Here is a 144,179-nt window from a genome sequence, read left to right as displayed (position 1 = left end):
ACTGTGCAATAGATTTGATTCCTGGCAGTAAGTTTCCTAAGGGGAGACTGTTTAATCTGTCGGTACCTGAACATACCGCGATGCGTTCATATATCAAGGAGTCTCTTGAGAAGGGGCATATCCGTCCTTCTTCTTCCCCTCTTGGTGCGGGATTCTTTTTTGTGGCCAAAAAGGACGGATCTTTGAGGCCTTGTATTGACTATCGGCTTTTAAATAAGATCACTGTCAAATTTCAGTATCCTTTGCCGCTGTTGTCAGATTTGTTTGCCCGGATTAAAGGTGCCAAGTGGTTCACCAAGATAGACCTTCGTGGTGCGTACAACCTTGTGCGCATTAGGCAGGGCGATGAATGGAAAACCGCATTCAATACGCCCGAAGGTCATTTTGAGTACTTGGTGATGCCATTTGGGCTCTCTAATGCACCTTCAGTTTTTCAGTCCTTCATGCATGACATTTTCCGGAAGTATCTGGATAAATTTTTGATTGTTTATCTGGATGATATTCTGGTTTTTTCTGATGATTGGGACTCGCATGTGGAGCAGGTCAGGATGGTTTTTGAGATTCTGCGTGAAAATTCTTTGTTTGTAAAAGGCTCAAAGTGTCTCTTTGGTGTACAGAAGGTTCCCTTTTTGGGGTTCATTTTTTCCCCTTCTGCTGTGGAGATGGATCCAGTCAAGGTCCGAGCTATTCATGATTGGACTCAACCCTCGTCAGTTAAGAGTCTTCTGAAGTTCTTGGGTTTTGCTAACTTCTACCGTCGTTTTATCGCAAATTTCTCTAGCGTTGTTAAACCGCTGACGGATATGACCAAGAAAGGCTCTGATGTAGCTAACTGGGCTCCTGCTGCCGTGGAGGCTTTCCAGGAGTTGAAACGCCGGTTTACTTCGGCGCCTGTTTTGTGCCAGCCTGACGTCTCGCTTCCCTTTCAGGTTGAGGTGGATGCTTCGGAGATTGGGGCAGGGGCCGTTTTGTCGCAGAGAGGCCCTGGTTGCTCTACTATGAGACCTTGTGCCTTTTTCTCTAGGAAGTTTTCGCCGGCAGAGCGAAATTATGATGTGGGCAATCGGGAGTTGTTGGCCATGAAGTGGGCATTTGAGGAGTGGCGTCATTGGCTCGAGGGTGCTAAGGATCGCCCTGGTGGTCTTGGTGAGGGTTCGGTGACCCCTCACTAAGGGGGGGGTACTGTTGTGAATTTACCTTTTGGCTCCCTCTAGTGGCTACTAGTGATTTTACTCTGGGTATGTCTATCATCCCTTGTATGCTCACCTGGGTCGTTAGGTCAGGGGTGTTGCTATATAGCTCCCTGGACCTTCAGTTCAATGCCTGGCAACGTTGATATCAGAGCTAATCTGTAGTGCTCTTGTCTACTGATCCTGGTTCCTGCGTTATTAAGCTAAGTCCGCTTTCTTGCTTTTTGCTATTTGTTTTTGTTTGCATTTTTGTCCAGCTTGTTCATTATCTGTATCCTTTCCTTGCTGGAAGCTCTAGGGAGGCTGGAGTTCTCCCCCCGGGCCGTTAGACGGTTCGGGGGTTCTTGAATCTCCAGTGTGGAATTTTGTTAGGGTTTTTGTTGACCATATGTTATCTTACTACATTCTGCTATTAGTAAGCGGGCCTCTCTTTGCTAAACCTAGTTCATCTCTGTGTTTGTCATTTCCTCTTACCTCACCGTTATTATTTGTGGGGGGCTTGTATCCTACTTTTGGGGTCTATTCTCTGGAGGCAAGAGATGTCTTTGTTTTCCTCTTCTAGGGGTAGTTAGTCCTCCGGCTGGCGCGAGACATCTAGCGACCAACGTAGGCATGTTCCCCGGCTACTTCTAGTGTTGGCGTTAGGAGTAGATATATAGTCAACCCAGTTACCACTGCCCTATGAGCTGGATTTTTGCACTTCGCAGACTTGCTGATATCTCTGAGACCCTCGCCATTGGGGTCATAACAGCCATGGATCCCAGGCCCGCGGTGGGATTACATTAGACGACACTGCGAGGCGGGCTCTCGGCCAGCACGTCCGCACAGGCGCAGCCAGCCTGACACCAAATGATGCCAGAAGATGGGCAGCGCTAAGTGTGCCTGGCCAAGGGATAACATAACAGCGCAGGCTCCGGGAAGGAATCAAACAACACTGAGGAGCCGGGGCACGGCGCCAAGGGGGTAGGAATGACGGCTGTGCTGTGTCATATTACGAAGGAAAGTCCCACCTCCGGGACGGTCTCACGGTATCAGGGGACACATTTTATAAGTGTTCAGTTCTGTGTTTGCAAGGAGCATAATGAAAAGAGCAACCTTTTCCTTTTGCATCCTTTGTACTGCACAAGCTGGCTCTTTCAGCTACAAACACCTTGGGGGGGGTTAAAGGTTCCCTTTCGACTTTCTCCAATCAGGCTTCGGCCTACACTGTGTTCCTCTCCTCCTCCTCCTGTCCCTGGGCTCCAACACCGCTAGTTGTTGCCTGGTAGTGCTGTACGCACAGTCAACAGTCCCTCCTCTGTTATTGGGGTTCAGTAGCGGCAGCTGTTCCCCAGCTGTGTGTGTGGCAATCCCTCCTATCTCCTCCACCTCCTCCTCCTCCTCCTGTCCCTGGGCTCCAACACTGCTAGTTGCCGTCCAGAAGTGCTGTCCGCACAGTCCCAACAGTCCCTCCTCTGTTATTGGGGTTCAGTAACGTCAGCTGTTCCCCAGCTGTGTGTGTGGCAATCCCTCCTATCTCCTCCACCTCCTCCTCCTCCTCCTGTCCCTGGGCTCCAACACCGCTAGTTACCGTCCAGAAGTGCTGTCCGCACAGTCCCAACAGTCCCTCCTCTGTTATTGGGGTTCAGTAACGTCAGCTGTTCCCCAGCTGTGTGTGTGGCAATCCCTCCTATCTCCTCCACCTCCTCCTCCTGTCCCTGGGCTCCAACACCGCTAGTTGCCGTCCAGAAGTGCTGTCCGCACAGTCCCAACAGTCCCTCCTCTGTTATTGGGGTTCAGTAACGTCAGCTGTTCCCCAGCTGTGTGTGTGGCAATCCCTCCTATCTCCTCCACCTCCTCCTCCTCCTCCTGCCCTGGGCTCCAACACCGCTAGTTGCCGTCCAGAAGTGCTGTCCGCACAGTCCCAACAGTCCCTCCTCTGTTATTGGGGTTCAGTAACATCAGCTGTTCCCCAGCTGTGTGTGTGGCAATCCCTCCTATCTCCTCCACCTCCTCCTCCTCCTCCTGTCCCTGGGCTCCAACACCGCTAGTTGCCGTCCAGAAGTGCTGTCCGCACAGTCCCAACAGTCCCTCCTCTGTTATTGGGGTTCAGTAACATCAGCTGTTCCCCAGCTGTGTGTGTGGCAATCCCTCCTATCTCCTCCACCTCCTCCTCCTCCTCCTGTCCCTGGGCTCCAACACCGCTAGTTGCCATCCAGAAGTGCTGTCCGCACAGTCCCAACAGTCCCTCCTCTGTTATTGGGGTTTAGTAACGTCAGCTGTTCCCCAGCTGTGTGTGTGGCAATCCCTCCTATCTCCTCCACCTCCTCCTCCTCCTCCTGTCCCTGGGCTCCAACACCGCTAGTTGCCGTCCAGAAGTGCTGTTCGCACAGTCCCAACAGTCCCTCCTCTGTTATTGGGGTTCAGTAACGTCAGCTGTTCCCCAGCTGTGTGTGTGGCAATCCCTCCTATCTCCTCCACCTCCTCCTCCTGTCCCTGGGCTCCAACACCGCTAGTTGCCGTCCAGAAGTGCTGTCCACACAGAGCCAAACACCTCGCCAATGTGTTAGTGGGGTTCAGCACCGCCAGCTGTTCCCCTGCTGTGTATACGACAACGTGTACTGCGACCGCCATGCAGGCACAACAAGTTAAATTTAAGGGAACCTGTCCCCCCCCTCCCCCAGGCGTTTGTTACTGAAGGAGCCACCTTGTGCAGCAGTAATGATGCAAAGGGAAAAAGTGCCTCTTTTCGTGGTGCTCCTTGCACATGCTGAACCTAACACTTATGAAATGTGTCCCCTCCTACCGTGATACCGTCCGGTAGGTGGAACTTTACTTTGTGATGTGACGCAGCACAGCCGTCATTCTTACCCCCTTGCCGCCGTGCGCCGCCTCCTCAGCATTGTTTGAATCAGTCCCGGAGCCTGCGCTGTTAGGTTAGCCCTTGGCCATGCACACATTTTGCGCTGCCCGTCTTCTGACAACATTTGGTGTCAGGCTGGCTGCGCCTGTGCGGCCGCGCTGGACGAGATCCCGCCTCGTAGTGTCTTCTGATTTAATCCCACTGGGGGCCTGAGATCCATGGACATGCGCAGTGCATATCTGAACCTCCACCTCTCACTCATCTCCCTACGGCTTCTTCAGACTGTGCGGTGTCAGCTGATCCCTAATAGCATGCCACGGCCGTGACACCGCCCAGTCTGAAGAAGCCGTAGGGAGGGGAGTGAGAGGTGAGGATATGCACTGCGCATGGCCACGGATCCCAGGCCCGTGGTGGGCTTACATTAGACGACACTGCGAGGCGGGATCTCGGCCAGCGCAGCCACACAGGCGCAGCCAGTCTGACACCAAATGATGTCAGAAGACGGGCAGCGCAAAATGTGTGCATGGCCAAGGGCTAACCTAACAGCGCAGGCTCCGGGACTGATTCAAACAACGCTGAGGAGGCGGCGCACGGCGCCAAGGGGGTAAGAATGACGGCTGTGCTGCATCACATCACAAAGGAAAGTTCCACCAACCGGACGGTATCACGGTAGGAGGGGACACTTTTCGTAAGTGTTAGGTTCAGCATGTGCAAGGACCATAATTAAAAGAGCTAAGTTTACCTTTTCCAGCATTAGTGCTGTACACGATGGCTCTTTCAGCTACAAACGCCTGGGGGGGGGGGTTAAAGTTTCCCTTTCAACTTGCTCCAGTGCAGGCTTCGGCCTACACTCTGCTCCCTCTCCTCCTCCTGCTGACCCTGGGCTCTAACACAGCCAGTTGGGGCCCAGATGTGCTAGCTGCACAGAGCCAAACACCAGCCAATGTGTCAGTGGGGTTCAGCACCGCCAGCTGTTCCCCTGCTGTGTAGCCGGCAACGTGTCCTGCAACAGCCACGCAGGCACAACAGACCCAAAGCTGCCGCCAGTGCAGGCTTTGGCCTACACTCTGCTCCCTCTCCTCCTCCTGCTGACCCTGGGCTCTAACACTGCCAGTTGGGGCCCAGATGTGCTGGCTGCACAGAGCCAAATGCAGCAACTTTGTACGACAGTAATGCTGCATGTGTGCAAGGTGGCTCAGAAACTTATTCTCCTTGCCCATGTTGAACTGAACACATCTAAAATGAGTCCTCTGCGACCATTATAACGTCCCTCAGGTGTGATTTTCCTTTGTATTGACACGCAACAAGCTCCTTGGTAGCGCTGCCCATCTTCTGGCATCATTATTTGGCTGCCTGCGCCTCTGCGGCCGCCTTGCCCCACACAACGCCCCTCGGTGTCTTATTTATTTGGACTGCGAGGGTGTGATTGATGGGCATGAACGGTGCATTTCTTCGCCTGTCCCTCATCTCCTTCCGCCTTCTTCGGACTGTGCGTCTTCATGGCCGTGGCATGCGATAAGGGATCAGCTGACGCCGCATAGTCTGAAGCGGGTGTAAGAACCCAAGCGAGAGGCGAACATATGTACTGCGCCAGGCCATGAATCCCAGCCCCGCAGTGTTTTAACAATGTTACATGATGTCAGAGGATGGGCAGCGCTAACAGCGCAAGGCCAAGGGATAACACGAAAGCGCAGACTCCTGTGCAACAAATAACGATGCTCAGGAGGCCGCGCAAAGCACCAAGGTGGCATTTTTGCCAGCTGTACTGCGTCTCTTTACGAAGGGAACTCAAGCCTCAAAATCAGTTTGACTGTGTAAGGGCCTAAATGTTATTTGTGTTCCTTTCAGCGTGTGCAAGGAGCAAAATTAAAAGAGCAACCTTTGACTTGAGCAGCATTACTGCTGCATAAGCTGTGGCTCTTCTAGTTTGTAACACCTGAGGGGGGGTTAAAGGTTACCTTTGAAATTGGTTCAATTAGGCTTCGGCCTACACTCCGCTCCCTCTCCTCCTCCTGCTGACCCTGGGCTCTAACACCGCCAGTTGGGGCCCAGATGTGCTGGCTGCACAGAGCCAAACACCTCGCCAATGTGTCAGTGGGGTTCAGCACCGCCAGCTGTTCCCCTGCTGTGTAGCCGGCAACGTGTCCTGCAACAGCCACGCAGGCACAAGAACTGAAATTGAAGGGATCCTGTCGCTCCACCCCCAGGTGTTTGTGTGTTTTACAGCCACCTTGTACAGCAGTAATGCTGCATGTGTGCAAGGTGGCTCATAAACTTATTATCCTTGCACACGTGGAACGGAACACGTCTACAATGTGTCCCCTGAGACCATTAAAACGTCCCTGAGGTGTGACTTTCCTTTGTAATGACACGCAGCAATCCCCTTGGTAGCGCTGCCCATCTTCTGACATCATTGTTTGGCTGGCTGCGCCTCTGCGGCAGCCCTGCCCGACACAACGCCCCTCGGTGTCTAATTTATTTTGACTGCGAGGGTGTGATTGACGGGCATGAGCAGTGCATATCTTCGCCAGGCTGTCACTCAGCTCCTTCTGCCTTCTTCAGACTGTGCGGCTTCATGGCCGTGGCATGCGATAAGGGATCAGCTGATGCCACACAGTCTGTAGCAGGTGTAAGGACACGAGCGAGAGGCGAACCTATGTACTGCGCCAGGCCATGAATCCCAGCCCCGCAGTGTGAAACACTGTAAAGACACTGCGGGGCTGGGATTCATGGGCATCGCGAACCGCACCAGCCGACATGAAATGATGTCAGAAGACGGGCAGCGCATGGCCAAGGGATAACGCAACAACACAGACTCCTGTACAGCAAAATGCGATGCTCAGGAGGCCGCGCCCAGCACCAATGTGTGATTTTTTACATCTGTGCTGCGTCTCATTACGAAGGGAACTCGCGCCTCCAACACAGTTTGACTGTATAAAGGGCTAAATGTTATACGTGTTTCATTCAGCGTGTGCAAGGAGAAAAATTAAAAGAGCAACCTTTGACTTGTGCAGCACTACTGCATAAGGCGTGGCTCTTCTACTTTGTAACCCCTGAGGGGGGGTTAAAGGTTACCTTTGAAATCGGTTCAAGTAGGCTTCGGCCTACACTCTGCTCCCCCTGCAGAGCCTGGGCTCTAACACCGCCAGTTGGGGCCCGGTACTGCTAGCTGCACAGAGAAAAACACCAGCCAATGTGTCAGTGGGGTTCAGCACTGCCAGCTGTTCCCCTGCTGTGTAGCCGGCATCGTGTCCTGCAACAGCCACGCAGACACAAAGCTGCCGCCAGTGCAGGCTTCGGCCTACACTCTGCTCCCTCTCCTCCTCCTGCTGACCCTGGGCTCTAACACCGCCAGTTGGTGCCCGGTACTGCTAGCTGCACAGAGAAAAACACCAGCCAATGTGTCAGTGGGGTTCAGCACCGCCAGCTTTTCCCCTGCTGTGCAGCCGGCAACGTGTCCTGCAACAGCCACGCAGACACAAGAACTGAAATTGAAGGGAACCAGTCCCCCCTCCCCCAGGCGTTTGTATGTTTTACAGCCACCTTGTACAGCGGTAATGCTGCATGTGTGCAAGGTGGCTCATAAACGTATTCTCCTCGCACATGTGGAACTGAAAACGTCTAAAATGTGTCCTCTGTGTGACCATTTAACCGTCCCGGAGGTGTGACTTTCCTTTGTAATGACACGCTGCAACCCCCTTGGTAGCGCTGCCCGTCTTCTGGCATCATTGTTTGGCTGCCTGCGCCTCTGCGGCCGCCCTGCCCCACACAACGCCCCTCGGTGTCTTATTTATTTGGACTGCGAGGGTGTGATTGATGGGCATGAGCAGTGCATAAGTTCGCCTGTCCCTCATCTCCTTCCGCCTTCCTCAGACTGTGTGGCTTCATGGCCGCGGCATGCGATAAGGGATCAGCTGACGCCGCACAGTCTGAAGCAGGTGTAAGGACCCGAGTGTGAGAGGCCAACATATGTACTGCGCCAGGCCATGAATCCCAGCCCCGCAGTGTTTTAACTATGACAAGACACTGCGGGGCTGGGATTCATGGTCATCGCAAACCGCAACGGCCGACATTAAATGATGCCAGAAGATGGGCAGCGCTAACAGCGCAAGGCCAAGGGATAAAACGACAGCGCAGACTCCTGTACAGCAAATAACAACGCTCAGGAGGCTGCGCCCAGCACCAAGGTGGGATTCTTGACATCTGTGCTGCGTCTCATTACGAAGGGAACTCGCGCCTCCAACACAGTTTGACTGTATAAAGGGCTAAATGTTATACGTGTTTCATTCAGCGTGTGCAAGGAGAAAAATTAAAAGAGCAACCTTTGACTTGTGCAGCACTACTGCTGCATAAGGCGTGGCTCTTCTACTTTGTAACACCTGAGGGGGGGTTAAAGGTTACCTTTGAAATTGGTTCAATTAGGCTTCGGCCTACACTCTGCTCCCCCTGCAGAGCCTGGGCTCTAACACCGCCAGTTGGGGCCCGGTACTGCTAGCTGCACAGAGAAAAACACCAGCCAATGTGTCAGTGGGGTTCAGCACCGCCAGCTGTTCCCCTGCTGTGTAGCCGGCATCGTGTCCTGCAACAGCCACGCAGACACAAAGCTGCCGCCAGTGCAGGCTTCGGCCTACACTCTGCTCCCTCTCCTCCTCCTGCTGACCCTGGGCTCTAACACCGCCAGTTGGGGCCCGCTACTGCTAGCTGCACAGAGATAAACACCAGCCAATGTGTCAGTGGGGTTCAGCACCGCCAGCTGTTCCCCTGCTGTGTAGCCGGCAACGTGTCCTGCAACAGCCACGCAGACACAACAGACCTACAAATGCCTCCAGTGCAGGCTTCGGCCTACACTCTTCTCCCCCTGCTGACCCTTTGCTCCAACACCGCTAGTTGGGGCTCTAGGAAGACAAGCTTGAATAGGTCCCCATCCTGGTTCCAGCACCGTCAGCTGGTTCCGGGCAGAGCCTTTGGCTTAGGTGCCTCCCTCTGGGTATCCGAGTTCCACCAACGTCAGGTGGTCCTTGCTAGTGCTTTCAGGCACGGGTACCTCCTGCTTAGTAACCGGGTTCCAGTAATGTCAGCTGGTCCTCGGTAGTTCCATTGGCTCTTGGACCTTCAGCTACCCATCTGGGTTCCAGTACCGTCAGCTGGTTCTCGGCAGTGTCTTTTGCTCTTGTACCTTCTGCTCCCCATCCTGGTTCCAGTACCGTCAGCTGGTTCCGGGCAGAGCCTTTGGCTTAGGTGCCTCCCTCTGGGTATCCGAGTTCCACCAACGTCAGGTGGTCCTTGGTAGTGCTTTCAGGCACGGGTACCTCCTGCTTAGTAACCGGGTTCCAGTAACGTCAGCTGGTCCTCGGTAGTTCCATTGGCTCTTGGACCTTCGGGTAGCCATCCGAGTTCCAGTTCAATCAGCTGTTTCTCGGCATTTTCTCAGCCTTCTTGTACCTTCTGCTACATTTGCAAGTTCAAGACCCTAAAGACGACGACCCGGAAGACCACCCCTAAGATGACGACGACACCAGAGACGACGACCACTGAGATGACGACGACCCTGGAGACGATGACCCTGAAGACCACCCCGATGACAACGACCCCGGAGACGACGACCCTGGAGATAACGACCCTGGAGACGACGACGACATGGGAGACCGAGAAGCAGAAGAACAAGAGGCTGCAGAACAAAGAGCAGAAGAACATTAAGCATAAGACTAAATATCAGAGCAAAAGATATTATCTAAATTATAAGCAGAAAAAGACTAAGCAGTGTATGGGGGTGAGTCCGTTCCTCCTCGTGGTGCCCCTGGATAAAGCCTGATGCTGCAGGCCAAACTGAACGCGGACAAATGTAACTCTTTTGTGACAGGCAGAACGGAAGGTGTAATCTTCAAACTTTTATAGATAACAACTACGGGAATGCCTGTCACAAATAAGAATATGATGAAGAAGTTGAATATGAAAAAGATAATAGTTAAATAAAAAGAATATGAACAATGTAAGAAAAAAAATATAGGTAGAAGAAGAAGAAGATGAATAAGGTGAAGATAGTTGATGTCAAAGAAGCTGATGATGAGGATAATGAAGAAGAAAGTGGGAGAAGTAAAGAAGAAAGTGAAGGACGTGGAAGTAGTGAAACATCAATATCTGAAAAAAAAAACATAGTCAAAATCTTTCTAACGCCGAACGTCATAAAAAAAAACAAAAAAACCTGCTATTCTATTTGTTTGGGCTAAACCTCTGTGCCTTTAATGTCTCCGCCACCTCCCCCAATACATCCTACATTATTCTTAGTTGTTTTACTTCATGTAGAATTAACCTACAAGGAAAGAAAGGGTTTATTTTAATTCCGATATTTTCGTCCCATTGACTTGCATTGGGATCGGGTATCGGTATCGGATTAGATCCGATACTTTGACGGTATCGGCCGATACTTTCCGATACCGATACTTTCCGATATCGGAAGGTATCGCTCAACACTACTTAACAATCATTAAACCCAATATTGGGGTGCAGCCTGGAGGCCCAATTAGCTTATCCAAATCATTTGTGATAAAACTGTGTTTCAGTGACAAATCAGAAGGCCAAATTTCAACTTAACAATCATTAAACCTAATATTGGGGTGCAGCCTGGAGGCCCAATTAGCTTCTCCAAATCATTTGTGATAAAACTGTGTTTCAGTGGCAAATCAGAAGCTCAGATTTCCACTTAAAAATCATTAGGCTTATTATTGTAGTGCAACCTGGAGGCCCAATTAGCTACACCAAATCGTTTGTGATAAAACTTTATTTCAGTGGCAAATCAGAAGGCTAGATTTCCACTTAAAAATTGTTAGGCCTAAGGCCGGCGTCACACTAGCAAGTTTTACGGACGTATGAGAGGCGTTGAAAATACGGATTGCATACGGTACAATGATTCTCTATGGCCCAGCTCCTATCAGCCATATTTTACTGATCCGTATTATACGGTCTTGTACGGCCGTAGAAAATCGCAGCATGCTGCGTTTGTCACCTTATTGTGCAAAAAAATCGCCAATGAAAGTCTGTGGGGGCGAGAAAAATACGGATTACACACGGACCATGCGTGTGACTTGCGAGAAATACTCACCGGTGTTCTATAGAAAAGCCGGTAATTCAATTGCGGGCTTTTTCTTTCTCCTTCACAAACCCGACATGATATGAGACATGGTTTACATACAGTAAACCATCTCATATCCCTTTTTTTTGCATATTCCACACTACTAATGTTAGTAGTGTGTATGTGCAAAATTTGGGCGCTGTAGCTTGTAAAATAAAAGGTTAAATCGCGGAAAAAATTGGAGTGGGCTCCCGCGCAATTTTCTCTTTCAGAGTGGTAAAGCCAGTGACTGAGGGCAGATATTAATAGCCTAGAGAGGGTCCATGGTTATTGGCCCCCCTTGGCTAAAAAACATCTGCCCCCAGCCACCCCAGAAAAAGCACATCTGGAAGATGCGCCTATTCTGGCACTTGGCCACTCTCTTCCCTCTCCAGTGTAGGGGTGGGATATGGGGTAATGAAGGGTTAATGTCACCTTGCTATTGTACCTAAGGTGACATTAAGCCAGATTAATAATGGAGAGGCGTTAATTATGACACCTATCCATTATTAATCCAATAGTACGAAATGGTTAATAAAACACACACACATTATTTAAAAGTATTTTAATGAAATAAAGACACAGGGTGTTTTAATATTTTATTATACTGGTAATCCACCTGAAGACCCTCGTTCTGTAAAAAAGGTAAAATAAAAAAACAACAATATCCCATACCTTCCGTCTTTCATTCAGTCCCACGATGTAAATCCATCTGAAGGGGTTAAATCATTTTACAGCCAGGAGCTCTGCTAATGCAGTCGCTCCTGTCTGTAAAATATGAATGAATGTAATGCAGGGAAATGTCCTGTAGTAACCTTGAGTCGCGGTGATGCGCCCCCTGCTGGATGTCCTCATATGAACTCGAGCGTGGGAATATGGAAAAAAAAGGGATATGAGATGGTTTACTGTATGTAAACCATGTGTCATGCTCGCGCCCAGACTGGTTGGCGCGGGCGTGCGGGGGAGTGGCCCCACTGGACCACAGACCAAACCTCCCTGGAAGGGGCGTAACTAAGTAGCTTCCTAGGTGTTCGCTGGAGCCTCTAATGGTGAGGTCAGACTTGTGCAATAGGAAGCTACCAGGTACCACTCCAGGGTGGAGTCTGGTTGTGGCTGCTGATCCCACCGGGGAACGGAACATAGACAAGCAAGCGGGCACGGATGGCACATAGGCAGGCAGACGGGTACAACAGGAACACAGGCAGGCAGGCACGGCTGGCTCTCTGGTAGGCAGGCGGGCACGGCTGGCTCTCTGGCAGGACTGGTGGACAAGACTGGTACACTGGAAGAACCGGTAGGGACCGGTCTGCAGGCAGGTATGTAGAACGGGTAAGAACCTGTTCAGACACGAGGACCTAGGAATAAGTAGATAAAGACCGCAAGAGCGGATGCAGAGCGAAAGCACAGGAGCTAGAGCCAAGAACAGAAATGCAGGAGGCGGAGCCAAGTGCAGACAGGCAGGAGGCGGAGCCAAGAGCTGGAGGCGGAGCCAAGTGCAGACAGGCAGGAGGCGGAGCCAAGAGCTGACGGCGGAGCCAAGTGCAGACAGGCAGGAGGCGGAGCCAAGAGCTGGCGGCGGAGCCAAGTGCAGACAGGCAAGAGGCGGAGCCAAGAGCGGAGGCGCTGGAGGCGGAGCCAAGAGCGGAGGCGGAGCCAAGAGCGGAGGCGCTGGAGGCGGAGCCAAGAGCGGAGGCGCTGGAGGCGGAGCCAAGAGCGGAGGCGCTGGGGGCGGAGCCAAGAGCGGAGGCGCTGGAGGCGGAGCCAAGAGCGGAGGCGCTGGAGGCGGAGCCAAGAGCGGAGGCGCTGGAGGCGGAGCCAAGTAGAACCGCAAGGAGCGGAGCCAGGTAGAACCGCAAGGAGCGGAGCCAGGTAGAACCGCAAGGAGCGGAGCAAGGTAGAACCGCAAGGAGCGGAGCAAGGTAGAACCGCAAGGAGCGGAGCAAGGTAGAACCGCAAGGAGCGGAGCAAGGTAGAACCGCAAGGAGCGGAGTCAGGTAGAACCGCAAGGAGCGGAGCCAGGTAGAACCGCAAGGAGCGGAGCTAGGTAGAACCGCAAGGAGCGGAGATGTGCTGCGGGAGGGGTCTCTGCAGCAAAGCTGAGCAGAGCCACAAAGAATGTGGAGAGAAGCTGCAGCAAGGGATAACTGCAACAGCAGAAGAAAAGCGGAGTAGAAAGGAGCAGAAACGCAGAAGTGAGGAGCAGAGGTAAAGTAACAAAGGTTCAGAGCAGGCAGAGCTGCAAGAGTGCGAAGTGTAAGCAGACTGAGAATATAAGGAAAGACAACAGGGAAGGAAGCCAAAGACTAGGAGACCGAGGTAAGACTAAGTGCAGACAAGGCAATGGAACAAGACACAAGGACAAAGACACTGGGACCAGGATATTCTGCCTCCTGGTGGGCAGACAACAAGACCAAGGAAATAACACAGAGAATCCTCCAGAGAGGGAGTAACTCAGAGCAAGGCCAGGCAAACTCAGAAGCAAGACACTAACTGAGCTAACACATTGCACAGGCCCAGAACACTGGGTGAAGCTGCACTATATACTGGAGGCCTCTTGGTAATTGGTCAGGAACAGATTGGACAGATGCACCTGATTGCTATAAGAACCAGAGAGTTCAGGCGCCGCCCCTCTATACACAGAACCATGAAGCATGCAGAGAGCAGAGACACAGAACATGGAGCTGGCAAGAAACAGAAACCACATCATGACCTGGAGCAGTGGGTAAGATAGTGTGAGAGATGCGAGGCCATGACGTGATGCCAGCAGAGTTGTTACAGTACCCCCCCCTTTACGGCCCCTCTTCTTCAAGCCCGCCAGAATAACTTGTAGAAGAAGGATGGGAGCACACATAGTCCAGGCCAACATGACATCTTCAGGGTAGAAGGCGGCAGGAGAGTCACCAGGTATCTCAGAAAACAAAGTCTCTTTGTGCTCTGCAGGGTTAGCTTCATCAGAAATCTCGGATAGGAAAGTCTCATTGTACCCAATAGGGTTAGCTTTCTCAAAGGACTGGGCCATTTCCTCAGGGTAGACAAGAAGCAGGGACTTGGAAGATACCGATTTGTTATCTTCACCAGCCGGCCACATGGAAGCTGAAGGAATACTGACAGGATACACCTTCTGCCCGATATCCAGAAGAAATCGTCCAAGCGGCGGGAATGTTCCTAGGAATGGAATACAGGTAAAGTCGTTGGAGATGTGTGGAGAGATAGTCACCGCTTCCCCATCTTCGGTGACATTAGCACATCTTGACTCGACGACTAAGTGTTTACTGGTATAGTCGCTGGAGATGTGTGGAGACATAGTCACCGTTTCCCCATCTTCGGTGACGTCAGCACAGCTTGACTCGACGACTAGCAGACCAGCAGAAGATGTCACTGCTGAGTGTCTTTGACGCATGGGAACCAGACACTTATCAAGACTGGGTAAGTTCAAACGAAGCACCTTACTGCAACTCTTGACCAGAGCGGGTGGTAGAGTCCTTGGCTTAGAATGACCCATGGGCATAACAGACAGCATATGGAAAACAAACTTCTTTGTGTACAAGGCTCCAACTTGGAGCTGTAGTTGTCCTTGCAGGACTAGACTGCTCTTTAGCAGGGTTCGGCCATTATCAGGCAACGCCCACACTGGGTTCTGGAGCTGAAGAACGGAGACCATACACCGACTACGTATGACAGGCGGCTTAGACACACCAAAGCTCCCAGAAGGCAGAGAAACAGTCATTAACTTAGATGGAGAGGAAGTACTCTCGCCAGGGGCAGCCTCTCCAACTGGCCCGAGGTTTTGGAGCTTAAGATCCCCTGGACAGAGGCCATCCAGGTGTTCCTCACAACAGCAGCGACATTGTATGCCCTTCTTATGGCTGATTTCAGGCTGCTGCTTTGCCAGCCCACTCTCAACAACCTTCTTAGGCTTCACACAGGTAGCTGCTTTAACGGGTAGAGGAACAGGAGGGTCACAGACGGTCATGGCTTGACGTGGGGGTTTCTTCACGGGTTTCGCCCGTCTGGAGCGCCTCTCGGATCTAGATGGGGAAGACTTAACAGGAGATGCAGTACTTGGCTCATCGAAGGCTTTACAGAAAGCCACCAGGAAGGCCGGCAGATTCGAGATGATGGGGTCCCCTGCTTCCCAAAGGGGGTCGCACCACATCAAAGCATCTCCTCTTAGGTAGGCCATTAAGAAACCTACTTTCAACCAGTCAGTGGGGAATTGGGGAGCATGCCACTTGAAATAACGCAAGCACCGCTCCAGGAACACACGACATTGCTTTGGATCCCCATAGTAGCATGGAGGATCTGCTGGCATGGATTCGTCATTAGGAGCGCAGGCTTGAATTTCATCCAACAGCTCATTGGAGATGACAATTGGGGATGGAGCAGTGAAGGATTGGCTTTCGGACTGGGTAAACATTTCCCTCGGAGGCCAATACTGGCAAGAAGAGAGTTCATCTTGTTCCGAGAGCGAAGGCACATGGGACTCAGCGGGGACCATGGCCTGTGCAAACTGTCATGCTCGCGCCCAGACTGGTTGGCGCGGGCGTGCGGGGGAGTGGCCCCACTGGACCACAGACCAAACCTCCCTGGAAGGGGCGTAACTAAGTAGCTTCCTAGGTGTTCGCTGGAGCCTCTAATGGTGAGGTCAGACTTGTGCAATAGGAAGCTACCAGGTACCACTCCAGGGTGGAGTCTGGTTGTGGCTGCTGATCCCACCGGGGAACGGAACATAGACAAGCAAGCGGGCACGGATGGCACATAGGCAGGCAGACGGGTACAACAGGAACACAGGCAGGCGGGCACGGCTGGCTCTCTGGTAGGCAGGCGGGCACGGCTGGCTCTCTGGCAGGACTGGTGGACAAGACTGGTACACTGGAAGAACCGGTAGGGACCGGTCTGCAGGCAGGTATGTAGAACGGGTAAGAACCTGTTCAGACACGAGGACCTAGGAATAAGTAGATAAAGACCGCAAGAGCGGATGCAGAGCGAAAGCACAGGAGCTAGAGCCAAGAACAGAAATGCAGGAGGCGGAGCCAAGTGCAGACAGGCAGGAGGCGGAGCCAAGAGCTGGAGGCGGAGCCAAGTGCAGACAGGCAGGAGGCGGAGCCAAGAGCTGACGGCGGAGCCAAGTGCAGACAGGCAGGAGGCGGAGCCAAGAGCTGGCGGCGGAGCCAAGTGCAGACAGGCAAGAGGCGGAGCCAAGAGCGGAGGCGCTGGAGGCGGAGCCAAGAGCGGAGGCGGAGCCAAGAGCGGAGGCGCTGGAGGCGGAGCCAAGAGCGGAGGCGCTGGAGGCGGAGCCAAGAGCGGAGGCGCTGGAGGCGGAGCCAAGAGCGGAGGCGCTGGAGGCGGAGCCAAGAGCGGAGGCGCTGGAGGCGGAGCCAAGAGCGGAGGCGCTGGAGGCGGAGCCAAGAGCGGAGGCGCTGGAGGCGGAGCCAAGTAGAACCGCAAGGAGCGGAGCCAGGTAGAACCGCAAGGAGCGGAGCCAGGTAGAACCGCAAGGAGCGGAGCAAGGTAGAACCGCAAGGAGCGGAGCAAGGTAGAACCGCAAGGAGCGGAGCAAGGTAGAACCGCAAGGAGCGGAGTCAGGTAGAACCGCAAGGAGCGGAGCCAGGTAGAACCGCAAGGAGCGGAGCTAGGTAGAACCGCAAGGAGCGGAGATGTGCTGCGGGAGGGGTCTCTGCAGCAAAGCTGAGCAGAGCCACAAAGAATGTGGAGAGAAGCTGCAGCAAGGGATAACTGCAACAGCAGAAGAAAAGCGGAGTAGAAAGGAGCAGAAACGCAGAAGTGAGGAGCAGAGGTAAAGTAACAAAGGTTCAGAGCAGGCAGAGCTGCAAGAGTGCGAAGTGTAAGCAGACTGAGAATATAAGGAAAGACAACAGGGAAGGAAGCCAAAGACTAGGAGACCGAGGTAAGACTAAGTGCAGACAAGGCAATGGAACAAGACACAAGGACAAAGACACTGGGACCAGGATATTCTGCCTCCTGGTGGGCAGACAACAAGACCAAGGAAATAACACAGAGAATCCTCCAGAGAGGGAGTAACTCAGAGCAAGGCCAGGCAAACTCAGAAGCAAGACACTAACTGAGCTAACACATTGCACAGGCCCAGAACACTGGGTGAAGCTGCACTATATACTGGAGGCCTCTTGGTAATTGGTCAGGAACAGATTGGACAGATGCACCTGATTGCTATAAGAACCAGAGAGTTCAGGCGCCGCCCCTCTATACACAGAACCATGAAGCATGCAGAGAGCAGAGACACAGAACATGGAGCTGGCAAGAAACAGAAACCACATCATGACCTGGAGCAGTGGGTAAGATAGTGTGAGAGATGCGAGGCCATGACGTGATGCCAGCAGAGTTGTTACACCATGTCTCATATCCTGTCGGGTTTCTGAAGGAGAAATGAAAAGCCGGCAATTGAATTGCCGGCTTTTCTGCAATCTAGCGCTGAATTAAATATAAATACAGTATATATATATATATATATATATATATATATATATATATATATATATATATATATATATTATATATATATGTGTGTGTCTCAATGACATATATATATATGTATACTTTATATATGTTTTAGCGAACATTTGAGCCCATAAATCCATTAGATGTCGGTTTTGCAAGCCTGCGCGAAAATATCGCAGTACGGATGCCATACGGATTACATACGGAGGATGCCATGCGCAAAATACACTGCCACACCCTGCCTACGGATTACATACGGATCACTATTTTGGGAACATTTCTGCGTATTACGGCTGTAAAAAACGGACCGTATTTTCATACGCTGAGTGTGACGCCGGCCTAATATTGAGGTGTAGCCTGGAGGCCCAATTATCTACTCCAAATCGTTTGTGATAAAACTGTTCCAGTGGCGAATCAGAATGCCAGATTTCCACTTAACCCATAATTCTAGAATGATTCAATGGATCTCACTGATTCTGAGTTTGTTTTCTGTTGACATATTATACTTCATCATAGCAGTACAATTTATTTGATTTGACTTGCGTTTATTTGTGAAACAAATGGAAATTTGGCAAAAATGTAGAAAATTTTGCAATTTTAAACTTTTAATTTTTATGCCTTAAATCAGACAGTCATATTACACAAAATAGCTAATAAATAACATTTCTCACATGTCTAATTTACATCAGCACAAATTTTGAAACTTAATTTTTTTGTTAGGAAGTTATAAGGGTTAAAAGTTTACCAGCAACTTCTAATTTTTACAACAAAATTTGCAAAACCAATTTTTAGGGACCACCTCACATTTGAAGTACCCAAAAGTGACACCATTCTAAAAACTGCATCCCTCATGGGACTCAAAACCACATTCTAGAAGTTTAATAACCCTTCAGGTGCTTCACAGGAATTTTTGAAATGTGGAATGAAAAAATAAACATTTACTTTTCTTTCACAAAAAATTTTCTTTAGACCAAATTTTTTTTTACTTTCAGAAGGTTAACAAGAGAAAATGGACCATAAAATTTGTTGTACAATTTGTCCTGAGCATGCTGATACTCCATAAAGTTTGGGCACATGGAAGGTCTTGTAAGGGAAGGAGCGCCATTTCACTTTTTAGATGAAAAAATTAGCTGGAATAATTTACGGATGCCATGTCGTGTTTGGAAAGCCTCTTATGTGCCTTAACAATGGAAACTCCCCACAAATGACATCAAATTGGAAACTATACCTCTTAGGGACCTTATCTAGATGTGTATTTGAGCCCCCAGGTGCTTCACAGAAGTTTATAACGTTAACCTGTGGGGAGTTTCCATTGTTTACACAGAAATCCCGGTGTAAGCGCTCAGCGTTGTTTTTTGACTTTTTATTTAATTTTTGTTCAATGAAGGGGTTAAACAATGGGACAGTTCCATAGAGCGAGTTGTTGCGGACGCGACACTACCGAATATGTGTACTTTTATTGTTTATTTTTCATTTACATAAATAAATGTATCTATTGGAAAAAATATTTGTTTTTTTCTTTGTTTGGGGATCTTTAAAAAAATATTTTTTAACTTTTTAATATTATTTTTTAAACTTTTTTACATTTTCCGATCCAGGGACATCACTGAGTGGTGTCAGATCATTGATTTGATACTCTGCAATGCAGAGTATCACATCAGCATCTGACAGGCAGGAAAGGAGGCATGTCAGCACCTGCTCTCAGGAGTTGCTCACAAGCCACCTTCCCTTCAGGACCCTGAAGAAGACAGGGAGTATCCATGGAGACCATCAGGACAAAGGGATCGCATCACGATGTCCTGATGGAAGATCGCAGAGAACTGATTACTTGTGCGATTCTCCTCTATGTCACTGTCTCTATTGACAGCAGCATCAGAGGAATTAAATGTCTGCAATAAGTGCTAGCACCGATCATGGGCATGGCTTCGGCATTCAGCAATCGTGACGCCATACATGTACTTTTGTTTGCGGGAACAGAGCTCCCGCAGAGCAGTACATGTACGTAGCATGTGGGGAAGGGATTAAGCAAGAGGCACCACTAATCAAACAATACCGTGAACAACAAGGAGATCTCCAAACAAGTCATGGACAAAGTTGTTAAGAAGTACAAGTCTGGTTTGGGTTATAAAAATAATATCCCAATTTCTGATGATCCCCCAGAGCACAATGAAATCAATTGTCATCAGATTTAAGGAAAATAATACCACAACAAATCTGCCAAGAGAGGGCTGCCTACCAAAACTCTCAGCCCAGGCAAGGAAGGCATTAAGCAAAAAGGCAGAACAGAGTCCAAACTTAACCCTGAAGGAGTCCATATCACTACAATAAGCCACCTTCATACAGGTGGCATTTATGGAAGAATGTGCAGATAAAAAGCTTTTACGTACACAGAAAATTTTTAAGGCTTTTTTTAAGTTTTCCAAAGACATGTGGGAGACTCCCCACATGTAAGGAGGCGAGTGCTGTGGACAGATGGGCCCAAAATTGAAATGTTTGGCCACCAAGGTAAATGCTATGTCTAACACCAAACCAAAACAGCTTATCACCACAAGAACACCATCCTCACAGTGAAACATGGTGGTGGCAGGGACAGAAAAATAGTCCAAGTCGAGGGGAAGATGGATGGTGTGAAATACAGGGATATTCTTGAGCAAAACCTTGTTCAGTCTTAGATTGTGATGGAGGTTCACCTTCCAACAAGACAATAACCTAAAGCATACTGCTAAAGCAACACTAGAGTGGTTTTAGTGAAAATGAGTAAATGTTTTGGAGTAACCTAGTCAATGCCCATATGTGGCACCCCAGAGTCCGGTTGCCATGGTGACAATGCCTCTCTCTAAGGGGTAATGTCATGCCTGGAGGCAAGAAGGAAGGTCCCCATGCCAGGTAACACAGTGTACATGTCAATTCCTGCTTCAGGCCTGAAAGTGGAGCTTCATTAAAAATTCTGGCCAGCATGTGGAGTTAGTGAGTCAGAAAGAAGTCAGCTGAGAGTAAACAGGGGAGTTGTCATGGAAATGGGAGCCAGCTGGAGCTCGTGACAGGACAGTGAGAGAGGAGAGTTGGCAGTTGGTCTGTGGAGATGGAAGGGACAGGACCAGAGGCAAGAGCTCAGGGGAATAAAAACTGCATTTACCTGACCCTAGAGTGGAGCGCTCATAGAAAGGGATGCCAGAGTCCTTGGTTAGGCAGGTGCTGTATGCCCAGACAGCTGAATCTGGAGGGCAGGGGGCTGCAAGATCCCTGGCCACATCGAACTCCTGAAGGCACAGTAGCAGACCAAGAGCCTGGGGCTGACAGTGAAAAGGACAGTGCCCGTGAAATAGGCTCATGCTGTCTGCCATACAGGTTAGAAATCATCATGCAGGAGAGGGCCACAGCTTAGCTACAAGCAGCAGGGACCCTAAAAGAGAGCACAGAAGGAAAGTCCCCAATCACACCTGGCAGGGTGGATTCCCTGAAAGCCTCCAGGCAAGCCGGACTCAATCCATCATCTGTAATTGGTACCCCAGACTGCATCTATTCTCAAGTAAAAGGTAAAGAAAACTGCACCTTGCACCTTGTCCTTCACTTATTCTCTGCACCCCAACGTTCACCACCATCTGAGCAATGAAATATATTTGCCCCGGGGCCCCGCTCTACCTGTGGGGAGCTGAACCATCTTTTCTTCATCACCATCAGCCCCAGTGGACCCAAACCAAACGGGTGGAGTCACGACCGAACACCACATAATTATCCTCCACTTTATGACACGGCCAGGGCCACTGAAATGGATCACGGCCCCGTGACCTCCCCCATAGAACTGTCTGGTCCGATTCTTGGTACCCCACGGCCCTGGTGGGAGCGTCACCTACCTTAATTCAATTGAGATTCTGTGATCAGATCTGAAGATTGCTGTTCATCAGAGGAAACCATCTAATTTGAAGGAACTGGAGCAGTTTTTCTTTGAGGAATGGGCAAAAATTCAAGTGGCAAGATGTGGAAAGCTAATAGAGACTTATCCAAAGTTACTAGCAGTAGTAATTGCCACAAAAGAAGCACTGACTTTAGAGGCGTGAACAGTTATGCACACTGAAGTTTTCAGTTATTCTGTCCTATTTGTTTTTTGTTTCACAATAAAAAGAAAACCAATTGTCCACAATCGTAGGTATGTTCTTTATGTGAACTGATGCAAACCCTCAAAAAAAACTGTGAAATTCCAGGTTTTGAGGCCACAAAACACAAGAATACCATAATTTTGCAAGCAATGGTATATATAAATGCTTTTAAAATACAATTTAATTTTTTTATTATATTATGGTGAGTCCAGTCAAAATAGTGATGATGTCTGTAAAGTGCCGTGTAAATAAAGGAACAATATAATTGAGTGACAGAAGTTATGTTGCTTATACATCTTATGTAAATAAAAGCTTATAACCTGATGTTAAATTCATCCATTGGTTGTATAAATTATTCTTTTGAAAGCTGAAACCCTCCGAAATGTGGTTTAGGTTAAGAAAATAAATTGGCATCAATGCAGAAATATTGATCAGTTAATGAACACAGAAAGGTCAGATTTTGGCAAGACAAAAAGACCTTCACTTGAGCTGCAACTTGAGCTTTGACAACATGCCAAAAATCCACTCTGCGACCAAAGCCTGGATTATCAAGAGGCTGAAGACCAGATCCACTGCAGAGGTGGCTGGCACCTTTAATGTGTCTCAGCTTCAAGTACAAAGAATTAAAAAAAGATTTGAAGAGACTGGAGATGTGTTTGACAAGCCCAGGTCAGGCAGGACGAAACCTCAAACATTGACTAATCTAAAGCAAATGCTGACTATTTTCAAGTAAACCATATTGTGTGGACCCACAGTCACTTCATACTAGGAATGGCCACTGTATATCTTACTAGCATACATTTGGATTAAATATCCTGCTCATTAAATGAGGGAATTTTAGTCAGTTTTAATGGGAGGGTCCTACAAAATCACAATGCAATATACATTTGGACTGGATTGTTAATTATGCAGATATAGTTGCATATAAGTTTAATTTATATATACATTTTATAATAAAATTGAATTTTAAGACTTGTATTTTAAGACAGAGTTGTCTTTTATTTTTCATGAATGTTTGTATATAGAGCATAATCATACAGACAAGAGGAATAATTAAATGGATTTCATTAAAACCTCTTTTTATCAGGAATCAGAGGAAAAATCTAAAATTCTGCAACAGATATGTACGATAATTAAAATTAAATAGAACACTGTAGAAAATTGTCTTAGTCCGTTAAAGCTGAGTTCACATGAAGGTGTGATTTGTGAAGCTTTACACATCAGCATTTCATACAAATGAAGAAAAAACAAACATAAGACACCCACAACCAATGCACATAGATAGCAGTTACACACTTTAGAGGGGAAATATAAAATAAAATACTGTTGGGGAGATCAGTCTTGGAAGCATAAATGAAGCAGGAAAATATCTAATCAGCTACTCTGAACACAGCGACCTTATCATTGCCAATATATTCTTCAATCAACCAAAGTAATGTCTTTATACCTGAATTTGACTAGGTGAAGTTCATCAAAATCAAGCAGACTTCATTCTCTGTGCCATGTGATGGGAGATTTCAAATTTAATATTAAAAACATGGCCTGGAGCAGATCATAAATTCATAATATGCAAGCTTGAAATTAAGGGGGGAATATTCTAGTTAGCCTTTTGAGACATCTTGGAGAAAATATCATCCGTTCACAATCTTCAAAGAAAACATGAGAAATAGTTTTAGATTTTGAACAAAATTGACAAGGAATCAGAGGAGCTGTGGATGTACTGTAACTTAGTTATATAATCAAGGATCAATCAAAAGGCAAAAAAGTTGAGAAAACTGAAATAAATAAATAAAAATAGAGATCTAAACCATGAATTTTTGATTGCTGCATTCATAAGGACAGATATAATTACTGCTTCTGTATGGATATCTGGAATAAAAATAAATATGGAAAGCTAGATTTGCAATGTAGAGACAGAGATCAAAAAGAAATATAATCACATTATCAATTGGCAAATCAGATCATCGAAACATGGATAGAAAACATAAAAAAAGCATAAAAATACATCAATAGAAAGATATTAACTATATTGGAGAGACTTCAAATATAAGTAAGACTGACTCTTGCCAGTAAAAATAATCTTAGCATCTGAATCCAAGTTAGTATTATCCAAATTATGCCAACCTCTCTAGGCAACTGTGCTCATTGGCAAATTGAATAAACTAAAGAGGTTACCTTATATCTCAATGTTAAAGAAAGGAGAGTTTCAAGAATAAGAAAGCTATGTATAATTTTCAATGTTATTTATATTGCACATCTTTAAAACTATAAAACATTCAGCATGCACTTGAAACTTATATTGAGTACTTTCATACTTATAATAATTTGGATAAAATTAGTTTAGTTTAATCTAATTTAATGATATGCTTCTTGAAAATATCAGATTTGTCTAGGCTGTTAATCTCTGGAACTCTTCATGAATGTGAATAATGAACTGTAAAGAAAATGAGATAAGCTTTTTAGAATTGTTATCATTTTTATTTAATGGCCTGTGGCTTGATCTTGAGCCATGATGGCTTGATGAATGAATGATCTGTAGGGAGATTGATCTTGTGCTAGATAAGTCCATCAGTGTCTTCTCCTCCATTATTTTGATTGTATCAAGGTATGGGTTGCTGGTCTTCCTCTTCGCTTTATTCCTTCTCTTTGTCTGACCATGATGTCTTTCTCCAGTGATTGCTTTCTTTGTATGATGTTTCCAAAGTAGGTAAGTCATAGCTTGTTGATCCTTGCTTCGAGTGACATGTCTTGATTGACTTGTTCCAAAATTTGTTTGCTCTTTTTGCCATCCAAAATATTGATAACATTCTTTTCCAGCACCACATTTTCCAGGCGTTGATTCCTCTTTTCTTTTGTCTTTATCATCCAGGTTGCACATCCATATGTTACTACAGAAAAAAAACTGCACGACCTGTGTCATCATTGCCAGTGAAATGTTCCTTAATTTGAAGACCTTATCCAGTGACTTTATTGTTGATTTTCCCCTAGGCATTCTCTTTTTGATTTCAGGTGTTATTGCTGCATCTTGAGAGAGATCATTAATACGAGTAGGTTAAAGTCCTATACAACTTCCAGCTCACGCCTTTCATCTCAAATGTGTCCCGGTCGTACCTGCAAGTAGCCAATATCTTTGTCTTCTTTGTGTTGAGTAGCAGCTCCATGTTTGAGCTTTCAATCTTGACACTCCATATGAAGTCCTTCATTCCATTTACACTTGTTGCTATCAATATTATGTCATCTGCATATTTAAGACTGTTGATGATTCATTCAGCAATTTTAATTCCTTATTCTTTTTCAGCAAGTTCAGCCTTCCTTAAATATCTTCTGTATATAAATTGAAGACAAATGGTGACAAGATACAACCTTGTCTGATGCTTCACTCTACTTTGAATAATGCCCATTTGCCGTGTTCTGTTCGGACTGTAGTCTCTTAGTCGATGTACAGGTTCCTCATGAGACTGATCAGATGGTTCAGCACACCCATATTCTTCATGGTATTCCAAAGTTTCTGGTGATCAACACAGTTGAAGACTGCTGTAGTCAATGAAGCAAAAATAGATCTCCTAGATGTTTTCTTTAATCTTTTTCCATTATCCATCTAATGTTGGCAATTACATCTCTTGTTCCTGTTTGTTCCTCTTTCAGCTCTTTGCTAAAGTAAGGCTGTAACTGTTTTTGTAGGATCTTCAGTAGCATTTTGGTGGCATGAAGTTTGAAGGCAAAAGTCTAATAGTTTCCACAGTCGGGAGCATCTCCTTTCTTTGGAATAGCAATAAACACCAATCTTGTTCAGTCCTTGGGCCATTTAACAGTTGTCCATATCTACTGAAACAGGTGTGTGATAACATCAACTGCTGCTTCAGAAGACTTTTTTAGTCTATTGAAATATTGTCACATGCAGGCTCAGTGTGGCTTGACATAAGCTTTTTCGCAGCTGCGGCTTCATCTTTCCACATGTTTGGTTCTCTATCATTTTTAGACTCATTTCTGCCCTGTATCATTGTCATTGTTGTAGAGGTGCTTCATGTACCGTTTCCATCTTTCCTCGATCTTTTCTGGCTCAGTTATTTTTTTCTCATTGCCGCTTCTCAACATGTCCACTCTTGGTTGAAACTTTCAGCTTATCTCTTTGGCCTTTTTTTATACCTACCTGATCTTATCCCTCAGATGTTCACTTTCTATCTGTGTACATATCTTTTGATAATAAAGGTTTTTTTTTACTTGAATGGCTCTCTTTAGTCTTTTACTGATGTTGCATGCATCCTGCGTGTTACCTCTTGCCATTTGTCTTTCTTCAAAGATCTTTAGGGTCTTTTCTGTTAACCATGGCTGTGTGGGTCTCTTCTGCCTATGAATTTCTGTTTTACTTTTATATGTGATGCAAATCAGTTGACCAAACCATTTAAAAACATTTCAGGTATTTTGCTGAAATCTTGGAAAAACCTTGGAAACATCCTGTTATCTAATCTGTTTGCACAGCTTGACTCGAGTCTTTGCTGTCAAAAGTTCATGAGCAGTTCCACAGCCAGTCTCTGGCCTTGTTTTCATGGTAATGATGTACAACTTCCAACTTTGGTGAACACATATGCAATCAATCTGGTTCTTATAGGCTCCTTTCAGTGATGTCGATGTATAGAGCTTCTCTTTGTGATTTTGGAAGAAGATGTTAATGATGGACAGTTGATTTGTCATACAAAAGTCAATTAATTTTCTTCCAATCTGGTTTCATTCACCAACTCCAAAGTTTCCAGCAATGGTTCCATGTTTTCATTGGCCCACTTTGGCATTGAAGCCTCCCATGATTATGAGTAAGTCTTGTTTGGCATCTTCTTGATTTCTTCTTGAACTAGAATAGTTTATCATCCTCCTCGGCATCTGTTATTGGTGAGTAGATTTATATAATGGTGAAACTGGTTTGGCTTTCCTTGAAGTCGTATCGAGATGACTCTATCACTGACTATATTGTACTTCTGGACAGTACCAGACAATCTTCAGTTGAGAATAAAATCGACACCATTTCATCATCAGTTATTGTTGCAAGAAAAGGAGAACTAATGTTTGCTTGACTAGAAATGTCCACATTAAGTCCATCTTAGTTCACTAACTCCAAGTAACCAAGTTCTATCCATTTCAGTTCTGACAATGACAAGTTTACCTTGGCTCATACATTCTAAGATCCGAACTTCATGATATCTCTACAGCTTTTGATTTTCCCTTTTGACCAAGCAATATTGCGGCTTTGATTCTGGGGCATCATATGCATTGATCATACGCTTGCCGACCATCAGATTTTCCCCACTGGATTGTTGACTGCCTTCTGACCTAGGGGCACATCTTCCAACACTGTATCGAATTCCTTTAGTTTTACTCTCCATCATGTTTTCTTTGCAAAATATGGAAATAGATTGTTCTGCCTTTTTTCCGCGCAGTAATGTAGCACCCGTGAAGGAGCCACACTGAGCCAGCATTGTATTCTGTCAATAGAAACTGCCTCATCATACTATGCTCTGCTGCCAACACTGGCTCTGGGCAGAATGTTTAGTTTGGTACCCTAGGTCAAAACCTGTATGCCTGTGGTGTCCCTGATTGCAAAATACACTGCCGACGGCATAGCTTTTGACATCACCATCCACACAACAAATACATAATTAAGATATAAAAACTCATATAACGCTGCATGTTGGTGAACTGGTCACCAGCCTGTATGTGTGCATGTACAGACACAGAGGGCTAATAAGTGCACGGAGGGTGTGTGAACAGATTCGACGAAGGTCCAGGAGTGGCCTAGCCAATTTCCAGATCTCAACCCCATAGAAAACCTTTGGAGGAAGTTGAAAGTCCATGATACCCAAAACATCACTGCTCTAGAGGAGATTTTCATGGAGGAATGGGCCAACATACCACCAACAGTGTGTGCCAACCTTGTGAAGACTTACAGAAAATATTTGATCTCTGTCATTGCCAAGAAAGGATATATAACAAAATATTGTGATGAACTTTTCTTAATGACCAAATACTTATTTTCCACCATAATTTTCAAAATAAATCTTGCCAAATCAGACAAGGTGATTTTCTGGATTTGTTTTCTCATTTTGACTCTCAATAGTTGTGGTCTACCTATGATGTCAATTACAGGCTTCTTTCATTTTTTTAAGTGGGAAAACTTGCACAATTGCTGACTGACTAAATACTTTTTTTCCCCATGGTATCCTCTATGTAATGGATTAATGGATTGTTTTATGAACCTTTCGATTTGCATGTAATAAAGGTTCTTGGGTCTGTTCACTCATCTCTCACTTTATTAATTGTGTGATACCGAAGGAGGACTCTGTTACACCTCTCATACAAATATTTGTTTAATGCAAAGTAATTATGGAAATTGACATTTCCACATTGAAAATGGATACTAAAAAAATAAATAAATAATTAGCCCAAAATGTATGGAACAGCGGTGGCGAACCTACGGCATGTGCCAGAGGGCGCACGTAAAGCACTCCCTGTGGGCACGCGTGCTATCCCCATTCTGCATCAGTGGACCAGGGCCAGCAGGTGTGGATTCAGGTGACACCAGTCTTTCAGCTGGATTTGAATCCTCGGACACACATCCAGCTGAAGTATACTGCAGCACACAAACTTGATGTTTCCTTACACTGCAATACATGCTGCTGGCCAATCAGAGGCAAGTAGCTGACGTTGGCGTACATGTAACTGGGATCATGGCAGTGATATCATGCACCCCTCCCATTGCTTGGACACTGAAATCAGCTGCCATCTTCAAAATATGACTCAGTGGGGAGAAGAAGGAAGGTGTGTAGCAGTGTTTATTTTTTCCTTTCTTTGCATTGAACAGCGTCACCGAGACGATGGGGGAGATATACCAGGATGGGGGCACATATACAATGATGGGTTGATATTTACAAGGATGGGGGCATATATACCAGGATATAGGGCATATAACAGAATGGAGGAATATACATGGATTGGTGGAGCATATACCAGGATGAAGGACATACACAAGAATGGGGGAGCATATACATGGATTGGCGACATATGCCAGGATGGAGGCATATACTTGGATTGGGGGAGCATATACAAGGATGGAGAAACAAGTCCAAGGATGAAGGGTATACACCAGTATGAAGAGTGTATACCAGGATAAAGGACATATACTAGAATGGGGAAGCATATACCAGGATGATGGGCATATACAAGGATGGAGGTATATGTATACCACAATAAAGGGCATATACTAAGATGGGGGAACATATCGCTGGATGATGGGCATATACAAGGATAGGGGTGCATATATACCACAATAAAGGGCATATACTAGGATGGGGGAACATATACCAGTACGATGGGCATATACTAGTATGGAGGTGCATATATACCAGGATGAAGGGCATATACAAGGATGGGGGAGCCTACACATGGAATGGGGGAGAATATACTATGATGGGGAGCATATGAAAGTATGGGTACATCATATACAAGGATGGCGGAGCATATACCAGGATGTGTAAGCATTTACAAGGTTGTGTAGCATAAACAAGGATATGGGCATCATATGCAAGGATAAGGCATCCTGTACAAGAATGGGGCATAATATACGTGGATGGAGCATCATGTACAAGGATGGGGGAGCATATACTAGGATGAAGGCATCATATATAAGGATGGGGACATCGTATACAAGGATGAGGTGTCATATAAGGATGGGGTCATCATATACCAAGATGGGGGAGCATATAACAGGATGGGGAAGCATATGCATAGATTGGGGAGCATATAAAAGGATGTGGACATCATATGCAAGGATAGGGGCATCATATATGAGGATGGGGGCATCATATACCAAGATGGTGGAACATATACTAGGATGATGGCATCATATACAAGGATGGGGGAGAATATACCTGGATGGGGGAGCATATACCAAGATGAAGGACATATGCAAGAATGGGGGAGCATATACATGGATTGGTAACATATACCAGGATGAGGCATATACATGGATTGGGGGAGCATATACAAGGATGGTGGAACATATACCAGGATGAAGGGTATATACCAGGATGAAGAATGTATACCAGGATAAAGGACATATACTATAATGGAGGAGCATATACAAGAATGATGGGCATATGTAAGGATGGGGGTGTATGTATACCACAATAAAGGGCATATAATAGGATGGGGGAGCATATACCTGGACGATGGGCATATACAAGGATGGGGGTGCATATATGCCAGGATGAAGGGCATATACAAGGATGAGGGAGCATACACATGAAATGCAGGAGCATATACTAGGATGGGGAGCATATACAAGTATGGGTGCATCATATACAAAAATTGGGGAGTATATAACAGGAAGAGGGACCATATACAAGGTTGGGGGCATCATATACAAGGATGAGGCATCCTATACAAGAATGGGGCATCATATACAAGGATGGGACATCATATACAAGGATGGGAGAGCATATACTAGGATAGGGACATCATATACAAGGATGAGGCATCATATACAAGGATGGAGGCATCATATACCATGATGGGGAAGCATATCCTAGGATGATGGCATCATATACAAGGATGGGGAGAAATACCAGGATGAGGGTGCATATCCCAGGATGAGGGTGTATATACCAGGATGAGGGTGCAAATACGAGGATGAGGGTGCATACACCAGAATGAGGGCGCACATACCATGATGGGGAAAGGATATACCAGGATAGGAAGCATATTCCTTTATATCTGCAGTCTTCTACCACTGCTCCTGTTTATTGCTGCTCTCTTCTGCACCAGCCTTCTCACTGTATAAGTTTTGGGTTGCAGTTTGGGCACACAGACTCTAAAAGGTTCGCCATCACTGGTATAGAGAAGTTTTGTAGGGATAAATTAAATAAAGTAAAGAAAATGTACAGTGGTATTAATAGAATGTAATCTTTTATATTTTTATAGACTCATTATTGTAACAGGGATGTTCTGGACTCTGGTGAGTTTTTTCCACATAAGAATGATTTTCATACTCTGTATAAAATGTTGTAGTGTATTAAGTGATTTCCCCCAGTAAAGAAAGTACCGTATATACTCGAGTATAAGCCGAGATTTTCAGCCCAAATTTTTGGGCTTAAAGTGCCCCTCTCGGCTTATACTCGAGTCACGGTCGGCGGTGGGGTCAGCGGGTGAGGGGGAGAGAGCGTGTTGCATACTCACCTAGTCCCGGCACTCCTGGCGCTCCCCCTGCCCGTCCCACGGTCTTCAGTGCCGCAGATCGTCCCCTGTTCAGCGGTCACGTGGGACCGCTCATTAGAGAAATGAATATGGACTCCACTCCCATAGGGGTTGAGCCGCAAATTAATTCCTCTAATCAGCGGTAACGGTGACCGCTGACAGAGGAAGAGGCTGCGGCACCCGGAGACCAGCTGTCCGGGAGAAGGAGCCAGGGACGCCGGGAGCAGGTAAGTATGTCATAGTTACCTGTCCGCGTTCCACACGCCGAGCGCCGCTCTGTGTTCGCGTCCTCTTGTTCTGACTGTTCAGGGCAGAGGGCGCGATGACGCATATAGTGTGCGCGCCGCCCTCTGCCTGAACAGTCAGTGCGGAGAGACGCCGGGACGGGACGCTGAGGAGCTGCAAGCAAGAGAGGTGAGTATGTGTTTTTTTTTTTTTATTGCAGCAGCAGCAGCATTGTATATAGCACAGATTTTTGTGGAGTATCTATGGGGCAACGGTGCAGAGCATTATATATATGGCACAGCTTTATGTGGAGCATCTATGGGGCCATAATCAAAGGTGCAGAGCATTATATATGGCACAGCTTTCTATGGGGCCATAATCAAAGGTGCAGAGCATTGTATATGGCACAGCTTTCTATGGAGCATCTATGGGGCCATAATGAACTGTGCAGAGCATTATACATGGGGCAGCTTTATGTGGAGCATCTATGGGGCTATACTAAACGGTGCAGTGCATTATATATGGCACAGCTTTATGTGGAGCATCTATGGGGCCATAATGAACAGTGCAGAGCATTATATGTGGCACAGCTTTTTGTGGAGCATCTATGGGGCCATAATGAACGGTATGGAGCATCTATTTTTAATTTTGAAATTCAACGGTAGCTGCTGCATTTTCCACCCTAGGCTTATACTCGAGTCAATAAGTTTTCCCAGTTTTTTGTGGCAAAATTAGGGGGGTCGGCTTATACTCGGGTTGGCTTATACTCGAGTATATACGGTAATCTGTTTTTTTAAGAGTTGAAATTGACTACAAAGAGAAGACATGAATTTCAATGTGAGCTACAGATGCATTCTTCTCTACCTTTTCTTTTGGTCCAACATTCCCCAAAACGTAAGTGTTGCAAGATGACTAGCTTTGGAAAACATAGAAAAATTCTCTAAACTACTGTTTGGGCGCATGGTAGATCTTGCAAGGTAAGAAGTGCCATTTGACTTTTTGAATGCAAAATTTGCCATAATTATTAGCGGATGCCATGTCATGTTTGCAAAGCCACTGATGTGCCTAAATAGTGGAAACCCTTTAAAAGTAATCCCATTTTGGAAGCTAGACCCATAAAGGAATGTATCTAGATGTGTGGTGAGCATTGTAGATGAGCGAACCTTTCAATGTTTGGTTCGATTTGATGAACGTTTAGATGTTCGATTAGCATGTTCACCGAACAGTTCGTCGATCGCACCCAAGCACCATCAGATTCAAAAGGAGGCCAAAGCAAGCGTATACGCAAAACCTAAAGGGGCGACAAAAAGCTTCCTAAACAGCTACAATTAGGGGCAGACATCATGAAAAGTGGCATAAATTGACCCACAGTGGAAATTTGCAAATTGTACAGCAGCAGTCAGCCATGGGCCATGAATCATGGTCTGGCCCAGCATTTACAGTTTTGAATTGAAGTTTCAATGAGTATCTGATGGTTAAGGGTTGTGTAAGCCTTCTTAGCTGGGAGAACTAATACATCATGCAACACCTCCATTTTTTTTATTTTTGTTCCAGCTACTTTCAGATGGAATAAACATAAGTTTCATAAAGTACTAATGGCAGAAAAATGAAACGATTTTAACACAGGTAATTGAGTGAAAAATAGTGCAGGCCTGCCTGCCTGGGAGCCCTACTTCTACATACAACAAACATGAAGGAAAACTAACTTGGATTCTCCACATTTAAAAAAAATTATTGTCACACATCAATAAATTAGCATACATTTTTAGAGTAGAAACAATATAATAAGCTTCTGACACATCTCCCACCACAGGCAGATGGAGAAACAAATTGGATTCTCCAAATTTCAAAAACTTATTGTCACACACCACTAAAGTGGCATCAATTTCTACACAGTAATAATAGGCCTCTGACAACAGTTCCACTACAGGCAACCCACTAGATGGAGACACAACTTGGAGTCTCCATAGTTGAAAACATTACTGACATACACCACTAAGGTGGCATCAATTTCTACAGAGTAGAAACAGTATAAAAGGTCTCTGACACACTTTCCTCTAGAGGCAACACCCCAGATGGAGACACAACTTGGAGTCTCTGCATTTCAAACATTTTTGTCACACGCCACCAAAGTGGCATCAATTTCCAGAGAGGAGAAATAATATAATGGTCCTCTGACACCCCTTCCACTACAGGTAACCCACCAGATAGAGACCCAACTTAGATTCTCCAAATTTCAAAAAATATTGTCACACTACACTAAAGTGGCGTCAATTTCCACAAACTAGAAATGTTATAATGGCCCTCTGACACTCCTTCCATTGCAGGCAACCCCCCAGATTGAAAACCAACTTGGAATCTACATATTACTAAAAACTATTGTCACACACTACTAAAGTGGCTTCAATTTACACAGAGTAGAAATAGTCTAATGGCCCTCTGACACACACCCCTTCCACTACAGGCAACCCACCAGATAGAGACACAACTTGGATTCTGCACATTTCTAAAAATTATTGCCACACACCATTATAGTGGCATACATTTCCACAGTGTAGAAACAATATAATACCCCTCTGACACACCTTCAACTACAGGAAACTCTCCAGATGGAGGACCATCATGGAGTCTACACATTTGAAAAAAGTATTGTGACACACCACTAAAGTGGCATCAAATTCCAAATAGTAGAAACAGTATAAAAGACCTCTGACACTCCTTCCACTACAGGCAACCCACCAGATGGAGACACAACTTGGATTCTCCACTTTTCAAAAAATTATTGTCACACAACACTGAAGTGACATCAATTTTACATTTGAGCAGAAACAGTATAATAGGCCTCTGACACACCTTCCACTTCAGGCAACCCACCAGATGGAGACCCAACTTGGAGTCTCCACATTTCAAAAAATTGTTTAATATTAGCAATATTAGCAACAGCAGACACAGAAGCCACAACAAAGATGGCACACTTTGTAATAATCCGAGATCAATGCATGACACTAAAAACTGCACCATTGCCTAGCCTGAACAGTCAGCAACTGGGGTGCATGACTTGTTCATTTTGATGAAAGTTAGGCAGTCTAAACTTTCAGATGACAGCTGGATGCCCTTATCTGTCAGGACACTACAAGCAGCCCTGAAGACATGTTCTGAGAGAACTCTGGCAACTGGGCATGACAAAACCTTCAAGGCATGACAGGCGAGCTTAGGCCACTCTTCTATTTTTGAAGACCATAATACTAAAGGGTCCAAACCCCCTTCATGTCATTGATATTACATTCCAGATACTCCTGCACCATCGTCTTCAAGTCATTCACAACATGTCACACTTGTACTCTGTTCTGCTGGTGCATAGTCTGGTCTAAAAACTGTGTAAAACGACTCACAGAAATTTCTAATGCCACTTACGCTGTTGCTGATAATGTTTTTGCGATGATTCCTTGATGTTCCTGGGATTGGACATCTAGAACTGGCATGCACAGTGTTTGCCTCACTGCTGTCTAGGGGAAAACTACTCTTAAAGGGAACCTATCACCCCATTTTTTAAAGATTAGATAAAAATAGTGTGAAATAGGGGCAGAGCTGGGCTTTACATTAGTGCCTTTTTGGTACCTTTACACCCCCGTTAGGCTGCCGAAATACCTTTGTGAAGTGGCCGTTTTGTCCTGTCACTCAAGTTGGTCAGGTCGGATGGGCGTGGTCACAGCGCTGTTTCTCCCCCAGATCAGGCTCATCATTACGTTGGTGGCGTAGTGGTGTGTGCATGTCCAAAGAGATCCACTGCCCAGGAGATTCAAAACAGCGCGGTCTGCGCTATTCGCCGTTTACCGGTGGGCGCGTCCATCTTTCCTGTGGCCGCGCGTGCGCAGATGGAGCACTCTGCTGCCTGGGGCTTCAGGAAAATGGCCGCCGCGATCTCCATCTGCGCACGCGCGGAATCCCCATAGATTGGTAACCCTGGGTGTATTCATGATGACATCATGTCACCATGGCAATGACCAGGCCCCTGTGATGATGTAGGGATGTCAAGTGGCGTATCCAGGGGGGGGGGCAGCCGGAGCACGTGCCCCGGGTGCAGCCGACAGGGGGGTGCCAGCGGGCCGCCTGATTATGCGGCGGTCCAAGGAGGCTCCCCGTCGGCGGCTTTCTGCTGCCCCCACAGTCTGAGATAATCCCAATCTCAAATTGACAGCCGGCTGAGAGAAAGTGCTGCGCACCGTCGTCAAATCCCAAGGTGTACAGCGACACCGTGGATGTGCCGCCCCTGTCGCTAGTACCCTTGGCTTGCCTGTTGTGAATCTGTGATCCCTTAAGTTTAACCCCTGACGACCGCTGAGGAGCCGCTGACTGCTGCTGGCACTTCCGCAACAGTGAAGCGCCAGCAGTAGTGACGTCACTCTTCACAGACACAGCAGAGCAAGCAAAGCACAGGCTGCTGCGTTGCTGTGTTGTTGGACGGTGGTAAGTGTGCTCCAACTCCAGACCACGGGGACCGGCTGGGTAATGGAGCTCAAGACACCTACCGAACTTAGAATCAGATAATGTTTGATATTTAAGGGGACTGGTTGGGTTGGGGGGTCAGTTGGCTATATGGAGCCTGCAGCCAGGATAGGGAGGGAGCAGGGCAGGGGCTAGGGGCAATGGTCGGTAGTAAATTATGCATGTATATATAGAGGTGAGAGGTGCTGTTTGTGTTGTGCATGTTAGAGGTGCTGTGTGTGTTGTGCATGTGTGTATATAGTGAGAGGTGCTGTGTGTGTGTTGTGCATGTGTGTATATAGGTGAGAGGTGCTGTGTGTGTGTTGTGCATGTGTGTATATAGGTGAGAGGTGCTGTGTGTGTGTTGTGCATGTGTGTATATAGGTGAGAGGTGCTGTGTGTGTTGTGTGTGCGTGCATGTGTAGCGCTGCGGGTGAATGTGCAGAGGCATAAATGGTTTTGTGTGTGTGTGTATGGGGAGGAGAGGTGAAGTCAATGATGGGGCTGACAGGGAGGGCAATAATTGGGATGGAGTGGGAGTAGGAGATGATGGATGTGGTGGAATGGGCAATGATGGAGGTGGCAATGATGGAGGTGGAATGGGCAATGATGGGGTGGGGGGAGGAAATGATGGAGGTGGTGGAATGGGCAATGATGGGGGTGGAAGGAGGCAATGATGGTGATGGGGGGAGAATGCAATGATGGTGGGGGAGGAGTAAATCTTGGAGATGGTGGAAAGGGCAATAATAAGGGGGGGGAGAAATGATGGAGGTGGTAGAATGGACCAGGATGGTGGGGGTGGAAAGCACACTGATGATATTGGAGGGGGAGAAAATTATGGATGTGGTCGAATGGGCAAGTATGGTGATGTGATGGCGGAGGAAAGGACAATGATGATGGTGGTGGAAAGGGCAATGATGGGGATGGTGGTGGAAGAGAAAATGGTGGGTATGGTGGAAAAGGCAAAGAAGGAAATGATGGAGGTGGTTGAATGGGCAATGATGGGAGTGCTGGGAAGGAGGAAATGATGGAGGTTGTGGAATGGGAAATTATGGGATGGTGGGGGAGAAAGCAATGATAGTGGTGGTGGAGAAGGCAAAGATGGAGGTGGTGAAGAGAGCAATGATGGGGTAGAGGAAACAGTACAGGAGAATGGGGGGCATGTATGAGTAAACAGTACTGAGGAATAGGGAGCATGTATGAGGAAACAATACTGGGGAATGAGGGGCATATCTGAGGAAACAGTATGGGGGATGGGTGCAGACAGTATGAGGAGCGAACGGGGGAATGTATGTGGAGACAGTATGAGTAGCAATGTGAAAAATGTATGTGGACAGAGTATGGGGAGTGATGGTGATGGGATGTGTGCAGACAGTATGGGGAGTCAGGTGAGCAGGCAGTATAGAAAGTGAGGGGGTAAATATATGAGGAGACAGTATGGTGAACAAGGGGATGTGAGAGGAGACAGTATGAGGAGGGAGGGGAATAGTGTGAGGAGACAGTATGGAGGGACAAAAGTGATTGGGCACAGAATAGAAACTGAGCAGTGGGGGCGTAGCATTGGGGGACAGTGTATGGGCACAGCCAGGAGCGGACAGTATACTAAGGAGGGTGTGTGTGATGAGAGTACAGTATAAATACTGGGCCCTATAGGGGGACACAGTGTGAGAGCACAGTGTGAAGAGGGGGCCGGTATAGAAAGGAGAGGTCAGTGTGAAGAGCATGTACCATAAGAGGGACAGTGTGGGGGTCATATTTTGTGCAGACAATATAGTGAGGGGCAATTTTTTATACAGGAGCATTATAATGACACTTGAATCTTTAAGGGCATAATGTGGAGATTTTCTGCAAAAGAGCGGAGAAGATGGAAGTCTGCAGAGATGAGCTGTGGATGAGAAAATGCATCATGGGATCTGGACAGACAAGATGAAGAAAGGAAGGAGAATGACTCCAGAGATGACGTCATCTATACGGTACCTGGATGTAAATGTTATTTGTGATACTAACTAACTCATGTTTTTATTTATGTTAGCAGCATTAAAGGGGATGTTCAGGTTTGTGATGAGTCTGCAGTCATTCTTTGTGACTGCAGACTTCTGAGTTCTCACAGTGCGCACTGCACGCTGTCAAGATTCTCTCGTGCTGGTGATTTACATACATGCGGTCACGTGCTGACTAGATATGTGTGGCTTCACTCAATGAAAACGAACTGAGTGAGGCCGGGCACATCTAGTCGGAATGTGGTCGGAAGTATACAAATCGCATGCTTGTGCTGACATGACTGTCCCCCGGCAAGGGAGAATCCTAAAAGTATGCAGTGCTTTAGTTGTGAGAATTCAGAAGCTGCGATGTCAGGATTCAGCTCTGTAGGTTCCAGTAGTCGTCACATGGACACTTCACTCATATGCGACTTTCATACTTCTGGTCCGGTGACAACAAGCTTCTCTTCCTTTTTCTCTCTGTTTTTCACTGAATATTGAGAGCATTAGGGAGAGGAGCTCGTTGGTACATGACTAAGTGTGCAAATCGCATATGTCCTGGGGGGGAGGGGGGGCGCCAAAATGAATTCTTGCCCCGGGTGCCAGAAACCCTAGATACGCCTCTGGGGATGTCATCGATCAGAGGGCAGAGGGAGCCCCCTCCCTCTCCCTGCCTTCTAAATGCTTTGATCAATATCAAACTCAGCATTTAGGGTTTAACTGCCAGGAGCGATGCAGGCAGCGCTCCTGGCAGTGAGAGCCTAGTGTCAATTGTGATACAACTCCTGTGGATGACATACCCAGTACTGGGTACATCTAAGGTCAGGAAATGAATCTGTTGACAGGTTTTTACTACCTCATGTGAGAGCAGCTTAGTGTAGGCAAAGAGATTTCATCCATGTATCACTTAGTTTACTGGGTCAACAGTTGTGACACACCAGTCTTTGCATGTACACAGTTTACCCAAAGAAGGGGAAGTGCAAGACCAAAAGTAAAACTAAAATATTTGCATGTACACAGTCTTTTGATAGTGAGCTACTTATCACAGGAGGGGGAAGAGTTGGGCCAAGGCATGCACTGTAGTCCGAGCAGCGATAAACTCCTGGTGATAAAACCTCCATTGTAAGTAAACAACACCACACAGCTAATCAGTGACATATCGCTGAATTCAGTGTTTTAACCTCTACCACATGCTGTCCTCAGATTACATAGCAATGACCTGCTGACAGATTCCATTTAAGGGATTCTTATTGTGAACTTTAAAAATAACTTATTTTATTTTTATTTTTGTCCATTGAATTAGCCATATGAATGATATTTCTGCAACGCTAGGAAAACAAGGTTTAATAACAGCTGCTTTAATTGGTTTGACTTAAGCACATTGATTGGCCAGATCAGATTTGAAATCACTGAGGTTTTCAGATTGATTATATTTTATTTTTGGCAGGTATTTGAAATTTAGTATTTTAGAGGATAATTTTTAGGAGGAAAAAAAGTATAAATGATATTCCTATTTCATCCTGACTTATTGCTGTACAAGGGATGCACATGAATTATTAGTCAGGTTCATTGTTGTCTCACCTTCTCATAGTGTAATGCTTCAGTGCATTCTTGTCATGCTGTGTAACTTTATAAAGAGTGAAGCTAATTATTTAAGATTTATCTGTTAGAAGCCATGAGGATTACCGAGACAGAGAAAGTTGTTAAAATTTATTTAGCAGGCTTATTTAATGAAAAGTAATGAAAACGAGAATTTACAAGGAAGGTAATAATTTCATAGACACACTTTGCATTGGATAACAGAAAAACCATATTAACACGATTTAACTATTTGTGTTTAGTATATTATTCTTGTTATTTAAGCTATTTGCCCATTTTTTTCTGATTTTATAATAAAACAATATCATATTCAGTTATACATTTTAAGCAATTTGACAAACCTTGTCCTGTCTTAACTATCTAGTTTAAAGTTGAGAGTTGAGAGTTATATAAATCCCATGCCTACGTTGTTTTTTATGCTGTGAAAACTGACCTGTGAAGTGATTTTGAAATCAGCATTATGCCAATTTCTTTTGCAGGTTTAGCTGCAGATTTTCCCTATAGACTTGAATGAGATGAGAAAAACCTGCAGATAAAAAATTCAAATGCGTTTTATTGCATTTCCACACTGGAAGGGCAATAAAAGTGGATGCAATCAGCATTTTACTTTATCAATAAAGTTTTAATAAAGCTAAGTAACAGGAAGATTCCATAACAAAGTAGTTATATTTAAAATGTGACATCCCAAAACTAGACAGAACTATATAAAATGCATGTAAAGAAATGCACGAAAAATGCTAGAGACATAATTTAGTTAACTGGTGCAAAAACGGTGAAAAAAATCTGCAACATCATAAAATACAGCAAATACTCATAGGGGGAATTTAACCCCTTCATGACCTATTACATATATGTACATCATAGGTTTTGCCCTGACATTCAAAACGTGCTCCAGCGCTGAGCCCGCATCTTTTCCGGCACATGAAAGCTGATTTGATCAACCATCATGTGCCCTTAACAGCAGCAGGTGGAATCACGATCCACCAACAGCTGCTCACTAGAGATGAGCGAATTTGCTCAGGTTCCTTCTATAGCTATAGCGCTTGCTGAATATGCTGCAAAGGGAACCTTGCATCCTGGATCGCACCGGCCGATCAGGTGATCGGCGCCGCAGCTGCATGTGTCGCGGCTGTGCAAAAGTAACGACACATGCATGGAGAGCCCAACAAACAGGCTCTCCATGCGCTATAGCTTGCTGAATAAGAGGGAACCCAAGCAAATTCGCTCATCTCTACTGCTAACATGTTAAAGCTGTTTCGCCGCTAAAAATGCAACGTTTGTGATAACACAAAGATAAGCAAAAAAAGTACACATAATTGGTATTGCCTTGTCTGAAAAGACCTGATCTATAAAACTGTCACATTATTTATTCCGTATGTTGAACACCATAAAAAATAAAAAAATAAACCAACAATTTCACTTTTTCATCATACCGACACACAAATAATTGAATAAATATTGATAAAAATGTCATGTAAAAATGATATAAATAAAAACTTCAATGAACTCTAATATGGCTCATTGGGGTAAAAAATTAAAAGTTGCAGCTCTCAGAATACGGCGATGCAAAAAAGAATTCACTTTTCTAAAATATTGTTTTTAGTTCGTAAAAGCAGTAAAGCATAAAAAAACTATGTAAATTTGATATCGCTGTGATCACACTGACCCAAAGAACAAATTGGTCTCATCACTTTTACCACACGGTGAATCACAAAAAAAATTGATAAAACAAATTAATGAATTACTTGTTTTTGTGCATTATGTGTCTGAAAAATCTAAATAAAAAGCGATCAAAAAACATTATGTACCCCAAAATGGTGAGAAAAAAAAACTCCAACTCATCGAGGAAAACATAAGCCCCCAAACAGCTCTGTTAGCCAAACAACAAAAAAGTTACAACTCTCAGAATATAGAAATGGAATAACTATTTGTCCTGTTAAAAATGCATTTTTACACAGTAATAGCTGCAAAACATTAAGAAAAAGGAACTGATATCGCTAGAATCGCACTGAGACTGGGGTCACACTTGTGTGTGCAATGCGAGAAACTTGCATCAATACCCAGCACTACCACCGGCATTCGGGACCAGAGCATTCAGCTGCATGTATTTCTATGCAGCCGAATGCTCTGGTCCTGAGTGCAGGCGGCAGTGCTGGGTATTGATACAAGAGACTCGCGTGAGTTTCTCGCATTGCACACGCAAGTGTGATCCCGGCCTAACCTGATGAAAAAAGTAATCTAATCACTAATACCACACCGTGAACTGCACAAAAATAAAAATAAGAACTAGTTTTGTATTGCTTTCTGTTAGTGATGATCACAAGTGCTCATTACTAGAGCTTGCCTAAGGTTGTTTGGGTATACACCAAGTATCGCAGGTTCTCGAGTGACATGTTTGCGTCCCCACAACCATATGTTTCATGGATGTTAGAAAGTCCCAAATCATGCGGGGATTGTCCATGTATGTCAGGCAATCCCCGCATGTCTTGTGGCTGTCTAACAGCTGCAGAACATGTGGGTGTGGGTACTCGAACATTTCACTCAAGCACTCGCGATAATCTGTGCATAACCGAGCACCCTGGGCAAACTCGAGTAACAAGGACTTGGACTCAACACTACTGCGTATATTCATTCCAACCCCTAAAAAATCAGAACAAAGCTCAGCACACATTAAGGGCTCGCTCACACTGGTGTATAATACGGAGGAGTGCAACCAGTGAAAACATGGCATTGCACCCTTACCAATGTGGAAGCTAAATTTTGCGGGTCTAATTCGCTTCAGGAAAAAATCCCAGCATGCTGCTATTGTCTGTGTATATCGGACAAGACTCGCCAATGCAAGTCAAATCTGGCAGCACTCCAATAAGACCAAAAAGAAAGTAAAATTAATAATTTTCTGTTTAGATAGATAGATCGATAGATAGATAGATAGATAGATAGATAGGCTTCAGAAAGGCTCAGTATGAGCCGAAACGTTGCCATGCTATGTGGGTTTGAATAAAGTCCACTTTTTTTCACCTTGAATTCTATGGAGTGCTGCCTACCTTTTTTACATTTATCTGGACAAGTATTGGATACATTGCGGAGGAGGCCTGAGCACCGTCCAGTTGGTATATGTGTTGTTTCACTTTTTTACTAGATAGATAGATAGATAGATAGATAGATAGATAGATAGATAGATAGATACCAAAAAAATGGAAGGCAGCACTCCAGGTTTTAGCAAAAAATATACTGTATATACTTGTGTATAAGCTGACCCGAGTATAAGCCGAGACCCCTAATTTTGCCCCAAACCTGGGAAAACTTGTTGACTTGAGTATAAGCCTAGGGTGGGAAATGTAGCAGCTAGGGTTGAGCGACTTTTATTTTTATAGGATCGGGTCGGGTTTCACGAAACCCGACTTTCTCAAAAGTCGGGTCGAGTGAAATCGGCCGATCCTATAAAAAAGTCGGGGTCGGGGTCGGCCGAAACACGAAACCCAATGCAGTGCAATGGGATACTATGGTTCCCAGGGTCTGAAGGAGAGGAAACTCTCCTTAAGGCCCTGGGATCCATATTAATGTGTAAAATAAAGAATCAAAATAAAAAATATTGATATACTCACCCTCGGACACGCCCTGGTACTAATCGTCAGGCTTCCTTCCTAAGAATGAGCACGTGAATGACCTGCGGTGACGTCACGGCTTGTGATTGGTCGCGAGCGGTCACATGGACAAGCCGCGACGTCATCTAAGGTCCTTCACGCGCTCATTCTTAGGAAGGAAGGCTGCCGGAAAGAAGCAGGGCACGTCCGAGGGTGAGTATATTCCTATTAGGTATATACTCACCCTCGGACGCGCCCTGCTTCTTTCCGGCAGCCTTCCTTCCTAAGAATGAGCGCGTGAAGGACCTTAGATGACGTCGCGGCTTGTCCATGTGACCGCTCGCGACCAATCACAAGCCGCGACGTCACCGCAGGTCATTCACGCACTCATTCTTAGGAAGGAAGCCTGCCGGTTAGTACCAGGGCGCATCCGAGGGTGAGTATATCAATATTTTTTATTTTGATTCTTTATTTTACACTTAAATATGGATTCCGATACCGATTCCCGATATCGCAAACATATCGGAACTCGGTATCGGAATTCTGATACCAGATTCAGAAGATCGCCGACCTCATGGCCGACCCCACACAGGGGTCGGGTTTCATGAAACCCGACTTTGCCAAAAGTCGGCGACTTCTGAAAATGGCCGACCCGTTTCGCTCAACCCTAGTAGCAGCTACTGGTAAATTTCAAAAATGAAAATAGGTGTCAAGAAAAGAAAAATTAATTGAGACATCAGTAGGTTAAGTGTTTTTTAATATCCATATTGAATCAGGAGCCCCATATAATGCTCCATAAAGTTCATGAAGGGCCCCATAAGATGCTCCATATTAAAATATGCCCCCTGTAATTCTGCATGAAAGGTTAATGATGGCCCCATAACATGCTTCATAGAATATTATGCCCCATATAATGCTGCACAAAGTTTGATGGCCCCATAAGATGCTCAATAGAATAATATGCCCCATATGCTGCTCCATAAAAGTTGATGGCCCCATAAGATGCTCTGTAGAATATTATGTCCCATAATAATGCAGCACAAAGGTTGATGAACCCATAAGATGCTCAATAGAATAATGTGCCCCATTTGCTGCTGCTGCGATTAAAAAAAAATGACATACTCACCTCTCGTTGCTGGGGGTCAGGTGCCAGTGTCCTGAGCAGGCAGGGACACCGGTGCGCTATGGGGGCCAGGTGGAGTCGCCGCTGGCTCAGGATACCGCACTTGTGATATTCACCTGTCCCCGTTCCACCGCCGAGCACCGCTGTGTCTGCCAGGTCTCTGCAGTGACTGTTCAGGCAGAGGGCGTGCACTAACCACATCATCGCGCCCTCTGATCTGATCGTCACAGCCAGAGGATGTGGAAGACAGAGCCCGGTGGTGGAATGGGGACAGGTGAATATCACATAGCTCACCCTCCCCCATCATACTCACCCCATGCTGGTGCGATCTCTGCTTCTCAGATGATCTCTGGCACCTGCAGCTTGTTCCTGTGTTCAGCGGTCACATGGTACCGCTTATTAAAGTGATGAATATTAATTACTTTAATGAGCGGTACCACGTGACTGCTGAACACAGGAAGAGATGCAGGTGCCAGAAAGCATTGGAGAAGCAGGGAAGTGCAGAGACCGTGCCAGGAGCAGGTGAGTATGATATGACAACCGCCACTCCAGCAACTCCCCCTCCCCCGCCAACCACCTGGGACAATGACTCGAGTGTAAGCCGAGAAGGGAACTTTTAGCCTAAAAAATGGGCTGAAAATTTCGGCTTATACTCGAGTGTATAAGGTAAGTGGACTTTATTGGGCCCACATGGTGTGGTGCAATGTTTTGGCTTCCAAAAGCCTTTCTCAAGCCATAACATTGCACCACGCCATATGGGCCCAATAAAGTCTACTTATATTTTTTTATATAACCTGGAGTACTGCCTTCCATTTTTTTGGTCCCTGTATTTTTGGCAAGTATATGGATTAGTTGCTTGGAGGCCTGTACACCCATTTAATTGTATGAGCTGTTCCATTTTTTTCTATCCATCAAATGGATACTTGTTTGGTGGGCCCTGCACCTTGAATTCATCTATACGCTGCAGTTCCATTTTTTTCTTATAGATAGATGTCCTGTAGATATATAATTTCGCAGACTCCCTACATATAATTAACTTGCACCCTTTAGTGCCTTTTATGTGGCACTAAAGAGTGTTCAGCCTGGTTTTTAACCTAATAAATAAATAATTTAAAAAAATTATGTGAGGTCTTCCCTATTTTTGATAACAGGCAAAGGTAAAGCAGACAGCTGTAAGCTAATATTATCAGGCTGGGAAGGCTCATGGCTAGTGTTGAGCATTCCAATACCGCAAGTATCGGGTATCGGCCGATATTTGCTGTATCGGAATTCCGATACCGAGATCCGATACTTTTGTGGTATCGGGAATCGGTATCGAAACAACATTAATGTGTAAAATAAAGAATTAAAATAAAAAATATTGCTATACTCACCTCTACGACGCAGCCTGGACTTCAGCGAGGGAACTGGCAGCGTTGTTTGCTTAAAATTTGCGCTTTAACTTCCTTACTTGAAGTCCCGGCTTGTGATTGGTCGCGCGCCGCCCATGTGACCGGGACGCGACCAATCACAGCAAGCCGTGACGTAATTTTAGGTCCTTCAGGATTTTAAAATTACGTTCCGGCGTTGTGATTGGTTGTGTCGCGGTCACATGGGCGACGCGACCAATCACAAGCCGTGACGTCACGGGAGGCAGGAGACGCGCGCATTTTAAAATGCGCGCGTGTCCTGCCTCCCGTGACGTCCCGGCTTGTGATTGGTCGCGTCGCCCATGTGACCGCGACGCGACCAATCACAGCAAGCCGTGACGTAATTTTAGGTCCTTCAGGATTTTAAAATTACGTTCCGGCGTTGTGATTGGTTGCGTCGCGGTCACATGGGCGACGCGACCAATCACAAGCCGTGACGTCATGGGAGGCAGGAGATGCGCGCATTTTAAACAATGTCCAGGACCTGGTGCTGGTTCTGAGGCAAGGTGATCTCACAAACATGACTTACCTGGCCCATGTGCTTAACCTCGTCGTTCAACAATTTCTCAAAAGCTAACCGGAGCTGCCGGATCTGCTAGTGAAAGTACACCACCTGTCTGCCCATTTTAGAAAGTCATTTACAGCTTCAGCCGCCCTTGCCGTGCTTCTGCAGCGTTTGTATCTTTCGGCTCACCGACTGGTGTGTGATGACCCCACACGTTGGAACTCTACACTGCATATGTTGGAAAGGATTTGTGAGCAGAAGAGGGCAATTGTTGACTACCAGCATCAACAAGACCATCATTATTCAGTTCAGACTCCACACATAAGACCTCAGGTGTGGATATGGATGTTAGACATATGTACCATCCTCAAAAACTTTCATGACTGCACCAAGATGGTGACCGGCGATGATGCCATAATTAGCATCACCATCCCGCTTCTCTGCATTATGAAAACCTCTCTGCTCACAATTAAAGAGGATGCATTGCAGAAGGAGCATGAGGATATGAAGTAAGGAACCATACAGGGTGATTACACTCAGCCGAGCCTCATGTCATCCAAACGTAGATTGGTAGACAATGAGGAAGAGGAGGAAGAAAAGGAGCTACTTTCATGCTCTATAGACAGTACTACAAGCACAGCTGTCATACCGTCTGTTCAGTGTGGATGGCCTAAGGACAGGGAGGAAGAGGAGGAGGATAAGGAGGAGGAGGACAGAATGGTCAGTCATCCTGTTGGTGAGGACACAGAAGTCTTGCCTTTTAGCTGTCTGGCATGCATGGCTGACTTTATGCTGCACTGCGTTTCCCATGTCCCTCGCATTACTAAAATTTAAGGTGACACTCATTTCTGGTTGGTGACACTTCTAGACCCATGCTTCAAGGAGAACTTTCAATTTCTTCTTCTAGAGGCAGACAGGTGTACAAAAATGTTGCAGTACCAGAGGGCTCTTGTAGCGGAATTACTAAAAAAAATCCCATTTATGAACGCTGGCAGCAGACGTCAGAGTTTGTTGTGCAACCAAGGAGTCCAAGCGAGAGAGACAGATGTACAATCCAGCACAGGCAGGGGAACAAAGGCAAATTTCTGGGACAGTTTTCTCAGACCCTCCCAACTTGCCGGCACAGAGGCAAGGGGTGCTGTCACAAGAAGTGCAATGTTTGGGAAGATGGTGAGGGAGTACCTTGCTAATCGTAAAAACATCCTCCGTGATTCCTCTGTGTGTTTTAATTATTGGTTATCCAAGCTTGGTAAGTGGCATGAAGTGGTTCTCTATGCCTTGGAGGTCCTGGCTGCCCTGCTGCTAGCGTTCTGTCAGATCGGGTTTTTAATGCCGCTGGCGGAATTATAACAGATAAGCGCATCCGCCTGTCAACTGAAAATGCTGACAGGCTTACTCTTACGAAAATGAACAAGGGCTGGATTGGGCAAGACTTCTGTACACCACCGAATGAAATGAATGAAAACAGCGAATCATAACCTCAAATGCATTGTCTTTTTTGTGGAGGTGCATTCACAACCACACATGGGTATACGCTTCCTGATTTGGTCTGTTTTGTGTTATCCTCCTCCTAAGGGCTCATTTCCACTGGTGAGAGACAAATCAGGCAGTAATCTGGACCGAAAAAAGGGATGTAGCATATGCGATTGTCATGCGAGTGTAATGCGAGTGTAATGCGAGTGCAATGCGATTTTTAATCGCACCATCCGTTTTACATCCGTATGACATCCGGTTTTATTTCTCTGCAACTATTTTTCTACAGTCATTTACAGGACCATGTACAGTGTTCTAGGCCACAGAATGGTGATGTATCCGTTTTTCTCGCACCCATTGACTTGCATTGGCGAGTCTCATCCGAGACTCGCAGCAAATCGCAGCATGCTGCGATTTTTTTCTCAGTCCGATTTCGGCTGAGAAAAAAATCGCAAATGAAAAGACACCTATTGAATAACATTGGTCCGAGTGCAATCCGATTTTTTATCGGATTGCACTCGTCCGTTTTCCTCGCCAATGGAAATGAGCCCTAATCCTCATCCTCATCATTCACAACCATGAGAACACCAGAGTGAAAGTATTCCGTGATGCAAAAGTCACAAAATTTTTGTGCAAGGGTGTTTTTATGATGCTCGTTACTAATCTGAAACCAAAACAAATTTTACTCCCCCAGGGGGAAATGTTTGTCAGCCCATGCACTTAGTGTATGGGCATTACAAGTCTAGGAGACACGCTTCTTTAAGTTGGGCCAAGTTTTTAACCCCTTCATGACCCAGCCTATTTTGGCCTTAATGACCTTGCCATTTTTTGCAATTCTGACCAGTGTCCCTTTATGAGGTAATAACTCAGGAACGCTTCAACGGATCCTTGCGGTTCTGAGATTGTTTTTTCGTGACATATTGGGCTTCATGTTAGTGGTAAATTTAGGTCGATAATTTCTGAGTTTATTTGTAAAAAAAACGGAAATTTGGCGAAAATTTTGAAAATTTCGCAATTTTCACATTTTGAATTATTCTGTTAAACCAGAGAGTTATGTGACACAAAATAGTTAATAAATAACATTTCCCACATGTCTACTTTACATCAGCACAATTTTGGAAAGAAATTTTTTTTTTGCTAGGAAGTTATAAGGGTTAAAATTTGACCAGTGATTTCTCATTTTTACAACAAAATTTACAAAACCATTTTTTTTAGGGACCACCTCACATTTGAAGTCAGTTTGAGGGTTCTATATGGCTGAAAATACCCAAAAGTGACACCATTCTAAAAACTGCACCCCTCAAGGTGCTCAAAACCACATTCAAGAAGTTTATTAACCCTTCAGGTGTTTCACAACAGCAGAAGCAACATGGAAGGAAAAAGTGAACATTTAACTTTTTAGTCACAAAAATGATCTTTTAGCAACAATTTTTTTATTTTCCCAAGGGTAAAAGGAGAAACTGGACCACAAAAGTTGTTGTCCAATTTGTCCTGAGTACGTTGATACCTCATATGTGGGGGTAAACCACTGTTTGTGGGCACGGCAGGGCTCGGAAGCGAAGGAGCGCCATTTGACTTTTTCAATGAAAAATTGGCTCCAATCTTTAGCGGACACCATGTCGCGTTTGGAGAGCCCCCGTGTGCCTAAACATTGGAGCTCCCCCACAAGTGACCCCATTTTGGAAACTAGACGCCCCAAGGAACTTATCTAGATGCATAGTGAGCACTTTAATCCCCCAGGTGCTTCACAAATTGATCCGTAAAAATGAAAAAGTACTTTTTTTTCACCAAAAAAATTTTTAGCCTCAATTTTTTCATTTTCACATGGGCAACAGGATAAAATGGATCCTAAAATTTGTTGGGCAATTTCTCCTGAGTACGCCGATACCTCATATGTGGGGGTAAACCACTGTTTGGGTGCACGGCAAGGCTCGGAAGGGAAGGCGCGCCATTTGACTTTTTGAATGAAAAATTATCTCCATCGTTAGCGGACACCATGTCGCGTTTGGAGAGACCCTGTGTGCCTAAACATTGAAGCTCCCCCACATTTGACCCCATTTTGGAAACTAGACCCCCCAAGGAACTTATCTAGATGCATAGTGAGCACTTTAAACTCTCAGGTGCTTCACAAATTGATCCGTAAAAAATGAAAAAGTACTTTTTTTTCACAAAAAAATTTTTTTAGCCTCAATTTTTTCATTTTCACATGGGCAACAGGATAAAATGGATCCTAAAATTTGTTGGGCAATTTCTCCTGAGTACGCCGATACCACATATGTGGGGGTAAACCACTGTTTGGGTGCACGGCAAGGCTTGGAAGGGAAGGCGCGCCATTTGACTTTTTCAATGGAAAATTAGCTCCAATCGTTAGTGGACACCATGTTGCGTTCGGAGAGCCCCTGTGTGCCTAAACATTGGAGCTCCCCTACAAGTGACCCCATTTTGGAAACTAGACCCCCCAAGGAACTGATCTAGATGTATAGTGAGCACTTAAAACCCCCAGGTGCTTCACAGAAGTTTATAACGCAGAGCCATGAAAAAAAAAAATATTTTTCTTTCCTCAAAAATGATTTTTAGCCCGGAGTTTTTTATTTTCCCAAGGATAATAGGAGAAATTGGACCCCAAATGTTGTTGTCCAGTTTGTCCTGAGTACGATGATACCCCATATGTGGGGGTAAACCACTGTTTGGGCGCACGGCAGGGCTCGGAAAGGAAGGCACACCATTTGGCTTTTTGAATGGAAAATTAGCTCCAATCATTAGCGGACACCATGTCGCGTTTGGAGAGCCCCTGTGTGCCTAAACATTGGAGCTCCCACACAAGTGACCCCATTTTGGAAACTAGACCTCCCAAGGAACTAATCTAGATGTGTGGTGAGCACTTTGAACCCTCAAGTGCTTCACAGAAGTTTATAACGCAGAGCCATGAAAATAAAAAATTATTTTTCTTTCCTCAAAAATGATTTTTTAACCCACAATTTTTTATTTTCCCAAGGGTAACAGGAGAAATTAGACCCCAAAAGTTGTTGTGCAGTTTCTCCTGAGTACGCTGATACCCCATATGTGGGGGTAAACCACTGTTTTGGCACACGTCGGGGAGCGGAAGGGAAGTAGTGACGTTTTGAAATGCAGACTTTAATGGAATGCTCTGCGGGCGTCACGTTGCGTTTGCAGAGCCCCTGATGTGCCTAAACAGTAGGAACTCCCCACAATTGACCCCACTTTGGAAACTAGACCCCCAAGGGAACTTATCTAAATGTGTGGTGAGCACTTTGAACCCCCAAGTGCTTCACAGAAGTTTATAACGCAGAGACGTGAAAATAAAACATGTGTTTTCTTTCCTCAAAAATATTTTTTTAGCCCAGAATTTTTTAATTTTCCCAAGGGTAACAGGAAAAATTTGACCCCAAAAGTTGTTGTCCAGTTTCTCCTGAGTATGCTGATACCCCATATGTGGGGGTAAACCACTGTTTGGGCACATGGCGGGGCTCGGAAGGGAAGTAGTGACGATTTGGAATGCAGACTTTGATGGAATGGTCTGCAGGAATCATGTTATGTTTGCAGAGCCCCTGATGTGCCTAAACAGTAGAAACCCCCCACAAGTGACCCCATTTTGGAAACTAGACCCCCTAAGGAACTTATGTAGATGTGTGGTGAGCATGTTCAACCCCCAAGTGCTTCACAGAAGTTTACAACGCAGAGCCGTGAAAATAAAAAATCATTTTTCTTTCCTCAAAAAAGATGTTTTAGCAAGCAATTGTTTATTTTCACAAGGGTAACAGGAGAAATTGGACCCCAATATTTGTTGCCCAGTTTGTTGTGAGTACGCTGGTACCCCATATGTGGGGGTAAACCACTGTTTGGGCGCACGTCAGGGCTCGGAAGGGAAGTAGTGACATTTGAAATGCAGACTTTGATGGAATGGTCTGCGAGCGTCACGTTGCATTTGCAGAGCCCCTGATGTGCCTAAACAGTAGAAACACCCCACAAGTGACCCCATTTTGGAAACTAGACCCCAAAAGGATCTTATCTAGATGTGTGGTGAGCACTTTCAACCCCCAAGTGTTTCACATAAGTTTATAACGTAGAGCCGTGAAAATAAAAAATAATTGTTCTTTCCTCAAAATTATGTTTTAGCAAGTAATTTTTTATTTTTGCAAGGGTAACAGGAGAAATTGGACCCCAATAGTTGTTGCCCAGTTTGTCCTGAGTACGCTGGTATCCCATATGTGGGGGTAAACCACTGTTTGGGCGCACGTCGGGGCTTGGAAGGGAGGGCGCACCATTTGACTTTTTGAACGCAAGATTGGCTGGAATCATTGGTGGCGCCATGTTGCGATGGAGACCCCTGATGTGCCTAAACAGTGGAAACCCCTCAATTCTAACTTCAACACTAACCCCAACACACCCCTAACCCTAATCCCAACTGTAGCCATAACCCTAATCACAACCCTAACCCCAACACACCCCTAACCACAACCCTAACCCCAACACACCCGTAACCCTAAATCCAACCCTAATCCTAACCCTAATCCCAACCCTACCCACAACTGTAACCCCAACACAACCCTAACCCTATCCTTAACCCTAACCACAAGCCTAATCTTAACCCTATTTCCAACCCTAGCCCTAATTCCAACCCTAAGGGTACCGTCTCACATAACGATTTACCAACGATCACGACCAGCAATACAACCTGGCCGTGATCGTTGGAAAGTCATTGTGTGGTCGCTGGGGAGCTGTCACACAGACCGCTCTCCAGCGACCAACGATGCCAAGGTCCCGGGTAACCAGGGTAAACATCGGGTTACTAAGCGCAGGGCCGCGCTTAGTAACCCGATGTTTACCGTGGTTACCAGCGTAAAAGTAAAAAAAAAAAAACGTACATACTCACATTTTGGTGTCCTTCAGGTCCCTTGCCGTCTGCTTCCCGCTCTGACTGAGTGCCGCCATACAGTGAGAGCAGAGCGCAGCGGTGACGTCACTGCTGTGCTGTGCTCTCACTTTCCGGCCGGCAGACAGTCAGAGCGGGAAGCAGACGGCAAGGGAAAGAAAGTTCCAAACGATCTGCTACGACGTACGATTCTCAGCAGGGTCCCTGATCGCTGCTGCATGTCAGACACAGCGATATCGTATGGATATCCCTGGAACGTCACAGATCGTACCGTCGTAGCGATCAAAGTGCCACTGTGAGACAAGGCTATGGCTATGTGCCCACTTTGCGGACTCGTGTGAGATTTTTCCGCACCATTTTTGAAAAATCCGCAGGTAAAAGGCACTGCGTTTTACCTACGGATTTACAGCGGATTTCCAGTGTTTTTTTGTGCGGATTTCACCTGCGGATTCCTATTGAGGAACAGGTGTAAAACGCTGCGGAATCCGCACAAAATTGACATGCTGCGGAAAATACACAGCGTTTCCGCACGGTATTTTCCGCACCATGGGCACAGCAGATTTGGTTTTCCATAGGTGTACATGGTACTGTAAACCTGATGGAAAACTGCTACGAATTCGCAGAGGCCAATCCGCTGCGGATCCACGGCCGATCCGCTGCGGATCCGATGCGGATCCGCGGCCGATCCGCTGCGGATCCGCGGCAATCCGCTGCGGATTCGCAGCCAAATCCGCACTGTGTGCACATGCCCTAACCCTACCCCTAACCCTAACCCTACCCCTAATTCTAACCCTAATTCTAACCCTAGTTCTAACCCTAACCCTAGCAGAAAAAAAAATAAATATTTTATTTATTTTTATTATTGTCCCTATGGGGGTGATAAAGGGGGGTCATTTACTTTTTTTTCATTTTGATCACTGCGATAGGCTATATCGCAGTGATCAAAATACTTCTGAAATGAATCTGACAGCCGGCAGACTCTGCGGGCGCAGTGCGCATGCGCCCGCCATATTGGAAGATGGCGGCGCCCATGGAGAAGCCGGACGGACACCGGGAGGCCGGTAAGTATGTGGGGGGGGTGATCGGATCACGGGGGGGGGGACCGGAGCACAGGGAGGGGGCACCGGAGCACGGGGGGAGCGGACAGGAGGACGGAGGAGCGGACAGGACCACTTAGGGGGGCGGACCACGCACCGGAGCACTGGGGGGGCGATCGGTGGGGTGGGGGCAGATTAGGTTTTCCAGCCATGGCCGATGTTATTGCAGCATCGGCCATGGCTGGATTGTAATATTTCACCGTTTTTTTGGGTGAAATATTACAAATCGCTCTGATTGGCAGTTTCACTTTCAACAGCCAATCAGAGCGATCGTAGCCACGGGGGGGTGAAGCCACCCCCCCTGGGCTGAAGTACCACTCCCCCTGTCTCTGCAGATCGGGTGAAATCGGAGTTAACCCCTTCACCCGATCTGCAGGGACGCGATCATTCCATGACGCCACATAGGCGTCATGGGTCGGGAAGGCATGGGTTTTCATGACGCCTACGTGGCGTCATGGGTCGGGAAGGGGTTAATGAGGCATTTTTTCACATCTCATCATCCACCGCCACTAGATCACCAGGGTTAACCCCTTCAAGTCGCGGCCCTTTTTCGTTTTTGTGTTTTCGTTTTTCACTTCCCTCCTTCCCAGAGCCATAACTTTTTTATTTTTCTGTCAATATGGTCATGTGAGGGCTTATTTTTTGCGGGACGAGTTGTACTTTTGAACGACATCATTGGTTTTCCCATATCTTTTACTAGAAAATGGTAAAAAAAATTCCAAGTGCGGTGAAATTGCAAAAAAAGTGCAATCCCACACTTGTTTTTTGTTTGGCTTTTTTGCTAGGTTCACTAAATGCTAAAACTATCCTGCCATTGTGATTCTCTAGGTCATTACGAGTTCATAGACACCTAACATGTCTAGGTTATTTTTTATCCAAGTGGTGAAAAAAAATTCAAAAGTTTGCTTAAAAAAAAAAAGGCCATTTTCCGATACCTGAAGCGTCTCCATTTCTCGTGATCTGGGGTCGGGAGAGGGCTTATTTTTTGCGTGCCGAGCTGTCGTTTTTAATACTGCACTTTTGTGCAGATACGTTTTTTTAATCGCCCGTTATTGCATTTTAATGCAATGTCGCGGCGACCAAAAAAACGTAATTCTGGCATTTCAAATTTTTTTTTCACTACGCTGTTTAGCGATCAGGTTAATGCTTTTCTTTTATTGATAGATCGGGCGATTCTGAAGGCGGCGCTACCGAATACGTGTAGGTTTGATTTTTTTTTATTGTTTTATTTAGGATGGGGCGAAAGGGGGGTGATTTAAACCTGGCACCACTCGATTGGCTCAGCTACATAGCAGCGATCATGAGATCGCTGCTATGTAGCTGAATTGCAGGTGTGCTGTGAGCGCCGACCACAGGGGGGCGCTCACAGCAGGCCGGCATCAGTAACCATAGAGGTCTCAAGGTTACCATCCTGATGCATCGCCGACCCCCGATCATGTGACAGGGGTCGGCGATGACGTCAATTCCGGCCGCCCGGCCGGAAGCGCCGGTTGAATGCCGCTGTCTGCATTTGACAGCGGCATTTAACAGGTTAATAGCGGCGGGTGAATAGCGATTTCACCCGCCGCTATTGCGCGCACATGTCAGCTGTACAAAACAGCTGACATGTTGCGACTTAGATGTGGGCTCACCGCCAGAGCCCACATCAAAAGGGGAGACACGACATGTGCCGTACATGTACGGCGCATGTCGTGAAAGGGGTAATGTGTTCCGTGCAGCTACAGCCAGTCAATTTTTGGTAAGGGTGTCTATGATGCCCATAAAATATTTCTAAAAAAATGTAACCCCCATGGGGAATTGTTTGTCAGCCCATGCACTTAGTGTATGGGCATTATGAGTCTAGGAGACACGCTCCTTTAACCTCTTCATGACCTTGAGATTTTCCGTTTTTCCGTGTTCATTTTTCACTCCCCTCCTTCCCAGAGCCATATTTTTTATTTTTCTGTCAATATGGCCAGATGAGGGCTTATTTTTTGCGGGGCAAGTTGTACTTTTGAACAACATCATTGGTTTTACCATGACATACAGGTCCTTCTCAAAAAATTAGCATATAGTGTTAAATTTCATTATTTACCATAATGTAATGATTACAATTAAACTTTCATATATTATAGATTCATTATCCACCAACTGAAATTTGTCAGGTCTTTTATTGTTTTAATACTGATGATTTTGGCATACAACTCCTGATAACCCAAAAAAACCTGTCTCAATAAATTAGCATATCAAGAAAAGGTTCTCTAAACGACCTATTACCCTAATCTTATGAATCAACTAATTAACTCTAAACACATGCAAAAGATACCTGAGGCTTTTAAAAACTCCCTGCCTGGTTCATTACTCAAAACCCCCATCATGGGTAAGACTAGCGACCTGACAGATGTCAAGAAGGCCATCATTGACACCCTCAAGCAAGAGGGTAAGACCCAGAAAGAAATTTCTCAACAAATAGGCTGTTCCCAGAGTGCTGTATCAAGGCACCTCAATGGTAAGTCTGTTGGAAGGAAACAATGTGGCAGAAAACGCTGTACAACGAGAAGAGGTGACCGGACCCTGAGGAAGATTGTGGAGAAGGACCGATTCCAGACGTTGGGGAACCTGAGGAAGCAGTGGACTGAGTCTGGTGTGGAAACATCCAGAGCCACCGTGCACAGGCGTGTGCAGGAAATGGGCTACAGGTGCCGCATTCCCCAGGTAAAGCCACTTTTGAACCATAAACAGCGGCAGAAGCGCCTGACCTGGGCTACAGAGAAGCAGCACTGGACTGTTGCTAAGTGGTCCCAAGTACTTTTTTCTGATGAAAGCAAATTTTACATGTCATTCGGAAATCAAGGTGCCAGAGTCTGGAGGAAGACTGGGGAGAAGGAAATGCCAAAATGCCTGAAGTCCAGTGTCAAGTACCCACAGTCAGTGATGGTGTGGGGTGCCATGTCAGCTGCTGGTGTTGGTCCACTGTGTTTCATCAAGGACAGGGTCACTGCAGCTAGCTATCAGGAGATTTTGGAGCACTTCATGCTTCATCGGCTGAAATGCTTTATGGAGATGAAGATTTCATTTTTCAGCACGACCTGGCACCTGCTCACAGTGCCAAAACCACTGGTAAATGGTTTACTGACCATGGTATTACTGTGCTCAATTGGCCTGCCAACTCTCCTGACCTGAACCCCATAGAGAATCTGTGGGATATTGTGAAGAGAAAGTTGAGAGACGCAAGACCCAACACTCTGGATGAGCTTAAGGCCGCTATTGAAGCATCCTGGGCCTCCATAACATCTCAGCAGTGTCACAGGCTGATTGCCTCCATGCCACGCCGCATTGAAGCAGTCATTTCTGCCAAAGGATTCCCGACCAAGTATTGAGTGCATAACTGAACATTATTATTTGTTGGTTTTTTTGTTTGTTATTAAAAAACACTTTTATTTGATTGGCCGGGTGAAATATGCTAATTTATTGAGACAGGTTTTTTGGGTTATCAGGAGTTGTATGCCAAAATCATCAGTATTAAAACAATAAAAGACCTGACAAATTTCAGTTGGTGGATAATGAATCTATAATATATGAAAGTTTAATTGTAATCATTACATTATGGTAAATAATGAAATTTAACACTATATGCTAATTTTTTGAGAAGGACCTGTATACTAGAAAATGGGAAAAAAATTCCAAGTGCGGTGAAATTGCAAAAAAGGTGAAATCCCATGCGTGTTTTTTGTTTGGCTTTTTTGCTTGGTTGACTAAACGCTCAAACTGACCGGCCATTATGATTCTCTAGGTCAGTACGAGTTCATAGACACCAAACATGTCTAGCTTATTTTTTATCTAAGTGGTGAAAACAAATTCCAAACTTTGCTAAAAAAAAAAAATTGCGTCATTTTCCGATACCCATAGCGTCTCCATTTTTCGTGATCTGGGGTCAAGTGAGAGCTTATTTTTTGCGTGCCGAGCTGACATTTTTAGTGATACCATTTTGATGCAGATACTGTACGTTCTTTTGATCGCCCGTTATTGCATTTTAATGCAATGTCGCAGCGACCAAAAAAAACGTAATTTTGGCGTTTCAAGTTTTTTTCTCGCTACACGGTTTAGCGATCAGTTTAATCCTTTTTTATTGATAGATCGGGCGATTCTGAACACGGCGATACCAAATATGTGTATATTTGATTTTATTTTTATTGTTTTATTTTGAATGGGGCAAAAGGGGGGGATTTAAACTTTTATAGTTTTTTTATTTATTTCTTATTTTTTTAAACATTTTTTTAACTTTTGCCATGCTTCAATAGCCTCCATGGGAGGCTAGAAGCTGGCACAACTGGATCGGCTCAGCTACATAGAAGCAATCATTTTTTCTGATTTATGAAGCTCCTCTCTTTTCCTCCATTATACTGCATGATGTAATCAACGTGGACCAGAAGTGTGTCTCTCTCTGCATGTGTGATATATCATTGGATAGAAGATAGAAAGTCTCCATGATGTGCTTTTTAACTATTCCAGGTTTGTTTAGTCACTGCAGAGTGGGTGGGTTCTAAAAAATATGCATTTGTGGTCTTCCTAGTCCTGTACGTAAATACCAGTTAATGCCACTTGATTCACCATACTCGGTCTGGATTCTTTCTGGTTAGTAATCTTTAGTGCAACTGAATTATTGCTACTTACAACTATGAGAAAGTTTCCTTTGAAATTTAGCTATGGCTGTACCAGAGGACTAAATTCCATATAACCTTTATGTGCAATAGCAGTGTGTCTTATAAAAGAAACAGGGTTATTATTCCGGACTGCAAAGCAAATGCAATCTTCAAGCCCTTAGGGACAAAAGTGTCTCAGAAAACTGTAATCTGTTTGGAGAATGAGCTTTGACTGCATTTTTAAGCTGAAGCTTCAAATGTGAGCAGAGGTAATAGGATTTTACATGTGCTGTGAATTTTTTTAACCTTCTCTCTCACACATACTGGTTGACATGCAAAGCGCAACGTTGTCTTTTTTATTAATGCTGTTTTATGTCAGACATACCTCAGAGCCAGTGCTTTGTGGATAGACATCTAAAAAGCGAGCTGTAGTCAAAATGTAGTAAGGTGCAGCTCAGAATTAGCTGTTTTTCTATTTATCTGAAAATGTTAGCAATTTTTAGATTTTGATAGCAAATGCTTTCCTATTTCAGACTTAAATTAGAAGATGGAGTTTGGAAATCATGGTCGCTTCAAAACAATGGTCACACATCCACAAACAAATTGCTGTGATCTCTTAAAATTACCACAGAAATGCCTAAATTAATATTTACAGTACATAGAAATGATATAGCAATGAAAAAAAAATATTTTTTTCTCCAGCGATGAACACTCCACTTGGAAAGGTAGAACCTTAACAGAAACAGTAAAAGCATGCAACGAGTGTGGGTAACAATATCAGATATGTCATCTCTGTGAAACCAACGCGTTTCAGCATCTAGCCTAAATCATGGTGTACACATGATGAAAACTGAACACCTTTACCTACACTGGTCACATGTTTTTAGTGTTTCTATTAAAGTTTAAATATTTTTTTCTACCTTTCCAAGTGGAGTATTCATCGCTGGAGACAACTTTTTTTTCCTTGCTGCATTGATTGCGCCCTTTACTGGGGCGGCTCCGTGCAGATGAGTTCCACGATGTAAAGTACACAGCATACCGGTAAGCTGACTTTCCATTTCCCCTATTTCCTTTTTTTCGATAAAAATAATGTAGGTCATCGCTAGAAATTACTAAATTTGTTTGAGTAAAATTAAATTTTACAAAAATTCGAATTCTCCAGAATGATTTTTTTTCCAATTTGTTCAATTTGAATTCATCAAAATAGCAAGCAACTGGCCCCAATTTTGCTGAACTATAGAGGTCTAGCAAAAGGTTAAAAAAATACCTGACAGCTCCTCTGTTCAGCTGCCCCTGAAACTTGCCATCCGAATTTTCATGCCTCCATTCGTTTTTGTGCATTTTCTTTGGCATGCTTCATCATTTTGCCCTTGATTGACAGCTTGCTCTACACATGTCTCTACAGAGCGATCTGTCATTCAAAGAGCATGTCGTTGATCACAGTGCATGTGCCTATGACTTATGGCCATCGGCTCACGGGAGGAGAAAAATTAATTTCAGTGAAGCGGTCTGACAGCATTGCAATGATACTTACCTGCAGATTAAATCTATGTATGCAGGCAAATAGCGATTTCTGAGGTGACAGGTTCTCTTTAAATAGTTTCCCTCTTTAGAAGGTGAACAGTATTTGTACAGTCTAAAGTGTGCAGCCTGTATAAATATATATTTTACCTTCCTAAACACTTTCTAATTTGCTCTATATTAAAATTATCTCCTCTAATCTTTATATTTATAATCTGTATGTCCATTTTTTTCCTTTTACTTTTCTTCCTGTGACATTTCATATGGGGAAAGTCTCATATGAGATGTCATCAAGAGAATGACTCTGCAATCACTTTGCCCTAGCATCTATCACCCAAAGCTCACCATCCCCTGAAACAGAACATCATCAGAATGAGCACTCACATGTTAATTAGTGATGGGCAAGCACTAAAATGCTCGGGAGCTCATTGCTCGGGTCGAGCAAATTGGAATACTCGGGTACACGGACAGAACCACGAGCCCAATGTAAGTCTAGGGGAGACCAGAGTATTTTTACCGCGATCCCCCCGGGAGTCTTTTTAAGGTCTAAAAACATCTGAAAATGATGGAAACACTGCTTAACCCCTTAATCCCATTGGACGCACTATCCCATCGAGGTGACCTGGGACTTAATTTCCAGTGATGGGATAGTACTTCCAGCGTGATCAGCCACGCTCAAAGGGGGAGCGCGGCCGATTGCTGCCGGGTGTCAGCTGATTATTACAGCTGACACCTGCCACTATGTGCCAGGAGCAGTCATGGACAGGCTCCCGGCACATTAACCCCCGGAACACTGTGATCAAACATGATCACAGCATTCTGGCGGCACAGGGAAGCATCGCGCAGGGAGGGGGCTCCTGCGTGCTTCCCTGAGACCCTTGGAGCAACGTGATGTGATTTCGTTGCTCCGAGGATCTACTTCCTCCTCCTCTCTGCAGGCCCCGGATCCAAAATGGCAGTGGGGGGCTTTCCGGGTCCTGCAGGGAGGTGGCTTTCAAGCCTCCCTGCACTGCCTGTGAGATTGCTGATCTGAGACAGTGCACTGCAAAGTGTCAGATCAGTGATCTGTCACTAAACAGTAATGTCCCCCCGGGGGCAATGTAAAAAAGTAAAATAAAAAAAATTACATGTGTAGAAAAAAAAATTAAAAGTTCCTAAATAAAGAAAAAAAAATATTGTTCCAATAAATACATTTCTTTATCTAAATAAAAAAACAAACGATAAAAATACACATATTTAGTATTGCTGCGTCCGTAATGACCCGTCCTGTAAAACTGTCCCACTAGTTAACCCCTTCAGTGAACACCGTAAAAAAAATAAAGGCAAAAAACAACGCTTTATTATCATACCGCCGAACAAAAGGTGGAATAAAAGACGGATATAAATAACCATGGTACCGCTGAAAACGTCATCCTGTCCTGCAAAAACAAACTGCCATCGAGCATCATCAGTAGTGTTGAGCATTCCGATACCGCAAGTATCGGGTATCGGCCGATACTTGCGGTATCGGAATTCCGATACCGGGATTCCGATACTTGCCGCGTATCGGATACCGGAATCGGAAGTTCCAAGATTCAAAATGCAGAAATTCAGCCAATGAGAATGATTCCAAGTGTGGGCACATCCTGTTTAGCATGGAGGGCATGAAACTACTGGCAAGGCTGTGATTGGCTGCTGAAATGATGTCATGATGCAGTTTAAAAGTCGCTGGCGCCATTTTGCAATCACTCTGCTGTGAATTCAGTTAGTGACAGGACGCTGTTTGCTGACTGAGGGACAGTTTAGAGATAGCGATTTGCTTCTTTGTGCTTTCCAAAGGCTAATTTAGCAACCGCTGTGTTCACCTACTATTCACCTTGCTTTTGCCTTGTAGCGCTGTTTTCACAGCGATCTGCAAGGTCTGTGTGTGTGTGTGTGTGAGTGCAGCCCACTCTCTAGTCTGAGTGCAGCCACATAGGCCATCCATAGCTGGTTGTATTCAGTTCAGGGAGGGTGGTTCATTGCCTCATACTGTTCTTTTTTTTTTTTTTTTTCAAGTAGTGTAGTCTGCTGCTAATTTATTCAAAAAAATCCTATTAGTGTCTTTCCACCCGTCTCCAGCTAATTTGTGGAAAAACACTACATAGGATAACGTAGAGGAGGGTTTTTGGGCCTTGCAGCGCCGTTTACGGCTGTCTGCACGGTCTCCGTGTGATTGCAGCTCGCCCTGTAGTCTGTGAGCAGCCATAGCCTGGTTGTCTCCAGCTCAGGGTTGTTCACTGCGTCATACCGCCAAATCAATTTTCATTTTGTTTTAAGTAGTGCAGGCTGCTGCACATTTTTTCAAAAAATTCCTATTAGTGTCTTTCCACCCGTCTCCAGCTAATTTGTGGAAAAACACTACATAGGATAACGTAGAGGAGGGTTTTTGGGCCTTGCAGCGCCGTTTACGGCTGTCTGCACGGTCTCCGTGTGACTGCAGCTCGCCCTGTAGTCTGTGAGCAGCCATAGCCTGGTTGTCTCCAGCTCAGGGTTCTTCACTGCGTCATACCGCCAAATCAATTTTCATTTTGTTTTAAGTAGTGCAGGCTGCTGCACATTTTTTCAAAAAAATCCTATTAGTGTCTTTCCACCCGTCTCCAGCTAACTTGTGGAAAAACACTACATAGGATAACGTAGAGGAGGGTTTTTGGGCCTTGCAGCGCCGTTTACGTCTGTCTGCACGGTCTCCGTGTGACTGCAGCTCTATCCGTTGTCAGTTCAGCCCCCCAAAAATAAATAAATAATAAAGTTCACCAAACACACCAGTTACACCACTTTACATTTGTGTAGGCCACATTAGCTCATATTAAAGTCTAGTCCACACTTTAGAAAATTAGTGTTTCTTATACCTGTTAGGAGGAGTTGCTCAGGAATAAGCACACAAAGCCGTTAGTACTTTTCTGCTTATCTTTATCAGTCAACCAAGATGAAGAAGGCAGTGAGTAAGGCACGTGGGCGTGGGCGCGGAGCAGGGAGGGGACGTGGGGATTCTGTGCCTGCTGCGGGCACCGGTGACTCATCAGCACCCACTTTCACCAGGCAACAGTCATTCATGCGCAGCTTTGTGTCAGAGCGCCGTACACCGCTGCTGCGTGAAGAACAAATTGAAGCCGTTGTCGGATGGATGGCAGCTAATGCATCAACTTCAATTAGTGCCACATCCTCTCAGACACAGAGCACTGGAGAGCAGCCATCTGTCTCTTCACCACCTGCCAAATTGCCAAGGCAGACAGAGAGCCCAGGACAGGAGCCGTCTCTACTTCTGTTCTCTGAATCTCTTGGCTTGGAAACAGGGGGACAGCCAAGCAGCATTGGAGAAATGGAAGAAGAGGCAGGGTGCAGTGATGCCCAACAGCTTTTTCTCTCTTCCTCTGAAGAGGCGGGTGGGCCAGTGGCTCCGGTCACCACATCGCAGGCCGCATCAGCTGATGATGACACTCAGGTGCCACTTACTGGTGCGTGCTCTGCTGCTGAGACTACCCAGGAGGAGCAGTTGGGGGCAGAGGGTAGTGTAGATGATGAGGTCCTTGACCCATCTTGGCGTGAGGGACAGGAAGGTGGTGGGAGCAGCTCTGAGGAAGAGATTCCCCGTACGGCCCAAAGAGGGAGAGGGAGGGGGAAGACTGCGGATCCTGCAGCCTCCGCTTTGGCACCCGTTAGGAGCATGTCTCTTCCAAAAGCCAAAAAGGGCGCTCCCAAGACTTGCAGTGCCTGGTCCTTTTTTGACACAGTTGCAGATGACATTTGCTATGTCAGATGCAAGGTGTGTCATCAAAAAGTCAAAAGAGGTCGAAATGTCAGCAACCTCAATACCTCCAACATGTGGAAACATGTGCGCAACAGGCACCCGGCGGAGTTAGAAAAACACACTGAAGAGCTAGGCCAACCAACAGCGGCAGCTACCACCTCTTCAGCTCGTGTTGCCTCTTCCTCTAGCTCACACGCAGCTGGTTCGGCTTCCTCCCAGGATCGCCGTGGAAGAACCTCTGGCCCTGTTGTCCAGAGACCCGCTGTAATTCCACCCGCAGCACCACTTTCCCAGTCATCCACACACTCCCAGCCCAGTCTACAGCCATCGGTAGTACAGGCATGGGAGAAAAGGCGGCCTTTCTCGTCAAACCACCCACGAGCACAGGCTCTGACTGCAGGCATTGCCAAACTTCTGTCACTGGAAATGCTGTCATTCAGGCTGGTGGAGACTGACAGCTTCCGTGACTTGATGTCATTGGCAGTCCCACAGTACAATGTGCCCAGCCGCTTTTACTTCAGCAGGTAAGCCGTCCCTGCCCTGCACAAGCATGTGGAGGGACACATAAAACATGTGCTACTGAACGCCGTCAGTAGCAAGGTCCACCTCACCACCGATGCGTGGACCAGTCAACATGGACAGGGGCGATACCTTTCCCTCACTGCCCATTGGGTTAATGTCGTTGAGCCGGGTACAGACCGTGCGAGTGGCGCAGGACGTGTCCTGCCCACTCCAAGGATTGCAGGAATCCATTCTGTACGCATTGACTCCTCCTCTTACACCAGTTCCTCAGAATCATCGCTGCAGGAGCCGTCACAGTCCACCTCCACATGGACCCGTGATGAACGTGTACCTGTTACGACCGACATGAGCACAGCCGTGGCCAAACGTCAACAGGCTGTCTTGAAATTAATTTTTTTGGGGAATCGTAGCCACACAGCGCAGGAGCTCTGGAATGCCATCAAGCAGGAGAGCGATGTGTGGTTTGTGCCAGCGAATCTCCAGCCAGGCATGGTAGTGTGTGATAATGGCCGAAATCTGGTGGCAGCTCTGGGCCTCGGCAACCTCACTCACATCCCATGTCTGGCACATGTGCTCAATTTGATCGTGCAGAGCTTTTTGAGGGACTATCCGGATCTTGATGCACTGCTGCACAAGGTCCGCCTAGAGTGTGCTCACTTGCGGCGTTCCAGCACGGCAAAAGCGCGCATTGCGGCTCTGCAGCGCCGACACCGCCTGCCGGAACATCGCATCATATGTGACCTACCTACCAGGTGGAATTCCACGTTACATATGTTGGAGCGGTTGTGTGAGCAGCAGCAAGCTGTAATGGAGTACCAGCTGCTTCAGGCGCAAAGAAGTCGCAGTCAGCGCCGTACAGACTTCACAACCACAGAGTGGGCCACTATGAATGACGTCTGCCAGGTTTTGCGTCCCTTTGATTATTCCACGCGGATGGCGAGTGCAGATGATGCACTAGTCAGCATGACTGTCCCCCTTATCTGCCTGCTTGAAAAATCACTGCAAGCGCTAAGGGATGATGTTGTGGAAGAGGTGGAGGATGAGGATTCACCATTTCCATCATCTTCTGGACAGTCAGCGCCACGTGGTTCCTCACAAACGCGTAGGCAGGGGACAGTTTGTGAGGAGGATGAGGAGGAGTCAATGGAGGAGGAAGACATCCGTCCAGAGGAGGGAGTTACCGAATTGTCCAGTACTCAGTGTGTACAGCGAGGGTGGGGTGATGACGAGCGGGCAGATATCACGCCTCCAGCAGGGGACAGCGTTTCTTGGGCAGTTGGCAGTCTGCAGCACATGGTGGATTACATGCTGCAGTGCCTGAGAAACGACCGCCGCATCGCCCACATTCTCAACATGTCTGATTATTGGGTGTTCACCCTCCTCGATCCTCGCTACCGGGACAACGTAGAAAGCCTCATCACACCGTTGAACCGGGAGCGAAAAATGCGGGAGTACCAAGACACACTGGTCAATTCCATCATCTTCTCCATTCCAACTGAGAGAAGTGCTGCTAGTGCATTCCAAAGCAGCTCAGTGCGTCCAGGCAGTGGTGGAGGCTCTGCACAAAGAGGGAGCAGAAGCAGTGCCTCTGCCCAAGGCAAGACCAGTATGGCCCAACTGTGGCACAGTTTTCTGTGCCCCCCACAAAAGTCTACACCATCACAGACGGCTCCAGTCAGCAGGAGGCAACGGTTCCGTCAGATGGTGACAGACTACATACAACAAAGCCGGTGATCAAAGTACAAAATCATGCAAATAATAACATATACATAGTTAAAAACACATCATGATGTCTGTGGGGAATACATTAGTTGGTAAATCCATCCGTGATCAATCAAATGAGCACATGTATCAGGTTCAGTATAAATAAACAATGTTAGCTGTCAGTTCTAGACCTATCAGCACGATCGCCCATAGGGTTAAACTGCCAATAGCAGCATTCGTTTATCACCCCCAATTAGCCCGCCAATATAAGAGACCAATCAAACAGTTTGTTATTTTAACATTACAGCCAATCATGGCTCATTACTCACATTATAACCTGCGGCCCGCAGGACCTGATAATAAAGTCTGCGAGCGTTCACCTGACTGCCTGAAAGCCGGAAACAGGAAACATCGCTAGTGCACGCGCGCGCACGCCTACCATCTCCATGGCAGCGCTGAAAACAGTGAGCGAGCCTTCACATGACCGACCATCAGCCGGAAATAAAAACTATCGCTAATGCGCATTCGCGCATGTCCACCGTCACCATAGCAGCGCTGTGTATACATAAGAGCCGGCGGCGCAGCGTCAACAACTATGACTGTTCTAATCCATAAGTGAGACTCCCCTCAGTCACGCATGTCCACCTCCTCCATGTCCACACTGTGCAAACACAGAGGGGGGAGCGCCGCAATGTTAGTGGCAAGATCCATCCTCAAAATAAAAGGATGATTAAATCACGGAGTCAATCCAAACTCCAACTAATTATTCTTGCACCTATATATCGGCTCAGTAGCACAGAATAAGACGTCATCATGCGTGCCCATAGGGCAAGCTCCTCATGGTAAAACCTGCATTATGCTTCACCCATTCACATATATCCATTAAAAAATAATATTAATGTTGATGGCCATATAAATCCAGAAGGGGGGGGGGAAGGGGAGGGGGGGAGGAGGGGAAGGGGAAGAGACCAAGAAGAGGTAAAAAAGAGAAAGGAAGGATCAAGGGGGAAAAAAGGGGGGGGAGGGGGGGAAGGGGGGGAAAGGGGAGGGGGAAAAAAAGGGGGGAGAGGGAAGGGAAAGGAAGAGGGGGGGGGGGGAAGGGGGGGAAAAAGGGGGGGAAGGAAGGGGGAGGGGGGAGGGAAGGAAAAGGAAAAGAAAGGGAAAAGAACCTAAACACTGGATGTTAGACAGTATTCAGAAAAAATCCTCACAAAGACAACATGATAACCAACCACCATCTAAAAACATATACCACAAATTCTGAACCGCACGAACCAAAAAAACTGCATATCAGGATAAACCATTCAAGATATACATAATAGGAGATTATAATCTACATTTAGCCCACCCGGTTGGCGAGAACCCAACCTAGAAATCCATTTAAGTTCTTTCTTTTTAAGTAATTTAACCCTATCACCGCCTCTGCGTAGAGGAGGTACATTATCAATAACTCTAAAACGTAATTGACTAACAGAATGTCCACATTCTACAAAGTGTTTAGGCACCGGTAATTCCACTTTTTTAGTTCTGATAGTGCTCTTATGCTTGCCAATCCGAGATTTAATCTCCATAGTGGTCTCACCCACATAGGTGAGTCCACACGGACAAACAATAAGATAAACAACAAAACTAGAGGTACAAGTATATCTCTCTCTAATGTAGAACCTTTGTCCCGTATGTGGGTGACTAAAATAATCCCCCTTAATCATGTTCCCGCAACATGCACATCCCAAACAGGGAAAGTTACCTAATCTCGGGGGGCCCAATAATCTCTGTATACCACCAACAGATGGCCCAATATCGGACTTTACAAGTTTATCCTTTAAATTATGTCCTCTTTTATAGGATAAAATCGGTGGTAGTGCAAACTCCTCAATGTTTGGCAAACCTCGATGTAAAATATGCCAATGTTTGAAAATCAAATTTTTCACATAACCACTAGCCGTATTAAATGTAGACACAAAGGGAATCCGCTTTTGCTTTACTCTCACTTTCTTCTCTCTTACCAAAGCTCTCTGTGTCTCCTTGGCCTTATCCAAAAAATTTTTTACACCATGCTTAGGATACCCCCTTCTCAAAAATTTATTGCACATTTCATCGAGTCTAATGTCCAAACAAGACTCATCCGAAACTATTCTCCTCACTCTGAGCATCTGACTCCAAGGTAATGACTCCAGCATATTCCTCGGATGGTGACTATTGAATTGTAGCAAACTGTTCCTGTCCGTCGCCTTCACATACAAATCTGTATTTAATGAAGACCCATCCTTATAAATCATTGTGTCCAAAAATTGAACCTGCTCCTGAGAATGTGTTATAGTGAAGCTGAGTTCTGGAAATATGTCATTGAGTTCATTATGAAAATCTAAAAGTTCCTTTAGCGATCCCTCCCACACTACAAAAACATCGTCGATGTAGCGCCACCAGGCCCGAACAAGGGGCCAAAACCGGGAGGCATACACGTACTGGTCCTCAAGCACCGCCATGTAGATGTTAGCATAAGTGGGGGCCACATTGGACCCCATGGCGGTGCCCCTCAGCTGCAGGTAGTAGTCATCCCCAAAAAGAAAATAATTCCTCCTGAGGATGAACTCCAGCAGCTGGAGGACCAGACGTGCACGGTCCGGCCCCACGTCCGAGCCCGATAGCACCACATCAACGGCTGCAAGACCTCTACTGTGTTCAATGGAGGTGTATAACGAAACCACATCAAAGGAAACTAGATATGTGTCAGCTGTAACACTAAGGCCTTCAATTTTGTTCAGAAAATCATCCGTATCCCGGATATATGACCTCGCCTTTGAGGCAAACCCAGACAACACTTTATCTAGAAAAATTGACACTTTATTGAAAACAGAGCCTCGACCCGACACAATCGGGCGACCTGGAGGATTAAAATAATCCTTATGAATTTTCGGCAAAACGTATATTAACGGTCTTACCGGACATTTAGTAATCAAATACTCTGACAGCTTAGAGTCAATCAGGCCATCCAACAGGGCCTCATTGACTATAAGCTGCAACTCTTGTTGAAAACGCAAAGTAGGATCATTAGTGAGTTTGCAATAAACATTAGTATCAGCTAATTGGCGTAATATCTCATCTATGTATTTCGTAGTGTCCATTACCACCACCGCCCCGCCCTTGTCGGCGGCCTTGATAGTGATGGATGGATTCATAGAGAGATTTTTTACAGCTTGTTTCTCATCAACAGTAAGATTATATTGAACACGTTTTTTATGTGTCCTTCTTAATACTTCAAAATCTTTCTCGACCAATTGAATAAAGGCCTCCACTACATGAGTTTTGGTAGGTGGTACAAAGTCACTCTTATTGTATAAACCAAAGTCCTGTAAAGAAAATACATCAGTATTAACGGCATTAGTATCATCCGTATCAAACGGACCACTGCTATCCTGTTTCTTGTCTGCGAAAAACGATGTTAAACGACATCTCCTGAAGAAGGCAAACAGATCCGTGTCAAGTTCAAACCAGTCTGGTAGATTGGTTGGGCAGAATGAAAGACCCCTTTCAAGAACACTCAATTCGCTGGGGGACAAAGTAATAGAGGAGATATTGACTACTAGAGCCTTCTCCTCTAGTTGTTGGGTCTCCGCCTCTCCTCTCCAGTCCTCTGCTTCATTGTGGTATTCCGTGTCATTCTCTGTCCTTGTATTGGTTTTGCCCCTTTGATGTTTCCTGCCGCCCCTCCGACATCTCCTCCTGGAGCGGTATCTGTCACTATCTCCTTCTCCAAAAAATTAATAGATGCTGAGGCTCCCATGTTGCAATCGTCCGTGGAGTCAGAGTCGCCGGTGGTAAAGCCAAAGTGTTGTTTCCCCTCCTGGGCCCTTCTGCGACGTCGAGGTTGAAAGGTTTTATTATTCCTGTAAGAGGACGACTGTTTCCCCATGTGCCAGGGAAAAACCCGTCCCATTTTATAGTCCTCATTATCACGAAACCATTTGGTTCTTTTAGTACTTTCATTATCGGCACGGAATTTAGTCAAATTAACATTCAACCGTGTCACATAAGCACTCATGTCAGTTGCAGTCAAATTCACTGTAAGCATTTGCTCATATTCAGCAATGGTCTTCTTTAGAGTCTCAATTTCCTTACTCAAAAATTCAATGTTCAACAACATTAAATCAAAACAGTACTTATTAGTTATGGACTCAAACCTTGAACAAAACAGAGTGTTGTCAGCCAATAATGTGGGCCGAAGGTGCGGACGTAATCCACGAGGTATCCTACGCACCTTATAATATTCAGTCAATGTAGACATGTGTAGTTCCAGTGAAATCAACCTCCGTTTTTCATTTTCATATTTCCTCTTTAACATGTCGCCAGATGGAACACTCAAGAAGGCAACATCAGCCTGTGCAGCGTTAATGATCCGTGCGGCATCATCATCCGTATAGGAAAAAATATTATTGGCACCATCCAGTTCACCAACGTCTGGATTAAAATTGACCTGAGTCATAGTTCACAGGTGCACGCCAACCAGGATCCAAGCACAACACAAATAATAGAATGGCGGCTGACAGCACTACCGTGGCAAGTGGCTGCACGTCCTAACTCCACAGGATCCAAAGGGAGGGTTACATACCAATAGTTCAAAGTGAAGGACAGCATCCAATCCAGGTGAAGATCAAGAATATTTTTATTGTGCCATAATGCAACGTTTCAACCCCTAAGGGTCTTTGTCAAGCATGCATAACAGTGATACTGGCGGCCTTATATAGGAGGTAGACACCTATCCCCAATTAGGTCCGCCCATAAAAATTTACTTACAACAAAGCCGGTGATCAAAGTACAAAATCATGCAAATAATAACATATACATAGTTAAAAACACATCATGATGTCTGTGGGGAATACATTAGTTGGTAAATCCATCCGTGATCAATCAAATGAGCACATGTATCAGGTTCAGTATAAATAAACAATGTTAGCTGTCAGTTCTAGACCTATCAGCACGATCGCCCATAGGGTTAAACTGCCAATAGCAGCATTCGTTTATCACCCCCAATTAGCCCGCCAATATAAGAGACCAATCAAACAGTTTGTTATTTTAACATTACAGCCAATCATGGCTCATTACTCACATTACAACCTGCGGCCTTGGCTGTAATGTTAAAATAACAAACTGTTTGATTGGTCTCTTATATTGGCGGGCTAATTGGGGGTGATAAACGAATGCTGCTATTGGCAGTTTAACCCTATGGGCGATCGTGCTGATAGGTCTAGAACTGACAGCTAACATTGTTTATTTATACTGAACCTGATACATGTGCTCATTTGATTGATCACGGATGGATTTACCAACTAATGTATTCCCCACAGACATCATGATGTGTTTTTAACTATGTATATGTTATTATTTGCATGATTTTGTACTTTGATCACCGGCTTTGTTGTATGTAAATTTTTATGGGCGGACCTAATTGGGGATAGGTGTCTACCTCCTATATAAGGCCGCCAGTATCACTGTTATGCATGCTTGACAAAGACCCTTAGGGGTTGAAACGTTGCATTATGGCACAATAAAAATATTCTTGATCTTCACCTGGATTGGATGCTGTCCTTCACTTTGAACTATTGGTATGTAACCCTCCCTTTGGATCCTGTGGAGTTAGGACGTGCAGCCACTTGCCACGGTAGTGCTGTCAGCCGCCATTCTATTATTTGTGTTGTGCTTGGATCCTGGTTGGCGTGCACCTGTGATCTATGACTCAGGTCAATTTTAATCCAGACGTTGGTGAACTGGATGGTGCCAATAATATTTTTTCCTATACGGATGATGATGCCGCACGGATCATTAACGCTGCACAGGCTGATGTTGCCTTCTTGAGTGTTCCATCTGGCGACATGTTAAAGAGGAAATATGAAAATGAAAAACGGAGGTTGATTTCACTGGAACTACACATGTCTACATTGACTGAATATTATAAGGTGCGTAGGATACCTCGTGGATTACGTCCGCACCTTCGGCCCACATTATTGGCTGACAACACTCTGTTTTGTTCAAGGTTTGAGTCCATAACTAATAAGTACTGTTTTGATTTAATGTTGTTGAACATTGAATTTTTGAGTAAGGAAATTGAGACTCTAAAGAAGACCATTGCTGAATATGAGCAAATGCTTACAGTGAATTTGACTGCAACTGACATGAGTGCTTATGTGACACGGTTGAATGTTAATTTGACTAAATTCCGTGCCGATAATGAAAGTACTAAAAGAACCAAATGGTTTCGTGATAATGAGGACTATAAAATGGGACGGGTTTTTCCCTGGCACATGGGGAAACAGTCGTCCTCTTACAGGAATAATAAAACCTTTCAACCTCGACGTCGCAGAAGGGCCCAGGAGGGGAAACAACACTTTGGCTTTACCACCGGTGACTCTGACTCCACGGACGATTGCAACATGGGAGCCTCAGCATCTATTAATTTTTTGGAGAAGGAGATAGTGACAGATACCGCTCCAGGAGGAGATGTCGGAGGGGCGGCAGGAAACATCAAAGGGGCAAAACCAATACAAGGACAGAGAATGACACGGAATACCACAATGAAGCAGAGGACTGGAGAGGAGAGGCGGAGACCCAACAACTAGAGGAGAAGGCTCTAGTAGTCAATATCTCCTCTATAACTTTGTCCCCCAGCGAATTGAGTGTTCTTGAAAGGGGTCTTTCATTCTGCCCAACCAATCTACCAGACTGGTTTGAACTTGACACGGATCTGTTTGCCTTCTTCAGGAGATGTCGTTTAACATCGTTTTTCGCAGACAAGAAACAGGATAGCAGTGGTCCGTTTGATACGGATGATACTAATGCCGTTAATACTGATGTATTTTCTTTACAGGACTTTGGTTTATACAATAAGAGTGACTTTGTACCACCTACCAAAACTCATGTAGTGGAGGCCTTTATTCAATTGGTCGAGAAAGATTTTGAAGTATTAAGAAGGACACATAAAAAACGTGTTCAATATAATCTTACTGTTGATGAGAAACAAGCTGTAAAAAATCTCTCTATGAATCCATCCATCACTATCAAGGCCGCCAACAAGGGCGGGGCGGTGGTGGTAATGGACACTACGAAATACATAGATGAGATATTACGCCAATTAGCTGATACTAATGTTTATTGCAAACTCACTAATGATCCTACTTTGCGTTTTCAACAAGAGTTGCAGCTTATAGTCAATGAGGCCCTGTTGGATGGCCTGATTGACTCTAAGCTGTCAGAGTATTTGATTACTAAATGTCCGGTAAGACCGTTAATATACGTTTTGCCGAAAATTCATAAGGATTATTTTAATCCTCCAGGTCGCCCGATTGTGTCGGGTCGAGGCTCTGTTTTCAATAAAGTGTCAATTTTTCTAGATAAAGTGTTGTCTGGGTTTGCCTCAAAGGCGAGGTCATATATCCGGGATACGGATGATTTTCTGAACAAAATTGAAGGCCTTAGTGTTACAGCTGACACATATCTAGTTTCCTTTGATGTGGTTTCGTTATACACCTCCATTGAACACAGTAGAGGTCTTGCAGCCGTTGATGTGGTGCTATCGGGCTCGGACGTGGGGCCGGACCGTGCACGTCTGGTCCTCCAGCTGCTGGAGTTCATCCTCAGGAGGAATTATTTTCTTTTTGGGGATGACTACTACCTGCAGCTGAGAGGCACCGCCATGGGGTCCAATGTGGCCCCCACTTATGCTAACATCTACATGGCGGTGCTTGAGGACCAGTACGTGTATGCCTCCCGGTTTTGGCCCCTTGTTCGGGCCTGGTGGCGCTACATCGACGATGTTTTTGTAGTGTGGGAGGGATCGCTAAAGGAACTTTTAGATTTTCATAATGAACTCAATGACATATTTCCAGAACTCAGCTTCACTATAACACATTCTCAGGAGCAGGTTCAATTTTTGGACACAATGATTTATAAGGATGGGTCTTCATTAAAAACAGATTTGTATGTGAAGGCGACGGACAGGAACAGTTTGCTACAATTCAATAGTCACCATCCGAGGAATATGCTGGAGTCATTACCTTGGAGTCAGATGCTCAGAGTGAGGAGAATAGTTTCGGATGAGTCTCGTTTGGACATTAGACTCGATGAAATGTGCAATAAATTTTTGAGAAGGGGGTATCCTAAGCATGGTGTAAAAAATTTTTTGGATAAGGCCAAGGAGACACAGAGAGCTTTGGTAAGAGAGAAGAAAGTGAGAGTAAAGCAAAAGCGGATTCCCTTTGTGTCTACATTTAATACGGCTAGTGGTTATGTGAAAAATTTGATTTTCAAACATTGGCATATTTTACATCGAGGTTTGCCAAACATTGAGGAGTTTGCACTACCACCGATTTTATCCTATAAAAGAGGACATAATTTAAAGGATAAACTTGTAAAGTCCGATATTGGGCCATCTGTTGGTGGTATACAGAGATTATTGGGCCCCCCGAGATTAGGTAACTTTCCCTGTTTGGGATGTGCATATTGCGGGAACATGATTAAGGGGGATTATTTTAGTCACCCACATACGGGACAAAGGTTCTACATTAGAGAGAGATATACTTGTACCTCTAGTTTTGTTGTTTATCTTATTGTTTGTCCGTGTGGACTCACCTATGTGGGTGAGACCACTATGGAGATTAAATCTCGGATTGGCAAGCATAAGAGCACTATCAGAACTAAAAAAGTGGAATTACCGGTGCCTAAACACTTTGTAGAATGTGGACATTCTGTTAGTCAATTACGTTTTAGAGTTATTGATAGTGTACCTCCTCTACGCAGAGGCGGTGATAGGGTTAAATTACTTAAAAAGAAAGAACTTAAATGGATTTCTAGGTTGGGTTCTCGCCAACCGGGTGGGCTAAATGTAGATTATAATCTCCTATTATGTATATCTTGAATGGTTTATCCTGATATGCAGTTTTTTTGGTTTGTGCGGTTCAGAATTCGTGGGATATGTTTTTAGATGGTGGTTGGTTATCATGTTGTCTTTGTGAGGATTTTTTCTGAATACTGTCTAACATCCAGTGTTTAGGTTCTTTTCCCTTTCTTTTCCTTTTCCTTCCCTCCCCCCTCCCCCTTCCTTCCCCCCCTTTTTCCCCCCCTTCCCCCCCCCTCTTCCTTTCCCTTCCCTCTCCCCCCTTTTTTCCCCCCTCCCCTTTCCCCCCCCCCTTTTTTTCCCCCTTGATCCTTCCTTTCTCTTTTTTACCTCTTCTTGGTCTCTTCCCCTTCCCCTCCTCCCCCCCCTCCCCTTCCCCCCCCCCCCTCTGGATTTATATGGCCATCAACATTAATATTATTTTTTAATGGATATATGTGAATGGGTGAAGCATAATGCAGGTTTTACCATGAGGAGCTTGCCCTATGGGCACGCATGATGACGTCTTATTCTGTGCTACTGAGCCGATATATAGGTGCAAGAATAATTAGTTGGAGTTTGGATTGACTCCGTGATTTAATCATCCTTTTATTTTGAGGATGGATCTTGCCACTAACATTGCGGCGCTCCCCCCTCTGTGTTTGCACAGTGTGGACATGGAGGAGGTGGACATGCGTGACTGAGGGGAGTCTCACTTATGGATTAGAACAGTCATAGTCGTTGACGCTGCGCCGCCGGCTCTTATGTATACACAGCGCTGCTATGGTGACGGTGGACATGCGCGAATGCGCATTAGCGATAGTTTTTATTTCCGGCTGATGGTCGGTCATGTGAAGGCTCGCTCACTGTTTTCAGCGCTGCCATGGAGATGGTAGGCGTGCGCGCGCGTGCACTAGCGATGTTTCCTGTTTCCGGCTTTCAGGCAGTCAGGTGAACGCTCGCAGACTTTATTATCAGGTCCTGCGGGCCGCAGGTTGTAATGTGAGTAATGAGCCATGATTGGCTGTAATGTTAAAATAACAAACTGTTTGATTGGTCTCTTATATTGGCGGGCTAATTGGGGGTGATAAACGAATGCTGCTATTGGCAGTTTAACCCTATGGGCGATCGTGCTGATAGGTCTAGAACTGACAGCTAACATTGTTTATTTATACTGAACCTGATACATGTGCTCATTTGATTGATCACGGATGGATTTACCAACTAATGTATTCCCCACAGACATCATGATGTGTTTTTAACTATGTATATGTTATTATTTGCATGATTTTGTACTTTGATCACCGGCTTTGTTGTATGTAAATTTTTATGGGCGGACCTAATTGGGGATAGGTGTCTACCTCCTATATAAGGCCGCCAGTATCACTGTTATGCATGCTTGACAAAGACCCTTAGGGGTTGAAACGTTGCATTATGGCACAATAAAAATATTCTTGATCTTCACCTGGATTGGATGCTGTCCTTCACTTTGAACTATTGGTATGTAACCCTCCCTTTGGATCCTGTGGAGTTAGGACGTGCAGCCACTTGCCACGGTAGTGCTGTCAGCCGCCATTCTATTATTTGTGGTGACAGACTACATGTCTTGCCCTCTTGCTGTACTCCCAGACGGCTCTTCCCCTTTCAAGTTTTGGGTCTCAAAGCTGGATACATGGCCAGAGCTAAGCCAGTATGCATCGGAGGTGCTGTCTTGCCCTGCGGCCAGTGTATTATCGGAACGTGTCTTTAGTGCTGCAGGTGGTGTACTAACTGACCGTCGCATGCGACTATCCTCCGATAACGTTGACCGGCTTACTTTCCTGAAAATGAACAAGGCCTGGATCTCGCAGGAATTTGCCACTCCTCTGTTATGGTTACCCCAATGACCATGGGAAAAAAATGCAAAACGGACTAGCTCTCGGGTGATGGAAACTAAGGTCGACCGTGACCTGAACCTGACCCAACACTTACAGTAGCCGGGGGATGTACCTACGATGCCCTAGACACCACGCGCCAGCCGGAGATCTAACTACCCCTATAAGAGGAATATACAGGCCTGCCTTACCTCCAGTGAGGAACCCCAAAAGATGATAGTAGGCCCCCACAGATATTGACGGTGAGTTCAGAGGAAATGACATACGTAGGATGAACAGCAGATTTAGCACAGTGAGGTCCGCTTACTAGATAGCAGAAGGACAGGAAAGAGTTACTTCACGGTCGACCTAAAAATCACTATTCAAAAACACCATCCAGAAATTACTTTAAACTCCAGTGACAACTCATGCCACTGGAGTAGTAATTTTCTGTCCACAAGAGCTTCCAGCACTGAAGAGTCACATTGCAGATAGCTGGACAAAAATAGCAAAACAAGAAACAAAATTCAACTTAGCTGAACTGGAACTTGAGGCAGGTGAATGCAACAGAATGCTACTAGCACATTGTTGGCCGGCATGTGACTAACAGCCAAGCAGCCTTAAATAGGAAACTCCCCAAGAGGGTGGCGACAGGTAATCAGAGATGGAGGAAGGCACATAAGAGACACTACCATAACAGACCACCGGGGGAGCCCACAAACCGAATTCACAACAGTACCCCCCCCTTAAGGAGGGGGCACCGAACCCTCACCAGAACCACCAGGGCGACCTGGATGAGCACTATGAAATGCACGAACCAAATCGGGAGCATGAACATCGGATGCTGTCACCCAAGAATTATCCTCCTGGCCATAACCTTTCCACTTAACCAGATACTGAAGTTTCCGTCTGGAAACACGGGAGTCCAAGATCTTTTCCACCACATACTCCAATTCACCCTCAACCAACACAGGAGCAGGTGGATCAGCAGAAGGAACAACCGGTACCTCATACCTCCGCAATAATGACCGATGGAAAACATTATGGATATTAAAAGATGCTGGGAGGTCCAAACGAAAGGACACAGGATTAAGAACCTCCAGAATCCTATAAGGGCCGATAAACCGAGGCTTAAACTTAGGAGACGAGACCTTCATAGGAACAAATCGAGAAGACAGCCACACCAGGTCCCCAACACAAAGACGAGGACCAATACGCCGATGACGATTAGTGAACTGTTGAGTCTTCTCCTGGGACAACTTCAGATTGTCCACAACCTGTCCCCAAATCTGATGCATCCTATCAACCACAGCATCCACTCCAGGACAATCCGAAGACTCCAATTGACCGGACGAAAACCGAGGGTGAAACCCTGAATTACAAAAAAATGGAGAAACCAAAGTGGCAGAACTAGCCCGATTGTTAAGGGCAAACTCTGCCAATGGCAAAAAGTCAAGCCAATCATCCTGATCAGCGGACACAAACACCTCAAGTAAGTCTCCAAGGTCTGATTAGTACGCTCAGTCTGGCCATTAGTCTGAGGATGGAATGCAGACGAAAAAGACAAATCGATACCCATCCTGGCACAGAACGTCCGCCAAAATCTAGACACAAACTGAGTACCCCTGTCAGACACTATATTCTCAGGAATACCATGCAAACGCACCACATTCTGAAAAAATAGAGGAACCAACTCAGAGGAGGAGGGCAATTTGGGTAAAGGTACCAAATGAACCATCTTGGAAAAACGGTCACAAATCACCCAGATGACAGACATCCTACGAGAAACCGGAAGGTCAGAAATAAAGTCCATAGAGATGTGCGTCCAAGGCCTCTTAGGAATAGGCAAGGGCAACAACAACCCACTGGCCCTAGAACAGCAGAGCTTGGCCCGAGCACAAACATCACAAGACTGCACAAACATGCGCACATCTCGAGACAAAGAAGGCCACCAGAAGGACCTAGACACCAAATCCCTGGTGCCAAAAATTCCAGGATGACCTGTCAACGCGGAAGAATGAACCTCCGAGATAACTCTACTGGTCCAATCATCAGGGACAAACAGTCTACCAGGCGGACAGCGATCAGGCCTATCCACCTGAAACTCCTGCAAAGAACGCCGCAGGTCTGGGGAGACAGCTGACAATATCACCCCATCCTTCAGGATGCCGGTAGGTTCGGAATCACCAGGCGAGTCAGGCTCAAAACTCCTAGAGAGGGCATCCGCCCTCACATTCTTGGACCCAGGCAGATATGACACCACAAAGTTAAATCGGGAGAAAAACAACGACCAGCGCGCCTGTCTAGGATTCAGACGCCTGGCCGACTCAAGATAAATTAGATTCTTGTGGTCAGTGAGGACCACCACCTGGTGTCTAGCACCCTCAAGCCAATGACGCCACTCCTCAAACGCCCACTTCATGGCCAGAAGTTCCCGATTTCCCACATCATAATTTCGCTCAGCGGGCGAAAACTTTCGGGAGAAAAACGCACATGGTCTCATTACTGAGCAGTCAGGATCTTTCTGCGACAAAACTGCACCTGCTCCGATCTCCGAAGCATCCACCTCAACCTGGAACGGAAGTAACACATCAGGTTGGCGCAACACAGGAGCGGAAGAAAAGCGACGCTTAAGCTCTTGAAAGGCCTCCACAGCCGCAGAGGACCAATTAGCAACATCAGCACCCTTTTTGGTCAAATCAGTCAAAGGTTTAGCAATGGCAGAAAAACCCGCTATAAATCGGCGATAGAAATTAGCAAAACCCAAGAACTTTTGCAGACTCTTCAAAGAAGTAGGTTGCATCCAATCACAAATAGCCTGGACCTTGACAGGGTCCATCTCCATAGATGAAGGGGAAAAAATATATCCCAAAAAGGAAATTCTCTGAACTCCAAAACTACACTTTGAGCCCTTTACAAAAAGAGAATTAGCTCGCAAAACCTGAAAAACTCTCCTGACCTGTTGAACGTGAGATTCCCAGTCCTCCGAAAAAACAAGAATATCATCCAAATACACAATCATAAACTTATCCAGATATTCACGGAAAATATCGTGCATAAAGGACTGAAAAACGGAAGGGGCATTTGCGAGACCGAAAGGCATTACCAAATACTCAAAATGGCCTTCAGGCGTATTAAATGCGGTCTTCCACTCATCCCCCTGCTTAATCCGCACCAAATTATACGCACCACGTAGATCGATCTTAGTGAACCACTTAGCCCCCTTTATACGAGCAAACAGATCAGTCAGTAAAGGTAACGGGTACTGGTATTTAACTGTAATCTTATTCAAAAGTCGATAGTCGATACAAGGTCTCAATGAACCATCCTTTTTACCTACAAAGAAAAATCCTGCCCCTAGTGGAGACAACGAGGGGCGAATATGACCCTTTTCCAAGGATTCTCTGATATACTCCCGCATAGCAGTATGTTCAGGTACAGACAAATTAAACAAGCGACCCTTAGGAAACTTACTACCGGGGATCAATTCAATAGCGCAGTCACACTCTCTGTGGGGAGGGAGAGAATCAACTTTAGGCTCTTGAAAGACATCATAAAAATCTGACAGAAATGCTGGGATCTCAGAGGGAGTAGATGAAGAAATAGGAACCAAAGGTGCATCCCCATGAATACCCCGACATCCCCAGCTCAACACAGACATAGATTTCCAGTCCAAGACGGGATTATGAATCTGTAACCATGGTAATCCAAGCACTAAGACATCATGTAGGTTATATAATACAAGGAAACGAATAATCTCCTGATGGTCTGGGGTGAGACGCATAGTCACTTGTGTCCAATATTGTGGTTTATTGCTAGCCAAAGGTGTAGAATCAATACCCTTCAGGGGAATAGAAACTTCCAACGGCTCCAAATCAAACCCACAACGCTTGGCAAAGGACCAATCCATGAGACTCAGAGCGGCGCCAGAATCCACATAAGCATTCACAGTCACAGATGATAAGGTACAAATCAATGTCACGGACAAAAGAAATTTTGACTGCAAGGTACCTGTAGAAAAAGATTTATCAACCTTTTTATCAACCTTATTTATACGTTTAGAGCATGCTGATATAACATGAGCTGGATCTCCACAGTAGAAGCACAATCCATTTTTGCGCCTGTAATTTTGACGTTCGCCTCTAGACAAAACACGATCGCATTGCATATGCTCCAATGCCTTTTCAGAGGTCACCGCCAAATGGTGCACAGGTCTTTGCTTAGAAGACACCGCCATATGGTGCACAGGTTTTTGCTCAGAAGATACCGCCATATGGTGCACAGATTCTTCCTCAGAAGACCCCGCCATATGGTGCACAGATTTGCGCTCCCGCAAACGCCGATCAATCTGGATAGCCAATTTCATGGCATCATTCAGACCTGTAGGCACAGGGAACCCCACCATGACATCCTTCACGGCATCAGAGAGACCTTCTCTGAAATTAGCTGCTAAAGCGCACTCATTCCATTTAGTAAGCACCGACCATTTACGGAATTTCTGGCAGTATATCTCAGCTTCATCTTGCCCTTGGGAAAGAGCTATCAAGGCTTTCTCAGCCAAAATCTCTAAATTAGGTTCTTCATAAAGCAACCCCAAAGCCTGAAAAAACGCATCTACATTTAACAACGCAGGATCCCCTGGCGATAATGCAAATGCCCAACTTTGTGGGTCGCCGCGCAGTAGAGAGATAACAATTTTAACTTGTTGAGTCTGATCACCAGCAGAGTGAGATCTCAGAGACAAAAACAATTTGCAATTTTCTCTGAAACTCAAAAACCGGGATCTGTCTCCGGTAAAGTATTCAGGCAGAGGAATCTTAGGTTCAGACATTGGAGCACGTATAACAAAATCTTGTAGGTTCTGTACTTTTGTCGCAAGGTTATTCAAACCCGCAACTAAACTCTGTGGATCCATGTTTCAGATGGGTGTAACCCAAGCATTCAGAGGTTAAGAGGAGAGGAGAAAAAAAAAAGGCTGAAGACTGCAGTTTAAGCAAGGAATACAAATGATCCAACTAAGGTGCACTTTCAAACACAGAAAAAAAAAAACCTTTTCTTCTCCTTCCTACTTTAGTGCATATTTTAACACATAGATTTTTTATGGGGCCGGCCAAACTGTTATGGTTACCCCAATGACCATGGGAAAAAAATGCAAAACGGACTAGCTCTCGGGTGATGGAAACTAAGGTCGACCGTGACCTGAACCTGACCCAACACTTACAGTAGCCGGGGGATGTACCTACGATGCCCTAGACACCACGCGCCAGCCGGAGATCTAACTACCCCTATAAGAGGAATATACAGGCCTGCCTTACCTCCAGTGAGGAACCCCAAAAGATGATAGTAGGCCCCCACAGATATTGACGGTGAGTTCAGAGGAAATGACATACGTAGGATGAACAGCAGATTTAGCACAGTGAGGTCCGCTTACTAGATAGCAGAAGGACAGGAAAGAGTTACTTCACGGTCGACCTAAAAATCACTATTCAAAAACACCATCCAGAAATTACTTTAAACTCCAGTGACAACTCATGCCACTGGAGTAGTAATTTTCTGTCCACAAGAGCTTCCAGCACTGAAGAGTCACATTGCAGATAGCTGGACAAAAATAGCAAAACAAGAAACAAAATTCAACTTAGCTGAACTGGAACTTGAGGCAGGTGAATGCAACAGAATGCTACTAGCACATTGTTGGCCGGCATGTGACTAACAGCCAAGCAGCCTTAAATAGGAAACTCCCCAAGAGGGTGGCGACAGGTAATCAGAGATGGAGGAAGGCACATAAGAGACACTACCATAACAGACCACCGGGGGAGCCCACAAACCGAATTCACAACACTCCTCCTCCTGATTAAATAATTAGGTCACTGTATACGTTATCCAGGTCTCCTGTTGTGTTCATCTTTCTACCACCTGAACTTAAATTCCTGGGCTCCAACACCGCCAGTTGAGGCTCAGAAGTGCCGTCTGCACAGTCAAAACATACGACCCAGTGTTATTGGGTTTCAGTAACGTCAGCTGATCCCCAGCTGTGTAGCCGGCAATGTGTCATGCGACCGCCACGCTGACGCAACAACTGAAATGTAAGGGAATCTGTCCCCCCCCCCCAAGGCGTTTATTACTGAAAGAGCCTCCTTGTGCAGCAGTAATGCTGCACAAGGAAAAGGTAGCTATTTTGGTTTAGCTCCTTGCACACGCAGAACTTAACACTTATAAAATGTGTCCACTGATACCGTAAAACCGTCCCGGAGGTGGGACTTTCCTTCGTAATATGACGCAGCACAGCCGCCATTCCTCCCCCCCGGCTCCTCAGCGTTGTTTGATTCCGTCCCGGAGCCTGCGCTGTTATGTTATCCCGTGGCCAGGCACACTTAGCGCTGCCCGTCTTCTGGCATCATTTGGTGTCAGGATGGCTGCGCCTGTGCGGCCGCGCTGGCCGAGAGCCCGCCTCGCAGTGTCTTCTGATTTAATCCCACTGGGGGCCTGGGATCCATGGACATGCGCAGTGCATATCTGAACCTCCACCTCTCACTCATCTCCCTATGGCTTCTTCAGACTGTTCGGTGTCAGCTGGTCCCTAATAGCATGCCACGGCCGTGACACCGCACAGTCTTAAGAAGCCGTAGGGAGGGGAGTGAGAGGCGAGGATATGCACTGCGCATGGCCATGGATCCCAGGCCCCCAGTGGGATAAAATCAGAAGACACTGCGAGGCGGGCTCTCGGCCAGCGCGGCCGCACAGGCGCAGCCAGCCTGACACCAAATGATGTCAGAAGATGGGCAGCGCTAAGTGTGCCTGGCCAAGGGATAACATAACAGCGCAGGCTCCGAGACGGAATCAAACTACGCTGAGGAGCCGGGGCGCGGCGCCGGGGGGGGTAGGAATGACGGCTGTGCTGCGTCATATTACGAAGGACAGTCCCACCTCCGGGACGGTTTCACGGTTTCAGGGGACACATTTTATAAGTGTTTAGTTCTGTGTTTGCAAGGAGCATGATGAAAAGAGCCACCTTTTCCTTTTGCATCTTTTGTGCTGCACAAGCTGGCTCTTTCAGCTACAAACGCCTTGGGGGGGGTTAAAGGTTCCCTTTCGATTTTCTCAGGCTTCGGCCTACATTGTGTTCCTCTGCTTTTCCACCTGTCCCTGGGCTCCAACACCGCTAGTTGCCATCCAGAAGTGCTGTCCGCACAGTCCCAACAGTCGCTCCTCTGTTATTGGGGTTCAGTAACGTCAGCTGTTCCCCTGCTGTGTGTGTGGCAATCCCTCCTACCTCCTTCACCTCCTCCACCTGTCCCTGGGCTCCAACACCGCTAGTTGTTGCCTGGTAGTGCTGTACGCACAGTCAACAGTCCCTCCTCTGTTATTGGTGTTCAGTAATGTCAGCTGTTCCCCTGCTGTGTGTGTGGCAATCCATCCTACCTCCTCCACCTCCTCCTCCTCCACCTGTCCCTGGGCTCCAACACTGCTAGTTGTTGCCTGGTAGTGCTGTACGCACAGTCCCAACAGTCCCTCCTCTGTTATTGGGGTTCAGTAACGTCAGCTGTTCCCCTGCTGTGTGTGTGGCAATCCCTCCTACCTCCTCCACCTCCTCCTCCTCCACCTGTCCCTGGGCTCCAACACCGCTAGTTGTTGCCTGGTAGTGCTGTACGCACAGTCCCAACAGTCCCTCCTCTGTTATTGGGGTTCAGTAACTTCAGTAACGTCAGCTGTTCCCCTGCTGTGTGTTTGGCAATCCCTCCTACCTCCTCCACCTCCTCCTCCTCCACCTGTCCCTGGGCTCCAACACCGCTAGTTGCCATCCAGAAGTGCTGTCCGCACAGAGCCAAACACCTCGCCAATGTGTTAGTGGGGTTCAGCACCGCCAGCTGTTCCCCTGCTGTGCAGCCGGCAACGTGTACTGCGACCGCCACGCAGGCACAACAAGTTAAATTTAAGGGAACCTGTCCCCCCCCCCCAGGTGTTTGTTACTGAAGGAGCCACCTTGTGCAGCAGTAATGATGCAAAGGGAAAAAGTGCCTCTTTTCGTGGTGCTCCTTGCACATGCTGATCCTAACACTTATGAAAAGTGTCCCCTCCTACCGTGATACCGTACGGTTGGTGGAACTTTCCTTTGTGATGTGACGCAGCACAGCCGTCATTCTTACCCCCTTGGAGCCGTGCGCCGCCTCCTCAGCGTTGTTTGAATCAGTCCCGGAGCCTGCGCTGTTAGGTTAGCCCTTGGCCATGCACACATTTTGCGCTGCCCGTCTTCTGACATCATTTGGTGTCAGGCTGGCTGCGCCTGTGCGTCCGCGCTGGCCGAGAGCCCGCCTCGTACTGTCTTCTGATTTAATCCCACTGGGGGCCTGAGATCCATGGACATGCGCAGTGCATATCTGAGCCTCCACGTCTCACTCATCTCCCTATGGCTTCTTCAGACTGTTCGGTGTCAGCTGGTCCCTAATAGCATGCCACGGCCGTGACACCGCACAGTCAGAAGAAGCCGTAGGGAGATGAGTGAGAGGTGGAGGTTCAGATATGCACTGCGCATGTCCATGGATCTCAGGCCCCCAGTGGGATTAAATCAGAAGACAGTACGAGGCGGGCTCTCGGCCAGCGCGGCCGCACAGGCGCAGCCAGCCTGATACCAAATGATGTCAGAAGACGGGCAGCGCAAAATGTGTGCATGGCCAAGGGCTAACCTAACAGCGCAGGCTCCGGGACTGATTCAAACAACGCTGAGGAGGCGGCGCACGGCGCCAAGGGGGTAAGAATGACTTCTGTGCTGCGTCACATCACAAAGGAAAGTTCCACCTACCGGACGGTATCACGGTAGGAGGGGACACTTTTTATAAGTGTTAGGTTCAGCATGTGCAAGGACCATAATTAAAAGAGCCAAGTTTACTTTTTCCAGCATTAGTGCTGTACACGATGGCTCTTTCAGCTACAAACGCCTGGGGGGGGGGGTTAAAGTTTCCCTTTCAACTTGCTCCAGTGCAGGCTTCGGCCTACACTCTGCTCCCTCTCCTCCTCCTGCTGACCCTGGGCTCTAACACCGCCAGTTGGGGCCCAGATGTGCTAGCTGCACAGAGTCAAACACCAGCCAATGTGTCAGTAGGGTTCAGCACCGCCAGCTGTTCCCCTGCTGTGTAGCCGGCAACGTGTCCTGCAACAGCCACGCAGACACAAGAACTGAAATTGAAGGAAACCTGTCCCCCCTCCCCCAGGCGTTTTTACGTTTTACAGCCACCTTGTACGACAGTAATGCTGCATGTGTGCAAGGTGGCTCAGAAACTTAATCTCCTTGCCCATGTTGAAGTGAACACGTCTAAAAATGAGTCCTCTGCGACCATTAAAACGTCCCTCAGGTGTGATTTTCCTTTGTATTGACACGCAACAAGCTCCTTGGTAGAGCTGCCCGTCTTCTGGCATCATTGTTTGGCTGCCTGCGCCTCTGCGGCCGCCCTGACCCACACAATGCCCTTCGGTGTCTTATTTCTTGGGACTGCGAGGGTGTGATTGATGGGCATGAGCGGTGCATCACTTCGCCTGTCCCTCATCTCCTTCCGCCTTCTTCAGACTGTGCGGCTTCATGGCCGCGGCATTCGATAAGGGATCAGCTGACGCCGCACAGTCTGAAGCGGGTGTAAGGACCCGAGTGCGAGAGGCGAACATATGTGCTGCGCCAGGCCATGAATCCCAGCCCCGCAGTGTTTTAACAATGTTAAGACACTGCGGGGCTGGGATTCATGGTCATCGCGAACCGCACCGGCCGACATTAAATGAGGTCAGAAGATGGGCAGCGCTAACAGCGCTAGGCCAGGGGATAACACGACAGCGCAGACTCCTGTACAGCAAATAACAACGCTCAGGAGGCTGCACCCAGCACCAAGGTGGGATTCTTGACATCTGTGCTACGTCTCATTACAAAGGGAACTCGCGCCTCCAACACAGTTTGACTGTATAAAGGGCTAAATGTTATACGTGTTTCATTCAGCGTGTGCAAGGAGCAAAATTAAAAGAGCAACCTTTGACTTGTGCAGCACTACTGCTGCATAAGCTGTGGCTCTTCTACTTTGTAACCCCTGAGGGGGGGTTAAAGGTTACCTTTGAAATTGGTTCATGTAGGCTTCGGCCTACACTCTGCTCCCCCTGCAGAGCCCGGGCTCCAACACCGCCAGTTGGGGCCCGGTACTGCTAGCTCCACAGAGCCAAACACCAGCCAATGTGTCAGTGGGCTTCAGCACCGCCAGCTGTTCCCCTGCTGTGCAGCCAGCAACGTGTCCTGCAACTGCCACGCAGGCACAACAGACCCAAAGCTGCCGCCAGTGCAGGCTTCGGCCTACACTCTGCTCCATCTCCTCCTCCTGCTGACCCCGGGCTCTAACACCGCCAGTTGGGGCCCGGTACTGCTAGCTGCACAGAGAAAAACACCAGCCAATGTGTCAGTGGGGTTCAGCACCGCCAGCTGTTCCCCTGCTGTGCAGCCAGCATCGTTTCCTGCAAAAGCCACGCAGACACAAGAACTGAAATTGAAGGGAACCTGTCCCCCCTCCCCCAGGCATTTGTACGTTTTTAAGGCCACCTTGTACAGTGGTAATGCTGCATGTGTGCAAGGTGGCTCATAAACGTATTCTCCTCGCACATGTGGAACTGAAAACACGTCTAAAATGTGTCCTCTGTGTGACCATTTAACCGTCCCGGTGGTGTGACTTTCCTTTGTAATGACACGCTGCAACCCCCTTGGTAGCGCTGCCCGTCTTCTGGCATCATTGTTTGGCTGCCTGCGCCTCTGCGGCCGCCCTGACCCACACAACGCCCCTCGGTGTCTTATTTCTTGGGACTGCGAGGGTGTGATTGATGGGCATGAGCGGTGCATCACTTCGCCTGTCCCTCATCTCCTTCCGCCTTCTTCAGACTGTGCGGCTTCATGGCCGCGGCATGCGATAAGGGATCAGCTGACGCCGCACAGTCTGAAGTGGGTGTAAGGACCCGAGTGCGAGAGGCGAACATATGTGCTGCGCCAGGCCATGAATCCCAGCCCCGCAGTGTTTTAACAATGTTAAGACACTGCGGGGCTGGGATTCATGGTCATCGCGAACCGCACCGGCCGACATTAAATGAGGTCTGAAGATGGGCAGCGCTAACAGCGCTAGGCCAGGGGATAACACGACAGCGCAGACTCCTGTACAGCAAATAACAACGCTCAGGAGGCTGCACCCAGCACCAAGGTGGGATTCTTGACTAGGGTTGAGCGACTTTCATTTTTTTAAGATCGAGTAGGGTTTTGGGAAACCCGATTTTGTCCAGAGTCGAGTCGAGTGCAGTCGGCCGATTATCGCTAAAAATCGGGGATCGACCGAAACACGAAACCCAATGCAAGTCAATGGGGAAGCATAGTCGGCAGTGAGTGGAGGCCAGGAAAACACCTACAGTGCCCATTTTAATGCCAAAAACATCCATTCTTGTTTCTGAAGCTTGCCAATCTTAATTAACTGTATAATAATAGTTGGGCATAGGGAATTGGGGGAAAGTTGTGGGGGGAGTAGGGCTGGCTCAAGTTTTTCGTGGGCCCAGGAAATGCGGACTACGTCACGGCGGTGTTGCAGGGAAAGGTAAGTATTTAAAAGTTGCAAGTGCTGTGATCCTGAGCAAGCAGGGGGGGCCCACTCGTTCGCATTGCCACTGGCACAGGGCCCCTCAAAGTACGGCGGTGTGTTTGCATGGCGGGGGCGCCTCCCACCAGCAGCGACACTTTTGCGTACTCTGAGGGGCCCTGTGCCAGTGACGTCGCCAACGAGTATGCCCCCCCACCTGATGAAGGAACCTGCACTTTCATCTGCACCTTCCTCTTTGTCCCTGTGTAAGGTGGTATAACATGCGGGAAGGGGAACCTTACTTTCAGCAGGGACAGATTCTGGCTGTGTAGAGTACAAGGGGAATGTAGTGGTCTAGGTCAATGTACCAGCAGACTCATTTAGCAGTGGCTGGGCAATGGGCAGGATGAGGAGGAAACAGATATAGGGCCAAAGAATAAAGTAGGCTACATGCAGTTCAAAATTGGTAACAGGACTAAACAGGCGGCATTGCTTTGTTCAGTGGAGTAGCAAACCCAAGAGCAGCAGACACTGTTTCAAGGGCCTAACCACACTAGTAGGCCAAATGCAGTTTAATATCTGATAGTATAGGGCGAAAGCCAGAATGTGGAAGCTCAGCTTTGTTCAGTTGAGGACAACACCAGGGAGGGGCAGACACCTTTAGTAGGCCGGAAAAGCCTATTGCATTTTTTAAAATGGTAATTTGGAGCAGAAGGTTGAAGCTCAGCTTTATTTAGTTGAGGGCAACACCAGGGAGGGGCAGAAGCCGTTAGTAGGCCCTAACCACCATTTTTTTTTTTTTTAAAACCACTTAATGAGAGCCGGAAGGTTGAAGCTCAGCTTTATTTAGTTGAGGACAACACCAGGGAGGGGCAGAAGCCGTTAGTAGGCCCTAACCACCATTTTTTTTTTAAAACCACTTAATGAGAGCCGGAAGGTTGAAGCTCAGCTTTATTTAGTTGAGGACAACACCAGGGAGGGGCAGAAGCCGTTAGTAGGCCCTAACCACCATTTTTTTTTTTTTTAAAACCACTTAATGAGAGCCGGAAGGTTGAAGCTCAGCTTTATTTAGTTGAGGACAACACCAGGGAGGGGCAGAAGCCGTTAGTAGGCCCTAACCACCATTTTTTTTTTAAAACCACTTAATGAGAGCCGGAAGGTTGAAGCTCAGCTTTATTTAGTTGAGGACAACACCAGGGAGGGGCAGAAGCCGTTAGTAGGCCCTAACCACCATTTTTTTTTTTTAAACCACATAATGAGAGCCGGAAGGTTGAAGCTCAGCTTTATTTAGTTGAGGACAACACCAGGGAGGGGCAGAAGCCGTTAGTAGGCCCTAACCACCATTTTTTTTTTTTTTAAAACCACTTAATGAGAGCCGGAAGGTTGAAGCTCAGCTTTATTTAGTTGAGGACAACACCAGGGAGGGGCAGAAGCCGTTAGTAGGCCCTAACCACCATTTTTTTTTAAAAACCACTTAATGAGAGCCGGAAGGTTGAAGCTCAGCTTTATTTAGTTGAGGACAACACCAGGGAGGGGCAGAAGCCGTTAGTAGGCCCTAACCACCATTTTTTTTTTTAAAACCACATAATGAGAGCCGGAAGGTTGAAGCTCAGCTTTATTTAGTTGAGGACAACACCAGGGAGGGGCAGAAGCCGTTAGTAGGCCCTAACCACCATTTTTTTTTTTTTTAAAACCACTTAATGAGAGCCGGAAGGTTGAAGCTCAGCTTTATTTAGTTGAGGACAACACCAGGGAGGGGCAGAAGCCGTTAGTAGGCCCTAACCACCATTTTTTTTTTAAAACCACTTAATGAGAGCCGGAAGGTTGAAGCTCAGCTTTATTTAGTTGAGGACAACACCAGGGAGGGGCAGAAGCCGTTAGTAGGCCCTAACCACCATTTTTTTTTTTTAAACCACATAATGAGAGCCGGAAGGTTGAAGCTCAGCTTTATTTAGTTGAGGACAACACCAGGGAGGGGCAGAAGCCGTTAGTAGGCCCTAACCACCATTTTTTTTTTTAAAACCACATAATGAGAGCCGGAAGGTTGAAGCTCAGCTTTATTTAGTTGAGGGCAACACCAGGGAGGGGCAGAAGCCGTTAGTAGGCCCTAACCAAAGTTGAAGGCCAAATGCAGTTGAATTTCTGATACTATAGGCCGAAAGCCAGAAGGTGGAAGTTCCGATTTAGACAGTGGAGGACAATTTGAATTAGGGACTGCAGACAGACTTAGTAGGCTGTCCCCTGTGGACCATGCATCCACCACATTAACCCATTGCGCCGTAATGGACACGTAATCTTCCGTGGCCATGCCTACAGGTCCATGCGTCTGTTGTCAGGTGCACCTTTGTACTCACAGATTGCCAGAGTGCATGGACAATGCGGTCTTCTACATGCTGGTGGAGGGTTGGGATGGCTTTTCTCGCAAAAGAAGTGTCGACTGTTAAGCTTGTAGCGTGGTACAGCGTAGTCCATCATGGCCTTATTAATAGTAAATAAAATATATAACTAGGCTCTATGAACTTTTAAATAGGTTCCAGGGGTACACGGGCAGCATTGGTGTGGTCAGTGGAGGAGTATTGCAAGTAGGGGCTGCAGACAGGCTATCAAAGGCCTAAAATAACAAACAGTAGGCAGTCATGGCAGTTTTACATCGGTTACATGGATACACAGGCAGGCACTCCAGGCAGCATTGTGCTCAGTGGAGGAGTATTGCAAGTAGGGGCCGCAGACAGGCTATCAAAGGCCTAAAATAACAAACAGTAGGCAGTCATGGCAGTTTTACATCGGTTACATGGATACACAGGCAGGCACTCCAGGCAGCATTGTGGTCAGTGGAGGAGTATTGCAAGTAGGGGCCGCAGACAGGCTATCAAAGGCCTAAAATAACAAACAGTAGGCAGTCATGGCAGTTTTACATCGGTTACATGGATACACAGGCAGCTAGGTGGTGAGTGGAGGAGTATTTAAAGTAAGGACCGCAGACAGGCTATCAAAGGCCTAACATAACAAACAATAGGCTCATGGCAGTTTTACAGCGGTTACATGGATACACGGGCAGGCAGCTTGGTGGTGGTGAGTGGAGGAGTATTTAAAGTAGGGACCGCAGACAGGCTATCAAAGGCCTAACATAACAAACAATAGGCTCATGGCAGTTTTACAGCGGTTACATGGATACACGGGCAGGCAGCTTGGTGGTGAGTGGAGGAGTATTTAAAGTATGGACCGCAGACAGGCTTCGAAGGCCTAACACAATAAAATGGGCTGGCTGTAGGCACTTTAAAATTGGTTCCAGGGGTACACGGGCAGCAGTGGTCTGGTCAGTGGAGGCCTAGTGGAAGTATGGACCGCAGACAGGCTTCGAAGGCCTAACACAATAAAATGGGCTGGCTGTAGGCACTTTAAAATTGGTTCCAGGGGTACACGGGCAGCAGTGGTCTGGTCAGTGGAGGCCTAGTGGAAGTATGGACCGCAGACAGGCTTCGAAGGCCTAACACAATAAAATGGGCTGGCTGTAGGCACTTTAAAATTGGTTCCAGGGGTACACGGGCAGCAGTGGTCTGGTCAGTGGAGGACTAGTGGAAGTATGGACCGCAGACAGGCTTCGAAGGCCTAACACAATAAAATGGGCTGGCTGTAGGCACTTTAAAATTGGTTCCAGGGGTACACGGGCAGCAGTGGTCTGGTCAGTGGAGGACTAGTGGAAGGAGGGAGCGCAGAAAGGCTTCAAAGGCCTAAAATAACAAACAATAGGCTCATGGCAGTTTTACAGCGGTTACATGGATACACGGGCAGGCAGCTTGGTGGTGGTGAGTGGAGGAGTATTTAAAGTAGGGACCGCAGACAGGCTATCAAAGGCCTAACATAAAAAAACAATAGGCTCATGGCAGTTTCACAGCGGTTACATGGATACACGGGCAGGCAGCTTGGTGGTGGTGAGTGGAGGAGTATTTAAAGTAGGGACCGCAGACAGGCTATCAAAGGCCTAACATAACAAACAATAGGCTCATGGCAGTTTTACAGCGGTTACATGGATACACGGGCAGGCAGCTTGGTGGTGAGTGGAGGAGTATTTAAAGTATGGACCGCAGACAGGCTTCGAAGGCCTAACACAATAAAATGGGCTGGCTGTAGGCACTTTAAAATTGGTTCCAGGGGTACACGGGCAGCAGTGGTCTGGTCAGTGGAGGCCTAGTGGAAGGAGGGACCGCAGACAGGCTTCGAAGGCCTAACACAATAAAATGGGCTGGCTGTAGGCACTTTAAAATTGGTTCCAGGGGTACACGGGCAGCAGTGGTCTGGTCAGTGGAGGCCTAGTGGAAGTATGGACCGCAGACAGGCTTCGAAGGCCTAACACAATAAAATGGGCTGGCTGTAGGCACTTTAAAATTGGTTCCAGGGGTACACGGGCAGCAGTGGTCTGGTCAGTGGAGGCCTAGTGGAAGTATGGACCGCAGACAGGCTTCGAAGGCCTAACACAATAAAATGGGCTGGCTGTAGGCACTTTAAAATTGGTTCCAGGGGTACACGGGCAGCAGTGGTCTGGTCAGTGGAGGCCTAGTGGAAGTATGGACCGCAGACAGGCTTCGAAGGCCTAACACAATAAAATGGGCTGGCTGTAGGCACTTTAAAATTGGTTCCAGGGGTACACGGGCAGCAGTGGTCTGGTCAGTGGAGGACTAGTGGAAGGAGGGAGCGCAGAAAGGCTTCAAAGGCCTAAAATAACAAACAATAGGCTCATGGCAGTTTTACAGCGGTTACATGGATACACGGGCAGGCAGCTTGGTGGTCAGTGGAGGAGTAGGGACCGCAGACAGGCTATCAAAGGCCTAAAATAACAAACAATAGGCTCATGGCAGTTTTACAGCGGTTACATGGATACACGGGCAGGCAGCTTGGTGCTGAGTGGAGGAGTAGTGCAAGGAGTGTCTGTCCCAGTACTCCCAAAATATAAATAGATGTTAATGTCTCGCAAAACAACCAAAACAAAAAAAAAGATGGCATACTTAGGTACAGGGGTGGGCTCATCTGCTGTGTTTCTGACATAGTAATTTGGCAGTAACTATTTAATGGTGCCAATATAGGACACAGACACAGACTACTTTAAGTTGCATCATAGATGTCTACAAATTTGTATTGTCAGTGCCAGACATTGAATGATGTCAGCGAATAGACTAAAGATTGGTGGAGCTGTGCGACATAATTTTGCACGTAGTAGAGCCCAGTTTGAGCTGGGGTAGGGGGGAACTCTCTTGAGGCCGGCGGGACCGCCCCAGGGCCACTCATGTTACAACGGTGTGTCTGACGTTGGGTGCGCACCACCACCGCCAGAGACACTACATTGTACTATGAGGGACCCAGTAGCAATGCCGTCAACCAAAAGCGAGCACACCCACCTCTTCAGACAAACAGCAGTCTCACGGGTGCTTGCGCCAAGTCGCGATACCACGGCCCCGTGTGGGGAGTTTGGCCATTTAGGGAGGTGTAAACATGTCGTATGCTGTACAATCTGCAGCAGCAAATTAGACATTAGAAAAGTAATTCACAGGCAAGAGCTTTTCATAGGAAAGCTAGGTGTCGGCCGGGCAAGGTGGGGCAAAAGATTTTGAAATCCAGTTGTGGTTCATTTTAATGAATGTTAGATCGTCAACATTTTGGGTAGCCAGACGAGTCCTTTTTTCGGTTAATATTGACCCTGCAGCACTGAATACTCTTTCTGATAGGACACTTGCTGCCGGGCAAGCAAGCTCCTGCAATGCATATTCTGCCAATTCTGGCCAGGTGTCTAATTTGGAGGCCCAGTAATCAAATGGGAATGACGGTTGAGGGAGAACATCGATAAGGGATGAAAAATAGTTAGTAACCATACTGGACAAATGTTGTCTCCTGTCACTTTCAATTGATGCAGCAGTACCTGTCCTGTCTGCGGTCATAGCAAAATCACTCCACAACCTGGTCAGAAAACCCCTCTGTCCAACGCCACTTCTGATGTGTGCACCCCTAACACTCCTAGTCTGCTGCCCCCTGGAGCTCGTGTGAGAACGATCACGTGCGCTGTGTGCTGGGAATGCCTGAAGCAAACGGTCAACAAGAGTTGATTGTTTGGTTGCTAATATTAGTTCCAAGTTCTCATGTGGCATAATATTTTGCAATTTGCCTTTATAGCGTGGATCAAGGAGGCAGGCCAACCAGTAATCGTCATCGTTCATCATTTTCGTAATGCGTGTGTCCCTTTTTAGGATACGTAAGGCATAATCCGCCATGTGGGCCAAAGTTCCAGTTGTCAAATCTCCGGTTGTGATTGGTTGAGGGGCAGTTGCAGGCAAATCTACGTCACTTGTGTCCCTCAAAAAACCAGAACCCGGCCGTGACACGCAACCAATTTCCTGTGCCCCCGTGAAAGTTTCCGCATTAAAAATATACTCATCCCCATCATCCTCCTCGTCCTCCACCTCCTCTTCGCCCGCTACCTCGTCCTGTACACTGCCCTGACCAGACAATGGCTGACTGTCATCAAGGCTTCCCTCTTCCTCTGGTGCAGACGCCTGCTCCTTTATGTGCGTCAAACTTTGCATCAGCAGACGCATTAGGGGGATGCTCATGCTTATTACGGCGTTGTCTGCACTAACCAGCCGTGTGCATTCCTCAAAACACTGAAGGACTTGACACATGTCTTGTATCTTCGACCACTGCACACCTGACAACTCCATGTCTGCCATCCTACTGCCTGCCCGTGTATCCTCCCACAAATAAATAACAGCACGCCTCTGTTCGCACAGTCTCTGAAGCATGTGCAGTGTTGAGTTCCACCTTGTTGCAACGTCTATGATTAGGCGATGCTGGGGAAGGTTCAAAGACCGCTGATAGGTTTGCATACGGCTGGCGTGTACAGGCGAACGTCGGATATGTGAGCAAAGTGCACGCACTTTGAGGAGCAGGTCGGAGAACCCAGGATAAGTTTTCAATAAGCACTGCACCACCAGGTTTAAGGTGTGAGCCAGGCAAGGAATGTGTTTCAGTTGGGAAAGGGAGATGGCAGCCATGAAATTCCTTCCGTTATCACTCACTACCTTGCCTGCCTCAAGATCTACTGTGCCCAGCCACGACTGCGTTTCTTGTTGCAAGAACTCGGACAGAACTTCCGCGGTGTGTCTGTTGTCGCCCAAACACTTCATAGCCAATACAGCCTGCTGACGCTTGGCAGTAGCTGGCCCATAATGGGACAACTGGTGTGCAACAGTGTCATCTGCCGATGGAGTGGTTGGCCGACTGCGTTCTGTGGAAGAGCTGTAGCTTCTGCAGGAGGACGAGGAGGAGGAGGAGGGGGTGCGAACGCCTACAGCCAACTGTTTCCTAGACCGTGGGCTAGGCACAACTGTCCCTAAATTGATGTCGCCTGTGGACCCTGCATCCACCACATTCACCCAGTGTGCCGTGATGGACACATAACGTCCCTGGCCATGCCTACTGGTCCATGCATCTGTAGTCAGGTGCACCTTTGTACTCACAGATTGCCTGAGTGCATGGACGATGCGCTGTTTAACATGCTGGTGCAGGGCTGGGATGGCTTTTCTGGAAAAAAAGTGTCGACTGGGTAGCTCGTATCGTGGTTCAGCGTACTCCATCAGGGCTTTGAAAGCTTCGCTTTCAACTAACCGGTAGGGCATCATCTCTAACGAGATTAGTCTAGCTATGTGGGCGTTAAAACCCTGTGTACGCGGATGCGAGGATAAGTACTTCCTTTTTCTAACCAGAGTCTCATGTAGGGTGAGCTGGACTGGAGAGCTGTAGATCGTGGAACTTTCGGGTGTGCCGGTGGACATGGCAGACTGAGAGACGGTTGGAGACGGTATTGTTTCCGCCGGTGCCCTACATGCAATATTTCCTCCTACAAAACTGGTGATTCCCTGACCCTGACTGCTTTTGGCTGGCAAAGAAACCTGCACAGATACTGCCGGTGGTGCGGAAAATGGTGGCCTTACAGTGACGGAAGGGATGTTGCGTTGCTGACTAGCTTCATTGGCCGAGGGTGCTACAACCTTGAGGGACGTTTGGTAGTTAGTCCAGGCTTGAGAATGCATGGTGGTTAAGTGTCTATGCATGCAACTAGTATTTAGACTTTTCAGATTCTGACCTCTGCTTAAGCTAGTTGAACATTTTTGACAGATGACTTTGCGCTGATCAGTTGGATGTTGTTTAAAAAAATGCCAGACTGCACTCTTCCTAGACTCTGATCCCTTTTCAGGGATTGCAGACTGAGCTTTAACCGGATGGCAACGCTGTGCTCCAACAGGTTTTGGCTTTGACACGCGTTTTGGTCCAGATACGGGCCCGGCAGATGGAACCTGTTGCGATGTTGATGCCTGCTGCGGCCCCTCCTCCACCTCCGCTTCTGAACTACTGCCGCCTGCACCCTGTTCCCCCAATGGCTGCCAATCGGGGTCAATAACTGGGTCATCTATTACCTCCTCTTCGAGCTCGTGTGCAACTTCGTCTGTGTCACTGTGTCGGTCGGTGGTATAGCGTTCGTGGCGGGGCAACATAGTCTCATCAGGGTCTGATTGTGGATCTGTACCCTGAGAGGGCAATGTGGTGGTCTGAGTCAAAGGAGCAGCATAGTACTCTGGCTGTGGCTGTGCATCAGTGCACTCCATGTCAGAATATACTTGTAATGGGCATGGCCTGTTAAATGTTTCACTTTCTAAGCCAGGGACGGTATGTGTAAAGAGCTCCATGGAGTGACCCGTTGTGTCGCCTGCTGCATCCTTCTCTCTTGTTGTAGTTTTTGCTGAGGAGGACAAGGAAGCGACTTGTCCCTGACCGTGAACATCCACAAGCGACGCGCTGCTTTTACATTTACCAGTTTCGGAAGAGGAGGCAAAAGAGCTAGAGGCTGAGTCTGCAATGTAAGCCAAAACTTGCTGTTGCTGCTCCGCCTTTAAAAGCGGTTTTCCTACTCCCAGAAAAGAGAGCGTTCGAGGCCTTGTGTAGCCTGACGACGAAACTGGCTCCACAGCTCCAGACTTAGGTGGAATATTTTTATCCCCACGACCACCTGATGCTCCACTACCACTACCATCATTACCAGCTGACAATGAACGCCCACGACGACCTCTTGCACCAGACTTCCTCATTGTTTTAAAATCTTAACCAAAGTAACTTTATTTGTTGCTATCAAACAACTTACACGGTGAGCTATAACTTCAGTATGATTTCAATATCCCTTAACAGGTTGGTGAGACCACAAGGAAAATCAGGCACAATGTTACACACTCTGTTTTCTGTGGCACAAAATCACAGAGATGACACACACGCAGGACTGTCACTCAAGCACTAATGTCAATATTAATCTCCCACCTAATTTATTTTTTTTTTTTTCTCAGGGAGACTTTAGAAACCAAATAATATTAAAAAAAAAAAAAAAAAAGGCTTTCTATGGCCCACAATTAGAGAGAGAGAGGTGGCACAACCAGGAGTCAAGACTGGCGCACAAGCTGAAAGGGCAATATTACTCTCCCACTGTTTTTTATGTTTTTTTTGTTTTTTTCAGGGAGACTTTAGAAACCAAATAATATTAAAAAAACCAAAAAAAAAAAAGGCTTTCTATGGCCCACTGAATGAGAGGGAGAGAGGTGGCACACCCAGGAGTCAAGACTGGCACACAAGCTGAAAGGGCAATATTACTCTCCCACTGTTTTTTTATGTATTTTTTGTTTTTTCAGGGAGACTTTAGAAACCCAATAATATTTAAAAAAAAAAATAAATAGGCTTTCTATGGCCCACTGAATGAGAGGGAGAGAGGTGGCACACCCAGGAGTCAAGACTGGCACACAAGCTGAAAGGGCAATATTACTCTCCCACTGTTTTTTTAGGTTTTTTTTTTTTTTTCAGGGAGAATTAGAAACCAAATAATATTAAAAAAAAAAAAAATAGGCTTTCTATGGCCCACTGAATGAAAGGGAGAGAGGTGGCACACCCAGGAGTCAAGACTGGCACACAAGCTGAAAGGGCAATATTACTCTCCCACTGTTTTTTTATGTATTTTTTGTTTTTTCAGGGAGACTTTAGAAACCCAATAATATTTAAAAAAAAAAATAAATAGGCTTTCTATGGCCCACTGAATGAGAGGGAGAGAGGTGGCACACCCAGGAGTCAAGACTGGCACACAAGCTGAAAGGGCAATATTACTCTCCCACTGTTTTTTTATGTATTTTTTGTTTTTTCAGGGAGACTTTAGAAACCCAATAATATTTAAAAAAAAAAATAAATAGGCTTTCTATGGCCCACTGAATGAGAGGGAGAGAGGTGGCACACCCAGGAGTCAAGACTGGCACACAAGCTGAAAGGGCAATATTACTCTCCCACTGTTTTTTTAGGTTTTTTTTTTTTTTTCAGGGAGAATTAGAAACCAAATAATATTAAAAAAAAAAAAAAAATAGGCTTTCTATGGCCCACTGAATGAAAGGGAGAGAGGTGGCACACCCAGGAGTCAAGACTGGCACACAAGCTGAAAGGGCAATATTACTCTCCCACTGTTTTTTTATGTATTTTTTGTTTTTTTCAGGGAGACTTTAGAAACCCAATAATATTTAAAAAAAAAAATAAATAGGCTTTCTATGGCCCACTGAATGAGAGGGAGAGAGGTGGCACACCCAGGAGTCAAGACTGGCACACAAGCTGAAAGGGCAATATTACTCTCCCACTGTTTTTTTAGGTTTTTTTTTTTTTTCAGGGAGACTTTTGAAACCAAATAATATTAAAAAAAAAAAAAAAAAAAAAATATAGGCTTGCTATAGCCCACTGAATGAGAGATAGCGCACACACAGCAGTGGCACACAAGCCCTGACTGAGGCCAATATTTTTCTCCCACTGATTGATGTAGTGTTTCTGTGTTGAGGTAGATTTTAGAACACAAATCACGGAAAAAATAAATAGGCTTTCTATGGCCCACTCAGTGAGAGATGGCACACACAGGGATGGCACTGTAGCAGAAATGCCAATCTTAATCTCCCACAAAAAAAAAACAAAAAAAAAAAAAAAACTGTCCTACAATTACTATCTCCCTGCAGTAATGTAAGCCAGGTATGGCAGGCAGCAATAGGAGTGGACTGATGCACAAATTAAATAAAAAGTGTGGACAAACAAAAAAGATAGCTGTGCAGAAAGGAAGGAACAAGAGGATATGTGCTTTGAAAAAAGCAGTTGGTTTCCACAGTGGCGTACACACAGCAATACAGCTATCACGGAGCCTTCTAGGGCAGCCCAATGAGCTACAGCGCTGAGGGGAAAAAAATAAATAAATAGCTTCCACAGTCCCTGCACACCGAAGGTGGTGTTGGACAGTGGAAATCGCTGCAGCACAAGCGGTTTGGTGGTTAGTGGACCCTGCCTAACGCTCTCCCTGCTTCTGATGAAGCGGCAGCAACCTGTCCCTAAGCTCAGATCAGCAGCAGTAAGATGGCGGTCGGCGGGAACGCCCCTTTATAGCCCCTGTGACGCCGCAGACAGCAAGCCAATCACTGCAATGCCCTTCTCTAAGATGGTGGGGACCAGGATCTATGTCATCACGCTGCCCACACTCTGCGTTCACCTTCATTGGCTGAGAAATGGCGCTTTTCGCGTCATTGAAACGCGACTTTGGCGCGAAAGTCGCGTACCGCATGGCCGACAAGCACAGGGGTCGGATCGGGTTTCATGAGACGCCGACTTAGCCAAAAGTCGGCGACTTTTGAAAATGATCGACCCGTTTCGCTCAACCCTATTCTTGACATCTGTGCTGCGTCTCATTACAAAGGGAACTCGCGCCTCCAACACAGTTTGACTGTATAAAGGGCTAAATGTTATACGTGTTTCATTCAGCGTGTGCAAGGAGCAAAATTAAAAGAGCAACCTTTGACTTGTGCAGCACTACTGCTGCATAAGCTGTGGCTCTTCTACTTTGTAACCCCTGAGGGGGGGTTAAAGGTTACCTTTGAAATTGGTTCAAGTAGGCTTCGGCCTACACTCTGCTCCCCCTGCAGAGCCCGGGCTCCAACACCGCCAGTTGGGGCCCGGTACTGCTAGCTGCACAGAGCCAAACACCAGCCAATGTGTCAGTGGGGTTCAGCACCGCCAGCTGTTCCCCTGCTGTGCAGCCGGCAACATGTCCTGCAACTGCCACGCAGGCACAACAGACCCAAAGCTGCCGCCAGTGCAGGCTTCGGCCTACACTCTGCTCCATCTCCTCCTCCTGCTGACCCCGGGCTCTAACACCGCCAGTTGGGGCCCGGTAAAGCTAGCTGCACAGAGAAAAACACCAGCCAATGTGTCAGTGGGGTTCAGCACCGCCAGCTGTTCCCCTGCTGTGCAGCCGGCATCGTGTCCTGCAAAAGCCACGCAGACACAAGAACTGAAATTGAAGGGAACCTGTCCCCCCTCCCCCAGGCGTTTGTACGTTTTTAAGGCCACCTTGTACAGCGGTAATGCTGCATGTGTGCAAGGTGGCTCATAAACGTATTCTCCTCGCACATGTGGAACTGAAAACACGTCTAAAATGTGTCCTCTGTGTGACCAATTAACCGTCCCGGTGGTGTGACTTTCCTTTGTAATGACACGCTGCAACCCCCTTGGTAGCGCTGCCCGTCTTCTGGCATCATTGTTTGGCTGCCTGCGCCTCTGCGGCCGCCCTGACCCACACAACGCCCCTCGGTGTCTTATTTCTTGGGACTGCGAGGGTGTGATTGATGGGCATGAGCGGTGCATCACTTCGCCTGTCCCTCATCTCCTTCCGCCTTCTTCAGACTGTGCGGCTTCATGGCCGCGGCATGTGATAAGGGATCAGCTGACGCCGCACAGTCTGAAGCGGGTGTAAGGACCCGAGTGCGAGAGGCGAACATATGTGCTGCGCCAGGCCATGAATCCCAGCCCCGCAGTGTTTTAACAATGTTAAGACACTGCGGGGCTGGGATTCATGGTCATCGCGAACCGCACCGGCCGACATTAAATGAGGTCAGAAGATGGGCAGCGCTAACAGCGCTAGGCCAGGGGATAACACGACAGCGCAGACTCCTGTACAGCAAATAACAACGCTCAGGAGGCTGCACCCAGCACCAAGGTGGGATTCTTGACATCTGTGCTGCGTCTCATTACAAAGGGAACTCGCGCCTCCAACACAGTTTGACTGTATAAAGGGCTAAATGTTATACGTGTTTCATTCAGCGTGTGCAAGGAGCAAAATTAAAAGAGCAACCTTTGACTTGTGCAGCACTACTGCTGCATAAGCTGTGGCTCTTCTACTTTGTAACCCCTGAGGGGGGGTTAAAGGTTACCTTTGAAATTGGTTCAAGTAGGCTTCGGCCTACACTCTGCTCCCCCTGCAGAGCCCGGGCTCTAACACCGCCAGTTGGGGCCCGGTACTGCTAGCTGCACAGAGCCAAACACCAGCCAATGTGTCAGTGGGGTTCAGCACCGCCAGCTGTTCCCCTGCTGTGCAGCCGGCAACGTGTCCTGCAACTGCCACGCAGGCACAACAGACCCAAAGCTGCCGCCAGTGCAGGCTTCGGCCTACACTCTGCTCCATCTCCTCCTCCTGCTGACCCCGGGCTCTAACACCGCCAGTTGGGGCCCGGTACTGCTAGCTGCACAGAGAAAAACACCAGCCAATGTGTCAGTGGGGTTCAGCACCGCCAGCTGTTCCCCTGCTGTGCAGCCGGCATCGTGTCCTGCAAAAGCCACGCAGACACAAGAACTGAAATTGAAGGGAACCTGTCCCCCCTCCCCCAGGCGTTTGTACGTTTTTAAGGCCACCTTGTACAGCGGTAATGCTGCATGTGTGCAAGGTGGCTCATAAACGTATTCTCCTCGCACATGTGGAACTGAAAACACGTCTAAAATGTGTCCTCTGTGTGGTGACCATTTAACCGTCCCAGTGGTGTGACTTTCCTTTGTAATGACACGCTGCAACCCCCTTGGTAGCGCTGCCCGTCTTCTGGCATCATTGTTTGGCTGCCTGCGCCTCTGCGGCCGCCCTGACCCACACAACGCCCCTCGGTGTCTTATTTCTTGGGACTGCGAGGGTGTGATTGATGGGCATGAGCGGTGCATCACTTCGCCTGTCCCTCATCTCCTTCCGCCTTCTTCAGACTGTGCGGCTTCATGGCCGCGGCATGCGATAAGGGATCAGCTGACGCCGCACAGTCTGAAGCGGGTGTAAGGACCCGAGTGCGAGAGGCGAACATATGTGCTGCGCCAGGCCATGAATCCCAGCCCCGCAGTGTTTTAACAATGTTAAGACACTGCGGGGCTGGGATTCATGGTCATCGCGAACCGCACCGGCCGACATTAAATGAGGTCAGAAGATGGGCAGCGCTAACAGCGCTAGGCCAGGGGATAACACGACAGCGCAGACTCCTGTACAGCAAATAACAATGCTCAGGAGGCTGCACCCAGCACCAAGGTGGGATTCTTGACATCTGTGCTGCGTCTCATTACAAAGGGAACTCGCGCCTCCAACACAGTTTGACTGTATAAAGGGCTAAATGTTATACGTGTTTCATTCAGCGTGTGCAAGGAGCAAAATTAAAAGAGCAACCTTTGACTTGTGCAGCACTACTGCTGCATAAGCTGTGGCTCTTCTACTTTGTAACCCCTGAGGGGGGGTTAAAGGTTACCTTTGAAATTGGTTCAATTAGGCTTCGGCCTACACTCTGCTCCCCCTGCAGAGCCCGGGCTCCAACACCGCCAGTTGGGGCCCGGTACTGCTAGCTGCACAGAGCCAAACACCAGCCAATGTGTCAGTGGGGTTCAGCACTGCCAGCTGTTCCCCTGCTGTGCAGCCGGCAACGTGTCCTGCAACTGCCACGCAGGCACAACAGACCCAAAGCTGCCGCCAGTGCAGGCTTCAGCCTACACTCTGCTCCATCTCCTCCTCCTGCTGACCCCGGGCTCTAACACCGCCAGTTGGGGCCCGGTACTGCTAGCTGCACAGAGAAAAACACCAGCCAATGTGTCAGTGGGGTTCAGCACCGCCAGCTGTTCCGCTGCTGTGCAGCCGGCATCGTGTCCTGCAAAAGCCACGCAGACACTTGCTCTTGTACCTTCTGCTCCCCATCCTGGTTCCAGTACCGTCAGCTGGTTCTGGGCAGAGCCTTTGGCTTAGGTGCCTCCCTCTGGGTATCCGAGTTCCACCAACGTCAGGTGGTCCTTGGTAGTGCTTTCAGGCACGGGTACCTCCTGCTTAGTAACCGGGTTCCAGTAACGTCAGCTGGTCCTCGGTAGTTCCATTGGCTCTTGGACCTTCGGCTACCCATCCGGGTTCCAGCACCGTCAGCTGGTTCTCGGCAGTGTCTTTTGCTCTTGTACCTTCTGCTCCCCATCCTGGTTCCAGTACCGTCAGCTGGTTCCGGGCAGAGCCTTTGGCTTAGGTGCCTCCCTCTGGGTATCCGAGTTCCACCAACGTCAGGTGGTCCTTGGTAGTGCTTTCAGGCACGGGTACCTCCTGCTTAGTAACCGGGTTCCAGTAACGTCAGCTGGTCCTCGGTAGTTCCATTGGCTCTTGGACCTTCGGGTAGCCATCCGAGTTCCAGTTCCATCAGCTGGTTCTCGGCATTTTCTCAGCCTTCTTGTACCTTCTGCTACATTTCCAAGTTCAAGAGACTAAACACGATGACCCGGAAGACCACCCCTAAGATGACGACGACACCAGAGACGACAACCACCGTGATGACGACGACCCTGGAGACGATGACCCTGAAGACCACCCCGATGACGACGACCCCGGAGACGACGACCCTGAAGACCACCCCGATGACGACGACCCCGGAGACGACGACCCTGGAGACGACGACGACCTGGAAGACCGAGAAGCAGAAGAACAAGAGGCTGCAGAACAAAGAGCAGAAGAACATTAAGCATAACACTAAATATCAGAGCAAAAAAATTATCTAAATTATAAGCAGAAGAAGACTAAGCAGTGTATGGGGGTGAGTCCGTTCCTCCTCGTGGTGCCCCTGGATAAAGCCTGATGCTGCAGGCCAAACTGAACGCGGACAAATGTAACTCTTTTGTGACAGGCAGAACGGAAGGTGTAATCTTCAAACTTTTATAGATAACAACTACGGGAATGCCTGTCACAAATAAGAATATGATGAAGAAGTAGAATATGATGAAGATAATAGTAAAATAAAAAGAATATGAACAATGTAACCAAAAAAATAATAGGTAGAAGATGAAGAAGAAGATGAATAAGGTGAAGAAGTTGATGTCAAAGAAGCTGATGATGAGGATAATGAAGAAGAAAGTGTGGGAGAAGTAAAAAAGAAGGTGAAGGGCGTGGAAGTAGTGAAACATCAATATCTGACAAAATAAAAAAAAAATTAACATAGTCAAAATCTTTCTACCGCCGAACGTCATAAAAAAAAACAAAATCCTGCTATTCTATTACATTGGGCTAAACCTCTGTGCCTTTAATGTCTCCGCCACGTCCCCCAATACATCCTACATTATTCTTAGTAGTTTTCCTTCATGTAGAATTAACCTACAAGGAAAGAAAGGGTTTATTTTAATTCCGATATTTTCGTCCCATTGACTTGCATTGGGATCGGGTATCGGTATCGGATTAGATCCGATATTTTGACGGTATCGGCCGATACTTTCCGATACCGATACTTTCCGATATCGGAAAGTATCGCTCAACACTAATCATCAGTGAAAAAATAAAAAAGTTATAGTCCTCAGAATAAATTGATGCAAAAATAATTATTTTTTATATAAAATAGTTTTTATCATATAAAAGCGCCAAAACATAAAAAAAAGATATAAATGAGGTATCACTTTAATCGTACTGACCCGAAGAATAAAACTGCTTTATCAATTTTACCAAACATGGAACGGTATAAACGCCCTCCCAAAAGAAATTCATGAATAGCTTGTTTTTGGTCATTCTGCCTCACAAAAATCAGAATGAAAAGCGATCAAAAAATGTCACGTGCCTGAAAATGGTACCAATGAAAACGTCAACTCATCCAGCAAAAAACAAGACTCTGTGGACCAAAATATGGAAAAATTATAGCTCTCAAAATGTGGAGACGCAAAAACTATTTTTTGCAATAAAAAGCGTTTTTTAGTGTGTGATGGCTGCCAATCATAAAAATTCTCTAAAAAACCCTCTATAAAAGTAAATCAACCCCCCCTTCATCACCCCCTTAGTTAGGGAAAAATAATAAAATTAAAAAAATGAATTAATTCAAATTTTCCCATTAGGGTTAGGGTTGGGGCTAAAGTTAGGGTTAGGGTTCAGGTTGGGGCTAAAGTTAGGGTTGGGGCTAAAGTTAGGGTTGGGGTTACAGTTAGGGTTAGGGTTGGGGCTAAAGTTAAGGTTAGGGTTGGGGCTAAAGTTAGGGTTAGGGTTAGGGCTACAGTTAGGGTTGGGGCTACAGTTAGGGTTGGGGCTACAGTTAGGGTTAGGGTTTGGGTTGGGCTAAAGTTAGGGTTAGGGTTGGGGCTAAAGTTGGGGTAAGGGTTGGGGCTAAAGTTAGGGTTGGGGCTAAAGTTAGGGTTGGGGCTACATTTAGGGTTGGGGCTATAGTTAGGCTTGGGGCTACAGTTAGGGTTAGGGTTGGGGCTAAATTTGTTGTTAGGGTTGGGGCTAAAATTAGGGTTAGGGTTGGGCAAAAGTTAGGGTTAGGGTTGGGGCTAAAGTTAGGGTTAGGGTTGGGGCTAAAGTTAGGGTTTGGATTACATCTACGGTTGGAATTAGGGTTGGGATTAGGGTTAGGGGTATGTTTAGGGTTATGGTTGGGATTAGGGTTAGGGGTGTCTTGGAGTTAGGGATGTGGTTAGGGTTGGGATTAAGGTTAGGAGTATGTTGGGGTTAGGGGTGTGTTGGGGTTAGGGGTGTGGTTGGGATTGGGGCTAGGGGCATGTTCGGTTTAGGGGTGTGGTTAGGTTTATGGTTAGGATTGGGATTAGGGTTAGGGGTGTGTTTGGGTTAGGGTTTCAGTAAGAATTCAGAGGGTTTCCACTGCTTAGGCACATCTGGGGCTCTACAAACACGGCATGGCATCCGATCTCAATTCCAGCCAATTCTGTGTTGAAAAAGTAAAACAGTGCTCCTTCCCTTCCGAGCTCTCCTGTGGCCCAAACAGGGGTTTACCCCAAGATATGGGGTATCAGCGTACACAGGACAAATTGGAGAAGAACTTTTGCAGTCCAATTTCGCCTGTTACCCTTGGGAAAGTACAAAACAGGGGGCTAAAAAATAATTTTGTGGAAAAAAAATATTTTTTATTTTCATGGCTCTGCGTTATAAACTGTAGTGAAACACTTGGGGGTTCAAAGTTCTCACAACACATCTAGATATGTTCCTTGTTGGGGTGTAGTTTCCAATATGGGGTCACTTGTGGGGAGTTTCTACTGTTTAGGTACATCAGGGGCTCTCCAAATGCAACGTGACGCCTGCAGACCAATCCATCTAAGTCTGCATATGAAACGGCGCTCCTTCCCTTCTGAGTTCTGCCATGTGTCCAAATGGTGGTTCCCCCCACATGTGGAGTATCAGTGTACTCAGGACAAATTGGAAAACAACTTTTGGGGTCCAATTTCTCCTGTTACCCTTGGGAAAAATACAAAACTAGGGGCTGAAAAATAATTTTTGTGGAAAAAAAACATTTTTTCTTTTCACGGCTCTGCGTTATAAACTGTACTGAAACAGTTGCGGGTTCACAGTTCTCACAACACATCTTTACAAGTTCCGTAGGGGGTCTACTTTCCAAAATGGTGTCACTTGTGGGGGATTTCAATGTTTAGGCACATCAGGGGCTCTCTAAACGCGACATGGCGTCCCATCTCATTTCCAGTCAATTTTGCATTGAAAAGTCAAATGGTGCTCCTTCCCTTCTGAGCTCTGCCATGCTCCCAAACAGTGGTTTACCCCCATATATGGGGTATCGGCATACTCAGGATAAATTGTACAACAACTTTTGTGGTCAAATTCCTTCTGGTACCCTTGGGAAAATAAAAAATTGGGTGCAAAAATTTCATTTTTGTGAAAAAATATGATTTTTTACTTTTACGGCTCTACATTATAAACTTCTGTGAAGCACTTGGAGGGTCAAAGTGCTCACCACACATCTAGATAAGTTCCTTATGGGGACTAAGTTCCAAAATGGTGTCACTTGTGGGGGGTTTCAATGTTTAGGCACATCAGGGGCTCTCCAAACACGACATGGCATCCCATCTCAAATCCAGTCAATTTTGCATTGAAAAGTCAAACGGCACTCCTACCCTTCCGAGCTCTGCCATGCGCCCAAACAGTGGTTTACCCCCATATGGGGTATCGGCATACTCAGGATAAATTGTACAACAACTTTTGTGGTCCAATTTCTCCTGTTACCCTTGGTAAAATAAAACAAATTGGAGCTGAAGTAAATTTTTTTTGAAAAAAAGTTAAATGTTAATTTTTTTTAAACATTCCAAAAATTTCTGTGAAACAACTGAACAGTTAATAAACTGATTGAATGTGGTTTTGAGCACCTTGAGTGGTGCAGTTTTTAGAATGGTGTTATACTTGGTTATTTTCTATCATATAGACCCCTCAAAGTGACTTCAAATGTGATGTGGTCCCTAAAACAAAATGGTGTTGTAAAAATGAGAAATTGCTGGTCAACTTTTAACCCTTATAACTCCCTAACAAAAAAAAATGTGGTTCCAAAATTGTGCTGATGCAAAGTAGACATGTGGGAAATGTTAGTTATTAAGTATTTTGTGTGACATATCTCTGTGATTTAAGGCCATAAAAATTCAAAGTTGGGAAATTGCAAAATTTTCAAAATTTTTGCCAAATTTTCATTTTTTTACACAAATAAATGCAAGTAATATCAAAGAAATGTTACAACTATCATGAAGTACTATATGTCTCGAGAAAACAGTGTCAGAATCATTAGGATCCGTTAAAGCGTTCCAGAGTTATAACCTCATAAAGTGACAGTGGTCAGAATTGTAAAAATTGTCCTGGTCATTAACGTGCAAACTATCCTTGGGGGTTAAAGGGTTAAATGACATGGGGACCTCATGGGGATCACCTTTGGAAGCATTTCTGACTCCTAGGTCACAGCTGTAAGCAATGTTGTCAGAGTTTCACTCCATTTTTACAGGTGCAACAAAAAACATACAAAAACGAAACTGAAATGGATTTTGCTGGGAAATATGTTAAGGTACATCCTTTCCAGGGTAATGACTTGTATATAAGGCAAAATACTGTATATAACCCCAGACCAAAATGTTCCTCCACTACTTGGACTATGTTCACACTCAGTGTTCTTCAACTTTAATATTGCTTTCAACCAATACAAATGCATTCACTGGGAAATGTCATTGTAACATTTAACAACCTTAGCTGGCCATGTGGTGTGTGACACATAAGGAGATACATCTTGTTTCATTTGTGAAGGGGGGACTCTTAAAGTCACAAAGCCTATTTTTAGAGGGGCATCAGGTGGCATTGATATTCTTAAAGGGACATTATTAAACAGTGGGTCTCCTATGCTGTTATTGCCTATGCAGTGAATGGCTGGGCTGCCAAGAATTACGACGCACCCCAATACCCCTTTCATAAGAGGTACAGGAGGGCTTCCTGAAAAAATGTTGCATTGAATGAAAGGCCCACCATGCGACCAAGTGATATGCACCCCAATAAGGCTTTGATCTCAGGTACTGGATGGCCACAGGAAAATCCACTTCACATTATTTATTTTGTAATCCCATACTGTTTTCTCATATATTGACTGCAAGGCCTGCCGTGCTACCAAATCATATTTACCCCAATAAGCCTTTGAACCCAGGTACTGGATGGCCAAAGGAAAACCCACTTCACATTTTTCAGTTGGTCCTGCATTACTCTTTTTTTCATGTATTAACTGCAAGTCCTGCTGTGCTACCAAGTCATATGTACCCCAATAAGCCTTTGAACCCAGGTACTGGATGGCCACAGGAAAACCCACTTCTAATTCTTCAGTTGGTCTTACCATACAGTTTTCTTATATATTAACTGCAAGGCCTGCCATGCTACCAAGTCATATGCACCCAATAAGGCTTTCAAGTCACGTACTGGAATGCCACAGGAAAACCCACTTCACATTCTTCAATTGGTCCTGCCATACTGTTTCCTTATGCATTGAATGCAAGGGCCGCCTTGACCCAAATTTGCACGCAGCCCAGTCAACCCTTGGAAGAAACATGGAGGAGGGCCTCCTAAAAAAACTGTCCCATTACGTTAACACGTTAACCCTGGTGATCAAGTAGTGGAGAAAAATGAGATGTGGAGGAAGGCCTCACTAAAAACTAGGCCCAATTTAATGGAGCGGGTCTCCTAGACTCGAAATGCCCATACACTAAGTGCATGGGCTGACAAACATTTCCTCATGAGGGGTACATTTAAAAAAAATATTTTAGGGGTATCATAGAAACCCTTGCCAAAAAATTGAGTGGCTGTAGCAGAAAGGGAAATATTAACCCTGGTGATCTAGTGGCAGAGAATGATGAGACAAGAAGAAAGGTCTCATTAAAAACTAGGCCCAATTTAAAGGAGCGGGTCTACTAGGCTTGTAATGCCTATACACTAAGTGCATGGACTGGCAATCATTTCCCCATGAGGGGTACATTTTGTAAAAATATTTTATGGGGATCATAGATACCCTTGCCAAAAAATTGACTGGCTTTAGCAGAAAACAACACATTAACCCTGGTGATCTAGTGGCGAAAAATGATAAAACGTGGAGGAAGGCCACATTAAAAACTAGGCCCAATTTAAAGGAGCGGGTCTCCTAGACTTGTAATGCCCATACACTAAGTGCATGGGCTGACAAACATTTCCCCATGGGGGTACATTTTTAAAAAATATTTTAAGGGCATCATAGACACCATTGCCAAAAATTGACTGGCTGTTGCAGAACGGAACATGTTAACCCTAGTGATCTAATGGTGGTGGATGATGAGACGTTGGGGAAGTCCTCATCAAAAAGTAGGCCCAATTTAAAGGAGAGGATCTCCTAGACTTGTAATGCCCATAAACTAAGTGCATCGACTGACAAACATTTCCCCCGTGGTAGGTACATTTAAAAAAATATTTTATGGGGATCATAGACACTAGTGATGAGTGAACGTGCTCGCCACTACTCGTTACTCACCCGAGTATCACTATGTTCAGTGTACTTGGCGAGCAGCGAGCATTTCCAGGATTATTTGGCGGTAACTGGTGTCTCCACCCAGCATTTTTGGCAGACTTTAGAAACCCAATCACGGTGCAGGGATTGTCTGCCAGGCCATGAAAAGCCGCAGCCATCTTTGTTGTGGTCGTGCAGTGATTGGCTTGGTCGCACAGCATCATCCCGAGTATAAGAGACCTGGCACCGTCCTGCTCACCGCATTATGTTCCTGATTCAGTGAGAGTAGGGAGAGCTGGTGCCAATATAGGGTCAGAATCGTGGTTTTTAGAGTTAGTGTAAGTTTGCAACTCTTAAATCCACAACTTCACAGAAACCAAAAGCCCTTTTTAGGGCTAATTCGTGGGTCCCGTTATTGCAGCGCTAGGTAGGCAGGGCACAGCATATCCACATCAGTGCAAGGCCTGCAGGCACTGTTTGTGCGTCCATTGATCCCACTGCATCCCCCCCAAAGCTCCATAACTGTCTGATGCTGCTGCAGCTTCTTTACTATATACCTAGTTGCATTTTTTTTCCAAAAATTCACCCCCAAAAAACAAAAATATACAGTCTGTTCTGTCAGACTGAGGCCGGTTGAAAAATCATAGTTTGTCAAGCATACGTAGCATAGTTGTGCGTGCTAGCCTTCTGCCATTTTTTAAATGGTTTAAATTAACAGAAAAAGGCCTCATATATCTGTGTGCTCCAACTTTGGGCATTGTTGGCTGGTGGACCCCTTGTTTTGCTGACTGAGACTCTAATTCTATACAGCATTATATAGCTCCCAAAATTATAAAAAGGCCACATATTTGCCAGTGTGGTATTTCCGTGACAGTCCTCATATATCTGCGTGCTCCAAGTTTGGTCATTGTAGGCTGGTGGACCCCTTGTTTTGCTGACTGAGACTCTAATTCCATACAGCATTATTTAGCTTTCAAAATTATAAAAAGGCCACATATTTGCCAGTGTGGTATTTCAGTGACTGCCCTCATATATCTGCATGCTCCAAGTATGGTCATTGTAGGCCGCTGTACCTCTTTTTTTTGCTGTCTTTTACTCTAACACTACACAGCACTATTTTCATTTAAAAAAAAAATGGCCACATGTTTACCAGTGTGGTATTTCCAAGACAGCCCTCATATATCTGCGTGCTCAAAGATTGGTCATTGTAGGCCGGTGGACCACTTTTTTTGCTGTCTGATACTCTAATTCTATACAGCACTATTTAGCTTCCAAATTATAAAAAGGCCACATATTTAACAGTGTGGTATTTCAGTGACTGCCCTCATATATCTGCGTGCTCCAAGTTGGTCACTGTTGGCCGGGGTACCTCTTTTTTTGCAGTCTGTTACTCTAATTCTATACAGCACTATTTTGCATTTAAAAATAAAAAGGCCACATATTTGCTAGTGTGGTATTTCCGCGACAGCCCATATATATCTGCGTGCTCCAAGTTTGGTCATTGTAGACCGGTGGACCCCTTTTTTTGCTGTCTGATACTCTAATTCTATACTGCACTATTTAGCTTACAAAATTATAAAAAAGCCACATATTTGCCAGTGTGGTATTTCAGTGACAGCCCTCATATATCTGCGTGCTTCAAGTTTGGACATTGTAGGCCGGTGTACCACTTTTTTTGCTGTCTGTTACTCTAATTCTATATAGCCCTATTTTGCGTATAAAAAAAGGCCACATATTTGCCAGTGTGGTGTTTCCGTGACAGCCCTCATATATCTGCGTGCTCCAAGTTTGGTCATTATAGGCCGGTGTACCACTTTTTTTGCTGTTTGTTACTCTGTTTCTATACAGCATTATTTAGCATAAATTTACTTCACAAAAAAAGCCCCCCAAAATTTAATACAGTCTGTTATATCAGGCTGAGGCCTGCCTGGTGTTTTTAAGTTTGCAGGCATACTGATCAGATATTATTTTGCTGTTAATAAATATATTTGTGTTGTGCATTTGAAATAGTGCAATAGTCCATGTAAAATGGGCAAGGCAAGGGGCATGGGACGGGGAAGTGGACGTGACGATGATGGTGCATGCAGAGGATGAGGCCATGGGCCAAGGTGAAAGTGGGCAACAACAAAGACCCACACCTTCTCACTCGACCTTCCTGTCCCTGTTTCTAGGGGATTGCAGCACACCACTATTGAAGCTAGAGCAGTGTGAAACGTTTGTTGGTTGGATAGCAGATAATGCTTCCAGTCACTTAGCCACCACCACCACCATGTCTTCCACACAGTCAAGTCTGAGTAGCCGTGAGCGTGGCCCGGATATTCCTTACCCTGATCCTCCTTCCTCCCACCATGCCGAGTGCCCTGAGACAACTGATCCCACACTTGGACACTCTGAAGAGCTGTTCAGTTTTCCATTTCAAGATTCTGAACACTCGGCCAGTCATCTTGACTTGGGGACAGATGAGATCGCATGTACAGATGCCCAAAACTTTGACCAGCCCTCATCACGCAAAGGCAATGGTGGGAAAGTGTCAGAAGAGGTGGACACTGATGAGACACAATTGCCAGAAAGTCAGGAGGAGGAACAGGGTGCGGATGTGGAAGACAAGGTGGTGGATGACATATTGACTGATCCAACCTGGCAGGAGGATATAGAAAGCGAAGGCAGGAGCACACATGGGGAAGGCGGCATATCATCACAACAGCCAGGAAGAAGCAGTGTGGTGGCCACAGACAGAAGGCGTGCATCCGTTCCCCATAACACCAACATGAGGGAAATTGCCATTCTAACTGTTAGATATTCTGAGTCTGGTTATTTTGTAAAGACTCTGCCGATAACCCCAAACAGGCCATTTGCAGCACCTGCAATGCCTACATCAGCAGGGGTAGCAAAACAACCAGCCTGACCACCATCAGCATTATCAGGCACATGGCAGCAAAGCACCCGACTTTGTGGGCCGAAACCCAGGCTCCAAGTCCACTGCCTGCTGGTCACACCACTGATTTTTCCACTGTATTACGTAGAAGCCAATCCCCAGTACATCGCGCATGTGAAGATGCCTCTAACCCTGCACCTGTTGTGGCCCACAATCAAACAGCACCATCATCAAGCCTGTCCACGTCCTTGTCCCAGTACAGCCTTCAGTTGTCTATAACCCAGTCTTTGGAACACCAGCAGAAATACCCAGCCAATGCCCCACAGGCCACAGTCCTAAATTCTAATATGTCTCTTCTGCTTGTGCTAGAAATGCTGCCTTTTAGGCTCATTGAGATGGAAGCTTTCCACAATCTGATGGCGGTGGCCATCCCAAGCTACTCAGTCCCCACTATTTCTCCCAGTGTGCTGTACCGGCACTACACCAGCATGTGTCCCACAACATTACCCATACCCTCAACAATGCTGTTACAGGGAAAGTCCACCTATCCACGGACATGTGGACAAGTGCTTGTGGGCAGGGAGGGTACATCTCACTGATGGCACACTGGGTTAACATAGTGGAAGCTGGGACCCAGTCGGACTTTGGGATGGAACACATCTTCCCCATGCTGAGGATTTCTGGCCCTACATCAATCAGAGTTGCCTCAGCCAAGCGGCAACAGACTGTGCTGAAGCTAATCTGCATAGGTGACAAACCGCACAATGCAGAAGAGTTGTGGACAGCGCTGAAAGAGCAGTCAGATGTTTGGATGACACCGCTGCACCTAAAGCCAGGCATGGTCCTGTGTGACAATGGCCATTAACTGGTGGCGGCTCTGTGGCAAGGTGAGCTCACACACGTAGTTTGCTTGGCCCATGTGCTTAACCTCGTGGTTCAAAATTTTCTGAAAAGCTACCCAGAACTGCTGGATCTGCTAGTGAAAGTCCGCCATCTGTGTGCCCATTTTAGAAAGTCAGCAACTGTTTCATTGCACATGCTTCAGCAGCTTTTGCAGCTTCCAGCTCACCTCCTGTGTGATGTCCACATGTGCTGGAACTCTACGCTGCTTATGTTGGAAATGCTTTGTGAGCAGAAGAGGGCAGTTGTTGACTACCAACATCAACAAGGCCGTCTATATTCAGCTCAGACTCCACACATAAGACCTCAGGAGTGGACATGGATGTCCGATCTATGTACCATCCTCCAAAACTTTGAGGACTGCACCAAGATGGTGAGCGGCGATGATGCCTTAATTAGCGTCACCATCCCGCTTCTCAGCATTCTGAAAACCTCTCTGCTCACAATTAAAGAGGATGCATTACAGGCAGAGCACGAGGACATGGAGCAAGGAACCATACAGGGGGATTACACTAAGCCCAGCCTCATGTCTTCTCATCATGGATTGGTAGTCAATGAGGAGGAGTAGGAGGAAGAAAAGGAGCTACTTTCATGTTTTATAGATGGTACTACAAACACAGCTGTCATACCACCTGTTCAGCATTGATGCCTGAGGACAGGGAGGAGCATGAGGAGGAGGAGGACAGCATGGTCAGTTGTCCTGTTGGTGAGGACACGGAAGACTTGCCTGTTAGCAGTCTGGCATGCATGCCTGACTTTATTTTGCACTGTGTTTTACGTGACCCTCGCATTATAAACATTTTGGGTGACACTCATTACTGGTTGGTGACACTTCTAGACCATCGCTACGTGGAGAACTTTCAATCTCTTCTACCAGAGGCAGAGAGGTGTACTAAAATGTTGCAGTAGGTGGATTTACTTAGAAAATTCCCATGTGAGAATGTTGGCAGCAGACTTCAGAGTTTGCTGTACAGCCAAGGAGTCCAAGCGAGAGAGACAGAAGTGCAGTCCAGCTCAGGCAGGGGAAAAATGGCAAAGTTCTGGGACAGTTTTCTCAGACCCTCCCATCGTGATGGCACAGAGGCAAGGGGTGCTGTCACAAGAAGTGCAATGTTTGTGAAGATGGTGAGGGTGTACCTTGCAGATCGTACAAATGTCCTCCGTGATTCCTCTGTGCCTTTTAATTATTGGGTATCCAAGCTGGACACGTGGCTGGAACTTGCTCTCTATGCCTTGGAGGTCCTGGCCTGCCCTGCTGCTAGTGCTCTTTCCTAGCGGGTTTTTAGTGCCGCTGGTGGAATTATAACAGATAAGCGCATCCGCCTTTCAACTGAAAATGCTGACAGGCTGACTCTTGAACAAGGGCTGGATTGGGAAAGACTTCTGTACACCACTAAGTGAAAAAAGCGAAGCATAAACTCAAATACATTCTCTCTTTTGGGGAGGTGTATTCTCATACACCTCTTCACAACCACACATGGGTATATGCTTCCACATTTGGCCTGTTTATTGTTATCCTCCTCCTTATCCTCATGCTCATCATCCAGAACCATTAGATGACCAGGGTGAACGTGCTCTGTGCTGTTATAGGAAGGTGAATTTTGGGCACGGAGGCTCTGAAGGCACTATTTTATTTAGTAAAAATAGGGCCCCACATTGGGGAATTGGGCATTTCATTACATTGGGCCTACTTCTTAACTCTGTCTCCTGCAGTGTGTCCTTTACCTGCCACTAGATCACCAGAGTGAACGTGCTCTGTACTCTGCATTTTGGACAAGGGGGCTGTGATGGTACTAGTCTATTTTTTAAAAAAGGTACCCCCATGGGGGAATTGTTTGGCAGCTCATACACTCCATTTTAAGTCTGACTGACCCACACCACTACATTGGGCTTACTTCTTAACTCCTGCAATGTGTCTTGTTTGACTGCCACTAGATCACCAGGGTGAACGTGCTTTGTACTGTTATAGGCTGGTGAATTTTGGGCAAAGGGCCTGCGATGGCACTAGTATATTTTTAAAAAATGGATCCCACATTGATGAAACCATATCCTTGTTGCCAAAGACTTCATAACATTTGTGTACCTTAAAGAGCTCCTTGAAAAGTTCCTTTTTGTGTTGCCTGGTTGCTCACATTGGACACAATACACTTCATATAGATTTGATAAAGCAATGCTGTTAGTTTGGCTCAGTAGTTCATTAGACATATAGTTTTGTCCACTATATTAGTTTCTCTCCTTGAGAGCCATAACTTTGGCTACCTCAAATGTTTAAATGGTGAATATACAAATGGCAATTTGTAACCAAAATTTAAATACTGTATACCCAATGCATTCAGACAATCACATAGCTGCATTTCTTGTAAAACATTTACAGATGTGACAGACAATGCTCATGGTGACACAATCTTGATAAATGGTTGTTTATTCAGTTCACAAACAGTTCTATGCCTCTATATGTTTGCTGTTTGTCATTGTAAAATATTAAGGTTTACTGAAACTATGCCGGTGGTGGTTTGATCAAAATCCTTATGGCTTTTATTTTCTAGGGGTTTTATGGCCCCTCGTCTGATGACTCCATGATATCTCAGTTTCATCCAACCTTGAAAAGTGGCTACTTGCAGGTCTGGGTGAAACTAGAGTTACTACATAGTATAAATCACTATATAAGACCAGAGAAACATGACTAAGACAGATGCAAAAACCAGGGTACCTGTACATGTACATGTACAGAGTGCTAATACATGCATAATTGGGGACGCCCATGCAGTGTAGGTATTCTCCCAGGGGTTCTCTGTCTTGGTGTTGCTTCTCCTATATTCCAGACGGATGATGTTTAAAAGCCTCTTTGTGATGATCTAAGTAAATTGTATGTAGTTAATCTTCATATATATATATATACTATATTTATTTAATCCTTATATGTACTTATTAACCTGTGTATGTTAACATATATAAAAGTGTACACACTGAATTTTGTAGTTTGCAATAAAATTGTGTTGTATTGCAAGTATTAGCCTTTTTTAAAGCCGCATCTGAAACTTAGTGTTAAAAACATGGCAAATAAAATTGCCAAATTCTCCTGTAAATAATTGTGCAAAGAGGGAACTATCATACCATAAAAAATACGAGTGGATTTTCATTGGCCTAACCAGTATGTGGGTGCAAAGGCGTAATGGGGTGCATATGACTGACTGTGCAGTATGGCTGGCCTTGCTGCCAATGTGTAAAACAAAGGAGTACAGAGTACAAAATGCATATTGTGAAGTGGATTTTCATGAGCCCATACAGTATGTGGGTTTCAATGTGTAATGGGGTGCTTATGACTGAATATGCAGCAGGGCTGGCCTTGCTGCCAATGTGTAAAACCAAGGAGTACGGAGTACAAAATGCATATTGTGAAGTGGATTTTCATGGGCCCATCTAGTATGTGGGGTCCAAGGTGTAATGGGGTGCATATAACTGACTATGCAGTAGGGCTGGCCTTTCTGCTAATGTGTAAACAAAGGAGTACGGAGTACAAAATGCATATTGTGAAGTGGATTTTCATGAGCCCATACAGTATGTGGGTTTCAATGTGTAATGGGGTGCATATGACTGACTGTGCAGTAGGGCTGGCCTTGCTGCCAACGTGTAAAACAAAGGAGTACGGAGTGCAAAATGCATATTGTGAAGTGGATTTTTATGGGCCCATCCAGTATGTGGGTTCCAAGGCCTAATGGGGTGCATATGACTGACTATGCAGCAGGGCTAGCCTTGCTGCCAATGTGTAAAACAAAGGAGTACAGAGTAAAAAATGCATATTGTGAAGTGGAGTTTCATGAGCCCATCCAGTATGTGGGTTTCAATGCGTAATGGGGTGCATATGACTGACTATGCAGCAGGGCTAGCCTTGCTGCCAATGTGTAAAACAAAGGAGTACGGAGTACAAAATGCATATTGTGAAGTTGATTTTCATGGGCCCATCCAGTATGTGGGTTCCAAGGCCTAATGGGGTGCATATGACTGACTTTGCAGTAGGGCTGGCCTTGCTGCCAATGTGTAAAACAAAGGAGTACGGAGTAAAAAATGCATATTGTGAAGTGGATTTTCACGGGCCTCATCCAGTATGTGGGTTTCAATGTGTAATGGGGTGCATATGACTAACCATGCAGCAGGGCTCACCTTGCTGCCAATGTGTAAAACAAAGGGGTACGGAGTGCAAAATGCATATTGTGAAGTGGATTTTTATGGGCCAAACCAGTATGTGGGTTCCAAGGCGTAATGGGGTGCATATGACTATGCAGCAGGGCTGGCCTTGCTGCCAATGTGTAAAACAAAGGAGTACGGGAGTACAAAATGCATATTGTGAAGTGGATTTTCATGGGCCCATCCAGTATGTGGATTCAAAGGCTTATTGGGGTGCATATGAATTAGTGGCAGGGCAGGCCTTGAATTCAATGCAACACTTTTTTCAGGAGTCCCCCCTGGACATCTTATGACAGGGTTTTGTAGTGCGTCGTAATTCTTGGCAGCCCATCCACTCACAGCATAGGCTACAACAGCTTAGGAGACCCACTGTTTAATAATGGCCCTTTAAGAAGATTAATGCCGCCTGATGCACCAGTAAAAATAGGCTCTGTGACTTTAAGAGTCCCTCCTTCATAAATGAAACAAGATGGGTCTGCTTATGTGTCACACACCACATGGCCAGCTAGGGTTGTTAAATGTTACAATGACATTTCCCAGTGAATGCATTTGTAGTGGTTGAAATCAATGTTAAAGTTGAAAAACGCTTCAAAAACGCAGAGTCTGAACTAAGCCTAAGTGGGGGGGAAATTTTCAGTCTGGGGTTAAATATTTGGCCTTACAGGCAAGTCATTAACCTGCAAAGGATTTACCTTGACATATTTCCAAGCAAAACCCGTTTTGGTTTCGTTTTAATGTTTTTTTGTGGCACCGGGAAAAATGGCATGAATCTCGGAAAAAATTGATTAAAGTTGTGAACTAGGAGTCAGAAATGCTTCCAGGGGCGATCCCCATGATGTCCCTGTGCCATTTGAGCAGTGTTTCCATCTTTTTCAGATGTTTTTAGACCTTAAAAGGACCCCCTGGGGGGATCACGGTAAAAATACTCGGGTCTCCCATAGACTTACATTGGGCTTGTTTTTCTGGCCGAGTACCCGAGTATTCCAATCTACTCGACCCGAGCAACGAGCACCTGAGCATTTTAGTGCTCGCTCATCACTATATATAATATATGCGTTTCACTTTCTGTATTGAAAAACTGAAAGTAATTTACTTTTTGATGATATTCAAATTTTGTGAGAAGCACCTGTATATATATTGCCCAAAATACAAAGGAAATGTGTCATCTTTAACTTCAGGCCTTTCAGAGATCATTCAATCTTCAACTTGCTTAACTGTTTACAATAACAGTCATTTTGACCAGGGGTGCCAAACTTTTACATGCCATTGTATATGTCATTTAACTAATATACAGCTTACCAAAGGACACTACACTTAATATATCATTCCCTTTGAGGAACATGTTAGATGTTTTCTCATTTTGTATGTTCTGTTGTTTTCGCTATTCCGAAATTACTTTGTTTTTGCTAGATTTCTACAAGCCTTACATAGACTATATGGGAATAATTCCTTTGTTTTTGATTCTTGGTCCTGTCTTAATCTCTGGGGACAGTTGAGATGGCTATGGACTAAGAGATTCCTAAGGTTTTTAGATCTTCTGGCCACAATCGGGGTAAATGGAGGAAGGACTTTGCTTAAAATTAGGTTTGCTTTAGAGACCCCCCATTGTTTTTGTGCAATATTTTTATTGACTACTGAAAGATATGATCAATGTTAAATCATTATTCATATTGGATTTTATGTTATCTCTTGTTTCATACAGCAATTTGTTCCTAGGAGTATCTCTGGCTCTCTTATAGCCTCGTCTGATTTGCCTCCTACTATATCCTATCACTTGAAATCTTTGTTCTAGTTCCATAGACTGTTTTCCAAAAAGTACTTCATTTGAACAAATGTGTTTTGCTCTTAAAAATTGTCCAATGAGAATCCCCCAAATTGTGGTTCCCAGATGTAAAAAGGTCACATGCAGAAGTATATTCGTTGCCATTGGTTTCCTGAAAATATTTGTTGTGATGTAACCATTTTCCGAATCATAAATCTGTCAATCCAAAAAAATCAAATTTTCTCCGACAATGATTTGTCAGCTTGATGTTTTAATCATTCTGCTTTAATCTTATCATCAAGTTCTCCAAATCTTCCACTTTACCTTTCTATATGATGAATCTCATTCATTCATGGATTTTGTTGTTTTCCGTAATTCTTCTTGGAATATTCACCTCTCCCATGCCCCCAGTTATAAATTGTCCCCATCACAGTTCCCTGTAATAGAAGAAAGGTTTTATTATCAAATGTTAAGATGTTATGTATCAAAATTAATTCAATAAGGGTTGACTAAGAGTAGGTTAGTCACAGTGTGATCCAGATTACTTGATCATAGAAACCACGCTACTGCCCTAAGACAATCATCCAGGGGTTTTAAATAATGTTCTATAAAGACAGAAACCATTTCACACAAACCCCCTATTTTCTACACTATGGTGCTTCCTGGCTGGTCTTGGGGGTCTTTATGAATTTTAGGCATCAAGTAAAGGATGGGTAAACGTGGGTGGTTGTTAGGGCTAGCGGAACGCACCGAGTAAATATAGATGTTATTATTGGTGCGTTCGCAGCCCGGGGTCCACCGTGCAGGAGGAACCTGCTGCTAGCAAATGACGGCACTATATGGCGGTTTAAGCGAACTCTGTTACTTTACAGAGTCGCACGGAAACAAGACGCTGTGTCCTGTTAACCCCTCAGGAGTACACAGCTAACTGCCGAGCTGAAGGCAGTCTGTGGTCACGCACACATACAATCTCCTCACCGGAAAAGCCGGCATTCTAGGAGCTTATTTCAGCCGAGTCCCTGAACACACACATAAATGTGACCACACAGGCGCATGCACAAAACTGATTCAATACTAGCGCATGGCCGTACGGTCATGAGAACCTTAAATAGCTGCAGCAAGAACAGAACCTTCCTAGAAGGACCAATGAGATGCTGCTACAGAGCCTGAGCACCTTCAGGACCTTCCTGGAGGACCAATGGATTTAGCTGCAGTATCTGAACATGTGACCCTCGATCTCCACTGAGAGATCTTACTCTGGGCATGCTCAGAACGAGAAAGGCAGGACTTAGTCCCAGAAGCATCTGCTCGCCGCTGCCCAGTATTGGCTTTAATGGCAGAAGCTGGAAAAGCAGCAGTAACCCTTTGGACAGAGTCAGACTGAGCAAGATGCTGGGACCGACGTATCTGCTGAGCAGGCTCCACTGCGGCTGGAGAAGGATGGGAGACCACAGCGGAGATGGCTTGAGATTCCCCCTGTGCTGAGGTGGGATCTCGACCCCTAACAGTGGTGTTCTCGAATTATATCTGTCTTCTTTTTGGGATGACTCCCTCTTCTTGTGCTTGCTTAAGTACTTTCACTAGCTTTTCCTGAAATGAGATTAAGGGATTATATGCCATTTTTTATAACAACCATTCTCATCAAATTGTTTATAGACTTGTTGTATATACATGTCCATGGACCATACCACAAGGTTACCCCCCCATAGGTTTAAAATCAATGTCTTTCAATGACTGGAGCTCCCTTTATGCCTCTCTCTCTCTGCTTTTTTCAAGTTAGATGAATTTTGTAGTTTAAAGTGAGGTCTTCTATTTCTGCTGTTAATAAGTTTGTAAAAATCTCAACCACTGGACGCGCCCCCAGGAAGAAGCCATAATGGCGAAGCATGTGTGTGAGTAAAGGGACCATCCAAACCTATATATACTACATAGTGTATAGTATCAGTGTACAAGTAACACACTGACTTACCAATGACATTATACACAGGAGCTCTGTATATTACATAGTGTTTAGTGTCAGTGTACAGGTAACACACTGAATCACCAGTGACCTTATACACAGGAGCTCTGTATATATTGTCAGTGTAGAGCATAAGTGTACAGATAATACACTGACTCACCAGTGACATCTATAGTTGAAGATGCTCATCTTTGCTTTTCTTCTTCATCCAGTGCAGACCTCCATCACTTTGTCCAGCCAGGACTCAACTCTGGAGAAAATAAAAGTTACCTAGAGCACATTCCCAAATTTTTCACCAACTTCTATACTATGCTAGATGAAGAAAAAAGCAACAGTGTCTCACTGTACTGTATAGTAAGAGGACCTCTCCTCTCCCATACTAAAAACAGTATCCTCAAAAATAAAATACATCACAAGCAGTAAGAATATCCCTTAATTAGCCCCTACAGTAAAAATGTCTTACATTCTGGCACTATACTGTAATAACGTTCTTCATCCTGGCCCCCATGTGTCTCATTCCTGGCCCCATGTGTTTCCATCCTGCTTGTAATAATTATAGGGGATAACTCAGGAGACTCTTTGCGTGGAACAAGACAACTACAGGACACAGTTTTATAAGTGGTAAAGTCTATATTATCCCACGGTGATTCAAACAGGTGCAGAGAGAAACTCAAGTCCACAACACTCGGTGCAAATATCAAATGCAGCTCAGCAATCTATAGGAAACTTCAGAGGAAAATGCAATCACGCAGAAAGTCTATGAAACACAATTATTCTTGAGGATACTTGACATGAATAAGTCCTTGCTTAGTCCAAAACACAGATAGATATGCTTATAAGGCAGTTCAAATAATATCTTTAGCTCAATCAGGGATGTCTGGGTAATAGTCTCAGGTTCTTGCAGAGCAGAAACAGATTACATGTCCAGCAAATGCAGATGGAAGCAAATACGAGCAGCAGATGAAGGAGGATTACTGGAACTGGTGTATGCAGCAGGAACTCAGAGCAGAGTAGCAGGATAACCCCCCAGGTTCACAGGAGCAGGTATATAGCCAGGGAGTAATCAGAGGACAGAAGCTGGATGCAAGGCAGAATACTCTAGCACAGACTGAAGGCTGGGGTGGAGTTTTATAGCAGGAAGACACAGTGCACCTGAGACCAAAGACGCCATCTTGGAAAAGGGCAGTAATGCACAAAAGGTAATAAAAAATGTTCAGAGTCCTGACACTGCTCCAATATGGACTTCCATCATGGATCCATGTGTCCTCCCATCGAGGCCCCATATGTCTCCATCCTTCCCCATATATGTCTCCATCCGGGCCCCGTATGTCTACATGCTGCCACCATAAATGTCTACATCCTAGCCTCATATGTTTCTATACTCTCCCATTAATATCCTCTCATCCTGTCCCCATATATGTCCTCTTATACTGCATTCCTATATGTCCTCATATATGTCCTCTCATCTTCCTGCCACTATATATGACCTCTCATCCTGCCCCCTTATATGTCCTCTCATCCTGCCTCCATATACATCCTCTCACCCTGCCCCATATCCGTCCTCTCATGCTGCCCCCATATATGTCCACTCCTTCTGCCCCATAAATGTCCTCTCATCCTGCCCCATATACGTCCTCTCATCCTGCCTCCATATATGTCCTCTCATTCTGCCTCCATATATGTTCTCTCATCCTACCCTTGTATATGTCTCCATCCTGCCCCATATGTCTCCATACTGCATCATATATGTGCTCTCATCTTGCCTCTTTATATGTCCTCTCATCCTGCCCCCTTATATGTCTCCACCCTGCCCCATCATGTGTCTCCATTCTGCCCTCTCATATGTCTCCATCCTGCCTCCTCATTTGTCTCCATCTTGACCCTCATATTTCTTCATCTTGTCTCCATATGTCTCTATCTTGCCCCCAAATATGTGCTCTCTTCCTGCCCCTGTATGTCTCCATACAGCTCCTTATTTATCCTGTCATCCTGCCCCCTTATATGTATTGTCATCCTGCATCCATATATGTTCTCTCATCCTGCCTCCATATATGTTGTCTTCTCATCCTGCCCCATATATGTCTCCATTCTGCCTTCTCATATCTCTCCATCCTGCCTCCTTTTAAGGCACAAAAAAAGAGCTTTATTATACTCACGGTCAGTATGGTCTGGTTCAATGGGCATCTCTGGTCTTGATCCAGCACCCCCTCTTACAATCATCATCCTCCTTCTCTTCTTTATGTGGTTGATGCATCTTAAGTCATCATCATGCTGTCCCTCAATCTCGCTCCTGCGCAGGTGCACTCCTCTCTGACCTGCTGAGGATAGAGCAAAGTATTTTAGTGTGCATAAACCAGGAAAGGCAAAAGAGCTCCGATGACTAGTGTTGAACATTCCGATACTGCAAGTATCGGGTATCGGCCGATATTTGCTGTATCGGAATTCCGATACCAAGTTCCGATATTTTTGCGATATCGGAAATTGGAATCGGAGGTGTGCGGTGCGTATGGTTCCCAGGGTCTGGAGGAGAGGAGACTCTCCTTCAGGGCCGGGGATCCATATTCATGTAAAAAATAAATAATAAAAATAAAAAATATTGATATACTCACCCCTCCGGCGGACCCTGGCGCTTAGCAGTGACTCCGTTCCTAAGAATGCAGGGAGTGAATGACCTTCGATGACGTCGCGGCTTGTGATTGGTCGCGTGAGCGGTCACATGAGCAGTCACGCGACCAATCACAAGCCGCGACATCATCGAAGGTCCTTCACTCTGCATTCTTAGAAACGGAGGCAGACACTTGGACCGGTGAGAGCCGGGGCCGTCAGAGGGGTGAGTATATCAATATTTTTTATTTTTATTCTTTATTTTATACATGAATATGGATCCCAGGGCCTGAAGGAGAGTTTCCTCTCCTTCAGACCCTGGGAACCATTCCAATATTTTGTGTCCCATTGATATGCATTGGTATCGGGTATCGGTATCGTCGATATCCGATACTTTTTGGATATCGGCCGATCCAATCCGATACCGATACCATTGCATATCGGAAGTTATCGCTCAACACTACCGATGACATGTATGTAACGCTGTGCATGCATGCTACCGAACTCTGCTCTGCCCTTGATAGCACAGGTAGAAGTGTGACTGAGCAGGAGCATGGTGATGAGTGACATTTTGCAGATGACCTACGACACAACATCAACACAAAACAGGGAAAGAGGATGATGATTGCAAGAAGAGAGGATGCGCCTGGTCAAGACCAGAGACGCTCATTGGACTGGACTGTGTCCTCTGTGGGTGTAATAAAAGCAATATTTTGTACCTTGCATAGGAGATTGAAAACATACAGACAGCATGCCAGAATACTGTAACAGAGGGTTTACAGGTGCTGTCCGTACTTTATATGGGGAAAACCTGGTGACAGGTTCACTTTCAAGCCACTCCCTTATCTTGATTGGTAGTGATCCGATGGTAAGAGTGAGCACAGTGTAACATCAGTTCACCTGTCTGCGCTTGCTCACCCACACTGGAGGAGCACAGCAGCATGATCCAAGTTACAGTGCGAGTGTGCACAATGTAGCTGTGGGTGCAATCTGACGCCTGGATCCTGTCTGTCTGTGGCTGTTACTCAGTGCACTTGGAAGTAGTGAATGAGTGGCTTTAATGAGGTGTGGGCAAGGCATTGTGATATGCTGCCTGGTCACTTCAACACCATTCTTCCTCATTAAATCTGCACCCAAAACCAGGCAGCAACCAGGCAGCAGAATTCACCTGCAGTCAGTCACATTGTGTGCACCCACATGGACACTTGGAGCACTACTTTGCTCCTCCAGTGTGAGGGTACAAGAGCAGGAATGTAAAGCTATTTTAGGCAGCATTTACTGCTACCAAAGGAACTCTGTCAATTATAACAGCTTTGATCAATTACGCCTTATCTACTTCCACACCTCATCATAGATGAAGTGCAGATAGGAGCGGTATTATTATGACCGAATATAATCTATTTGAATTAGCCCTGAAAAAAGCAATTAGTTTAATGTAGCAGCATAAAGGATTGTTATGTCATTAAACCTGCTGGGGAATATAGTGGATCGTTTGACATCTACTCTGCCTGATATGGAGGACATCAGGATCTTCTGTACTTACTGCACTAACTCTCCAGTCCCACTTGGGAGTAGTGTTGAGCGATACCTTCCGATATCGGGAAATATCGGATCGGATTGGATCGGACTGATACCCAAGAAATATCGGGTATCGCCGATACCGATACCGGAAACCGATGCAAGTCAATGGGACACAAATATCGGAATGAAAATAAGCCCTTTCTTTCCTTTGCACATCCAGTTCCGGAGAAGGGAACAGTGTGGGCGGTGCATGGGCGGAGACTGCGTGTCTGTGTGTGCGGGTGTGGTCTGTGCGGGACCATGGGGGGTCTGTGCGGGCCTGCCGGGGGTCTGTACGGGCCTCTCAGGGGTCTGTGCGGGCTGCCTGGGTTCTGTGCGGGCCTGCTGGGGGTCTGTGTGTGCTGCCAGGGGTCTCTGCGGGCCTGCCGGGGGTCTGTACAGGCCTCTCGAGGGTCTGTGCAGGCTGCAGGGGGTCTGTGCGGGCCTGCTGGGGGTCTGTATGGGCCTCTTGGGGGTCTGTTCGGGCTGCCGGTGGTCTGTGCGGGCTGCGCGGGGTCTGTATGGGCCTCTCAGGGGTCTGTGCGGGCTGCCGGGGGTCTGTGCAGGCCTGCGGGTGTCTGTGTGTGCTGCCGGGGGTCTGTGCGGGCCTGCTGGGGGTCTGTACGGGCCTCTTGGGGGTCTGTGTGGGCTGCCGGGGGTCTGTACGGGCCTCTTGGGGATCTATGTGGGCTGCAGGGGGTCTATGCGGGCTGCCGGGGGTCTGTGCGGGCCTGCCGGGGGTCTGTACGGGCCTCTCGGGGGTCTGTGCGGGACTGCCAGGGGTCTGTACAGACCTCTCTGGATCTATGTGTCTGTGTTCAAGTCCCATTGGGCTATGCCTGCTACAATGACAGTGATTGACACATTAGCCAATGAAGGGACAGTAGTAGTCCCATCATCTGGCTAATGTGTTGAATGTAAAAAAAACACAAACATACATACTACATACTACATACATACAACATACCACATACATACAACATACTATATACTACATACCTGCTAAACACATACATACAACATACATACAACATACATACTACATACAAACAACATACATACAACATACTACATACATACACTTACATACATACAACATACATACAGCATACTACATAAATACAGCATACATACAACATACTACATACATACTACATACATACATACAACATACTACATACACACTGCATACATACAACATACATACAACATATCACATACATACAACATACATACTACATACTATATACTACATACATACTACATACATACTGTACATAAAACATGCTACATACATACTACATACATACATACAACATACTACATACATACATGCATACTACATACATACAACATACATACAACATACTACATACATACATACAACATACATACAACATACATACTACATACTATATACTACATACATACTACATACATACATACAACATACCACATACATACAACATACATACTACATACATACAACATACATACTGCATACATACTACATACAATTCATTGATACATTACATACAATACATACATATAACATACAGTACATAAAACATAGAGTACATGCTCACCATCACTTGTCACTTTGTTCCCCGAAGCCAGTGTCATCTGTAAAAAATATGAAAATATCAAACAAACAATATACTTCCTGATCCACAGAAATCCACGAGTGTCCCACGACGATCTCCAGTGGAGAATAACAGCATCATCAGCTGATGCGACCGCTCTTTAGGGGCTCCAGGAATACAATGACGGGAGGAAGGTATCCTTCCGCACTGTATTCCTCCACCACAGTAAAAAAATAGTCCTTAGAAATTTCCCATGCAGCAAATGCCATAAAGTGAGACTCTGAACTATAGTAACCTCTCACTGATGCACTGCAGGAGCCATTGTCTCCTGTCAGTGTGTCACTGAAGGTCCTTTAGAGCAGTGACATCACCCGATGTCACTGTTCTATAGGGGAGATCATCGTGGGACACTCGTTATTAATTGGACTATGGCGGACAGGTAGTATACGGTTCATTATTTTACGTTTTTTGCAGGCACTGAAGTATGGTAAGTATGGTTAAATGAAGAATATTAAAATACTTTTTTTCTGGCTGTGTCTTTATTTATTTTTTTAACTCTTTCACTACACTAGGATTAATAATGGATAGGCGTCTTATTGACGCCTCTCCATTATTAACCCGGCTTAATGTCACCTTACAAGAGCAAGGTGACATTAACTCCTTATTACCCCATATCCCACCGCCACACGGGAGTGGGAAGAGAGGGGCTAAGTGCCGGAATTGGCTCATCTTACAAATGCACCATTTCTGGGGTGGCTGCGGACTGGTATTTGTAGCTGGGGGGGTGCAATATCCATGAATATCAACCCGCAGCTGTCTGCGTAGCCTTTCTTGCTATAAAATATAGGGGGACCCCATGACATTTTTTTGGGGGGTCCCCCTATTTTAATAGCCAGTAAAGGCTACTCAGACAGCTGCGGGCTGATATTCATAGCCTGGGAGGGGCCATGGGTATTACCCCCTTTCCAGGCTACAAATATTGGCCCCCAGCCATTGGCTTTCCCCCTCTGGCGCAGAAAATTGCGCGATAGCCCATGCCGTTTTTTTTTTAAATTACACGTTTATTATGGCCGTTTTCACACTTGCGTCAGTACGGGTAGAAAATGGCAGACGCGGAGGACAAAAAAATGTTCACTTGAACTTTTTTTCGTGCCGACGGTCCGCCAAAACATGACGGATCCGTTGCGAAACTGCATAAAAAACGCATCAAAACTGCACCAAAAACTGCACCAAAACTGCATCAAAAACTGGTGCAGTTTTGATGCAGTTTTTGTGCAGTTTTTGGTGCTTTTTTTGATACAGTTTTGGTGCAGTTTGTGGTGCAGTTATGATGCAGTTTTTGATGCAGTTTTGGTGCAGTTTTGATGCAGTTTTTGGTGTTGTATTTGCGCGGTTTTGATGCAGTTTTTGGAAATAAATAAATAAAGGGAAATGTGCATGATTTGAATGGAAACATGCATGAAAAAATGGATTTGGAGGCCGGATTCATCATTTAACATCTCGGTTTCATACGTTTTTCGCCAGATCTGTCGCTGTGCCTTTTTTCGCCGGACAGAAAAAAAGTTCCTCTGTATGTGTTTTCCGTCTGCCGGTAACAGCTTTTTTGACTGATCTGGCAAAAATCAGATGAAACGTGTGGCCATCAGGCACAATCCGGCGCTAATACAACTCTATGAGAAAAAAACGGTTCTGGCAGAAAAAACGGATCCGTGTTTTTCAAAACTCGACGGATTGTGCCTGACGGCAAAAACCAGATGTATGAAAGCAGCCAGACATATGGATATATACATCTACTGTATGTATCTATTGGTATATCTATCTATAAATATATATATAGATAGATATTATATCCATAGATATATAATAGAAGGTCAATGTTTCTAAGGCTACTTTCACACTTGCGTTTTTAGCAATCCGTCGCGATCCATCATTTTGGGAAAAAAACGGATCATGCAAATGTGCTCGCAGGATGCGTTTTTTACCCATAGACTTGTATTAGTGACTAGTGTTGAGCATTCCGATACCGCAAGTATCGGGTATCGGCCGATATTTGCTGTATCGGAATTCCGATACCGAGTTCCGATATTTTTGTGATATCGGAAATCGGAATCGGAAGTTCCCAGTGTATGGTTCCCAGGGTCTGGAGGAGAGGAGACTCTCCTTTAGGCCCTGGGATCCATATTCATGTAAAAAATAAAGAATTAAAATAAAAAATATGGATATACTCACCCCTCCGGCGGACCCTGGACCTTAGCGATGTAACCGGCAGCCTCCGTTCCTAAGAATGCAGTGAGTTTAGGACCTGCGATGATGTCGCGACGTCATCGAAGGTCCTTAACTCTGCATTCTTAAGAACGGAGGCACCGCTAAGAGCAGGGTCCGCCGGAGGGGTGAGTATATCAATATTTTTTATTTTTATTCTTTATTTTATACATGAATATGGATCCCAGGGCCTGAAGGAGAGTTTCCTCTCCTTCAGACCCTGGGAACCATTCCGATATTTTGTGTCCCATTGATATGCATTTGTATCGGGTATCAGCGAGATCCGATATTTTGCCGGTATCGGCCGATCCAATCCGATACCGATACCTTTGCATATCGGAAGGTATCGCTCAACACTATTAGTGACGGATCGCGAAGGATGGCCATACGTCGCGTCCATCGTGCAACAGATCCGTCATGTTTTGGTGGACCATCGGCACAAAAAAACTTTCAAGTGAAAGGACCCGTACCGACGCAAATGTGAAAGAGGCCTTAATGAGTGTTTAATTTAAAAAAAAAATGGAAAAAGATGGAGTGGGCTCCCCCGCAATTTTCTGCGCCAAAGGGGGAAAGCCGACGGCCATGGGCCAATATTTGTAGCCTGAGAAGGGGGTAATACCCATGGCCCCTCCCAGGCTATGAATATCAGCCCGCAGCTGTCTGCGTAGCCTTTACTGGCTATTAAAATAGGGGGACCCCCCAAAAAAATGACATGAGGTCCCCCTATATTTTATAGCCAGAAAGGCTACGCAGACAGCTGGGGGCTGATATTCATAGCCTAAAGAGGGGCCATGGATATTGTCCCCCCCCCCCGGCTACAAATACCAGTCCGCAGATGTCCCAGAAATGGCACATTTTTAAGATGCGCCAATTCCGGCACTTAGCCCCTGTCTTCCCACTCCCGTGTAGCGGTGGGATATGGGGTAATAAGGGGTTAATGTCACCTTGCTCTTGTATGGTGACATTAAGCCGGGTTAATAATGGAGAGGCGTCAATAAGACACCTATCCATTATTAATCCTAGTGTAGTGAAAGAGTTAAAAAAATAAATAAAGACACAGCCAGAAAAAAGTATTTTAATATTCTTCATTTAACCATACTTACCATACTTCAGCGCCTGCAAAAAAAGTAAAATAATAAACCGTATACTACCTGTCCACCGTAATCCAATTAATAATGAGTGTCCCATGACGATCTCCCCATCGGGTGATGTCACTGCTCTATAGGACCGTCAGTGATACACTGAAAGGAGACAATGGCACCTGCAGTGCATCAGTGAGAGGTTACTATAGTCCAGAGTCTCACTTTATGGCATTTACTGCATGGGAAATTTCTCACACAGCAATGCCAAAAGTGAGACTAGGGATTTTTTTTTACTGCGGTGGAGGAATACAGTGCTGAAGGATACCTTCCTCCAGTCATTGTATTCCTGGAGCCCCTAGAGAGCCTTCACATCAGCTGATGCTGCTGTTCTCCACTGGAGATTGTTGTGGGACACTCGTGGATTTCTTCAGATCAGGGAGTATATTGTTTGTTTGTTTTTTTCATATTTTTTACAGATAACACTGGCTTCGGGGAACAAAGTGACAAGTGATGGTGAGTATGTACTCTATGTTATATGTACTGTATATCTATATGTATGTATTGTATGTAATGTATGAATGTATTGTATGTAGTATGTATGTATGTAGTATGTATGTTGTATGTATGTATGTATGTAGTATGTATGTAGTATGTACTGTATGTTGTATGTATGTAGTATGTATGTATGTATGTATGTAGTATGTATGTAGTATGTACAGTATGTTGTATGTATGTTGTATGTTGTATGTATGTAGTATGTATGCAGTATGTATGTAGTATGTTGTATGTATGTAGTATGTATGTTTTTGTTTTGCTTTTTTACATTCAACACATTAGCCGGATGATGGGACTACTACTGTCCCATCATTGGCTAATGTGTCAATCACTGTCATTGTAGCAGACATAGCCCAATGGGACTTGTAGCCCCATCGGACAATGCCTGCACACACAAACAACCCCCGAGAGGCCCGCACAGACCCCTGGCAGCCCGCACACACAGAAACGCAGTCTCCGCCCACGCACAGCCCACACTCCATTATAGTGCATCATTGCACTATGGGAACTTCCGATTCCAGCATTCGATATCATAAAAGTATCGGAACTCAGTATCGGAACTCCGATACAGTGAAAATTGGCTGATACCCGATATTTGCAGTATCGGAATGCTCAACACTACTTGTGAGAACTCCCTATATGATGACCACCTAACAGCCCACAACAAGGTACTGGATCGTATATTTATAGTACCCATTGGCTCTTTTGGTTTACATTTTTCCCCTCAACTACAACTAGAAGGTGGATCGACAGAAAAGCATATTTTCCCATTACTAAGGAATAAGTCTCCTACACTGGTAAAGTGTATGCGCTAAGTGCAAGGGATGTAAAAAATTAGAAGGAGGCACTCCAATACCCTTTTGAAGAGATGTAGTGGCCTCATAAAACATTTTTTTCAGATTACTAAGGAGTGGGTATGCTAGACTGGTAATGCCCATGCACTAAGTGCATGGGCTGAAAAACATTTACTTCTAGGGGTATACATATAAATAAAAGAATATTTGAGGAAGGCCTCTAAAAATTGTCAATGTGGGCATCATAAACACCCTTAAAACTTTATTGCGAGGGTAGCATGATCACACTGTTGATATGGTGGTGGACGACGACCAGGGCCAGCATTAGGGGTAGGCTAGCCAGGCATCTGCCTAGGGCACCTGCTCCTCCAGGGGCCCCCTGCCAGTGGCATAATTCTAATATTAGCACACTGTGTGGCTGCTATAAGGCCCGCTAGTAAGAAAGGCCTGACACCTCCCCCACCCTCATTGCGCATTCATCTTATCGGCATCATAGATGCCGGTACAGTTGAAAGAAAGCTGTGATGCAGGAAAGAGCATCAGATGACATTCCCTCTCCTATAAATCCCCCTCTACTGTCACTTCATCATGCGCCACACTGTGCCAGCAGTGGCGCTAATGAGTCACACTGCAGAAGCCAGAGCAGTGGAGAGAGGTAATTATTGTGTGTGTTTGCATTAATGTGTGTGTAATAATGCTGGACTGTGTGTCAGCATTATTCTGTGTGTATGTATGTGTATGCAATATACTGTGTGTGTGGGGCACTATACTGTATGTGTGTGGGCACTACATTAAATTGTTAGTGGTGGCTGCCTTATACTCTGTATGTGTGTGAGGGTTGCATTATACTGTGAGTAGGGGGCTGCACTATAATGTGTGTGGAGAGGTCTGCACTATACTGTGTAAGTGTGGGGACTGCACTATACTGCATGTGGGGGGATACATTATACTGTGAGTGGGGGGTCTGCATTATACTGTGTGTGGGGTATGCTGCATTATATTGTATTTCTGCACTATATTCTGAGGGGGCTGCATTATACTCTAAAGGGGCTGCAATATACTGTGTGTATGGGACTGCATTACAAGCCATGAAGGGCCTCTGTATGCTCTGAGGGGGCTGCAATATACTGTGTGTATGGGGCTGCGTTATATGCTATGAGGGGGCTGCATTATACTCTATTAGGGGGCTGCATTATACTCTATGCACTGTACTCTGTGGGGGCTGCATTATACTGTGTGTGGTAATGCATTATACTTTATGAGGTGGCAGCATTATACTCTATGGGGGGGCTGCATTATACTCTATGAGGGGGGTTGCAGTATATACTCGATGGCCGCGGTATACTCTGAGGGGAGGGCTGCATTATACTGTGAAGGGGTTGCATTAAACTCTATACTCTAAGGGGGCTGCATTATACTGTGTGTGGGAATGCAGTATACTTTATGAGGCGGCAGTATTATACTCTATGGGGGGCTGCATTATACACTCAGGGGGTTTGCAGTATACTCTGAGGGGGGCTGCAATATATTCTGAGGGAGTTGCACTGTACTCTGGGGGGGCTGCATTATACTGTGTGTGTGGGACTGCATTATACTCTAAAAGGTGGCTGCATTAAACTCTATGAAGGGGCTGCATTATACTCTATGAGGGTGGCTGCAGTATACACTGAGGGGGCTGCAGTATACTCTGAGGGGGGCTGCATTATACTCTGAAGGGGCTGCTCAACATCTTGGGCAAGTCCTCAAAGTTTTGGAGAACCGTACAGATGTCAGGCATCAATGCCCACGTATGTAACATTGAGTTCTAACGTGTGGTGACATCACACATCAGTCAATGAGCGGGAAGTTGCAAATGCTGGTGCAACACTGTCAGGGCAATGGCAACTATAGCCAACTTCCGAAAATGGGCACAAACGAAGCGTACTTTCACAATTAGCTCTGGAAGATCTGGGTAGGTTTTGAGAAACCGCTGAAGCACTAATGCCCATCCTATAGTTGTATGGTAAATAAACACACAGCAAGAATAAAGTATTTTATTTGAAACAAAACACACTTTTCCTTTTTTATTTAAAAGTAGCTAGCACAGTAATACTCACCTAATGCCCATGGCATTGAAGCCAGTGACTCCTGTAATACAACAAAATTATAAACAATATTGTTCACATGTCCGACATTCTGTTCCATGCCGTAATCCATGTCTGGGGATTATTAGTTTTCAACCTGGACAGTGCCAAGATGTGACCACCAGGCTGAGAGACACTGGGGAATAAGCTGCTGTGAGTGCAGCCTCAATGAGCAACGGTGATCTCAGCAAGGTTACCACAGGTCATTAAAGCTGTATTCCCAGCCATACCAATGAACTGCTGTGACTTCAGCACCATTAGAAAAAGTCTCACGGTGCAGAGGTGAGTCAGGGAACTGTAGAGTCCCTGGCCACAAGCACTTGTCCACGTGTCTATGGTTAAGTGGACCTTCCCAGTCAGCGTTGGTCAGGGCACGGCTGATGTTATGGGACACATGCTTGTTTAAGGTGAGGATAGCACACCAGAAGAAATATTGGCATCTGAGTTCAGTCTTCCCAAGCCTAAATGGCAATTTTTCCAGGGCAAGCAATCTGAAAATATGACCGTTTATTATTGTAACCTGTGGGTGGGTGGCTGGGTGGTTACACTTGGATTCCAAGGCCTGGGGTAAGCAAAAATACACAGCTCAAGATGTGGATGTAGTTGCTGATGGTGGTTGCAAGTGTGCAACATCAGGTGCAGGGTGTAGGGCCTCTTTGCCTACGTCATGGATAGGGGAATGGCGTACATGTAGAAAATGTGAAGAGGCAGTGGTGTCACCTGCAGACACTGTTTATGGACCCTGGTGTTCAGCCCAAGTAGTTTGATGCTTTGCTTGCATGTGCCTTAGCATGCTGATGGTGGTTAAGCTGGTATTTGTGCTGCACCTGCTGATGTTGGCATGGCAGATGTTGAAAATTGACTTTTTGGGGTTAACTGGACTGTCTTTAAAAAAGAACTAGACTCGTAAACACCTAAACCTTGGTTTGGCAACATCATTCGTGTTGGTGCTCTGGGGAACAGCTGCCTGCCTTGTGTCTCTGGCCACCTCACTGCCACTGTTGTGGTGCTGCACATCCTACCCCCTGTGCACTGTTGTCCTCACTCTGCATGTCACCTTCCCAACTTGGGGAAGTGACTTCATTGTCCACTACCTTGTCTTCCACTTCCATACCCTGGACCTCCTTCTGACTTGCTGATGTAAGAACACCATTTTTTGGAAATTGTGTCTCATCATCAACCAGCTCTTGTGATGCAACAGTAATTGCATTTTCCCACTGTCTCCTTCTTGTTAGTGTGCCTGCTCAAATATTTGAGCATCGCTACACGCAATCTCCTCATGTCCCACTTGAAATGGAACTGTGAACACTGTGATCACTGTGTTTTATCAAGACCAAAGTCAGCACAGCCGCCTACCAGGAAATTATAGAGCACTTCATGCCTCCCCTTGTCGACAATAGGAAGATGAGACACACCAGATGCAACAACGCAGATGAGCTGAAGGCTGCTATCAAAGCAAACTGGGCTTCCATAACACCTCAGTAGTGCCACAGGCTGATAGCCTCCATGCCGCGCCATATTGATGCAGTAATTGATGCAAAAGGAGCCCCGACCAAGTATTGAGTGCATTTACTGAACATACATTTCAGTAGGCCAACATTTCGATTTTAAAATCATTTTTCAAGCTGGTGTTATGAAGTATTCTAATTTACTGAGATAATGACTTTTGTGTTTTCATTGGCTGTAAGCCATAATCATCAACATTAACAGAAATAAACACTTGAAATAGATCACTCTGTTTGTAATAACTCTATCTAATATATGAGTTTCACTTTTTGTATTGAAAAACTGAAATAAATTAACTTTTTGATGATATTCTAATTTTGTTAGAAGCACCTGTAGGTATAGTACAATGCCAAAGATTTCACTTGTCACATTATATAAGTGATATCTATTGTAAATTCTACAATATGTCAGAAACCGGGCAGTATAGTCCTCCATACAGTATTATGGGCACTACATAGTGCTCCATACAGAATGATGAGCCCCATATATTGCTCCATACAGAATAGGCCCCATATAATGTGTGACGCCCGGGAGACCGAGGTACCCAGCACCAGATTAATGAGGTCCGTCTCTTGAGGGGGATGTCACTAGTGGCTTGACCCGGTGCTGTGGCCTCAGGCGATGCACAATGTAAGGGATATCATGAAGGAACAGACACTTACTTGATCAGCAGCAGGTCCTCTCAGCTGTGATGACCCCGATCCTGGATCGATGGCTATTGTCCAAATGAAAGACTGAGGCGCTGAAACGTTTAACCAGTTTACTTCAACAAAAAGGGATTTGCAACCAATACAGTCACCGGAGTCTGTTTAAGAACTCTGAATTACTTTGACCCTGTTAGGATTTCCACCTCTTATTATGCGCAGTTTCTGTATGGCCCTGCTGCTGTTTGTGAACTGGCTGCCGACCCAATCTGTCTCTTCTGTGCTCTGGTTCGACGGACAACCCGAGTCCTTTTTTTGTCGGCTTACCCCCTCTGGGAGTACCGCTGAACTCTGTGTCTGTTGCTGCGTCTTACCCTGGTGAAGCTGATATCACCTCACTTCCTTCCGGTTGCTGTATTATATATAATGAATATAGCCACGGATCCGGTATCCGTCTCTGCGCCTATTCTGGGTAGAGGTTATTGCTACCCGGTTCTCACAATGTCCTTTTTCTCTATTCCTCTTTTCCTACTATGGGTATCACGGGCCTATAATCCGTCATAGGGCTGTTAGGAGTTCAGTTATACGACCTCTCACTTTCAACTCCTCAACCCAACTGCCAGTCCTTTTCTCAGACCAGAATAGATCAAGGGGAGTCTCTGGAGCTCCCCCTTCTGGCCGGAGATGGTAGTGCAGTCTTGCTATTTTAATATTTGTATTTGATGTCAATAACTATTTTTGTGGCAAATACCCCTAGGGGCGCCACAAATGCTTCATGTACGAGTATCAGGCCCCATATAATGCTCCATATATAATGGGCCCCATGTGATGCTCCATATATAATGGGTCCCATATGATGCTCCATATATAATGGGCCCCATGTGACACTCCATGATGTGCCCCATATAGTGCTCCAGTGTATAATTGGTCCATATATGGTGCTCCAGTGTATAATGGGACCCCATATATAAAGCTCCAAACATAAAAAAAATGAAATACTCATCTTTCTTTATTAGCTGCTGCTCTGCTCCTGACTCCGCAGCATCGGCATCTTCCCGTTCTTTGCACTGTAACTGTTCAGGAAGAGGGCGAACAAATCTAACGTAATCACACACTCTGACCTGAACATCACAGAAGATGCCGCAGCAGTGGAGCAGGGAGAGACAAGTATCGCAAGTGTCAGGGCCCTGAGCAAGCGGGAGGGGGCAATCGCGGGTGTCGTCAATGGCACCACAGACACCGAACCCCCGTAGCGCACCTGTGTCACTGACGGCGAGTGGGCCCCCTGCCTGCTCATGGCCCCGGAACTTACCCGTGTGTGCCAGGTGCTGTTGATGGCCCTGTTCTTTGGTCACATATACTTTAGCGACCACTTGCATTTGTTTACTTGTATACGAATCTGTCATATAGAAATACCTGTAGTGGCAGGAACAGACAGTGATACCATCTTCATGAGCTACTAACTTACTAATATAATAAATAACGGTATAAAATCTTCAGTTCTATATAAAAAAAGAAATTTTAATGAAGAATAGAGCAGTGTGAAAATGAGAAGTTACAAAAACCACTCAAAGAAACAAAAAAAAAATGGAATTCTGTAAAAAGTAACTTCAAATAGCGTCCATTAATACAGTTCTATCCTTGAAGGTACTAGGAAGCAAAGTTCACAAAGCAGTCTTTCCGGAGCTTTGATTTAGTGTTTCCGGGCTGATAAAAAGTTCAAGAATATGCAAAAAGTTCATACAGGTAAGTCTCTGTAGGTACTGGGCTTAAACGTTACAGAACGATAACAATGACTATAGTCTTATAGTTGGTAATCCGCATACCTGGCCGGTAATTGACCCTGGGTACTACGCTGGGATCTACGTAGTAGCGGTGTCTCTTTATGTGGTGTACTTCTGTCTACTGCAGATATAGTATCTGCCCTCTCTGCTAAAGATAATTCCACCACTAAGGGGTTGGCAAGTCCACCGTGAATGGGATCACTCTGATCAGGAATCTGTTCTTCCTGACCTGGAACCTCTTGTAGTACGGGGTCAACCTCTTCCTGTCTTGGGACTTCTAATATTGGATTCGGTGTTGGATAAAAGGCCACCATGGGAACCACTACTGCACCATGGTATGTTAGTAGGGTTTTGGGAAAGTCTCCTATACAGGTGTGATACATTTCCTCCTCTTTTTCCTTTACTGGTTGAACCTGTATAGGTTGAAGAACTTCGGATTCTGACTGGACAACTTCTGGCTCTTTCAACGTTTCTGGACATAATTTAAGATTGTCTCTTGACACTAGTACAGATGTTAAACCTCCGTTTTTGCTAATGAAACACATTTTAGGATTATCCATTCTTGTTGGTAAAACTGTGTAGGGTATGGCTTCCCATTGATTATCCAGTTTATTGGTTCGACGATTCCTCTTCAGTACTTGGTCACCCGGTCTTAATGGAGTTGCTAGAGCATTCTGGTTGAAAGTTCGCTCTTGTCTTTCTCTGGTTTGCTGGAGGCTTCTTTCCACACTCTCTTGCACTTGGCGATACTGCTTTTGCCGTACGACATCCCAATTGGAGTCTTGAACTTCTGCGTCTGGTTTCAGAATTCCCATTTCTAGATCGATTGGCAATTGGCCGGGTCTTGCACGCATAAGATAAGCTGGGTTGCAGTTGGTAGAGCTCACCGGGACATGATTATACAGATCCACCAAGTCAGGCAATTTCTCTGGCCATTGATTCCTTTCCGTTTCAGGTAAAGTCTTTAGTAGGTCTATCACAATATGGTTCATCTTCTCACATAAGCCGTTTGTTTGTGGATGATAGGCCGTCGTCCGGATCTTTTTGCAACCATACATATTACAGAATTCTCTGAAGATCTCTGATTCAAAGGCTGTACCCTGGTCAGTGAGAACCTGTTCCGCATATCCATGGGGTCTACAAAAGTACGTTTGGAACGCTTTGGCTGCTGTTTTTGCAGTCAGATCTTTTACAGGTACTACTACCAAGAAGCGCGAATAATGATCCACGATGGTCAAGGCATAGACGTAACCGGACCGGCTCGGTGTGAACTTCACGTGGTCCATGGCTACCAGTTCAAGTGGTTGTTTGGTGATTATGGGCTGCAGTGGTGCTCTTTGGCTCTTTTTATCGTTCCTTCTGAGGTTGCACGGGCCACAGTTTCTACACCACTGTTCGATTGATTTTCTCATCCCGACCCAATAAAATCTTTCTCTCAGAAGTACTTCTAGCTTTTTCCAACCAAAGTGACCAGCACCATTGTGGTAAGCCTCGAGGACCATCCTCACATCTTGTTTAGGCACGATAATCTGCCAAACCAATTCATGTGTTTTCGGATTGGTGTATCTTCTACAGAGTTTCCCTTGATACAGGAACATTTTGCCTCTCTCTTTCCAGAGTTGATGCGTCTCTTCTGGGGCATCCTCATCGAGATATGCACTTTGCTCAGTCAATAGTTTCTTCACTAGCTTCACAGCCGGATTGCTATCTTGGGTGTCAGCCCATCTATGGTGTGCTAACGAATTAAAATTCACTTCTTGTTGTTTCTGATAGGTATTTGACTGACGATGTTTTACCTTGGGCTGATGAAAGGCTGGTAGTTCAATTTCTTCAAGCTCCCCCATTTCTTCTTCTACATCTCTCAAGTGTGGCATCCGGGATAGGGCATCGGCATTTCCATTCTTGCGACCTGCTCGATACTTGATCACGAAGTTGTAATTAGATAACCGGGCTATCCATCGCTGTTCTAACGCACCTAATTTAGCTGTGTCTAGGTGGGTCAATGGATTGTTGTCAGTATAGACAATAAATTCTGCACCGGTCAAATAGTGTTTGAAACGTTCAGTCACAGCCCAAACTACTGCCAGTAGCTCCAATTTGAAGGAGCTATAATTTTCAGAATTTCTTTCAGTAGGCCGGAGTTTTCTACTTGCAAAGGCGATGACTTTCTCCCGACCTTCTTGCTTTTGTGACAGCACCGCTCCCAATCCCACATTACTGGCATCGGTGTAGAGGATGAAAGGTTGATGGTAATCCGGGTACGCCAGAACTTCTTCTCCGGTTAGTGCCTTCTTTAGTTGTTCAAAGGAGTCTTCTCTTTCGTCGTTCCACTGAAAAGGAGGGTTTCGGTTTGAAGGTTTCTTCGTCTGCCCTATCAAAGCATCTTGCAAGGGTGCTGCCAATTTGGTAAATCCTTTTATAAATCTACGATAGTAACCCACTAATCCCAAGAATTGCCTCACTTCTTTTGCGTTGGTAGGTCTTGGCCAATCCCTTATGGCAGTTATTTTCTCAGGATCCGGTGCTACTCCCTCCGAACTCACGATGTGCCCTAAGTATTGTACCTTTGGCTTGAGAAGGTGACATTTGGATGGTTTGATTTTCATACCATACTTGGATAAGGCTTCGAACACCTCTGCCAGGTCTGTTAAGTGCTGTTCGTAAGTCTTTGAGTAGACGATCACATCATCTAGGTACAGGAGGACGGTCTCGAAGTTCTTGTGTCCGAGGCAACATTCCATCAGTCGCTGGAAAGTACCGGATGCGTTGCAGAGTCCGAACGGCATGCGATTAAATTCGCTTAGACCCATTGGTGTGGTGAATGCCGTTTTTTCTTTATCTCTCTCAGCCACAGGGACTTGCCAATACCCGCTTGTTAAGTCTAAGGTGGAAAAATAATTAGCAGATTTCAAAGCAGTCAAGGACTCTTCTATCCTAGGCAAGGGATAGGCGTCTTTATGGGTGATGTTATTAATCCGCCGGTAGTCTTCGTACATTCTCATGGTTCCGTCCTTTTTTTTGACAATCACCAGATGGGCCGCCCAAGGGCTACAACTATCTCTTATTACCCCGGCCTGTTTCATCTCTCTCAGCATGTCCTTCGCGCATTGATAGTGAGCGGGCGGTATGGGTCTATATCTTTCTTTTATCGGGGGAAGGTCACCGGTGGGGATTGTATGTTCCACCCCTTCTATCCGTCCGAAGTCCAATGGGTGTTTACTGAAGACCTGTTCATATTCCATCACTAATCTATACACCCTTTGTCTTTGATGGGTAGGTGTTGAATCTACACCTACGTCTAGCTGTTGGCACCAATCCTCCAATTTTCCATCTGAGCCATTATTTTCCACCTGACAGGTCGATTCTAAGGGCTCAACGGTTGTGATGGCATTGTTGTCAACAGTATATAACTTTGCCACTGTAGCGTACCTTGGCAAAGTGACCTCTTCCTCTCCACAGTTCAAAAGTCATACCGGCACCCGTCCCCGGTGTACCTCGACCACCCCTTGTGCCGTGAGTATAGTGGGCCTGCTGTCGGTGTACGCTGGTTCTATTAAGACTTGATAGTCTCGTCCTTTAGTACCAATGGCCGCTCTACACCATACCAGCATTTCTGTTTTTGGTGGGATTACAATAGATGTTGGATCACTCACCCTCACACTGCCGATTTCTCCACCTGCAACTTCTATCTGTTGCCTTAACATTAATACTTTTATTTCCCTCCGGAGAACTCTCTGCTGGCAGGATCGGGCAGTTTCAGCAATTTGTTGTAAGACAGAAATAACTTCGGAAAAGCAGTTCTCTAACACATTCATTCCTATCAATACAGTTGTTTCACAGTTCTGTCGGTCAACATCAACGACAATTATACCCTGTTTCTTCAATTCTGCTTTACCAATCTTTATGGTCATCTCCCTGAATCCTAGTTTCGGTACCAACTTACCATTACTGGCCCATATATCTAGTTCAACATCAGAGGGTCCTTTATCAATATCTACCTCAGCCCAGTACCTCTTATAAAGGATATATGGTATAGATGAAATCTGGGAACCTGTATCCAGCAAAGCGTTGAGGGGAATTCCGTCCAGCATGATAGGGATGATGGGTCGTCCTCCGATGTACCTGTCATGCCAGGGTGTTGGGCCTTGAAAATTCATTCCTGCAAAGCGGCCCGCATTCCCAGGGGATTCCCGTTTAAATCACAATTTTGTGCAAAGTGGCCTGGCTGCTGGCAACGGCGGCAAATGGGCTGTCCATCCGGTTGGTAGCGGTAACGGGGTCGTCCTTTCCATGTCGGGTACCTCCGGGACCTCATCCTTGGAACATCCTCTCTACGGTTTGCCAACTCCATCTTGGGTTGTCTCATCTCCTGCATGGTTTTAGCCATTGAAGCAACAACATCAGTTAAAGAGTCAAGCTTTTGCTGAAGAGCCTCATTAGTAATGGGCCCCAGGGACTTAGCACTGGCACCGGACGTAGCTGATGTCACTGGCATTCCCCGTTGCTGAAGTGCATCTGCCATGGGTTGTGTGAGATCCTGATCCCGAGGTGCCTCTGCCAGCTGGAGACGTATAGGGCTCTCCTTTAATTGGGCAAATGTCAATTCAGGGTTCTTAAAAACAAGCATGCTCACATGCCCCCGGTGAGAAGGGGTGTAGAGTCCCTCAATAAATTGATCTCTTAGCAGTTTATCGGCTCCTGTGTTAAAAATGGGTTCAGCCAGTATAAGTGATTTAAGGGCTTCCTGCAGGTTTAAGGCAAAATCTCTCACGCCCTCATTAGCTTTTTGCTTGCAAATAAAGAATCGTACTTTAGCTTTGCTGCTGGCAGTGGTTTCAAATGTAGCTTTTAATCCAGCAAATATGCGTTCAACAGTACCTTTTAGATCAGTTGCCCATGCCGTGACTTCTCGCTTAGCATGGCCACTTAACTGCATCATCAGGAGACTAACATGCTGAGCTTCACCCACGGGGAACATATCAAAATGAGCCAGCATCTTTTCCCTGAAACGGTCAAGGGTATTAGGTTCACCTTCATACATTGGAAGCCACGGGCCACCCGGGGTATATGGCATCAACACCGGCATGATGGGCACCACTCCTTGCACTGCTGCGCTGCCAGGCTCTCTATCAACACTCTGTCTTTCAGCTGCATTAGCGTCGCCGGGTGCTGCGGCGTCTCCGTGCTGCGACATACTGTACCCCCTTAGTTAATCCAGACCCCTCCGGTCCCAGCTTCTGTCTAGATAATGTAGATTCATTCCTCTGTGCCGCAGGATGACAATGACACGCCCCCTGCTGCATCTAACTGCCGCACGCTCTGTGATGGTGGATTTTGAAGTTTTTCAGTTAGACTGGGGCTTGGGTAATGACGTAGCTCGATTAACAGTTTTGTGCCTAACGGTTATGAGATGATTACATCAGGGGATGGCAGCCATTTTTACCCCATTATAACCAATGGAGAAAAGTCACTTTCAATAGTTTTCAATGGGGAACGGGATTTTCTTTAACAAAGTCAATCTCCAAGATTTTTCATCCAAATTTTCAGTTTCAGACTCCAATTACGGCACACAATATCCGGTGTACGGGCTGGCCCAATCCTGTTCGTGACGCCAGTTGTGACGCCCGGGAGACCGAGGTACCCAGCACCAGATCAATGAGGTCCGTCTCTTGAGGGGGATGTCACTAGTGGCTTGACCCGGTGCTGTGGCCTCAGGCGATGCACAGTGTAAGGGATATCATGAAGGAACAGACACTTACTTGATCAGCAGCAGGTCCTCTCAGCTGTGATGACCCCGATCCTGGATCGATGGCTATTGTCCAAATGAAAGACTGAGGCGCTGAAACGTTTAACCAGTTTACTTCAACAAAAAGGGATTTGCAACCAATACTGTCACCGGAGTCTGTTTAAGAACTCTGAATTACTTTGACCCTGTTAGGATTTCCACCTCTTATTATGCGCAGTTTCTGTATGGCCCTGCTGCTGTTTGTGAACTGGCTGCTGACCCAATCTGTCTCTTCTGTGCTCTGGTTCGACGGACAACCCGAGTCCTTTTTTTGTCGGCTTACCCCCTCTGGGAGTACCGCTGAACTCTGTGTCTGTTGCTG

The sequence above is a fragment of the Ranitomeya variabilis genome, chromosome 5 (assembly GCF_051348905.1).
Source record: "Ranitomeya variabilis isolate aRanVar5 chromosome 5, aRanVar5.hap1, whole genome shotgun sequence".
NCBI lineage: Eukaryota > Metazoa > Chordata > Amphibia > Anura > Dendrobatidae > Ranitomeya > Ranitomeya variabilis.
The sequence above is the reverse complement of the archived record's forward strand: the minus strand, read 5'-3'. Positions refer to the sequence as shown.